Below are 120,370 nucleotides of genomic sequence, written 5' to 3'. Positions count from 1 at the left end.
CCTGTCATTGTGTTCAGCCTTATTACTGATGCGAAGTCCGCCGCTCTGTCCTTGGGGTGGGACAACGGCGCTTCTGTGCTCTGTCTGGACAAAGTGGGCACCTCAGAAATGAGTCTGCCAAACCGTCATGCGTGTGTCTCTGCGTCAGAGAGATACAGGCCGTCTTGCGGTGTGGTAGGGAGGATTGGGCCATGGCTTTTGTATTAAGTGGGCAGAGAAGCAGGCGAGTGAAGCACAGCTGTCCCGTTGATACAAAAAAGAAAGAAACACATTTACAGGATGAAAACATAGCTCTTTATCAAAAGGGAGAACAGAACCAGAGAGAGAATTGTATACCCAGCCCTAACAGTCTTTTTAGGAAGCAGCTAGAATTTCTCTTGAAGGAGATTAGAACAGGGTGTGTGTGTGCTTAAGTGTAAGGAACGGATGGCGTAAGAGCAGCGGGGTAACATAACAAGTCTCACTGAGTTAAAGATAAGCAGAAAGTAAGCAGAAAGAAATAGAGAGGGGAAGAAAAAGGGCAGAGGAGGAGAGAGAAAAGGTGGAGTTGGCACCCGGGTAGAACAATGTAGGATTAATTCTTCCCAGGAGGTCAGTGGTTCTGTCAGTAGGTGGGACCAAAACTGGGAGTTGGTATAAAAGACAGCCGTGTGATTTCAGTGTTAAGATTTCCTTGGCGAGTGTCTTTCGAGCTCTCTACCCGCACATGAAACCCGTCAGACTAGCAGAGCTTGATCGCCCCAGTGTGCGAGTACATGACTCAGCAGTGTTGAGTCATGTGCATATTCTCAACACTTGGTGGAAAAGGATCATGCTAGTTTATGTTTAAACAAGCCTTTGTACTCTACGCACTTTTCTGTTTGTTGGTTTCGACATGTGATCGGTGTTCCTCATTGTGCCAGCACAAGCTAAGAGCAGTTCTTTATTCTTCTCAAATTTGTGTAGCCAACAGAACCCAAAACATGGCTGAATACAGCATTTAAGAGGTCTAATGACAAAAAAGCACACATACATTTTCAGGTGCATTGTGCACTTTGATTGTCTTAATGGACTGTTTTTAAATGGACAATTAGTAACCTATGATTTGGGATTTTGAAGGAGCCCTTTCCTCAGAAAAGAGTCTGCCAAACCAGTATTTTAGTACTGCATATCATTGGTTTTACTCTCGGTGAGACTGATTTCTTCTTCTAAAAGCATGTTTGGAAAAAGAGAAAAAAAATCATTGTTTTTCAGTCTGTGGAAAATATAGACTTGCAGCACTTGGCAGAGTTGCAAACAGCAAGCTGAGCAATCCCAAAACAGAACAGTAGAAAATAAGCATTTGCTGGGTGTGTTTATGTGATACACTGCAAAGAAGCAGCTGAAGGAAACCGAATCAAATACTCAGACAAAACCTCTATATATCCTGAAAGGTGCTCTATCATGTGGGAATGAAAAGAATCCCCTATTGGAAAAACTACTGCACTGACTTAGTGTTGCACTTTCATAATCCACAAAAAAAAATCCACATCTTTCATGCTCAGCAACACAGTTTGTGTTGCAGGCTCTCCTAAAAAATGTATTGTCTCCAAAACTAAGCCAAAATAATGTGCCTTAAATCCAAGTAAGTTCTGTAAAGTTCATTTTGTAAGCTTGTACCTTTAGGTCAGTGACTGTTTAAAAGTTTGTTGGCTGTTTTCTAAAAGTTTCTGGGAAGCTTCCTTACCTTAGCGGTGCTCCCAATGGAACACCAGAACCAACTGAGGCCTGTTTGTTTTCTGTTTATCTGCATGCTACAGCACAACAGGCTATGAAAGTCAGCCACTATTTCAGGTCAGCACACTACCAGCAATTTTACAGAGTAGGCTTTTTATATAGTCATCATCAACTGATAAAACTTTGTGTATACCAAAATAATGAAAAGGAAAAACACCACAACATGTTTGCAATTGACACGCTGATGCTATTATGTGTATACACACACACACACACTCACACACCATAATCACTGTACTTCCCACCTGACTACAGCTCAGGTTGTTAAGACTGTAATGAGCTTTGCAGATATTTGGTCATAAATCAGAGAAGTGGAGAAGCGATGAAAGGCATTGATGAGACGGCACACGCAGTAGCCAGACTTTAGCCTATGGCGGCCATTACCACCACTTGAATCCACCTCTGACTGCTCAGCCAGTAGCTTGCTAATTTCCGTTTAATGTTCTGAAAACTACATTTTCATGTATTAGTTTCACCACTTTCACCAATCTACTGCCTCCTGTTGCTGCGCTGATGAGTTTGAAATGAAATCAGCCTGATGCATTATTAGGTTATAAACTTCATCCTTTTTACTTTTTTAAAAGTACCTGCCCATCTCCAGGTTTAGGTGCATTTATCTGCCAAGAGAGAATAAGCAGTATATGCTGCACAGCCCAATTATAGCAGATCAAAGCCAGGCAACACGAAGGAGGAAAGTGGGGATGAAAACAGCGGGACGTGATTCAGGACAGGGTTTGTTTGCTTCACAGGAACAGCACCCAAAGTGGGAGTAAAGTGAATAATAAATAGAGCCCCCCACTTTTCATTCATTTCATCGGAGTGAATCACAAGCAAACAAAGACAACATATTTCTGTTCTGAGCAACATAAGAGTGTTCTCATATTCACTGACTGCTGAACTAGCCCCACTCCACAGGATTAACCTGTATTTCAGATGTGTGCGTGTTAAACTACAGCTCTCTCTCTCTGAGCATTGTTAATGGGTGGACATTTAAATATGTGATCAGAAGGCTTTTAAGGAATTTGCTTTACTGTCTCAACCAGATCAGAAAGCTTCAAGCATGTGATGAAAATAAAAACTGTGTAGCAAAAGGATATGTTCGACAGCGGTCATTGGACTTTCCAATACTAAGAACAATGGGAAAGTCTGAGAAACTCAGTGAAAATTTAAGAAGGAGATTTAAAGTTGGGACAAATTGGGAATGTCTCTTGAAGCCTTTTCTAAAGAACTGCAGATTCCAAGATCACCGTGTTGTAAGTGCAAGTTATTTGGATGTGTCACCACTTTATCAAGGTCTGGAAGAAAACCCAAACTGTCACCGTCAGATGAGAGAAAAAGATATTCAGGAACAACCCAGGAGCCACCAAGGCTCAAGCTTGCCATGAACCAGTAACTGCTGGAATACCAGCGTCACTGTCCACAGTAAAGCGAGTTTTATATCACCCTAGACTGAAAGGTTCCCGACCAAGAAAGAAGCCCCTGCTCCAAAGTCGACGCCTTCAAGCTAGGCTGAAATTTGCAGTTCCCCAAACGGACAAGCCAAACGTCTTCTGGAGAAAAGTTTTATTGTGAGATGAGACAAAGATTGAGCTATTTGCCCACAGTCCCAAAAGTTATGTTTGATGAAGTAAAGCTGAGTCTTTCAAACCTAAGAACACTGTTCCAACTGTAAAGCATGGTGGTGGTAGCATCGTGCTCTGGAGCTGTTTGTGTAATGTACCTATACCACGTACAGCGTGTAAAGTGGATGAAACAATCGAATACCTCCAAATTCCTCAACCTTAGTTTAAATCCACAGCTAGACCATTGAAATTTGGACAGTGGGATATTCCAACAAGCTTCTGGAATGGTCTTCCCAAAGCCAAGACCTCAACCCTGAAAATCTGTGGCCTACACTTAAAAGTATGTGCAAGGAAACCAACCAATTTAAATGAACTCTACAAATTCTGCCAAGAAGAGTAGCATCCAGCTATGATTATGCTAGAAGCTTGTTGATCCTTTTGGTAGCCATCGAGGTGGAAATTGGGTGTTTATGTATATGAACTTAGCACAAAAAGCAAGGAAATTTGTGTTTGGTTCATTATTTTTTTGTAGCAATGCTTCTTGGCAATAAATCACACCGCTGGAAAACCTTTCCCCTTAAGGAAAATGGATTTTCCACTTAAATATGGCACCATTTAAGGGTGTCTGTATATATACACCCTGTATGGATTAGAGAATATTTGAACATAAATTAAAAGCCTAAAATTATCATCCCATTCATGGCTATGAGTGTACATAAAAGTCTGACGACAACTGTACAAACTTAAGAGGAAATTTCCACATCACAGGTTGGTTTGGGGGTTTTGTTCTTTAAATTATATCACTTCCATCTCACCCTTTTAATATATAAAAATTGGCAGGTAATAGCTCATCAAGGCAAGCTTATAGATTTACTGAGGTTTAAAAATGTTCAACTTGTCACTAAGGAGCTAGCTGAGGGTCTGACTCGGCAGGAGGGGTTATTTAATGACAAGAAACAGAAACCATTTCCCCTCATACCTCACAGCACCGTGATGAGGACTATTACTGGGAGAGAAAGGTCAAATATTCAGTCTGCAAATCTTGAGAAACTGAAACAGTGAAGCTTGAGGACACTGCGTGGAAATGAGGAGCTCCGGTAAGAGGGTGAAATAAGCATTTCCCTCAAGAAAACAAAGTCTTCTATCAGAATGATAATTTTAGACCAGCTGTTGGATTTGACCCAAACAAAAATGACGCACAGAAAGAAAATTTCTGGAAAGAAACTTTATTAGATCAAACCCCTGTAGATACTTTACGAGCATTTAAAGTTTTTGAAACAGCTGAGCAATAAAAAAGACTTACAAAAGATTTTTTATTTTTTTTTTAAATGGCAACCACCTCACTGTAGACACAAATACCATAACCAACACCCACTCCTAATACAGTTTACTCAATAGGCAAACAGATTACTGACATCCACACCTACACACACTGCATACTTAACCCTATTTTTAAAACCAACCTGTAATTTAAATAAATCATTAATAAATATTAAGTATTTTTATCATTAGGTGGGTGTATGGTTCTCTTTTTAGGAAGATTTCATTAGTGATGCCGGTATGTATGTGCCCATGTAAGAAAGATATTTAAATGTGCAGAATACAAAAAAAAAAAAGTAATATTGAAAAGGACAACTAACAGTAAGACAAACACAGAAACGTACGCCACCTTTCCCTCACAAGGAAAGTCAAATATATAAATATCATAGTTCTAAAGTGCATCTCTCAAAGACTTGTCAAATAAAGTCGCCCCGATTAAAAAAATCTAACAAAAAACCCAACAAAAGCCTAAAATAGGTATGTCTGAACGTGCAGCAGATATATTTAGCAAAAACTACCTACGTACATGCACAGATTTTTTTAATGCAATGAAAAAAAAAAAGGCAACAGATAAAAAAGGGGGGGGGATATACACTTTCACATTATCAAGAGGTGATAATTCTGTGCCATTTCAGTCCACTGCTTTGTTCACACTTGGCTTTACAGAATATTTTATTTAAATTTTAAGCAAACTTGGCTGATTAAAAAGAGCACACAGTGGTGTAAAAGTTCATTCTTTCCTTTACAAATTCATTTGCAGAATCGCTTCCATCCTGCAAGCTTTAAACTTCTTCACTCCTCATCCCCACGTCTGAGACAAGGTTGCAAGTTTAGATCTTAGGCAGCTTGGGAGCACTGATAAGGGGGTTGGTCTCTTGCAGAAAGCGCCGTCCGGCACCCTTGTAATCGTAAGTGCAGTCATGTGTCTCTGCGTAGCGGTGAACTGCACAGAAGTTATGACCGCACCTGTAAGATTTAAATAGACATTCAAGTATGTATGCAAAAAATATATTTTTATAGTACATTCCTCTTGAGACTTGATGGTCGGTAAATTAAAAAACAAACAACAAAATCCCCCTTCAGCAGGCTGTTTGCTGTATAAATGTATAAATGTAAAGTCTAGATTTTCTTTCCTTACTAAACAGTTCCTTAGTGTGGTTACATCTCTTCTGCTCATTTAATCACAAAGGCTTACAGTTTGACTAAAGCGGTAGTTGGGAACATAACCACTTCAAGTGATAAATGTTAAGAGATTACACAGTGTTGCGTCAGATTCAGTGTGTACGCCCTGGACAAGGCCCGAGAGGGACAAGTAATCCATATTAATGTGGTGAGGAGAAACTTTGATAAAGCTAATAACTTGTGACAGAACAAGCAGCACACAGAGATGTGTTATCGTTGGGGATATGGCAGTAGGACAAAACGACGAACAACGAAAAGACCGCTTTGTACTAGACTGACGAAACCTGGGGTGAGATGTGATTTAGAGGCAGACAGCAACTGTGTGGGTGAGCGCAGCTGGAAATGCGGCTGGTACTTGTACCTGCACTCATAGCTGGTGGCCAGGCCAGTCTTCTTGCCACAGAGGAAGCAGTGCTTTGAGCTCTTCTTCTTAGTGCCTGTGGGAGCCTTGACTGGAGGTAGGTGGTATGTTGGAGTGCCTGAGAGAAGAGGAAACACTATTTATTTACAAGACAGTTGCCAGAGACGAACGGCTGATCAGACAAAACAGTGCAAGCCAAAATCGTATCCACCCATATTTATAAAGCTACGTTTGGCTGTTCGCTCGTCACAGCGGGTAACTCCACGTTTGATTTGGCAACTCCCAAAAGAGAATTTGTACCTCCCGCTAGAATCAAACTACCAACCTTCTGCTTGCCAAGCAAATGCATTAACCACTAAACTACAGAGCCATTATACACCTGTAATCATGTATGTTTAACAAAAAAAACAACAAAAAGCAAGAGTCAGTCTTCTTATATTGAACACATCAGCCTAACACAGACAGATCATTAACCCTAAAAGCCTCACATCTCCTGTCCAGCTGAAGCCTCGAAACTGGTAGTTTTCAGAAATCTTATCAATAACCATCCCTTTCTCCACCGACTTGCATTTTCTTTTGGTGACAGCTTATCTGCGTTGTGGTTAATTATTGTTTTCAGAAGAAATTTCTAATCCTCCTTGCTGTCAATCTAGGTCTTAGATGTTTCATGCTCATATCTCCCATCATCCAGCAACAGCACTAAGGAACTGAGGTTCTCTTTGATGCTTACAAATCACTATCTTTTAAAAGGGAATATAATATACCCCTGTACTAAGAAATGAGTGCATAGAAAGATTATTCCAATATGGATTTCAATTTAATGTACGGCTATCACAAAAATCAAACAACAGGGCACATCGTGATGCTATGTTTTCCAGCTTTTTTTTTAATGTGTGCACAAAGCGCAACTGAATATCTTAGGCACATTTTTCACTTTTTGACAAATCACTTCCCTGTAATTTAGACCCTTTTAACCTTCCCTATACTTCAAATTTGCTCAGGTTAGATCCATCCCAGCAGTCACAGAGGAATAAAAACGCTAGATCAACACAGGAGTCACAAAAAAGAGGAAAAGAGCACTTCTCATCATTTAATGCTCTGGGGAATGTTGTGCTTCTTACTAAACTGCATCAGGCACGTCAAGCAGCTGTTTTCACCAGCTGTCAAAAGGCAAAACACCTGTTGTGACATCACGAACTGGAGGGTGACCAAAAACGCAATATGTTTTTCAGTCTCAGAACGCTCAGCCATCGGGATTTTCTCTGACCCTTTTCCTGCCATTTAACTGAGCACATAGAGTTATTTTCATATCGTTCATTATTTCAGCAATGTCAACGGGTAAAAACAAAAATCACATTTGTGTTATTTTAACAAAAGTTTCTAAGCAAGTCTTCACAGTTATTTTAAGGTTGGTTTTAATAAAGTTAGCATTGTAAAAATTGTTAATGAGGGAAACTAGATGTGTTGTTGTAATTATAGTTTTAGGCAATAAAAAAAAAAAAAAAAAAGCAAACAGTCTGCATTTTTGCATCAAATATCTTTCTATGAAGAAACCCAGCATAAAATACATGATTCATTTCCTTAGTCAGGAAACACTATTTTGTCAGCTTGTACCCGTGATAATCCTGTCTGTGGAAGCATTCAGCTCTGTGAGCCAAAGGGGATGTGGGAACATACAGATAAAACTGACGGCTCTGTGATCAAAGTACAGCAAGCTTGCCGTCAAGCAGGTTGGGGTATGGGATTGGATTTTTATTTGTTTTGTACGCTTTCTTCTGTATGCCATCATGTGTCTGCTACCAGAGAGTGTTCAGCTACAGCCACTGTCAATCACATTATCCACATTGTGTTTTTGTAGTAAGCCCAACTTCAAATTGTGCCGAACTTCATATTGTTTACATTTAATTAAGTGTGTTCCCAATTCATTTTTCTAATCTTTATAATGCTCACTTAATTCAGGGGAGCTGATATGTAGATTTGTGTGTACACAGCAGAGGGAGACTAGCATTTCTGATGTTCTGCCAAAGATCAGTCATTGGTGTCAGAATAAAGGTTCCAGTGATTTCATGGAGACTGTAAGAGGTTTGTGGAAGTTGGTTTATCTGATACATTCATAAGTCAGAAGTGCCTAAAAGTTGAAATGAGTTTTAATACACAGGCCCTATGTATTTTCTATATAATTATTTATAATTGGTTCAGTAGCTTATCTAGCTCACAATCATTAGTAGATCACGATTCAATTTATAGGTTACCCTAATGTGTGAAGTATAGAAATTAAAATTGGCAGGAACAACAAATGTGACCTTGAACATAACTGATGCTCAAGCAAAACTGCTCCATTAGCTGATCTTTGTGTTCAAGTTTGATTAAATTCTGACCAACATTGAAGGAAGCATAGTGATTCTTGTGAATTGTGTAGGGAGGGACAGACAGTAGAAGCCTCGTGCACTCATTGGTTCACTCATTTAGCTAAGGAGTAACCAATTAAAAACTTAATTTATTACTGGGAAATAATAGCGTTATAAGAGAAAGTGTTGCCATAACTTTACTAGCCTTGTTCAAAGGAAGACTCTGGAAAGCAGTTCAGGACACACACAACCTAAAGTGCACCTCTATAGTTCACTTGACTGACCAACTGCATATAACAAAATCTAGAGACCTTGCTGCAGGGCTTGAGCTTGAGTATTGCTTAAACCAATTCCAGCCTGTCATTCAGCCCACTCTGTCTCTGCTTTCCTGCCTACTCTCTGCTATGTCCTGTCAAAGCTAAAATGACAAAAAACAACAACAACAAAAAAAACTAAGTAAACACTATAAAAACAAGAAGCTTTTCAATAATTGCATCTTTTTTCTAAACAAACCCAAAATTTAAAAAATAAATAAATAAATTTGATTTCTCAGCTTAAGCATAAACAACTGATTTTTTGCCATAGGGAAAAAAAATCTCAATTTAGAAATCTCAGTTTATAAAGGTTTTTTCTTCAAAATCCCTGAATGATATAAAGGACTTTGGTGAGAAAACAAGAGAACCCCTGAGCTGAATCCCAAGTACTATACGGTTTCAAATGAGAGAATATACTTTGAGGCGACACTTTAGCTGATAATATACAGAAACTATCCCTACTTTTTCAGATCCTGATTGAAGACATCAACATGGAATGGTCAAACCCCAAAAAGACACAAAAACCCTGCTCTACCCCTGGTAGAAACACACACACAATTTTGTACACAGTACTGTGCAAAAGTCTTGAGCTGCCCCTCATTTCTTTTGCTAGGAAAATGGAAAAAAGACACAGCAGACATACAGTATGTCAGGCAAAAACAGATTGTCCAGTTCTAACACAGCCTGAACTCTCTTAGGAAAGCTTTCTTGTAATTTATTTACATAGTCATCAGGACTCCAGGCTTCTTGAAGTACATTCAAAGCTCTGCTTTCCAGATGGTACTGCGTGGTGGATCAGAATCTGACAGTACTTTTCTGTGTTCATAATTCCATCAATTATCACAAGATCCCCACCATTTGGGCCCAAACTAAGCCTAGGCTGCTAGTAATAAAGTGTCCAAAGATACAAATTAAAGTTGTTTTTTTGCCAAGTTGTCAGCTGTAAGTAGACACAATACTGGTTCCTCATTAGGTGTCTTTTTTATGCTTCAGTTATTCATAGGTCAGCTTTAGGTGGTTCAATCCCTCACCTGTGATAATCATGCCCTCATTATTCAGTGTATTGGTCAGCATGTATTAATCCATATTTTCTTTTAACAGACCAAAGTAGCAACTACAAATAAGTCAGCATTTTGCTTGGAGAATTAAAATTCTTGTCGCGCTGACACAATACACACTAAGGTCTTCTACTCAGCTACACTGTCTGTATGTGACTGTGCCTTTAAAAGGACACCATGTTAATTCACAACTGTTCATTTACAATCTATACCACCAGAGCACAGCAAATGATGTTGCACTTTGCTTCAAAATTCACAACTCAGATGTCCATTCAAACCACAACAATGCTAAAATTTCTTAAGCTAGTACTTCATAAATGCTAATGTCGTTTACGTCCCCCTTACCTATAGTCCCAAATGAAGTCATGACTCCTCCAGCTGATGCAAGAGTGCTGGTGGTCTGAGGAAAGAGCAAAAATAAATAATGTTTTTAAGAGAGTAAAAGTAAAACAGCTGCAGCCTTCAACTTTTCAAAAAAAAAATAAAATGTGATTTTCTAAAAACTGTTTTCAATGAACATAAAGCAGAAAATGATGCCAGAGGTCATCAATAAATTGTGTCAGTTTTTCAAGCACAGTGGATCCATCTACATCGTTTACCATAGTCCCAGCACATGAAGGGATTAAAGGGAAGGAACAGGTTTGTTCTAAAAGATATTCTTAGTTTGTTTTTTGATAATTGCAATAGAAAAAGCTGCTGTCCTGAAATTGTGACGTTCATAGCAAAAATCACTGGACCAAGACTTCAATGAGACCAGCTAACCACACAAATACTAAAAAAAAAAATTATTTTTAGGGTAACTCAATTCCACAAATTTAATCTTAGCAGCTAATGCTGTCACTTATCTGTGCTCACCATGTAAGAAGCTGATGCTGGGGGTAATGGTGACATTTGCCTTATGTGATCATCCCGCAAAAGTCTGTCAGCAGGGATGGATGGCAGCCTGGAGCTACGGCTGCCCTGTCCTGAGGCAGTTCCAGGAGACAAAGCCAGTGCAAGTCCCAGACTCTCTCCAATACGGTCCCTGCTGCTGCCGCCGCTGATGTCTAGAGCCCTTGTGGAGAGAGAAGCCAAGAGCTCCGAACTATTGAGAGACCCCACTGGCTCCTTATATGCTTGGTTTGCCACCTTAGTGATGTTTCTTGCTTCCCTCTTAGAGATGAGCTCTAGCCTTTTGCCAGGTGACTCTACTTTAACACCACGAATGCGTGGTGGATGAGTTGACAAGGTGGTTGAAGGGTGAGGAGATGTGCTGCCTTGTTTCGCTGAGGATTGTGCTTGAAGATTAGGCTGTAAACAGGAAAGTGTGGACTCAAAAGGCTGAGACAACAGTCTAGCTGAAGGTGACAGTGAGGTGGAGGCAGGTAATGGTGAGGGAGGGCTGATATGAAAGGATGTGCTAAGCTGTGTCCCATCAGCTCTGCTGGTGAGAGTTTCATTTGTCCCACGTGTCCAGGGACTAACGGGGGAGGGGGGATGTGGCAGTTGGTGCTGAGCCTCAACCTCGTGGGTCTGACAACCTCCCTCTGGCTGGGTGGACACATCCAGACTCAGAGGATCTGACAAGTCACCAAATGGAGATCCAGGTTGAGTTGGTGCTACAAGCCCAACAGTTTCGTCCAATACACCCAGCCCAAATGATTCCCCTACAGGTTCAACTGGGTCAAATGTGGCATCAGGTGGCCCCCTGGTACACAATGGAGGGAGCTGAGGGTATATGCAGTCCCTCATCAACCTAGTGCTGCCAATGTCCAACCGGGACACTTTAGGAGGGGGGCGGATCTTGGCAAAAGGTGGGCATGTCTCCCATGGCTCCTCCTCCTGAAGCATATAACAAGATGGGGAGGAGAAAGAGGGAGGGGGTCGTCTAGGGATGGGCAGATGGGCCGAGGTCGCAGCAGGAGAGGCCAGAGAGGGGTCTACGGATTCATGGTCTACAATTGGAGGTAGAGGGGCATTTGACTGCCAAGGCTGGTTGATCTGAGGGAGTGAGCGCAAGAGGCGATGATGGTGTCGAGTGTTGGAAGGTCCGAAAGAGCTGCCACAGGGATGAGGGCTGACAGGGGCCCGTGGTTTTACCTTTGCAGACTTCTACAGGACAGAGACATGGACAGAAATGAATAGACAGAGTTATATCAGATGATTATCTTAAGTGTATATTTACCCCTGTTGGAAAAAACCCATCATACTACTGACTAGATTTAAGATTATTGCGTAAATTTGATGAGTGCTAAAGAAAATGTAGGGCCAGCACAGCTAAATCTAACAAAGCTCTACCCTCTTACTAACTAAGGGAAATTAGTGTTTGGTGCTTCATATTGGCTTCATGCAAAAATATCATTATCACTCTTTAAAATAATCAGAACTAATCAAAAGTGACTAGACTATTAGATGTCATTTGATTTTATTCCTTTCCCGATTAAAATAAAAAGATCAAAACATTACAACACAAAATATTAAGCAGCAAAGACTGTGAAAGAGCATTACATCTTAATACAGAAAGCTCTGTACGCATAAGGCAAACACAGATAATGGATCCAAGGTTTATATATTCACTTCCACATACAGGGTATCATGCCTCAGCTTGATAAAATATGTCAGACAAATGACAAAATTTCATTGATTTTCTTTGATCTCAAAGGCTTCCTACCTTCTTGTTGAGGTTCATGTCCTCCATCTTGGCTTTGAGCAGCTTCATTTTGGTCATAGTGATGGAGTTCTCAAGGCTGTGCTGTGCAGCTGTAGAACTCTCTCCATCTTCTTCGGCATACACATTGAACACAGAGCCACCACTGGAAAACACAATGAGGGAAGAGAAATAAAAAAAAAAAAAAAAAACGACAAAAAACCCCAAAACATTAGCAATTCAGTGTCACAACAGTTAATCGACACAAAAACAAAGGAAAAAATACCCATAAATTCAGCTGTAACGATCTACAGCTATAACTAAATATCCTACAAAATCTGTATAATTATACTTCACACATTGACACATTGAATTGTTTTTAAAAAGAAACGGAAACATTTCTGCTGTGGTTATTATCATGCATGATCATGTGACCATGAAGAGTACAAATTTCTAATCACAATCCAAATTGTGTGCATATTTACAGTCTGTGGAAAGATAATGTTAAAAATCAAAAACAAACTATGACAACCTCAGAGATTCAGATACGGGGGTCAGGGTACCATCTCCCCTGTCGACCACACGGAAGACATTTAGTTGGTCCCCCTCACGATAGACCACAAACGTGACCTGCTTGTTAGCCAGGTTTTTCTCCCAGCCTTCCTCCTTTGTGCTGTCCATCAGGTCAGCCACGTCTTTGACTGGATCCTCCATGGTTACTGACAAAAGAAGAGAGGGGGTTTAAACTGCAAAAAACAAGACACTTTATGTAATTTAATAAAAACAAGGAAGCAGATTAAAACCAAAAGCATAAAAACACTGACTACAGTTTGTCAGTCTTCTTACCTCTCCTGGTGTTAATTGGGCCTCCTCTCATAGCTAAGACCAGTTTCAAAGTGCAGCCCTCTGCAATGCTGCAAACACAAATCAAATGATAATTAATACATAAACGCCATACCAGTAATATCAGTGCAAATATTATGAAAGAAAAGGAAATAATGCATGTACTTGGAGGGTAAAATGCTTTATTTCTGAAGCAGAGGCTCTGATTTAAAGTAAACAGCACTTCAAGGGACAGGATGTTTTCCAGATGAACTTAAGTACAGGAACGGGAATCCCACTGGAACATTTGGCGCATATGAGCAGATGTTTCATCGCCTACTCTACCCCTCTGCTTCACAAACTTAAAAAGCATGCTGCAGAGTGTGATAGGGGAGCCGAACGAGATCTCACCAGAGGCTGTTCATGTGGAAAATTAAGTGACAAGCATTCATAACAATACCACCATCTGCAGCCAGCAGAGCACTGAAGGGTGAGTTCTGCATCTCATAAACTGACAAGAGTGGATAGGGCAAATTCTCCAAATATCAACGGCCTGCTGTTTGTCTCACCCAATGCCACATATCTGGCTCATCTACAGCATGCTGAAGTGAATTATAAGTGAGTCACCACCACAGCAGGGAGGCTTTTAATGTGCACCTCCAAATGACACTAAATGTTCACAGAAAATTTTTAAATGCTTCCTGTCTGTAACTGCTCTAACAAGCTCCCCTGGATTTGTGATTTTGCCTTGACAGCAGTGCTCTGAAGGACACAAAGGGTCAGGAAGAACAGTTTTACCCGTAGTCATGTAGGCAATGTTCATCGTCCAGCTCCAAATTGTTCCAGATAAGGTGTTGCTGGGCAACAGGGATACCTTTACAGTCAGAGAGAAGAGAGGAGAGAAAACAACCAAAGTTGACAAGGACCTGTTCATATTTGATAGACAAAGTTCAATTATCTGACAGACATGCTCCAATCACAAGCAATCGCACATGACTAAAGATGATTAATGTCTGCCCCCTAAAGACAAAACTAAGCAATCACAGAAGCAATGACGACTTAAACATAGAGGCAAATAAAAACAAACTATTTATGAGCTACAATGTCAGCTTATGTTGTATCTAAAACTATTGGATACATGTCTAAATTGAAACATTATTCCAAGTGGGACCAAAATAATAAAACTCCAGTACAGGACTGACAGGCTAGTGAATACAAAGGCTCTCTAGAGGTAATGCTTGGAATAAGAAGCAGTGTATGAGTAGGAAGCTCTCAGGAAGCTCTTTGTGCCCACAATCAGTGAACTCACTGCCCCGGTGCTGGAGGTGAGCCAGCGTTAGTGAGCAAGCAGTGGTCTCTTCATTGCAGAGTGATATGCTCAATCACAAACACGCAGGCCTGGCTGAAAGACCTCATCACACGCAGAGGGCTTTCTGACCACAAATGAAAAATAGCAGGAAGGAATGCAGATACTCAAGGTCAGCTTGATGCATTACTAAGCAACCTTAAATTTTGGGGGGGAGTTTAAAAAAGAAGATTTCTATGTATTTGTATAAATGGAAACAAACAACTATGTCTTAATACAATCCATGTGGCCAAATTCTTTCTAACACAGAACAGATTATCTCTGTCCATTTTTGGTGCCTCTGCCATTTCTCTTGAGACAAGCCAGCAGATTTGTTGTGGTAATGATAATATAAGGAAAATTCAGCAAACACACTGACCTTTTCACATAGTTTTGAATGTCACAGGAAAGTGTATCTACAAATTGTAGATTAGTTTGGCGTTGTGACTCAGCAAGCTCATCGCTTTTGCTCTCATTTTGTACAAACAACTGGAACAATAGCAAGGCTCTGGGTCAGAGCGACTGTAAGTTTAACAAGTACCCAATGCTGGATCATGAGGCATGGGATTTAAATTGGGACAGATCGTTCCAGATTTATTTTTTCCATTTTCATCCAATGGGGATAATTCAGATTTCAAATTAAACCATACAACCGCAATCAAGATTAATCAGGTCATACAGTAATAAATATTGCAAAAATGCAGTGTAAGCTTGAGTTTAATACTTTCCCCCCACTTATTTTTAAGCTTCATTACACTCGATAAGCATCTGTAATTTAAGTCAACAATACAAACAACTAGAAAATTATAGAGTATCCAGAGTTGTGCAACTCTGTCTCTACAGAGAAATGCAGCACACCTCAGAAAAATCTGACTAATACGATGGCAAAATGTATGTCAAAGGTTTTAAAATAATCTGTACATCCAATTTTTTTTTCCAATCAATGCAATAATATGTGTTGTAAGATAACAAACCTACCCTGAAGTGCAAACTACCGCAACATAGAAACTAAACATTAGTGAGCTCCATACCTTCCAATCTCTGGATCTTCGCTTTGACTGAAATGACAGCCTCAAAGGGCAACACACGCAGCTCAAAACAGGTCCCTGTCAGTGTCTCTATGAAGAGCTCCATAGTGTCATAGAAAGGGAGCTTATATTGAAATGCTCCCACGCTATCGTCATTGAAGAAGGGAGGCTCCTTCCTGTCGGTCATCTTGGCAGAGTGGGAGAATGACTTTAGGAAGGTGGTGAAATGGTGGGGCTGCCCCCAGATGAGGGAGAGAGAGATTGCTCAGTGGCCTCACGACTGTTGCACATCATGCAAGACGACCACATCTGTGAGGAAAGAAACAACAAGTTAACATCACATTGTAAAATAGAATAGCATAGCCTTTTATTGTCAATGTATATGTACAACAGAAGTGTGGAAAAACCTTCATTTAATCAACAGCAACTTAGAAGTAGAAGCAGTGGCACTTACTATTGGGTTGAGCATTCACAGTCAAGCATCAAGGTCATTTTTGTCTACACGTGCACGTTGTACCATTTTTTTTTCTTGCTTTAATGATTGGGACGTATATCTAACGATGGACAACTGGTAGTATACAAATTTACATCAGCCATTACTGCACGTGTAATGAAAAACTGTCCTAAAAAGCAAAACTGCATTGTTGTTTTTGTAATTATTTAGCAACTGTTTTTAGATAAAGGATGTTATCAGTATCAGGAGACACATGCAAGCTTCTCATGAAATATTGAGGACATCATTAAAAGGGCCTGGCCAAAATTCAAGACGATCAGATGTGTTACATAAGCCTATCATTGGTATGAGGTGTCCTGTGACTGACCACAGCCTTTGACAGCACAGCTCTTCGGTCACATGACTCAAAGAGCATCATCCAGGATAGAACCTGTGTGAGATGAGTTTTATTAAGAGAGACAGCAAGGGGGGGGGAGAACAAAGACCAGCAATATATGTATATTTGTCATTTTCGTTGCGATTGAACTGATTCAAAACGTACTATAACCAGATTGTCATTTGAACGCAACACGTCATCTTCACTTGAGACCCTACAGGCGTCTATCTGCTGGTAACCAGTGGAGCCCAAATTTAAGGCATAAAAACTGAATATGGATAGTCTTGTCTAAGAAATTTCGGTAAACGAGGCCTCCGGTGTACTCTTTTAGACATTAGAGAGTTTCTAAAACAACCCATTCACTAAAGGAAACTGTTAGGTTGCAGTTTTAAAGACAAAGACATCTACACATCGCCTTCAGCCATATCCAACTGTATACAAAAGACCACAAACCCACAGAAGCAGCCACGGGCCATGTAGGAAGACATGAACTAGGTTAGCTAGCTGCCTGACAACAGAGATGGATGGTTTCAGTACAATTCCAGAAGCTAACATTAACAAGCAAAGGTCATGCGGGCCGTTTTAACGCCCCGCAGCGTTTTTCCAATACGGCGTAAACATGAATGACGTTCGCAGTATTGATCAAACCCGCTTACCAGTATCTGCTGCAATAACACGGTCGGAAGCCCGTCTAGCCGACGCTGCTAATGGTAGCTTTCGTTGCCATGTTAGCCAACAACTCAAACAATGGCTTTCTCAACCGTTGGCTAGCAGACTGCTAGGCTACTTTCACGGGCTTCAGTTCTGTCCGTCCATCGTCGAGGCCACCGTTACGTTCAAAATTAAGCAGCACCTCATCGTGTTTAACCATGAAAACGACACACGGAACAAATCGTCGACCCGTATCTGTCGCCGCGGCCCTCGGTTGGCGACATACCTGTCAAAGACGGAGAACAACACCTTTCCGACTTCCCTTGACTGACACACAAAGAGACCAATTGACGAACGACGAGGTGGGCGGGACAACGAATCGTTGCGAACAAAACCAAATTCTTTCACTTTACACAGCATGAAACCCTTAAACAAAGCATACAGTTTATGTACAGCAGTCGGTTTATCCATCAGACCTGACTTAAAACCTTTAAAATATTTATTTAGATCACTAGTATTCTTTTTCCAAGTTTCTAAATAAACAAGTGCATTTAAAATCATTCATCATCTTATGTATGTGTTTATCTAAAAGTGTACCAATTTGTATATTTCTATGTCACCAAGCACTTCTAATACTACAAAAAAGGCTGCTATGTCAAGCACAGAATTTGGTATCACGAGTTAAAGCTTAATTTTTTAATTTAATTAAGAAATGTAACTAAATTAAAATCCCCCCTTTTACCTTTAATTTTGGTGACTTCAACCAAAGAATAAAAATAAATAAAATAAAAATAAATAAAATCACAGAATCTTAATCACGTAAAATCATAACTGCCTATACCTGTAGACAGACAACATACATGAAATTCACAGACTCTGAAATAATCACAGGCAATAAGGATCCTTAAAATATGTTTCTTTTTAGTTATTAAAAATGAATTTTCTTTTTAATCACAACCAAAGTTAAGAAATGGGTGAATTTCCTTAATAAAAACATTGTCAAAAATGCCTAAGATAGTAAGTAAACACAATGATTTCTCATAAACATGATATGGCACAAACCTAAAGAGATGAAATCTCACATGGCAAAGCCCATGGATGCAAACAAAACAGTTACTGTTTAAGTTCTGCAGACTTCGAGGCTAAGCATATGGTATGCTTATAAAGTGCTATTATGTATAGGAAAGACTAACAGTATAAAATAACAATGACAACAGGATGATTTTGGAAAAGCTGGAATTATTTTCATTTGACTTTGATTGCCAAAAATAAGCCACATTTATTTATATGAATTTATATGAATAAATACTCTATTAACAGTGAATCTGATATCTTTCAATGATCCAAATGACAAAAGAATGAATCCACAAATTGTACAAATCTGGCTACATGGAAACGACAGTTCAATTCCCGCCCAGAGCATTAAGTGGATCATCAAAAATGTTGCTTGAATCCGTTGCGGTACTGCTGTTCTCCTTGGATGGTGTTGTTTTCTTTGTTTTAGGGGGAGCCTTTGCCACTGGCTTTATTGTGCTTGTTGAGAAAATGTCATCTTTAAAGAACAGAGAGGCGTACATAATATTTAGTCAAACAAGCCAGGCAGACAAGAGAAAAGGCAAAATTGAACATTTTATTGTCGCTTACCCATGTCATCATCAAATATCGATTTGGTCTCTCCCTTTGCCTTGGACTTCTCTTTTGTTTTTAAAGTGTCCGTCAGGTCAGCAAAGATGTCTATGTTATCGTCAAACAAGCTGGCATCGATGGTCTTCTCTTTGTGCTTCTTGTTAACTTTAGGCACAGCGGCTACTTCATCCTGAGAACAGACAAATGTTTGAAGAAATAAACCTCATTAGGAGTACGACACAGACAATAAAATGAAAATAAAATAAAAAGAAAGGTACCTGAAAGAGGTCCTGCTTTGAAAAACTACTGCTGTTCTTGATTTCTTTACTGCTTGTAGATGAGGGAGTGGAGCTGTTGCTCAGCCCAAAGATGTCATCATCATCATCATCATCATCATCATCTTCTCCCAAAAAGGATGCTGCCTTGGCTTTTTTAGTAGTTGGCCTTGGCTTAACCTTCTGAAAAAGGTCATCAGTGTTGTCATCAAAAATGGATGGGAGTGTGCTTTTATCTTTATCCTTCTTCAGTCCCGTCCCGCTACTGGCCTGAGGGGGCGCCGCCTTGGAAGTTTGCCTGGTGGAGGATTTGTTAGAGATTGAGGTTCCCCCAAACAGACTGTCAGAGCCAAAAATGTCATCCTCTTCAGGAGACAGCAGCAGCTTGTTACTGTTGCTGTCCTTTACAGAGTCTTTCTTTTCAGCCTTCGAGGACACCGGTAGTTTCAGTTCAGATGGTCTAGGGGAGGCTTGGGAGGGTAAAGGTTGAGCAGTTGTGGAGGAGGGTAAAGGTTGAGAAGGTGTAGAGGAAGGCAGGGCTGTAGGTGCAGTTAAGCTTGGTAGTGTTGGATCGACGTGCAAATGGTCAGACTTGTCCGATGTAGGTGAGACTAAACCAGACACAGTGGGGTTTGGCCCAAGAACATTTCTACCTAGGGTCTCTTCTGTATCCTCCACAGATCTTTGGGCCGCTTGCTGCCTCGCTGCTCTGGACTGGGGTCTCCGAAGTGCAGAACCTTTGGTGCGACTCTGCATGACAGAAGATTCACGCTAACAATGTCAACCCAGAAATCCAAAAAAATGACAATAATAAGCCTCAGCAATCAAAAAACACACCTTGTGTGCGCTCTGCAATGTTGTGACCTGGACCGGGGTGTCAAAGCTGACGCCTCCCTCTCTGTCTGGTCCAGCTCCTGCAGGAGTTGTGGCAGGGCTTGGGCTCAAGCTTGAGCTGGATACACCAGAGGAGGAACTGGGTGCCATGCCAGGGAATAAACTTGCATCTCCTGGCATAGTGGGTACCGCACCAGGGAGCAACGCAGCAGGGTTGATCATCAGACTGGCCTGAATGCAAACAAAATAGGGTCAAAGTGAAAAACATATGTATGATACAAACTTTTTAAAAACATACTAATTATGTGCTTCAAAAAACAAAATCATAAAGTTTCTCAGCATGGTTCCAAACAGCAGATCATTCAGAGAGAAATGAGAAACCAGAACTGTTGATGGAAGTGAAGGAAGAACAAGATGGGTAAGTGCCAACAAGTGAAACTGCAAAGTAGCAGGTGCAAACTTTGTTTTCTGTTTAATACACACAAATCAAAGCAGACAATTTGCTTCATTTTGAAGATCTGAAGGTGGAATATATTTTAAAAAAAGCCCAGACAGAAGGAAACCTTAAAAAGAAAGACATGTAAGTGGGAACAAGTTTTCCTCAGAAGGAATCAAGAGTGAAATGTCAGGAATGAGGACTTTTGATTCAATGAAAACAAAAATATTACTTGAAGCTTTCCAATCTTCGATGAGGAATCTTTTGGTTTTACAGGGCTCGGTGCGGGTTTCTGTGTGGTCAAATTACAGCAAATTAAAGGTCAGAATTTAATCTAAAAGTTGGCATTTCTTGTGTTCAGCTAGAAACAGCACTGCATTTCAGTAAGGGAAACTATGAAATAAGTGCGTCTATCACAACATACTGAAAACCATTTAAAAAATACATAACAAGTAAAAACTTAGAAGGAAGAAAGCATGATATGGGCAATTCAGTCTCACCTCAGTCTCTGATACAGGGTCTGGACTTGCTAGTGGTGCTTTGTCAACAGGCTTACTGGGCTTCTCTGCTACTTTCTAAGAATGAAAAGGCGGGATTGGATTTCTGGGGTTTTCATTTACTTGACATTAACACAACTGATATTTTTTCCTAATACAACAGAAGTCCAAAATCTAATTGCTAAAAATAATCATACTGGTACCGGAGGAGGAGCTTTTGGCTTGATGGAGCTGAAGAGGTCATCTTCATCATCATCTGCAAACAGACTCTGTGCTGCTGGCTTCACTGAGCTAGGCTTGGAACTCTAGTAAACGGACATATCTGCTTTTAGACACATTACGTAGCTAAGTGAAATATGTTATCTACAGGGAAAAGATAGACGTACAAATCATATCAAATATACTGACTGTAGTTTTTGCTGAAGTGGCAAATAGGTCAACATCTGGGTCGTTGTCCTTCTGCTGTGTGTGACTGAACAGCAGCTCTTCATCCTGGAACACCCCGGTGCTCGTTGCCTGCGGTCGCTCCTCTGTAGACTATAAAATAATATGCAGACAGACTTTTTAACACAGTGACTACAAGAGAAACAAAATAATGCAGTTCAATCAATTCTTCACTCAATTCTTCTTAGGCTCACTGTGAAGCAGACAAACCTTTACAGTGTTTTTTGTTGTGGGTTTACTGGGCGTGAATATTGGATCATTCCAAACCCGTTCATCTTCCTCATCATCATCAAACAGACTAACGGTCTTTGTTTTCACTTTCTCTTCCTTCTTTTCCTCCTTTTTGACATTTGGTGGTGGGCTGTCTTTAGACAGGAAGATGTCATCTTGATCGTCTTCATCCAACGGGCTCTTAGTCAGCTTGTTCGGGAGAACATTAATGCCTCCAAAAAGACTCACAGCTCCAGCAGGCTTCTTTTTACTTTCACTGCTCTCTGACAATGATGGTGGGGTTACTGGCTCAGTGTTCTTTGTTGCAGGTTTCTCCTGCACTGATGGCTTGTCCTTTGATGCTGTCACAGAAACTGCAACCTCCTCAGACTTCTGTAAGACCGAGGACGACTGAGAGGCCACATCAGGTGTCTAAAGAAAGAGTTATTTATAGAATTTAGTCTGAATACAACAAAAGGGTGTAATATATTACATAGAATCTCAGTTTAAATATCACTACTGTTTGCTGATGCTTTTTCAATGGAAAGACCTCTTTAAAGATCACTGTAACGAAGCATCAAAGCAAATGCTAAATACAAAAAAAACCCCCAAAACAATCATGAGCGCACTCACTTTCGCTGGGGTCGCAGCGTTTGTGTTAACAGCAGGTTTGATGCCAAAGAGGGAACCTTTATCTTCATCATCACCACCCTCATCTTCGAACAAGAGAGCAACCCTCTGCGGCTTCGTCTTACTATGAAGAGTGGCAGAACAAGAGGATATTTAAGAAAGTTGCAAAAGTTTTACTTTATTACAGTAAACTAAGATAAAAGTCATTCTACAGTGAGTAGAAATATTCTGCATGGAGGAAGAGAAAGTCATTAATGCTGTGAATACCTCGATTCTTTTGTTGGAGCGAACAAATCATCCTCATCGTCGTCAAAGAGGGTGCTCTTTTGAGCTGGTTTGGCACTGGGGAGACTGGATGGGGCACTTGCACTGGATTTCATACCTCCAGTCTTGGTCTCTGGTTTTGATGCGCTACTTTTTGAACTTAGCCATTGGTCCTGTCATTTGAGAAAATAATCCATCATTTGATAAAGTGCTGGCAGGAAGAAGTGGATTTTTTTTTTGTATATATTCATACCTCGTCATCACTGAAGAGTGAACTGGACACAGGCTTAGTGGGCTGTGGTGTGGAGGCTTTAGCTTGAGGTGGTTTTGGTTTAGATTTAGCTACAGAGGCAAACAGATCCTGCAAGCAGAAGATTCATCAGATTATAGTGATGCAGTCTCACCAAAATAAGACTAACTTCATTTAAGTTTGCGAAGAAATATTTTCACCTCTTCATCCTCATCGTCAAATAAAGACAGAGGAGCCTTGGCAGGTTTGCTCTGGCCTGTAGTTTCAGGCTTAGACTGACTCTTAATGTTGGTTGAAAATACCTGTGGAAGGCAAAACACATCTATAGTGTAATAAAATGTACTAGTGCTGTTTTTAATTTTACCCACTGATGTCTGAGAGCCTTACTTGTGTATCTTCATCATCATCAGAGAACAGGCCTCCGGTCTGGGGTTTCTGAGGCTGCTTGACAGCAGCACTTCCAACATCTGGAGGCAGACCATTCTGAAATCCATAACATGACGATGTGAAACTGAATACAAATACCTTTCTGAATTCAAGGCGGCAGAATAAGGTTTTTAATCTTATGAGAAAAACAGTGATAAACAGCAAAGAGAAGTGAACTCTGTCAATAGGAGAAAAAGCCAGCAGTGTTTTCCAGACTAAATTGAATTTGGCCTATTTTCGGACAGCACTGGAGTTTCTGCCCTTGTTTGCGCATTTAATATGATCTGTGCCTGACAAATGACTTATTCCACAGGCAGGAACAACCACAAAACAAATTGTACACCGAGACCTTCATGGAATAAGGTAAAATTCAATATACAGCCGAGTCTCCAAATAGTTGATAGCGTATTATAAAACACTGCAATTTTTTTTAAAATGCTAGATGGCCTTCGCATTCAAGTTAATGAAGCCAAATTGAGTGCTTTTTGCCCAAAGTCCTGCCATTTTGCAAGTGAAAACACAGTAAATTTGATTTTGTCAGGAGAATATTGTTAGACAATGTTCCATTCAGACCTCCTCTGCTTTCTCAGACTCCTCACTGGTAGATGGCTGCCGTTTCTTTAGGCCCTCACTGAGCAAGCTTTTAGTCCCAGGACCAAACATGGAGATGGCCCCTGCAGGCATCTAAACAGAAAAATGAATGAATGTATGAAACTCATATTATACACTGAGTCATCATATTCCGCAGCAGCAATAAGTGTGTGCAAATATACCTTTTTCTCGGGTGGTTTTTCCTTCTCTGCTACTACCTCCTTCTTGTTCTGAGGTGGAGGTGCTGCACTGAACTTGTCACTGAATATGTCCCCATCATCATCATCATCATCATCATTACTGAAAAGGTCAACAGCTTTCTTGGGTTTGGATTTTTCTGAAGGTAAAAAAGAAGTACAATCACCACATAGTCCATTCAGAGCGTGGAACTTATTTCCGCTTTTACTGTAGCGCTTAGGTTCCCATTTTCATTTCTTACCAGAGTCAGCTTTTTTCTGGCTTTTACCCCTGAAGAAGTCGTCATCGTCTTCCTCATCATCAAACAGCCCACCCCCTCCTCCGACAGCTCCTACTGGAACCTGTTTGGAAGGGGCAGTGGTCTTAGGAGCTGGAGCCCCATTCTGTTTGCTTTCCTCTGCCTTGGAGTTGTTCCCTGAACTGAAGAGGCTGCTTTCTGTTGGCAGAAAGTGACTGACTTTATTTAAGGATGATGACACACACCCACAAGGTTATTTAGCAATCATAAAACTAATTCCTACCTGGGAATATTGATACAGCACCAATTGGAATCTTCTTTTTAGATTTGGTAGGTTCTTTGGGTGTTAATGAAAAGATATGCGTTAAATTATAGGTCCACTTTTTAAAACATCTGTAAATATTTTATGTATATCGTTCTCTTACCTGCACTTTCGTCTGTGCTTTTCACACTTTCATTCACTGCTTTCTTCTCTTGAGACACAGCAGGTTTTGGTGCCTCAGAGAAAAGATCACCCTGCATGATGATACAACAATACAAGACAACAACACAATTCAAACTCAGTCTCTACAATGTGGAAATCGGGTGAAACAGAGCAACCAACAAAATAACTTTATCACCTCGTCATCATCATCGAATAAGCCTTTCCCTCCACTGAAGAGACCACTTTTCCCCCCAAATGGTGAAAACTCATCATCCTCTTCATCATCATCATCATCCTCCATCTTCGGTGGCTTGAACATGTCATCACTGTCTTCCTCAGCAGCTGTTACAATGTAAATTAACAAAACTGAGAATCATGGAATCAAAATCCCTGCTTTGGAAATAAGTGATGGAAAAAGCACTAATGCAAAAATCATCATGTACTGATGAATGAATGAGTGTCCTACCCTGTGGCTTTGCAGGCTTTGGCTCTTTTCTGCTTTTACTTTTCTTCTTAGATGCCAATGCTTCCAATGTATGACATGGTAGAAAAAACAAAATATCTGAGCATGCAGTGATGGCACTCATGTCTGTAATGCTTTCTGGGAAATCTTAAAAGTAAACTTGGATGCACTGATTTTCAATCAAATGGAATACAATGAGTGGAATAGATGAATATTTAAAAAGTTTCATAATAACAGGACTCACATGCACGATCTCCCTCGGGTTTGTTAAACGGTTCACCTTTGATTCGGGCAGCTAGCTCATCAGCAAACGACGATGGACCCGTATTCTGAACGTGACAAAAACAAACAGAGCAGATTAGAAAGCAGAAAAGACAAAAAAGGAATCAGACATTTCCATAACACTGTTGTTAGTCCTTTATAGCATACTTGTGTGTCTTCGTCATCCTCCTTGTCTGATTCCCCAAAGATGTCAGAATCTTCATCGTCCTCTTCATCATCTTCATAACTCACCATGGATGACTTCTAGGCAAGCGTAGGAGAAAAAACCCCAAAAAGACAAAAATTGTCAGTTATATTTTATTTTAGCATGTACTGTAGTTGTTAATGTGTTGGACAAATAGGCATACAGGTTACCTTCTTAATACTATTGTGAACTTCCTCCTCCTGATTAAAATCATCGTCTGAATGCTGTTAAAGTATTCGAAAAATGTATAAATATAAGGAATTTTAATAAAAATATGTATGTATGTATGTATGTATGTATGTATGTATGTATGTATATATATATATATATATATATATATATATATATATATATATATATATATATATATATATATATATATATATATATATATATATATATATATATATATATATATATATATATATATATATATAAAAAATTTGAAAATGATCTTACAACTTCTTCTTTGTCATCTTCACTCTCAATCACACTGTCCCTGTCACTGTCAACTGACATTTCTGAAATGACAGTGACAGAAATACACTGTTAGAAATATACACTACATTATGCGAGTGCCTACATAAGCTGTCGTCAGTATTAATGAGTACTTTACCATCACTTGATAGGTCACCAAGTCCAACATCATCCTGTTCCATGAAGGCCTGGGAACCAATCAGATACGGCAGTGGCCTGTCCACATAAAGATCCTAAAGGATCAGGAAACAGGAAGTAAACAGGAAGTAAATTAAATGAATGTAAAGACACATCATTAATAGGTTTTCTATAGTTATTACAAGAATCCCCTTTAATGCTTCAAAGATGAAAGCACACCTTGGGCTCTAGGATTGCATCTGCTCTGTCTGACACCTCCTCATCCTCCGAGTCAGAGTTTCCTGCTTTAATGTCCAGATGCTCAAAGGCCGACTCCAACACTTTTAGACCATAATTCACAGCTTCCTGCATCTTAGGTATCAATTCTGCTTCTTTCTGCTCTCGAGACTTCTCCTTGAGGAAAACCACACATAATCACAGTTATGGGAATAGTTCAAGAAATACGAGTAACCTGTTCTGAATTTCTTAACGTACCTGCTCAGGCTTCTTCTCTGAAGCCTCAGTCTTGGGTACAGTCTCTTCTACTTCTTCATCATACACTCTCTGAAACAGGACGTAAAGTTAAAAGATAGATTACATCGTGTAAACTTCACCCAAAGAGACCTTGGATCACTCGTGGCTCCAATAGTGCATCAATAAGTTGCGTGAGTTATCATCATGTACAGACACAGCTAAGCTATAAAGAAGGAATTACAGTGTAAATGTTTAAAAGCTATGCATTACATTTTCTATAAACTGTGTGTTGGACAGCATCAAAAAGTCATTAAAGACAGAGTGCAAGCAGCTGTCTGTGGTTTTGGTGTCACGGATCAGACTGTCCAGTTGCTTTTCAATCTCGTGTGTCTTTGACAGCATTCTCTGTGAGAAATCTTGAAGAAAGAGGAAGAGCTGTAAAGAAAAGGAAATTGTTAGACATTACAAAGACAGAATTACTTGCAGGATGACTTTCAATTCACCAAACAGAACAAACATCATAATTTTCTGTTTCTTTGCTCCATTTCAGAGCTAGGGACGAACTTTCTGACTTACCCCTGAGTCAGCTGCTAAGGACCAGTTGGCGCTGTTTTGTCGCATCTCTTCAAGAGTCCAGGGTCTCTCCCAAATCTGAGCATCTTTCTCTAAGTGTTCACTCCTGCTTGGGCCATTTGCCATTCCCTCCGGCAACCCACTCATCTGCAACCAGATCACGTGCTTCTGTTAATGGATTTAATAATTCATACGAGCCCTTAAATGCCTCTTAAACCCCAATGAGAAAAAAAAAAAAAAATCAAAACTCAAATCAAATGAAGGTTTGCCTACAATGATTCAGCCTGCTGCAATTTTTATTTGGGTCTGTTTTGAACAAATGCACTGAATGTCAAAGCTTGGCAATGAAAATAACATAAAAATTGTAGGGTTTTTTTGTAGTTTTTGCAAGTGCATCATCCAGAAACAACTTTCCCCTTACCAACAAGTCTTAAGACACTGAAAAAACTATTCATATCACAGAGATAAAGTAGGAACTGAGGACCACTTTGTCATGTGCTCTACATTTAATGTGGCCCAATAAGGTTGGAAAATTGTATCAAACAGACAAATCTGTTAAAAATTAACCTATAAATTTTGAGTGCAAAACTGTACAATATAAATAATAAATCTCACTGCTCTGAGATCAAAAGAAATGACAACAGTTAACACACACAATGCGGTCTTTGACAGGACTGTGGCACTTCAGATCAGAGTCAAGGACATCGGCATGGCCAAATAAAAAACCCACATGATGCCTCCCACAGCTAAACAGCCAGCATGAACTCTGGTCAAAGGTTCAAAACTCTCCACTGAAAACAACTGTGGGTATGTCACTACTACACTGCAATGTGCCTATTCTCCAGAGGTCAGCTACTTTCCTCCTGTGGTGTGACGCGTGTATATTGTGGTCACAAACACCACTTTTCCGCTGCGGGAAGAGCCCAACGTTGGCTGGCCACAGTTCGCTGGTGTATAGTGTATAGCTGATGCTAGAGATCCATTCCAAGTGCTGCTGTATACATGTATGTGTGTGTTTTTTAACTTAAACAGTAATTGGAAAAATGCGTATGAAATGAAATTATCACAAAGCGGCGCACGTCCGTATAATACAACTCCATGTTTAATAGTTCTGGATGCAGCAGGTGCTTATACAGCATCTGTACTAACATAGCTAAGACTAGCCTAGCCAGAAAAACATTTCATTGTAACGAGATAGTCACCGCTAGTCGCTTTAGCTACGAGTGGTTTGAATGTGATGCAAGTACCTATTCTAATCCAAGACCTTTGAGCCAATTAAGCCACAACAAAGCAAACCAAAAACTTAGAGCGGTTATTACGTCCGAGTAAATCGGAACAGATTACTTTTCTGGAGACCTTATCCAAATGTAGATTTAAAAGTTTTCATGGGAGGACTGTCCGTGCATGTGTGTGTATACAGATACTGACTGGTTTAAATATGCGCCTGAAATGCAACACGATGAATGCAATTCTAACTTATAACTTCCCCTTTTAACTTTTATAATTCTACTCATATCCTTCGACACAACAAGTTCTGCAATAGTGTTACAAGTTTCCGAAAGGAAGCTTGAGGAATCCACGGAGTTGCCTAAATGTCATTTCTTGTAACTAGAATTTCTTTCTTGGTAGAGAAAGCGCAGACTGTTTGGCTAACCGCTAGCTTAACTTAGCTAGCCAACACCAACGGTGGCTGCTGCTGTTCCGAGCTAACGAGAGTGACACACACACAGACAAAAACCACGCGCTCCCGAGCTTACCTTGACGACCTCTGGATAAATGCTTTCTAAGACGGTCAAGTGTTGTCAGAAACGACGAGGAAAATAAGATCGATTATGCAAAATTTGGCCTTTCCCTCATTGGTCTTCTGACAGGTCAGCCATATTCTGTCTGCAGACAGTCACCTGACTGTCGTTGCTCAGCAACATAGTGGAAGTGGGGCGGAGTGGAACAAACCAAAAGCCTGGCTTTCCGCGTTGGGTGACTGGTGTGGTTGTCTCTGCATTTCACACCTGTAAGTGTTGCGTTTTATGTAAAATACATAGGTTGTTGAATGCCAGAAGAAATCTGATATATATAAACGAGAGCGAGAGAGAACAACAAATGTAACGGCAAAGCAAAACTCTTCGTTCACGTGTCAGCTGTTAACAAAAAACGAAAACAAAACCGAATACATTTATCTGTTATTGAAATTACAAGGCTAAACAAGCAAACAAACAAAAAAGAAACATGGCTTAAGCTTTTCCTAACACCAACTGTGTATGTCATGTACAGAGGGGTGGCGCACAAGATTGGATCACATTTTATGAGTAATCGGTTCGTTTCAGACTTTTTCTTCCTCTTAAACAACTAAAGCCTATTTTGTAAAATCTTACCAACCTCATATGAGTCTCATGTTGCAAAGGCAAATTATTTACTTTGTCTTATTAGGTTTATAGCAAATAAAAGTGCTCAGACCGTTGATATTCTTGACACATTGATGAAAAGATTGAGATTGGATGCACGTATGAAATGCTTTGTAATGTGGCTGCGTGCTCAGTTACGTGGCACTTCTTGACACCAGCTGTGATCAGCTATAATAGATAGAAAAAACTAAAAACAAGGGCTCCTTTGGTCTCATTCTGCTGCTTTATATCTTGTTGCTCAGTGCTCAGTCTTTTTTTTTGGTAGCATTTCCGGGAAAGATAATATTACAAGGAGCTCCCTTTCTCCTGTGTTTATTTGAGAACCCTAGAGTCTAGATGGAGGACAATGCCCTCTAAAGGTCAGTAACAGTGTTGAATCTGCAAGTTTAGACTGCATTCTCTAGATATTTTAGAGTTATTGTTATTATTTTTTTAAGTATATAAAATTTACTAATGTGAATATGTTTCTATAGACACCACGTAGAAAAGACTGTTATCTTTTGTCGTAAATTGCAGCTATACCATTTACTAACACTGACATTTTTAAAAGCAAATGCCTTCAGTTTTACTGATGTATGTACCTGTTTTAAAGCACACCTTAAAATTAACCCACTGATTTACACCTTTACACAAGTTCTATATTTGATTAGATTAATCTTTGATCATGATAATTCTGATAATTCAAGATAATTCTGACAAGAAATGAAATTTGTGAATACTGCTTAAATAAAATTAAATGAAAATGCTGTACAAGTCTTTTAATTTTATTTCACTGTGAAAATGGAATATACATGTAATTTATTTAAACATAGCCAAACACATATGGAACTGCGTTACATAAAGTAAAAACAGTTTATACAAAAGCCAAAGATGAAAGTCTGTCTGTGAAGGTTCTCAGTCATCCAGGTCATCGTAGTCAAAGGAATTTGCAAAGAAAAGCGTCTGGACAACCACCTTTATACTTCAGCACAGCCTGAACTCTCTTAGGCAAGCTTTGCAGTAATTTCTTTGAGTAGTCTTCAGGAATAACTATCCAGGCTTCTTGAAGGACATTCAAAGCTCTTCTTTGGATGTTGACTGGCTTTTGTTCCATTGTCTGTCAGAATGATCCAACACTGCTTCAGTGTTAAGGTCCGGGCTCTGGGGAGGCCAATCTATGACTGTTCTTTTGTGGGTTTTTCCATCCAGGTGTGCTTTTACTGCACTGTTTGGGATTATTGTCATGCTGAAAAATGATGCAACTACCAATCTGATGCTTTGTAGATGGTATTGTATGGAGTTTCTGACTGTACCTTTCTGTGTTATTAATTAGACCAATTTTGACAAGACCATCTCTGATGAGTAAATGGATCAACTGAAGGGCCAGATGCATCTCTTGTTGAATTTTTTCCTATTTCTTAAGAACACGACTTTCAGATTTTGTTTACCTGGCATACAGTTTCTGCCTAACACTTTTTTTTGTCAACATTTGCCCAAATTTTCAAAGGACACAGTGCATCGCATTTGGCATCACTTTGATGGTGCCAACTAGCACTCTTTTATGCCTGTGGAAATGTGTTAGCATTGGCATTTTTCATGGTTCCAACTAAAGAAATGTGAACAAAACATGTGTTTTTGCAATATGCTGCTGGTTCTTATACAAGTCTATTATGATTACACACATCAATGGTTCATCCAGTTAAGTTTCTATTTATATTTGGCACAAATATTGTAAGTCAGTGTTAAGCAGCTTAAGAAAAATCATACCTCTAAAAATACTCAGGTACAAGGACTGGACTGAAGATGAGTGAAAAAGCAGCCAATGTTGAAACAAAAACCCTGAAACACCTTCAGAAAACCTGGAGAACTATTGCTTAAGACCGCTATGAAAAAATTCCAAGAAAGTGGTTCCTTAGAAGCAAAACAAAAATGAGATGTAGCTCAAGACTTTTGAACAGTACTGCACACATGGGTGACAGTTATTACAATAAACATTACTTTAGACCAAAAAATAAAATATTAAAATATTACTTTAGTAAAGATTATTACTAACATAATAATACTGTAAACACTGATGGGTGGACGTTTTGTCTGGTGCTGCTTATGGAGACAAGAAATAAATTTAACTTAAAGTTTATTTTCCATATTTGGCTACTTAACAATAAAACAACAATATGCAAACATGCAGCAGTCAAAAAACAACAAAACGATGAATTTTTTAATATGCCAATGCTCCATCTTTCCACAAACTTTCATAAAAATATATCAGCCGTGAAGCTTGTGCCTAAATGTGCCAACAGACAAACAAAGCGTCAAAAACATAACCTTACTGGCTGAGGTAAATACACAGTTTGCCTTAAAGTCACTGTGAAAGTCTCAAACCTTTTGGCATTAGGAAAAGAGGTCTTGTAAATAGTGCAAATTCAGCATAACATTAAGGCAATGGCTGTTAAAGCCCTGAAAACTGATCATCTCTATCAGAATAAACCAGGTGTTGGTGCCGGGTGAGATCCTTCTCTTGCTTCAGTCTCAGCGTCCTCATCAACACGCTCTATGTTAGGAGCAGCCACTTGCTCATCCACTCCCTCAGACTCCACGAGTGCTTGAGGATCCGTCTCAGGCACTACTTGGTTTAAATTGACAGGTACCGTTTCTTTTTCTTCTTCTGTTTTGCTCATGTCATTTGGGACACCACCTTCCTCCATTAGCACCTCATCAATATTCATGTCTTCCTCTGTCTCTGCAGTGTTCATGTCTTCTTGTTCACCAAATTTCGTGCCTTCTTCTGCTGCAATAACATTTGTGTCTTTTTCTGCCTCACCAAGTTTTGTGTCTTCTTCTGGCTCCACCCTGGCATCTTTTTTTTCCTCAGCAACCATGACAGCTTCATTCTGTTCAGTTATAGTTGTTTCTCCATCTTCCTCTTCACCCCCCTCTACTTCTTCTTCCACCACAGTCTCCTCTTCTGCAGTGTCATCTTCATCCTCCTGCTCCTCCTGGCTGTACCCCAAAGTATCCCCAGGCTGCCAATAATCATACAGTTTATCCTAGAGAAGGGAAAAGGCCAGCATAGCCAATAAGATTATAAAATTATCTTTTAAGAGACAAAGTAATCACATCCTGTAAAAAAATTATTGAACAATTGTGTGTGACTACTGTACATCGAGAGGCCTTGTCCTCTGAAGGAGCATCTGCCACTTGGTGTAGATCCTCGCCACCAGATCCTTCACCTGGAGAGAGAAGAGGAAGGCAAGAGTTCTCATACAGGTTTATGTAGCACACTGTAAATTTCATTTATCAGAACCTCAGAAAAGAAACTTGCAATGATTTGTTGATATTTCTGATGATTCATATGAATATATTTAATATAAATTTAAAGTAGTACAGATGTCTCTGGCATAGGGTTTCAGCAAGTTAAATGGGTTCCAAATATGGAAATATATTACGACTGTCTAATAGGTCTAGCCTCATCTATACTGTTTGCTAATCTGTGAAATGCTATTAAGCAGTTTTGATATCTTGACTAACAGATCTGTGTACACAGTATTATCTATGAACTAAACTTGAAACATTTAATTTTGGAGAAAAAGGCTGCCATTAGGTGGAAAGAGAAAACTGCTAATGCATTAACTGTGGGGTAAATTTTTGAAATTAGGAACTTAAATACATGGGGGAAAAGCATCAGATTTACATGTGATCTCAAATCTATCGTAAACAATTTGAATCTGATGACAAAGATGCAAAAATGCTGGCAACCACCAGCGCTTCCCTTCAATGTCCTAGTAGACACACCTATTGTATCAATTTCCAAATCCGATGTCACCTTGTTCTCTGGTATCAATTTGAAGCTTCTATGTTGCCCCGTTTTTGAGTTATCGCATTTAAAAAGTTAAGTGTCTACCCACCTGCCTGTAATGTTGATTAAAATACCCCATCAGCCTTATACAGCTGAGGGGTAATAACTGATATTCTGTCTGCTTGGTGTTACTGCTAACAAGCTAGTGGCGAATGACTAGTCAAGTCATTAACATTCAAAATAGTTTTGAATTGCATAGGCCTGAACCAGCGACTCTCATATTTGGTTAAAAGTACTGTAGATTTTATTTTCTGAAATTGCAGAAAAACAAACACACTTATTAAATCATGCTTACCTTGCTGCGGTAAAGACATTTTTCACTCTCCCTGATGTCACATTTAACATGCGTTTCCAGCTCAGTTGACAAAAACAGCAGCTGCTTCTGAGGGACAGAAAAAAGGGAAGGGTTTAAACATTCAATCAAAATCAGGCCAATAACATCTAAAATCAGATAAGACTTGGAAAAAGGAATTTACCTTTTGGTGAGCGGGAAAAAACTGAAAGTTGGATGCTTCATTTGCTAATGTCAGAAGGCTATAGCACAGGTAGTAGGACTGGAAGAAATGTTCAAATGTTCATTTTCAAAACACTCAATAAAATGTATGTCCTGGTGTTATTACAGATGTAAAACGAATTCAAGTTTGAAACATTTTGCAATTCAGACTCTAAAAAAATGATCACCTGCTGGTCTAGTGTGCCCAGGTCTTCTTCTTTATCTTTCTGGTTCATGCCAGAGGTGCTCGTCATGTGTCGGAAAAGGGAGGAAGGTTGCATCCGGGGAAGGTATGGCCTCAGTTCAGAGAGCTAAGTACCAAACAAAAACCAAACTTTATTAATTAAATCAATTTACATATTTAATGTGGATATAAGCTTCAAACTCCCCATGACTCTGATGATGAATGGATGAATGCACATAATTTAAAATTACATGTGAGAAGTGTTTCAAGCGCTGGGTTTAAAGGAAACTGCCAAGGTTACAAGTTAACCCAATTACCTGAAATTCTCTTTCCACAGGTTTGTATTTGCAATTTCCATCCAACAACTTAGAAATCATGCACAGGCTTAGATGTCGGCGCAACTCTCTGTCCAAACAAAGCAAACATAAAAAGAACATTTTTCTTTTTAATGGTATGGTATTGTGAAAAAATTACAAAACGATGAAAGTATTTGTTTTCATATTATGTTTTCATACTGGCTTTATTTTACTTTTACATGCCTTCATGCTATTCTGTAGGTCAGAGTATAGTAGGTTATAGTGCTGTAATATGGCATGGTAAATCTTGTGAATATCACAAGCAAAACAAGACATGTTGATACATGAAGTATCTAAGCCCTTTCATTTTCACTTCCATCAGCTGCTGGCTGACGAATTTCTTAGATTCAGCTGTGTAAATAAATGCATAAATAAATCAGAATCAGATAAATAAATAATCAGAAAATCAGTATATCGAGAAATTATATATAATATATATATATATATATATATATATATATATATATATATATATATATATATATATATATATATATATATATATATATATATATATATATATATATATATATATATATATATATATATATATATATACATATATATATATATATATATATATATATATATATACATATATATATATATATATATATATATATATATATATATATATATATATATATATATATATATACATATATATATATATATATATATATATATATATATATATATATATATATATATATATATATATATATATATATATATATATATATATATATATATATATATATATATATATATACATATATATATATATATATATATATATATATATATATATATATATATATATATATATATATATATATATATATATATATATATATATATATATATATATATATATATATATATATACATATATATATATACATATATATATATATATATATATATATATATATATATATATATATATATATATATATATATATATATATATATATATATATATATATATATATATATATATATATATATATATATATATATATATATATATATATATATATATATATATATATATATATATATATATATATATATATATATATATATATATATATATATATATATATATATATATATATATATATACATACATATATACATATATACATATATATATATATATATATATATATATATATATATATATATATATATATATATATATATATATATATATATATATATATATATATATATATATATAGTAGATATCAAAAAGAAGGATAAAAGACTCACTTTCCACGAATGTTGTCAGGCAGGAGATGAACTAATAGGCACATGTTGTGGTGATCATCTGTCAAATCAGTGAGAGCCAGGCAGATTTTTGGAAGCTAAAGACATAAAGCAAGTTAGTAAAGTTTTTTTTATTAAGCGTTTTTAACAGACAAACAATGACAAAGTGCTGTACACCAAAAGAGTGAAATAAATAACAACATAAGTACCATACAAGCCAAGAAGCTGAGATAAATCATCTGGAGCCTGGTCGTTTAGTGCTTTGTAATTAATGCTAGAATTATGAAACATAATCCTAAAATCTATTGGGAGTCAATGTAAAGAGTATAAAATCAGAAAACTGTGAGCTAATTGCTAGAATGTGTTAATACTCTAAAGCAAATTAATTAAATGTCTTCATGTCAATAGAAAATTGTACTGGTAGTCAGTATAAGCTTTTAATGATATAAGTTTACATATGATAGAATACTGTATGTTGACCTTTTGATGGCTTAGACTGTTGTCCACTACAAGACTGTTTTATAAATTCTTTCTCACAGCGATAATAGCTGAACAAGCAGGAAAGAGGAGAGCTGGACACTTTTATCTGCGCTCCCTAACAAGAAGAGGGGCCGCATCCTTCTGAATCTCATAACACACACACACATACACCTGAACCACTCTTATCTTCACTCCCTACGCACTAACATTCTTCTGCCTATGAATAGACGTATTCACTGTTGTATTGCTTTGTATATAAATAAAGACCAGAGCGGTAACAGAGCGCTGATCACAGGGCCCCCACTCTGATGTGAGCGTTCTGTGACCGCCCTTGCAAGTAAAGATCTGCAGTGTGTGTCTTCACTCTTAGACTCTCAGCTGAAGAAGTGTCATTTAGAATATTTCTCTTGACACTTCACAAGGAACAACCATACTATACACTTAGGGGATGATTAAACACAACAGCTATAAGAAAAATGTTTGCTTTAATGTGAACGTAAAATGTGCCAAACTGAAATGTGAGGAAATAAAGAGGCAGACAATGACATTCATGCACTGACCAGAGCGTCCCAATCTCTGATGTTGTTGACAATTTTACACAGCAGAGGCTCCAGTGCCACACTCGACTCGAGGATGAGCCGCGTTTCCAGGCCGATGTGACTCATTACAGTAAGAAGCAACAGCAGCTCATTGTCGCTGTATGCACGTGGGCACAGACCCATGCAGTAAGACAGGTACTGTAAACAAGATTAAAAAACAAAACAATGAGTGGTGGAGTTGTACTCAATCTGCTAAGCTCTCAAATGCCATCAGCCGTTTATTTCCTACTACCTTTAAAACATTACTGCAGTTGTGTTCAGGGAACGTGGTCTCTTCCTTGTTGTGGGTGGGACTATCACTTTTGATGCAGACGTCCTCCCTGCAGAAAACACAGTAAAATTCAACTCCTTCAAATTAGAAAGTGACCAAATAAAAGACTTTAAGCTCATGTGTTATAATTTTACATAGAAGGTAACAAAAGGAATGAGCCAGTCATATGGTGATGGTACTCACAGCAGATCTCCTTCTGTGAATGGAGGTTGTAGATTCTCAAAAGGGAAGAGTTTAACAAACGGCACTCCCATATTCATCAGGACCAGCGTCACGTCGGTTAAACTGGGAACCCACACTTTAAACTGCTGGTTTCCATATTTCACTGTGGAAGTATTCACACAACAAGAACATCAAAACTATGTACATTTTAAAGACAAACTACCAAAAGGTTGGGAAGGACAGCACTGACCTATTTGATAAGCAGCAGTCAAGGCAATATCACAGAGGGCCTGTAGCAGCTTCTCAGATATCATCCTCTCACTATGGACTGACATCATCTGATGAGATCGACAAAGAATTACTGCCAAAGCTTAAACATTTGTACAACAAACTGAGTACGGGGGCGGGGGGTGTCAGACCTACCTTGAAAAGGAAACGGGTAACCTGAGCTGGACAGGGTGAGCTAGAGTCATAAGCTTCCTGAAACAATCCGATATTCACATGCAATCGCAGCTGAGCTGGGCTGGACCTGATGTAAAGCAGGAGAGTGTAAGTGGAGAGAAAGATCAAAGTTATTCATTATTTCGGAAAACTAAGAGTTGAAACTGAGTGTGCAAACTTAAATACATCCCTGAGTGCAGTGTGTTGGATAGGACCAACTGTGCTAATTTACTTTTCTAGTAAGTGCCCTCAGGTCAAAATGTAGTTTTTCTTGACAGGACCTAACTTGCTGTTCATTACCCTGAGAGCAAAATGTCCTCAGCGAAGTTTATCGGAAGGCTCCATATTAGATTATGAAAAAGGTACGTTGTGGCCTTAGGGTATGTACACAAAAAGCCTTTCCATCCTCCGTGCAAAAGTTGTCACTCCACTCTGAAGTACAGTGCACACTATTGACAAATCTAATCAACATCAAGCACTGAGTAAAGCTGCTGTAGAAAATATAACAAGCCAAGACCAATGTTCCAGGTCTTTATTTAAACTTGTGCAGTTTTTTTTTAATGCTATTGGTATACAAGACATATTTCTTTTTTTATGTTCTTGTCAAAATTTGTTATCAGATTTTTGGTGTTTATGCAGGAAAAGGAAGTATTTGGTTTGGAGTTCCCCCAGACTGATGAGTCATTCATGCAAAGAATTTGGTGTTTAAAATTTAAAAAGCCAACACAGAGGCACTCAGAATAACTTGACACCACTACCAAAAGTGGCCCTCTACCTGACCTTATTCAAGTTGCTAACTTAGTGGATACTTCAAAAATATCTGCCATGCTTCTGAAGATTCATCATATGTTTGTTTTTGGGGGCACAAACAGCATGCACTAGAGTTAACCTACAGTCAAACCGGCTGATAATAAAAGCATCTGTGATGTCCACTGGAGGTCAACAGCAGTGTCTGAAAAATGTCAATAATGTATAAAACTGCAATTAGCACAGAGCCCAGTAATAGTCACACTGAAGGAATGCCCGTAGCTGCAGTGTTATTGGATGATTGCTTCTTACAGAAAGCTGAACCATCAAAAGGGTTGCACCAATACAACGTTTTCTGAATTCCATAACCATATCATGGCTTTGGGTATCTGCCGATACAGTACTGATTCAACATTCAGTATTAAATTAATAAGCTGTATTCCTCACTCTTAGGAAGAGACTGTGAACACATATTAATAATAATAATGATAATAATAATAATAATTTTTAAAAGTGGCAAGATTAATAAGTGTATCTATCTGAAACCCAAAAAACACCATCACACATAAAGAAAACACACTCTGTGAGTCTCAGTAAATAACACACGAGCTCACTGCTAACGATATTTTATATAGTTCAACAGACAGACTGTAACACTCCTCCCAACAGTTACACACCGAAGAGTCTCTTCCTCAGCTACAATAAGCACACACAAGCTCTCAAAGGGCCATAAGTGAGCATTGAGTGATTCTCAAGGCTACACTTCACTCTCCAGCTAAGAAACAACGAGTCTCATAAAAGCTTCTTATTGATGAGAGCTCCCACTATCTGCTCTGTGTAGCTCTCTTACAATGACCAGTGGTTAGGCTCCCACATCTTCCCTAACCCTCCACATCATACCCTACCATCATCATCATCATGCCTACTCCTACCATTATTACCTTCAGTGCTGCTAACTTTGTGTGTTTTTTGTAAATATATCTGGTGACTTTTGGGATTGTGAATCCTCTTTTCATGATACTTCCACCCACTGTACAGGACTCATAAAACCTCTGTTTAATTAGAGGTAGATTTACATAGTTACTGAAATGAAATTTAAATTTTAAAGCAGAAAAGAAAGAAAAAAAATCATCAGTCTACATGTGTTTTGTGGACTTGGAGAATGCATTCGACTGGGTCCCTCAGGATGTTCTGTGGGAGTATGGGGTGTCTGAATGGTTGCTACAACCCATTCAATCCTTAAATAACCATTTCAGGAGCTTGGTCCGCATAGCCGGCAATAAGTCGGACTCATTCTTGGTGGGTGTTGGATCGATTCTGTTTATAATTGATTGACTGATTAGTGCTGCAGCTTTGGATAGTGATGGAAAGAATGCGATCACGGATACAAGCAGCAGAAATGAGCTTTCTCTGAAGGGTGGCTAACCTCTCCCTTAGAGATAAGGTGAGGTGGTCAGCCATCTTAGAGGGCCTCAGAATACAGCCGCTACTCCTCCACATCGAAAGGATGCAGTTTGGGCATCTAAAAAGGATGCCTCCTGGGTGAGGTGTTCCGGGCATGTCCCACCAGGAGGAGGCCACGGGGCAGACCCAGGACGCGCTGGAGGGATTATATCTCTTGGCTGGCTTGAGAATGCCTGAGTGTTCCCCTGGACAAGCTGGAGGAGGTGACCAGGGAGAGGGAAGTCTGGGCTTCTCTGCTAAGTTTCTAGCTGAATTGGAAGGCCAGTTTACCCTTTGAAGCCGAGGCAACAAAAATGCCCTCAGAGGTTAATTTAGTGTAATTTGTTCAATTAGTATTCAAGACAACTTTAAAGAAATTATAGATGGTCAATTGTTGCTAATGCCGTATTTGGGCGAAGTTTAGAAGATCATCAAAATATCATGCACTCCAAACAATAATTACTTATGTATATCTAATTTTCAGTACAAAAGTACAACAAATGTTATTTTTACACACAGAAATTCAACTCACCACAGAAGCGTTTTTTGTGCTGTTCCCTGTGGATTGACCAGGCACTGCCTGAGCTGTAATGTATCCTGGTCAAAGATCTGACCAAACTTCTCCAGGTTGAACACTTCTTCTCCTGGAGGGACTTCTTTGATTGCAGCAGACATCAATGAATACCGCTGCAAGAATTCCCTGGTAAACAAATCCAAGCAGTTCACAGTTTAGTTAACTCCAGTGAAAGCACGGTCCCCCAGAGACAAAATATAAACTTCCAGCATGTCTTTGTGTGCCTTACTGTTGTTCAGAAGAAATGCCCTCCTCTCGGTTCTCCTCTGCTTCTTCATATTCAGCTATCTTCAACAGGTCTTCTTCGCATGCAGTTAGGAGTTGTCTCTCAATCTCTTTTGATCTAGTGAATAATGCAGACAGTTTCATGAAGATGCTGTCGCTCTTGAAATGAAATGAAACGGCGGTGAAACAACTCACTTCTTATTGCTATTTATTTCCTTCAGTATTTGGTCAAGATTGTTCTTGTAATTGCCTGACTTTGTTGTGGATGGAAATGGTTGCTGAGGAAAACAACATGTGATAGTTAACATCCAAATACAGATAGTTTTACTGTCCTTTAGATCAGCAAGCTTATTTTCATACAGTAACAACTCTGCATACAACAAAGGCCGAGACATTTTACTTACATTTTTTGACTGAGAGCTCAGACGTCTAGGTGGACTAGGATCTGAGAATGTTCCCTTCTCAGGTGTATCTGAAGGTTTAGTAGCACGCTCCATCATCTCCTCCAAGGAAAGTAGCTGCTCATCCTCACTGCTATGGGAGCTTTGGGTTAGATCCACATCTACTGCAAAACTCAGCCCGAGGTCCAGCTCCACATCTATGGGATCCTCTTCATTTATCTGCTTGTTATCACCTTTACTTTCCTGCCCCTCCAGTGATAGAGACTGACAATAACTAGAAGTCTGTTCAGCAGCAGCACTGTCAGTCTCTACAGCACCTGTACTCACTTTTTTGCAGAGAAGAGATGGATTTTGGTCACCCTTAAGCTGCCTGTGTGAAGAAGGGATGGGGCTGTTTTTGGTGTCCTTATCTCGAGGAGAAGGTGTTATTAAGTTTTCCAGTTTTACCCGTGTTAACGTTACAGTTGGAAAACTGCCTAGTGGGTTAGGTAAAGTGGACGATGCTTCAAGAAGAGGACCGGTTACTTTGCAGTTTTGAGGTTTCTCACAAGAGGACTCAGTAATTGAGTTGCTGGAGCTTGTCGCAGTGCTGAATGAACGTTTCTCTGTTGTTTTGCTTGTTTCCCCATCTATCCTGGGTTTTACAGTCTTATTTGAGGAGCTAACAATGTACGTCACAGGATCAGGAGTGAAAAGATCATTGGCGTCATAAGAAGCTACAGGTCTTCGTGAACGAGAAGCTTTATTCCGCTCTCCTGTCCGACCACTCAGAGAACTTGAATTTGGTTTTGAGGTTGATTTGTGAGTGCTACTGCTGAGTTTTCTGTTTTCCCCCCCGGGATTACTTCTTTTCGGGGTCTTGACAGAGCTACTACTGGAAGAAAAACCAGAGTGGTGACTGCCTAACTCAGCAGGTGAAGAGCTAGTAGAGTCCTTCTGAGGAACATCAGAGTTTAACAAAGTGCTTGATTTATCCCTTTTATTTTTTTCCTCACTTGTCTTTTTCACACTTCCTTCATTTGGCTTTAAATGTGATCTCATTTCCTTTAACTGTGGTATATGACTCTGAGAAGAATTTATAAATGATTCCTTTGCACCTGTTGATGTTGTTTTCTCTGTACATTCTTTATGCGATGATGACTTACAGCATGACTGAGAAGGTCCGACAGTAGATGACAGCTCTGAGCATGCTGACTGTCCACATGCCTGTTCTGCATGTAGATAGACATCTGTGGTCTTGTGTTGGTTTTCTGACACTGAAGAATGCATCACTGATGGCTGAGGCACAAGTGCAGTGGGAACGGTGGGTTTTGTTGTCTCCGTTTTGTTTGAGTTTGCCCCTTGAGGACATAGTTTCTTGGAATTCTCTGAACAATATTCATACTCGCTGCGCCTCTTGTTTGATGAGTAGTTCAAGTCCACTGCTGGAGAAAGGGAAAAAAAGACTATATTTTCTTTTGAACAATATTCAGGGTTCACTAATGACTACAAAATGACCAGAATTTACTATAGTTTTAACTATATATGTCTTAAGGTTTTACTATCCACATCAGATAAATATACCTCAATATGTTCACAAAAGAATGATAGTCTGCAACTGCAGAAATTTAATGGCAGTTATTCTGATAATAAACTCATCATTTATTTCAAAGGATAAGGTTATGATTCCAGGTAGAGCTGGGCGATAGAACGATAACGATATGTATTGCGAAATAACTTTTTCTCGATAGAAAAATTAAACTATTGCGATAGACCTCATCTCTCTTGTCCTCTTAAAAAAAAGAAAAAAAAGAACAGCCAATCCAAATTAAGTAGCGCAGAGCCGAACCAATCACAGCCACAGCGTCACGTCACGTGACTTGTTACGTGCAGCACAAGCGTCAAGGCGCACATGTGTATTTGTTTGGGAAGCAGCCAGCCGGGCTGCCCAGGTAATGAAGGAAGTGAGTATGCCGACTAGAGAAAAATCAACCGAGAGCATGAGCGAAGGTTACTGAAGAAAAAACAGATAATGGTTCCAATGCCGGAGAGACTGTCGAATGGAAAGGCCACAGAAGTTCCGTAGTGTGAAGGTATTTCGGCTATTTCAAGTCTGACAAAAAACAGAGTAGCGCGCACTGTAAATTGTGCCGAAAGCAAGTCTGGAAATACAATAAAGCGGTGCATGCTCAATCTCTGACTGAAAGCGCTAATTCGTCATTCGGCTTTTGTCAGACTAAAGTAACTGTTAAAACTGTTTGAAAAGCTAAGCTATACAACAAGGAGAGATTGAGAATTTCCTTTTAGTTCTCAGTTTATTTGATATTGACAAAAGTTAGTCAATTTTGTCTGTTCTTCTGTAAAACAAACTAAGATTTATTTTTAGAATTAAAATTTTGTTTCTAAGTGGAATTGACAATTTAGTAGTCTGTTTTGTTTGTTCTATTTTGAAACTTAAACGCTTTAGCGGCTGCGTTTTGTGTAGTTTGCAATATTTGCCTTTATTTATCTGAAACTGAAGTCTCATGTTCCTTAAGTACATCTACCCTGTTGAACTTATTATGGGAAATAAATATTTAAATTTTAATTTTAATTTTACTTGTGAGCAACGGCACATCTAAATCTTACAAATGTAGTTATTTGGCTTATATCATGATATATATCGTTATCGCCAGAAATGAAAAAAACATATGGTGATATGAAAAAATCTTATATCGCCCAGCTCTAATTCCAGGTTTTCAAATGTACTATTTTTTAAAGTCACAAATGGCAAAATCACATATTCAAGCTTTCACAATTTGTGCAATGAACACTTTTTTGCCCCTAGGTATTATATTTTATAGTTCAGATGAAAACGTTTTTTTGAATTTTTAAATCACCAACAAATCTAATGAAAATATCTACTGGAGCTCTAAATGTCACATGAAAATAAATAAGAGTAGGTGATATTTTTTTGTTTTTAGCATGAAGAAATTCCTAAAGGCAAATCTGAAGCACAAATTAAAGTGATAACAGATCATGATTAGGGGATTTTTTTTAAGACATAAAAACACTTAACACTTTCGTTCACATAGTACATGGATCAAAGTACTGGGCCATACTTCTTAAACTTTGAATTCAGGTTTTCAATCCCTGTCACAGGTGTAAAAATGTAAGCAGCAAGCCATGCAGTCTACCTTTACAAACATTGCAAAGTGTAGGCGTTTACAAGTACTGTGTGTTTGGAGGGTCATAGTATGGCATAGGTTTTTAATGTCATGCAAGCATTATGTCACCAAGCACACTGCCAACAATCAGAGTGATGTAAAGCATGCCACCACTGGACCATGAAACAGTGGAAATATGTTCATTGTAGTACTTGTTAAAATGACGTTAACCCCATAACCGCTTTAACACGGCAAATCTCCGTTAGCTCGGATCACCCCGTGCGTGGGGCAGCACGGCGTCAACATGTTAGCACAGTTAGCTTGCTGGACGGCACCTACCTGCATTATGCCAAGTGTAAATTTTAGAGGAGGGGGATAATGCTTTAGGGGTTGTTTTTCTGGGGCTAGCCTGGGACGATTAGTAAGAGTGAAGGGAAATCTTAATGCATTAGGTTATTAAGACATTTTTGACAATTCTATACTTCCAACTTTGTGGGAACAATTTGGGAAAGGCCATTTTATGTTTCAGGATGACTGTCCCTCAGTGCACAAAGCAAGGTCCATAAAAGGTATGGCTGGATGAGTTTGGTATTGAAGAACCTGACTGACCAAGACAGAGCCCTGACCTCAACTCTACTAAAAGAGAGTTCTAAAACCTTTAGAATAATTTTTTTTTTTCTGTACATGCACACAAAAATTCCCACAGACAAATGATAATAATAATAACATTGCTGCAGCATGCCGAACCATACTGTCAGCCTAGTGCCATTCGTTAGCATCACTTAAGAGATTCCACATTACCTGCAGGTCATTGATATTTTCAGTGTATTGAAGCTACAGGAATTAACAAGCAATACTGCCAAACAGATAACCTAGCTGAAAGTTCAGAGTTTACTTTAAATGACAATTTTACCTGAAATTAACTTTTCACTTGAAGGTGTTTGCTCCTGTTGCTGGCTCTACAAAAAAAAAAAAGAAAAAAAAAGAAAAAGAAAAATTAGTTAGTGACCTACTTAAGTTATATTTCAACAGCAGTAACATTGTGGCTATGCAATTTATCTTATAAAAACAAAACACGTGACAACCAGTTTAGAAATTATTTTGTTAAATAAACAGACTTAATAAATAGCTAATGAATGTACTTTAACTTATTTAAAGCTGTTTTCAGCACGCACTGTGGTACTAAATGTTTCTAGACAATAGCCGATGAACTTGTATGAAAAAGAAACAAATAATCAAAGCAACTGAATGAGGAATTAAACTGTCTTTAACCTGCCAGCTCCATTTTATAAAGCCAATTTATAATAATAGCCAGTTTGTCCTATGTAAACGGCGTGTTCAGTTTTCTTTCCATGCTCTGCCACCCCTTGCCTAAACCAAATGTAATATTGACATACATAATATAAATATATATTATTTACAGTGATAAAAAAACCAAAGAGATGCAGACAATCTCCGGCTTTGTTTTTACTTGTGAGATTGGGTTATATCAGCCCATATCAAAAAAATCTCATCCCTTGACAATGTCCACAGTTCATGTGTGAAAACAGCTCGGGTTTTCAGCTAAAGATCTTCCAGCTACTGCCAGTTTCAGAAATATGGACCATAGTTAGTCTCAGTTGTGATTTTAGTCACAAATATTTGAATAGCTGATTAAGGTTAAAAAAAATAAAAATAAAAAAATAGCTGATTCGGGTTTAAAAATAGTGTTGAAAACTCAAAAATGTGTTGCAAATTCAAAAACTGGCGAAAAATTCTCAGTATTTGTAAATCAACAGGTGCTCTTAATTTGCCTTACTTCTCTTTTAAATAACATATACATGTTAATAAGACCAGTCTTCCTACTGCAAATAAAAAACCCTAAATAGTAAGATGAAACCAAATGGCGGTTACGTCTGTTTATAATGCTAAATCATCTATTTTAAAAATCATGCTGCCAAGGCTGACTACGTCATCTTCTATCCTCAATCTAATCAAGTAGTGAAAAGCTCTCAGCCTGACCAGCCTAGCATAAGACTGGACAAGCAGAAAGCATCCATTATGATTTCAAAACTCAAAATAAACTTTGTGTTATTAAAGATATAAAAACTTTACCTGGGAAGAGGCTACAGAGATATGCATGATGGGTAAACGACTACTGTCGGATGAGTGGGGTTTTGGATGGAGATGGTAGCCCTGCAAGGGCCAATGACTGATATTAGAATACCAGCCTTTTGAGTGTGAAAGGGACTGTGGGTGAACTTCATAGGGTGCTCTGTAGTTGAATGATGGGGTTGTAACACTCACAAATGGTCTGTGCAGCTGGACCGTAGGTATAGAATATCCCACATCACTGGACTGAGCCTAACAAAATGATAAAAGCCACATAAACTCAGCATAACTACTCATAATCATATTGATCATAAAAACACTCGACCAGCACAAAATCTGAGTTTCACCTAAGACCATATGAAAAAAGATGAAACAATACCTTATCTGATTCTTGTCTTTGTGTTGTTACAGCTTTACTTTCTGAGCTGGATGAAGAAGCCTTGAAGTCAGTCACTTGATCTCGGCCTATGTGGGAAGATGGTGATTGGTTGATAACCTCTGGAAGCAAAAATGTGTCAAAAGATCCTGGCTGATGGTCTCCTGGTATTGGCTGAGGGGCATTTGATGACATCCCAATGGTAGCTGGGTTGTTTGGAATAAGCCCTGGAGGTTGAGCAAAGTGTTTTGGGGGACCCAGCCTTTCCTTCGGCATAAAATGAGGTCCATTCACAGGGGAACCAATATTAAGTGAATTAAATCCTGATGAATGGATTAGTCCTGGGGGATGAGGATTTTGCCAGTGTGGACCGATTCTGTCCCTGTAGGACAGCTCAGGTGTCTGAATTGGCAACATTCTTCTCGGTGGTGGATTAGAAAGCCAGTTAGGGACCTGAGAAGGCTTCATTGGAGTCTCCTGGTGAAAAGATGCGTTGGATAGGGAGCGCTGCTCAACTACAAGGTCCTTTACTAAGGTACAGAAGAAATATGATGCATGCATTAGGTTCTTTTGAAGGAGTTGTTACATTACACCTTAACCATTTACTGTACTTACAAAGGAATATCCATCTGTGCTTTTTCTTTTTTATTACAGGTCTAAATTTGTTTTAAGAGGCGCCAAAAAGATCTCCCTCTGACAAACTTATTTTTCTTGTTGTGTCTGATTCCTCTTAAAACCCAAAGCACTATCTGACGCTTTGGTTGGCTTAGTTGTTGATTTAATTGCTCATTAACAGTCCCACAGCATGAAACTACACAATAAGTGACACTATATAATAAAATAAACAAAATCATAAACGTTACAGTCGAGTGCTTTATTGCACAGTAAGTAAACGCATACACACTGGAGGCAAAATCTCACGGAGCAGGTTCAAGTAAAGGTTATTTTCATGAAAATCAACATTCGACCTGTCACTTCAACTCACCTTTACTTCTCGGTGAGAAGCAAGCTCCAAGTGGGCTGCAAGAAAGACAGAGAAATGGGAACTCATCATATTTCTATTAACGTTTGAAGTTAGCCCGGTCACCAAGCCGACGACAATGACGCAACTTCAGTTTTTTGGGGGGTTTTTTTTCCCCCACACAAACACACAAAAAAGCGAATAAGAAGACGTCCAACAAAGCACGAGTTAACCTTCCACAGCCAACAAAAGCGAGACACCTGCTAGACAACTTCTGCTTGGCTAATGGTTACCAATCACGGCATGCTACGTGAGGTGACAACATGAGATCAGCAACAGCAAATGGTTTGACGCTTTGACAAGTCGTGATATTGCGTTGACATAAGAAACGTCTTATCGCCTCAAAATAACATCACCTAGCAGTGTCGCTTGAGAACCTCAGTCCCAAACAGACGCTAACAAACTGGCTAACCGTTAAATGTTATTATCTGTCAATATGCTAGGAGCTAGAGAAAAGAAAGCTAAGTATGAGAACGTTATTCATTAGCGTCAGTTCCTCGCGTCGTGTTGGACTCGCTTCAAGAAGAAACCAAAACCAGCTTTGAACACTGTATTTTAGAACCAACATAAATGTCTTGCTGTAGCGAGCTAACAAATAATAAAATGCATAATAAATACTAGCAAGTCGTTTCAGGAAGTAATGTTTAGCTAGCTGGCTAACGCGCGTGCAAATTACCAGTACATTGCGCTTCAGAGTTAGCAGTTCTTCATACCGAGTGTCTCCTTGGTTTTCTGTTGCTTTCCTCATTTTGAGGACTGGTAAGTCTGTTTGCAACTACATACGGCGGCAATAACACGTTACTTGTGAATCCCGGTGCTACAAACATCCTCTCCCGCTTGCAACCGCTTAGACAACACGAACTGCATCATGGAACTTGGAGTTCAAAAGTATTTCACTTTAAAGGAACTCTTTCAGGAGATGTTCAAACTATTTCCCCAAGTCTTTTTCCACTGAGACTTCAAAGTACTTCCGAAATAGAGCTGAATCTATCTATTAGAACCCACCTTGTCATTTTTAATTTTTTCCGAGGTCATCATGACAAATGGTTATTTCTTGAAAATGTCTGGAAGTACAATATGCCCTTGGGACAAAAAATACTTTCTCCTTCATGAGTTTAGTCAAAATTGTGGTTTGACCACCAGCAAGATTTCATGCTTCATTCATTTTACTTTTGGATATTTGTCACATTTATATATCAAACACATAATTAAACACCTTTTAATATTAGACAAAGATAACCCAAGTAAATACAAAATGCAGTTCTAAATTCTATTATTAAAGGGGAAAAGCCACCCAAACCTACCTGTGACTGAGTGAAAAAGTAATTTCCCACTAAAACTAATAACTGCTTGTACCATTTCACACATTTTTAGCTGGTCTAAAGTCAGCTGCAAGACCAGCTGATAGAAAAGGATGAGGACAAACAAACAAACACAGTAACAAGTGCAATTATTCATTTAGACCTTTTATCTTTATTCCCATAATTCATTTGTCACAATATCATTGTCTAAACAGTGGATTGATCACATGTACGGTGCAAAACACACAGCATAGCACCATTCAAAATGCCAACAAATAACAAAGACAGCAACAACATAGAAGGAGACAGCATATATTTTAATCATAGACAAGCAAAGTATGAGAAAAGGACTGTTAGTCTGTCCTTATCGTCCCGTCCTGCTCTCAAGAGATTGTAAAATGACATTCCGCTATTAGTGAAAAGGATGAAATGAATGACATAGAAAATAACTTATGTACACTTTGTGGTACTATTTATGTAATAAAATATGGTAAATCTATATTTTGAATTAATTTCTAATATCCTACAATATCCCAGTATCCTAGATCACCCAAAGAAATAACAATGCCATCTAAACAGGTATAATTTCTTTACCACTGTCAGTATCTCACCAAAATAAAGTAGCAGTATTGTATGTGAGGTCAACAGAGACCTCATCTCTCAGTATTGCTAACCTTGGAATTGCCTGCAGCATGAAATGCATACATGGATTTTAGTCTTTCCTCTGCTTTTTACTATTTAAAGGCATTTAAATATCACAACCATTTGCTTAATGATGTCACAGCCAAAGACTCGTTTCATGTAACAACAAAAACAAAGTTTTATAATTCTGTCATTAGTGAAAAAGGATATAACTTACATATTCTAGTTATAGTCTTTTTTGACATTATTTCTAATTCGCTTTCAATACTTACACTGTAAAGGCTATAATATAAGATTATAATGTAATATTTAGGCAAAAATATTTACAATCTCTTGAGAGTCTTGGCCCCCATGGCTTTAATGTATATCAGTCATTTACTGTCTACTGCTCCCCTGCACTGTACAAACAGACAGCAAACTACAGTATATTCATCACATATTACAACTCAAAATAAATCAGGATTTAGAGGAAACACTAATCTGAGGCCAGCTGTTAGGGGCAACCTGTTCCATCGTACACAAAGGGAGCTTTCACAGTGTTTTTTCACTTCTTGGCCTTTCCCTGAGCAGCAACGGCCTCCATGGCTTTGCGTACAGTCTCCTCGTCTCCAAGAAATTGCATTGGCTTCACTGGCTTCAGGTTTTTGTCAAGCTCATAGAGGATAGGGATCCCTGTTGGCAGATTCAGCTCCATGATGTCTTCATCTGACATTCCTACAAAAAGAACAGACAAAATGTCATTTTGTACAGATATACTGCAATTGCTGATACAGTGATTGACTACAGGGTACTCCATAATTCTCTGTATAACCATATCCTGTTTTGTTTTGTTTTTTCCTCTAGCCTATGCTTTTAGCTATAGCTATATTCCCTCATTAATGTCTGCCCATTTTATCTTTCGGTCCTTGGAAGCTTATAATAAACAACTAACCAAGTGGAACACCCTTTTGTTTGGAAGGGGAGCCTTAGGGGAGACCCTTATTTTGCTTTTCTTTTCTGTCATATTTCAAGCCATCCTACAGAACAAAATAGAATAGGTTAGTGAGGGTGCTCTCTACCGATATGGCCTACCAGGGCTGGAAAAACCCCCAACCTATTGTAAAGATTGTGAAAGCACATCTTAACTGATACATAGTGAAGTGTCAAAACTCATCAAATGTACATGGAGAGGAAAGGAGCTAAAAGGAAGTCCAGAGACTGTATAAAAGACAGGGATGACTTCTGTGCTGAAAATGTGAAGCTAATGCAGAAGTACCTTAACCTTAAAATGACTGTAAATGTTTAATAACTGTTTATTTGTAAAATTCAAATGATTGTGGAAAGAAGAAAAGACGAGCTTTATGAGGATATTCAATGTATTATGGTATCATAAGGGATTCACAAGGCTATGCTGTCTGAGCACAAACAAACAAACAAACAAAAACCAGCTCCACCTAGATTTTACCATGTGAACTTCACATCACCTTTCCTGTCAAGGATTTTGGCTAGAGAGAAAATTCAACTGTTCCTGAAAGATGTGAATTTTTAAGAAACATTCTGTATGAATCTTGGTCAATAAAGGGTTAAACGTGCATTCTTCTGAACGAGGGGGGGGGGGTGACCCCCATGTTTACAAAAAGACTTATGTTTATGGGAAAACAGTCCCTGGCTTCTTTGCTCTGTAACCTCAGTAAACACTTTCTTGATGTGTTTCTGGGCTCAGTCGCTAGTTTCAAGCAACAACATAAACATAACATATAAAGTCCATTTGTAAATTATGGTCATTATTAGAGTAGGAACGTAAAAGACACTCAGGCTTGCCAAACAGAAGTTACTAGGCAGTTAGTGTGACTTTTCACACTTTGATCCACCTCAGATCTTCACCGAACAATGACAATGGAAAACATCACAGTGGCTGTTTTATATGGTACATGATGGGTGTTCCAGACAGAGAGTGAGTAGAGGTGATAAAGCAAGAACATTAAAGCATGAATATATATATATTTGTGAACCTACCAAGTCAATTTCTGAATTTTAAAACATTTACTAGTGACTCATACTTTTGCATCAGATCTACTCTGTAACTTACACCATAACCAGAACCCCATTTTAACCCTGCACCGCAACCTTCTACGTAACCTTCCGAGATAAAAGGAGTTTCTGGTTACATCATCAGTTAGCATGTAGATTTCTCACTGAAGTCTAAGTGAAGCTTTAGTGTTACTCACCCTCCAAGTGCTTGACGATCCCCCTCAGACTGTTTCCATGGGCGGCGATCAGCACCCGCTTTCCCTGTTTGATCTGAGGGGCGATCTCCTCATTCCAGAAGGGCAGCGCCCGTGCAATGGTGTCTTTAAGGCTCTCACAGGAAGGAAGCTGGTCCTCAGTCAGGTCTGCATAACGACGATCCTGCAAACATGACAATGTCATTGTGCAAACTAAATAACAGAACAAAAAACAGAGTTAGCATCTTAAGCTTTATTTTACCCCCACCCAAAAAACCCCATGTTTTTTTATATTACAATTCAAAAATCGCAAGGAAGACAAGAGCTATTTGTTTCTACCTTAACTTGAACTTTGAACCTAAACGCAAAAGAACTCTTTCAGTCATACATTAACTCACACTGAAGTTACTAGTAGGCAATAGCATTAAGGCTCCTACTGGCAAACAGTAATCTACTACGTCTCTGTGGTGGCCATGCTTGATTTTTGCAATGTTGTGTGTGTAAATACATAAAGCTTTTTGGTATTTAAGCTAAGTATGCTGGAGACACAAAGATTGAGACACATGACATTAAATCCACTATTTTCTCTCTAAACACTCGTGCCATTTCTGCTGATTTCTCTCACACAGCTGGTTAGGCCTGAATTCAGAGATATGTTTAAGTCGTGGCTCATTTTTGTTAAGTTTGTCTGGAGATACTTGATTAAGAAAGTCAATATGTACAAAACCATTGTTTCTCTCGGACGTCAGCAAAGTTCATTGATTGTGTTCATGCACTGCCAATATGATATCTTACCTTGCTGATGATAGTGTAGTAGTCGTGGTCTGGACCCATGGGAGGAGGTGGGATATCAAATGAGCGCCTCCAGATCTTCACCTGAGCCTCTCCGTGCTTGGCAGCAGTCTCTGCCTTATTTAGCCCCGTCAGGCCTCCGTAGTGACGCTCATTTAGCCGCCATGTCCGATGAACAGGCACCCACATCTGGTCAATGCCGTCCAAAACCAGCCACAGTGTCCTGATGGCCCGCTTCAGCACGGAGGTGTAGCAAATGTCAAACTCAAAGCTAGCATCTGCGAGATTCATAGAGTGGGAGACACTGGAGGGTTTTATTTTGTCTGGTAAAATATATATTTCTACAGGAATACTTGCATAGTTGTGTAGTTATTACATTTCTTCACTCTGTTGTCTAAGAATAACACCTGGAATATGATGGTATAAAGAGAGATAAGAAGCCTGTATCTCAGGCCTTGCAGAAATTACATTTAGGATTGCTTAGAGGTGATGTCTTCAATATGCTTCTGCAGTCAAAAACCTCAACCTCATAGTAAAAGATATGGTGCATATAACAATGAAAAGCATCTAATTATAAAACAATGACAGCTGTTTGGTATGACTGCACGGACATTTATCTAAATACATTACTTTGCAGGGCTTCTTTTTTTTTCTCTTTGCTCTGCAGGCCTTTATTATTTCTGTTGTAGTGCAGCCACATAAAAGCATCGCCTCAGCACGTCTGCACACGGTCAGGGGGCGGTATATGACCCGATGCGCTCAGAGTATGCGGTTATGCAATTGCTACTTGCCGAGAGCGTAATACCACACGGAATGAAGGAAGACTTCACATCGGTTCGTCCTCACCTTTTAGGGCCTGTCCTCCTCTCTTCGCCTCCTTTTCACCTGTTTCGCTCAGATCTGCATCAAACCACCCACAGAAGCGATTCTCCTGGTTCCAGTTGCTCTCTCCGTGACGAATCAGCACTAATTTGTAGGCTGCCATGACTGATACAGATATGTCTCAGCCGATTGCTTCAATCAGTGAAAACTAGTTAGTTTAAGTATTTTTTTGAAGGATGCTGAGGATGCTGAATCTATACCCCCCAACTCCAGAGACACAGACGACTCCACTTGCTGCTGTCAAACCGTTTTATCCCTTGGATTGGCTACTCCCCCACTTCCTGGTTTTCACAACCAATGAGGCTCAGCAGAATGACGTTTATCAACCAATGGGCGAGGTGGGAGTGAACGGTGGAGAATCTCTGACCTTCATGTTGTACATTGTACTCTATTGATTTTCTTTAGGCTGTTTGTCTTTTCAACAGTATCTATCTATCTATCTATCTATCTATCTATCTATCTATCTATCTATCTATCTATCTTTTATGGGTATAGTGTAAGAAAGCAGCATGAAAGAAAGAAAGGTAAAGAAGTTAATTCTCTAATGGACATTTGCATTTCTAATAATCCAGTTGCATCTCTATTTTACCTATTTGTGCTTTGCCTATAAAACATTTAACTGTTGCTACTGCTTACTGAAATGGCTATTATACATTTAAAATCTATTGCTATCAATACCCGTTTCATATTTTAATTTTTCCTTGGACTCTATTAGAAGTATTGCATAATTTGTTGAGCTGTCTTCTCATTGGTTGCATTTCACAAACAGAAAGTTTGAACAGCAGTTGGATAGAGATGCTATGCTACTAAGTGCCTGGCAACCAAATTAGTAACAGCCCCTCTTATTTTCCAGCAGAGATTACAGAGAATTTTTGTATATATGATGACTTTATTATTTGTTCATCTGTAATATGAACACCCACTTCAGTAATTGGTATAATTTTTCATGATAGGAAATAAAGAAAAGCATAACAGTTCCCTTTAAAGTGTGGGAAAATGACCAGGATCACCCCGTGACACTGAAATGTAGCAATCGTGTATTTATAGAGAGATTCTTAAGAACTAAAAGGTTAAGTAACTGCATTTGTAAGAAAGTAGCAATATTAAAACAACAAAAAGGAGCTGATATGAGAGACGGGTGGTGTGACATACTGAATAAAATCTTACGAATAACAAATAAAAGCAAAATCTGAGTAATGCATGTCTGACTTATCTGCCAAGCCTAAACGTCTGGTGAAGAAACTTCACTTTTGTCCAGCTTCAGATTTAATATCAAATGTTTCACTGGAAACCTGCTGAAACACAGCATAATTATAGCCGCATACTCCGCTTTTGTGCAAATGCTAATAAACAGCCATATGTGACGGTGTTTCAAAGAGTTTCTTATCATGTCTGGAGTCTTGGGTGCCAAGAGTTGGCTGTTCAGTCAAGTTGAGAAATCAGTGACACTCAGCAGTCACTGGTTCTTTCAAGTTTTTATTTCATTGCTGAATCAATGTTTCTCCTCTTCATTTCATTACAACCATATGTTACAACTGGAATTGTTAGACTTGGATCAGTAAATGGGACTTTTCCCCTTCATCCACTGTTACATCCTACTTTTGACAGATATTTTGCTACATTTTTTTTTAAAGCAAAGTCTTTATGAGTGGTAAACAAATGTTGGTAAATGTTGGTCCTGCTCTAGATCTAAACTAATCCAATTTAAAATTGCCTTTGTATTGCTTCTTAGAAATTTCCAGTGAAGCCAGTCAGTGCTAAGAATGGTCCTCTTTGCTAAATATGGACTTGTGTGCTCTGATGTTATGTTTTCTAATACTGCAATACTACTAAGTATTCAGTGGGAACAACATTTTTTTGTACATGTGAAGAGTGTCTGAAAGCTGATTTACTGGAACAAGCCTCTGATGAGTCAATGAAAACCACATGGATATCATCAAAAACCTTCTTCGGTGTAAAGAGAACTCAAGAAAACTGATCTTTTGTAGAAGTAGTTAAAACAGTCAGTGCTGTTTGTGTAACCAATAAAGTTCAGTAGATGAACAAGAAATAGCACATATCTGTAATATTTCTCTTAATGTTTCTTAATAGTCTTGACTAGGATAAATGAGAGAAATACACTCACTCACCACTTCATTAGTTACACCTTGCTACTTGCATAGATTCAATAAGTTGCAGGAAACATTCCTCAGAGATTCTGGGTAAAAATTACATAATAGCATCACACAGTTACTGCAGATTTGTCAGGTGCTTTGAGTAAAGTCAACTCACTGTAATGTTAAAGAAACTGGTTTGAGATGATTTGAGCTGTGAGTCACATTTGTGAAGCAGCCATCAGATGATGGGTACACAGTGGTTATAATGTGACAGCAACAAAATTCAGGCAGGTTGTAGCGTTTGAACTATGCTCAGTTGGTAATAAGGAGGCCCAATGTGTGCCAAGGAAATACCTATATTCCATCATTACACCACCACCATCAGCCTGAATCGTTGATGTAAGGCAGGATGCACCGAATCCTAAGAGACGAATCCTGATACATCGAATTCAGACCCCAACATCTGAAATCTACAGAAAAAAATACAGATTCTCAGAGCAGGCAAAGTTTTTTTCTGTCTTCTATTGCCCAAATTTGGCGAGCCTGTGAGAATTGAAGTTGAGTTGAAACTAGATTTGAGCTACTGTTGCCCTTATATGTTCTCAAAGCAGCCTTGGCATCACCTCTGACATCAACAAAGTGAACACTGAGTTCACCGAGAGAACTGCAGCTCACTCTTTGTAACTGCTAGAGATGGCTGTGCAGAAAAATCCCAGTAGATCTGCAATTGCTAAAATACTTCAGCAGAAAGTCTTGACTATGTCTACTTGCATAATGCATGGAGTTACTGCCACTGAACTGTCTGACTAGAAATTTGTTCAACAAATAGTTGAACAGGGGAAACTAATAAAGTGGCCAGAGAGTGTATTTACAAGTTTGCATGAAATTTTGACTCACTTTTGATGTGTCAGACCTCAGACCCACTTAAGACAACAGTCAAACAATCCATTGTCCCACTGCAGCCCTCTCATGACTCTCAGTGGCTGTGGATGGGACAGCTAAGAGATTGTCCCAAGGCCCATTGTCCCATTGTGCCTCCTTGTGGGTAAAATTAGTCCTTGCTTGCAGTCACTGAGGATGCCTGGATCATAGCAATAATTTCTGTGTGTGAAAAGTTGTGCGATACACATAGATTTTAGACATGTAGAGATTTGTGGCGCAGTTGAATCTATTAGAAACAAGCCAATGTGTGAAAATCTGAAGTTTAAAAGTAAAACAAATATCATTTCTTTTTTTTCTTGTGTCATGTCTTCAGGCACATTTGTTTTAAACACATTCTAAACTGAGGGGATATGGTTTGAAAGAGGTATGTGCTGTTTTTCCTTACAACAGCAGTGTGATGTAACAAAAAGTGTTTGGATCTCTCTGTGTGAAGACTGTGCTTGGGTAAACTTGAGCTGGGAAACAGTTCAGAGCCATGTGAGCTATTAACAAGGACTCCATGATCCACGCTTGGAAGGAATGTTTGTTTTACATCCCAGAGTGCGTCTGTGTACACAGCACATAAAGAGTTTTGGGGCACAGGAAAAATAATCATCTTTGACATTAAGTTTTAATGACGAATGAATGAAGGGTGAATAATGTAAGTTGGAAATAAGAATCATTAAATGTCAGACAGAAAATCTGCTATTTTATCCACCCAGTGACGCAAAAAACTTCACCACACCCTCCCCTTTTTCCTGACACATTCACTCTGTAACACACTCAACATCTTGACTAAGGACTGGCAGACTGAGGAGGGAAGCTGTGGTATTTTCAAGGCTATAAATAGCAATTATTCTTTCCCATCACTCGCTGGCATTCCCCTCGCACAACACATGAACACTGCGAACATTCAGAAATTGTCTGGGCAAAAACTGCTGTAACAGATATAAGAATAAGAAATCCCAGTTACCATAGGAAACCAGAAACTGAAACATCACTGGCAAATAAACCTTCCATGCCCAGAACACTGTGCTGATTCATGCCTTACACAGACAGGAAATGTCAATCTCAGATTCTTGCTGGGAACTCAAAGACGTTTTTGCACATCTTCCCCTTTCACATTTTACTCCCCCCCCCCCCTCCCCCTTGCTCATTCACTTGTTCAGTTGGCCTCCGTCTGGTTTGTCAGCCCCTCTTTCCCTCTCTGCAGCGGTGGAATGTACGTCTCAGCACTTGCCGATGAAAATGTGCTTAACAGGGCACGGCTGTGTGCTTTTGTCGGTGTTTTCAGGTTTCATCTGAGTACACGTAACCTCCCCAAGTGAGACAGGATGTCTGCCAACAGGAAATAAAGAGCCAAACAAACTGATAGGACACACGGGTAGGACAGAACACTTCCAGTCGGAGTTACCCACCCAGAATTTGGGTCGCTAGGAACACGGAGGTTCTCTTCCAGTCTTGGAGTTGGCTCTTACTGTTAAAAAATACAGTGTCATAGGCCACCAGGTCTGGTCGGTGAGAATGCTTTGCCAAATCATCTACTGGGATGAAGATCAGGACTAGGCTCAGTAAAAAGAGAAGGATGTGGTTTTAAAGTGAATGTTTCTTAAATGTGAACATTTCCTTTTGAATAATGCTGAGCGTGTATAAATCCCAAAATGTTCAAAAGATGGATGCATGTTTATTTCAAGTCTGTCTTAAAATTATACAGAAGGTATTTCGATCACTTCTTATGTTCTCAGTTCCTCTTGTCCATAATCATCCTGACCAGATGTCAGCATAAGGCATCAGGGACAGAATTTCTATCAATTTTTTAAAATCATTCATCATATGATTATATGTTTCCTCTCATATTAGAGGAAACAGCTCTACTCACCGCTTTTGTAGACAGGAAGCAACAAAACTGCTTCCACTGCATGTGTGGAATTTTCAAAATAAGAAAATGTCTCCAAATGAAAATCAAAGACAGGTGATATAGTTCCAAATGGTGTGCTGTGTGTTCCTTTTAAATTTAGCCAGACTGAGCCTCCTGTTCATCTAACCTGTTAAATACTATACGTCTGGCGGAATAAAGTTTTATTTTTAAACAAAAAAACAAGACAGTCTTGGATTTGGTCATCTTACCAGTGATTTAATTACAACCATAAGACATAGTCATGTCATTGTTATCCATTTTTGGCCTCATTGTTAGATTAATAAAGTTTTTCTGTGACATCAGTCCAAGGCAGCAGTTTGTAACAGGGTGCTGTGCTTCCAAGGAGAGGCAGAGGAACTCTTTATAACTTGGTTGCTTGCAAAAGGGTGGGAGAGCGCACGCAGGCATACAGGAAACGTCTCTTTGGTCGACTTGCCAGAATAAATATCACACAGTTGGCACTCCAGGGTATGGTCTGACTCTATATGTACTATGTGTCTGGGTTTTCTTTTCTCCCCATGTAGCTTTAAAAAAACAACAACAAAAAACCCCCAAAACAACAACCTCGCCCATGTTGCACCCACACCCGTAATTTCCAGTCTCGCTACCTGTGATTAAATGGGCTCATTGTTTGGACAATCGATGTAATGTTTATGAAGCAAACTCACAATGAACTCATTCACAAAAAACAAGATCTTTAAACTGCGGTGAGTGAATAACGAGGAGCCTGTAAATGTGGTCAGGCTTAAAGGTTTAAATGTGGAGACTCCTTTTCTGGCCTTAACTGTGAGCATCCACCGTCACCGTGAGTCATCCAAAATTTAAACTGACTCTCCGTGAGTACTTTCAGTATCAAACTGAAACCATGGCTTCGGTTTGATACTGCTTTGTTTAAAGTGGGCTGTTGTGTGCCGTCTCCATTTGGTTGTATACAACAGTGCTTTCCCACAGGCGCCGACACGTGGACAGGACGACACTCCTGATCTCAGAGGGGGAAGGGAGGGGTGCATGTGTGTGTGTGTGGAAGGGGGGCTTCTTCCCTCCTTTAGAAGCACTAGATTTATATCCTGACCCTCCAGCTGGTTAATGTTAACCCTTTCACTCCTAAAATTCTGGCCACAGATGTTTCCCAAAATCAAAAGCAATTTTTTCCAGCTCTTTTTCAGATAATAATTCAATTGTACTGCTGATCTATAATCTATTAACTGCATGGCTGTTGCTTTTATTCTGGTGCTTGATGCTAAAATTTGGAGTGGTAATAATACAACATTTCATCCTTGCGCTCCTCTCCAAGAAAAACTCATCATGGTTTGTTGCCAGTATGCAAGGCAAAAAAAAAAAAAAAAGGAAACTCCAAAAAAGGAAAAGTGTGTGTTTGTGTTTTTTAAACTACATATCAGCAATGAGTATGCAGCTTATCAGTACAAATCAGCCTCTTTATAATAAAGGTGGCCAAAAAGTTGCCAGAATGTAGTTTTAGGTGCTGTTCAAGCAACTTGTCTGCAGCATGTTTTTAGGAACTGTATGCTGACTGGAATATATGAGACATCAAATCATCTTCTAACTCATTGGGCTTTATTTTCATTGGCTGAATGTTAGCCCACCTCCAGAACCCCAACAGACTGTTCCGGTAAGAACCAAGCCTCTTCCCAGATTATTGTTCACGCGAGACTAAACACACGCACTCAGACATCTTTGGCAAAGTAGGATAACTCCCAGACAACTCCATCCTACAGCGCATGCATTTTGTTTGCCCCTGCGAATGAGTCATTTTTCTTCAAGAAGCACATAGGTCTAAGGTTTGATGTCTTTCATGTGGTTTTGTGGTGTAGCATGTAAATGATCCCTGCTGATTGGCCGACGCTTTTATCTCCCAAAAGGAAGTTCCGTTGCTGTTAAGCTCTAATTATGTGTTTCATTTAAAAAAAGAAAAAAAAGACCACAAAAGGCTCGGTGCGCTGTGTGCTCTTTGCCTGGTTTTGTCTCCAAATTTAATTAAAACAATGTCCTGAAGCAGCTTATCTGAAAGCACTGATACACGATCACAATGAAAGAAATAGCTCACTGACTGACTAGTGTTTATTATAAAAGCCACAATGAACTGTTAATAAAGGTTTTTGTTCAGCATACACACTGTAGCACCAATCACATCTGTGTTGTGGAGTTGTTGTTATCACCTTGTTGTTGAGTATACAGCATTCGGACAGAAGGCACTGATTTAAAAAACAAACAAACAAACAAACTGATTTTTCAGTCCAACTTTTTAGTAAAAAATAAGTAAACATAAAAATATATTTAAAAAGGTAATGAAAATAAACCCCTGTTAAAACAACTGTAGCAATTCTATAAAAAAAAGTTTAAGGTGGACTGTTAACCAGTACCAATACTAATCTGGAAAATGTAGGCTATGTTAAGGCCATTTCACTGTTACCACTAAATATACTGCTAGGCCACAATAACAAGTCCATACATTAATATTATAAGAGTCTTCATAACTATATAGGCTATTGTTGAGCTTAACAAGGAGACAACACACGGCACTTAGCCACCATACCAACAGGTCTCTTTCATGTAAGTAACCATTAAACACACACCAATAAACAGTGGCCGATCCTGTTTCGCCACCACCGTGGATTGTTAAGAGAGAGGAGAAAACAGAGATTAGAGTAACCGTTGAGTGAAATTACAGTGACGTTAACTATTCCTCATCTTGCCATGACCACCCTTGAGCACCCACGCTGCTCAACAGTTTACCCTCTTTGACACTTTCTGCACGCTCCAAAAATAACGGACAGGAGGTAAGCCAGGCAGCTGAAGCAGGCGAACACAGCGGCTGTCAGGTAGACTTTGTACAGACATGGATGCTTGTACTGAGGCAAGTTGCAGAAGGAGTTTCGATCGGTATTGTAGATCATGACGCCTATGGCCGGCAGGTAGAGCACCGAGGCGAACACGTCGTGCGCCAGGTTGGTGCACGACCAGCGATCCCCTCCCAGCAAAGGCACGAGGTCCTGCTTGTCCAGCAGGGTGAGGAAGAAAAGGGCCAGGGTGAGGAGCCAAAAGAAGACAGCGACGAACAGCACGAAGTGGATAGACCCCCCGTATTTGTTGGCGGCGATGGTGACCCACAGGCAGGCTCCGAACACGATCTGCAGGATCCGCGTAATTCCCATAAAACTCCTGAGGAACTTCAGGATGTTCCCCCTCACCTGCGGCTGGGGAGGTTGGGGTGGCATCGCTCTCTCTCCTCCTCCGGTCACTCTCGGTCCACTTTTTCCCGAACAGGGCGGGTGCTTTTTTGCCAGCTGCAAACAGCTGGGGAAAAGATGGGCAAAGTGTGAAAATAAAAGGCCTGGAGGGCCGGGCTTCTGGTGGGACAACAGGGAAGCCAAAAGCGGGTGAGTGTGGGGTTAAAAGGGAACTCTCTGTTCTTTCCACAGCCCCGGAGTTTTGAAATGATAAACCTTCTTGTGTGTTTCGTCTTTTCCGTTTCCTCCGTTGAATGTAGCATCTGTGTAGGGGGCTGGGAGATGGATAGGGGTGGCCTGTAATTCAAAGCCTGCTCCTCCTCTGCTGGACTGAACGGACATTTCACCCATCCGCTGTTAGATTCCTTTTTATATACTAGTGTGACTCTGAATGCATAACATGAATGTACAAACATCAAAACTCGACGCTTCAACTTTAGAGCCAAGAAACTTTAGTTTCTTTCGGCTGAAAAATCCATGCCTCGATTCCAGGAGGAGACACACATCCCTTTGGGATTGCGTCAGGAAGGGCATCCGGTCTAAAAACCTGCCAGATCAAAATATAGGTTACCGCTGTGCCAAGCCCTTGTTTAATAGGGGACCAGCGGGAAGCGCTTCTTATTCTTCTTCATTATCAAGATGTGGCATTTTTCTCCACTTTGCCTTTCCGCTCTAACATGCCATGATAATACACCGTCTGTTCGTACAGCACCAGTGTTTATGAGCCCCATGCGTCACTGTGTTTACGTGTGTAAGGCGCAGGATTATCACATGTTACTTCTTTCTCTCATAACTGACAGATGCTTCTCGTGCCAGCCAGGCTCATTGACGTCAATGGATTTCAGTGCGCACGCCCTACGTGGCCAATAGGCGGGCCCAATGACATGTCCCACCTAGTTAAACCGATTATTGGTGGAACGAAAACGTCGAACAATCCCAGACAGGCTGGAGTAGAATATACTTCAGATCTTATTCGACTCGTTTGTGATTGACAGCCAGACCGATGACACTTACTGATCGCGGAGGCTGGACAAACCCGGTCCTGCAGCGGCTGGAGTAGTGTTGAGTGGAATAGGCACACCGATGAATACAAAGCAGAGAAAGAGAGAGATGCGATAGAAGAAAAGTGAGCATTTCGGTGTCATCTTCGGGTAAGCAGAAGCTTTTTAATTGTCCACATGACTCTCATGAGATTCTTGTTTTCTGCCTTTTGCCCACAGGGCAGCCACCACAGCGCGGATTAGGGCAATTATTTTTCATTCTCTGCATGCATGTTGCTTTATTTTTTAAAAAAAACAAGGTTATTTCAAGGATCAACTAAACTTTTTCCAGAAGCGTTCATTTTGAAAGCGACCCGGTAGGTTGTCTGCAACAGTGATCCGCAGCTGTTTGTTATGCAAACAGTAAACGCAGCAAGGGGAATGAAAGGAGAAGTCAGTGACGTTTGGGTTGGTCTAACCTACTTTTAAAGCGAACGCTAAATAGCTCTGTAGATGTGCGACTTTGCGTTAAAGCCGCACACCGCAGCGTCACTGTTTGGATGTCATGCAAGGTAGCTTACAATGTGAATTCTTGTTTATAATTTGGCTGTGATGACACACACTCACAGAGCACAGGAAACTGTCCGAGGCTTCTACGGTTATGAAACATGTAGAACAAAATAGTTAATGTATAACAGAGAAAGCAGACGTGGACCTTTGCAGAATGAAACTTGGTTCATAGAGTGTTGGAAATTTCCTTCCTGGCCAGGAGCTGATACATCTGAGACATTAATGTACATAAATAATGCTGGGCTTAAACAGAAGAAATGCAGGCTGGATTAAACAAGTAATTCTTTTAGTTGGATTACAGGTGAAAGCTGTGCAGGAAGGCGGTAAGTACACCTTTATTGAGGTCACTGAAATGAGTGCTCCACTGACCCATGATCAGTCATGACCTTGATGACTTATCTATCTGGTAGTGTCCCACTCAGAAGCTCACTGTATGTGAAAGCAAGACAAGGTTACCATCTGCAGTCTAATGGGCTTTGACGTGCAGCCTGTCACTCACTTCCTAAAGAAGGATTATAGAATCAAACTTCAAGACTCACAGCTGACTGCCAGGTGCTTTGACAGCTGTAGATTTCCACATGGCGTGACCATTGTGTTGTTGTTGTTTTTTAAAAAAATCAAATATGAATTTAAGATCCCAAGCACCCTTCATGTCAGAGCTGAAACTCTTGGTTCCTTCTCCACAGCATAGACCCCGTGTATGCCACCTTTGCCCGTGTTTCTCTGGATGGATAGTGGACCCGCCTCACCTTCTTCCTCCATGTTGGCGGGCCGTTCCACATTGTGGCGTCTGTCTGAGAGGAGGAGCAGAAAGGCCGGCTCAGCGAACATTTTCAGCAATGTGAATCTGTGGCAGCTTCAGAGGCTCTTCAGGGCAGCAGGGGACCAGGATGCGGAGCAGAGGGCCCAGTTAATTTGGGGCCACGGAGATGAGGCTGAACTTGCTAAGGCCTTAATAGGACTGAGGGCCCGAAGCCACCGCAAAGGGCTGAGGACTAATGGAAGGGATGCGTTGGGCACACACTGGCTGCGAGCCTTCAGCCACCTCAGGTAGAAACACTGCTAACTTAACACATATTGAAAAAACTCAGCCTTTCAGTTACGTGAATCTGAAAGGAATTTTTGTCCCTCAGGATTGGGGAGAGCTCACCAAGCAGCCAGGGGAAGGATCCCAGCGAGGAGAGTGATTCTGAGGCAGGAGCACAGAGCAGTCCAGAGCCCCGAAGACACACCTCAGTAGGAACAGGAAGAGTAGCAGGGTCCTCAGTGGTACTAAATGAGAGCCAGGACCCTGCAATGACACCTGAGAAACCAGTCAGATCCAACTCAGTACTGAGAAGAGGAGGGGAGAACAAACCAGAGCGATACCTCCACCGAATACTCCACTGACTTCACAGTCAAAACTGGAACGAGGTTGAAATATAACACAGGCACAGATAAGGCAGTGGCAGTTTTAAGTGGAACTAATAATGGAAAAGTTTCTCATAATACCAAAGTGTCTTATTAGCAGGATCTGCCCTGTGGCACACCTGCACTACACGTCCACTTGAACATTTCAGCAAAATCCATTGACTGGTTGAAGGTATCTCACACCTTTTTACAGTGAATGGCTCTCCATAACTGCCTTGTGTTTTCTTAAATTCATCCTACCAGCGACACTAACCAGGCACACTGACAATTTATTATTGCTGATATGAGTTTAAGTGGTTTCCATTTTGAAATCAGTATCCGGACAACCCATTATACTATAACTATACTATAACTTTATTGCAAAGTCACACTTTCAGTACCACCAGAAGGCATATGTATTTCCATATTATATACTTTATGTATGCACACATGTTTATATGTTTGTAATTTAACTTGAAAAGATGTTAATGTTCAAATTTTGTATTAACACTAACCAATGCTGAAAAAGGAAAATATCACATAAATAAGTTCAGGTGCATTTTATCCCCATGTTCCTGAGTGTGGTACATTACACTACATTATGAATATTATGAAAAGTAGGAATAACACTGGACTCAGGTCATTGTACAGAGTGAATGAGTCAAATGTTATATTGATTGAACTGCTGCACCAGCTTATCTTGTCCTTGGTTTGTGCTTCAGTAAGCAGAGATAAGTAGAGAATGCATAAGATGTTTATTAAGTCTGACAACACAGAAATTAGGTAAATAGAAAGAGGAAGGATGCTTGAGTGTCTAGATGGTGGAATAAAAGAGATTTAGAGATGCAGGTTGGACAATCATAGGCTTAAAAGAGTGAATGAAGGATATACATTAAAAAGTAGCCACAGCAGACTGATTAGCTCACATATAGCGCCACCAGAAACAAATCAAGAGGCAAATTCTGAAGGGAGTGGTTAAGCAGATCAAAGCATAAATAATAGAATAAAGATGATGGATTCCCAGTGTATTGGATAGAATTTTCACCAAAGCTTCATTTGTTTAAAGTGTCAGGAAGTCAAAAATAATACATTTTGAGTGCAATGCTCACTGGGCAGGGAAAGGCAAACTTGAAAAAGCATTGCTCAAGCTCACAGTGTGAAATCCCGCTGTGCCGATGAATGTAAAACCTCGTCAGATGGCTGGAAACTGAAGTTGTCATTTCTGATTTTTAGTAATAAAGTGAGTCTTTGTATTTTCTCTCTGGTGTATTTGTGTATTTGTGAGAGCAACGTTCACGTCGACCTTCAGTCACTAGATGGCGCCAAAGGGTTTACTTTGTTGTTAAAGCGCTGTATTGAGCATGATTATGTCTCTCATACTTTCATTGCATATTAAAATTTTCATGAACTTAAAGGTCAGACTAATTTTATTAGACAAACAGACAATCCTGTTTCTCCAGCCTTTAATGAGGAGTATCCAAGCTTTAGGGTAGCAGCCCTGTGTGTGTTCTTCAGCCTATGCTTCAGTTTATTTTAAAGAAACTCTACGTCATTCATTTTCTCAACAATTTAAAAGAACAAAGAAAAATTGACATGTGCCCATGAGACTTTTTTTTTTTTTTTTTTAAATCCATCCCACCACCCAGTTTCTTTGTGCTCACACAGACACCACAGAGTAGTACAGGAAGGACTTTATCTTCCAGATTGTGTGAAGGATCACATTTACTCTGCATCCACCAGATGTCCTCTTCTCCTTCATTTTCCCCCAACTCCTCCTGAGGCAAAACTGAGGCGTCTATGGGGCTGCTTCATAGGAGCTGAAACCTCAGCTGACTCCTCAGTACAGAGAAAGCAGGAGTCTGGCTCAGAGTTAATCCTCTCTTCGTTGAACTTTTCACCTTGTTGTGCTAAAACGAGCTTATTGCACGGAAAAGTTTAGTGCCCATATAAGTTTTCTTAGCTTTTCATTTAGTACCTAAATCTTATGACTGTATAGGGAAGGTGGAATGATGATCCAGCATACAGCTGCCATTAGATTTAGTGTTTATGGTCATATCTATAATTTTTCTGCAGAATGAGCACTTCTGTATTCTTACTTAGGTATGATTTAAAAGCAGAGCCCTAGACATCATGTTTTTGTGGAGGTACTTTTACTAAGGCATGGCATTTGAACACAGTGGAAACCCTGAAACTGAATTAAAAATCAAAATCGGTCTTAGGTATGGCGGGTTGGCCAAATAGGGTCTAGTGAAAACTAGAATTGCAAACATTTTTAAAAGTGTGCCAGGATCCAGTCTTTGATGCTAAAGAGGTAGCAGCGTAATAATGGATCAGAACCCCAAAGAAATCACTTCACTGCTTAGAGATATGAATTAAAAGTGTGCATGGAGATGTTTGAATTTGGTATATTTAGCATCTAAATCTAGGTTAAATTTTAAAAGAGTTGCAGAACACAATTAATCATGCTGACGTCTCTATTTCTCTGCTAGTTATTGCAATTCTGTACACAATAGCAATGTGGTGGCAAAGTCGGATTCCTTTGTGGTATTGTTTCCTTTTGGGCAACATGCAAAATGAGCAGTTTTCTAAGTTATGTGCATATAAATGAAACATCTTTAAGCTCCCTAAATTCTGAGTCAAATTCAACAGCTAATGAAAAATAACAGAGAAAAGGCTTTTCTGTGCAATGTTTCAGGGCATTTGCAAATGGCATGTATTTTTGGCCCTCATTCCACAACCGTACACAGCGTGTTGAGGTTTATATTATGCATTCAGCTGACTTATCTCTAATGTTTGTACAGTCAGGTATTCTCATATTTAGCAGTCCACCCAAAAGCTGTTCAGTCCACAAGCATTTTTATGTGCACTCTGATCCTTCTCGGTATTTATGAGAACTCTCCGTTGCTCCATTTCAGTTACAAATTGCACATAACTGGGTGCACACTCGAGAGTTTCCCCTTTAAAGCTGGACTTCCATCACTGATATTGCATCTCGATGCAATCCTGTTTTGTGGTGATCATGAGGCGGATTTACCTGCAACCTGTCTTCTATATCCCCTAAACACCTTTCTGATGCTTCTCCAGGAGAAACCCAGATTTCAAATCTGTTGCCCGTTTTTCTGCATTGCTTTCCAGACATTTTAGTGAAGAAGAATCAACTCAAAGCTGACGACAGATGAAGAAAGAGAAGAGTGACAGCTGTATGGAGAGCGCGGGGAGCAGGTCTGATTTTCAAAAGGAGGAAAACAAGCTTTTTTTCTCTCTATTTGTGTGTGTGTGTGTGTGTGTGTGTGTGTGTGTGTGTGTGTGTGTGTGTGTGTGTGTGTGTGTGTGTGTGTGTGTGTGTGACTGACAACGGAAATGGTATGGAGCTTTAGCAAAAGCATAGATCTGAGAGTTGAATGTGTCCCTGCTGCATTATAATTAGAGCACGGAACAGTAATTAATGAAATGATATATACATGCTCCTTGTGCTCTGATAATAATCCCTAACACACACACACACACACACACACACACACACACACACACACACACACACACACACACACACACACACACAACCTCTGCGCTGCACTCCGTCTTTGTTCACAGAAGAATCACACAACACTGCGGCACGGCACTCATTGTTATTCCTTCCTCTGTGTCAGTGTGCGCCTTTGCTCTCATTCTCGATACTGTACCGCCTCACGCTCTCGTTGGCTTCTGCAGTTTCTAAACACAGACATGGCACTGTCTCCCTGCTCCCTTTGAGCTGAACACAAAACATCACACATGATTCAACAAAAGTGTCAGCTAGCGCCTTTTCAGTTTGCTTAATTTAAAGGGACTCGAGTAACATAAACACTTTCTGTAACCTTTAGAAATGAAAGCTGCTTTATTGAAGTGGAAGACAGATCATTTTCCTGAAACCACAAAAAGAAAACTTGATGTGCGAGCCGAAGCGCCGCTTGTGAATTGAGAGTTCAACCTCCATCTCTGGTCACTTATATAAAATGGACTTCAGCCTCAATGCCTTAATTTCATTCGCTCAAGGTCAAACTGCTTTCCACATCTGAGACCTTTTGGTCCATCTTCATGCTTTGCTGCCTGCAGGGCTGTTCTGGACTGTGGTGAAACGTGCAAAGTCAACTTCACATCACATCATATAACGTTGCATTGCCCATACCGGCAGCCTGAACAGTTCAGAGCAGCAGGGCATAGGATAGAGGGCAAAGCGTCCTCATACCTGTGTAGCTAAGGTCACATATCAGGTGACTGCACTGCTCCTTTGTTCTCTGTCCTTTTTCTGAACCCTCATTAAACACAATAATATTATTTTGTTTACAGTACAGCTTGTTTATATATCTCCACAAGCCCAAATCTGGATGAGTTTCTGTTATAGTTGCCTATTTTAGGTTCGAATTAATATGCAAACAAGTATTATCAGGAAACAAATAAGTGATTCAATGAAATTTTAATGAGGTATTCTCTATATTGGTTCAGTAGTGTATGAAATGAAAACAATATTTCTCATGTATCTCACATTTTAAAAAGTATTACTCACTCACTGTTTTCCTGGGATTTTGGTGCTGTGTAAACACGTCTGCCTAAGTGTGTCATTGCTGGTTGGAGATTTAGTGTGACATCCAGTGCGACGGTGAGATAGAATGAGTGAGAAAAATGCATTACATACCTGTAAAACCTATCCCGTTTGTGTATCTTGCTAGTGGGGGCTGCTGTATTTGCAATCTCCGCATCCAAAAATGAAATTTTAAGCTTACGTAAGAGACCGAGCATCTCACATAAGTGACTGAAATGACAGAACTTGGAAAAATTCTAAGAGGATAATAATGGTGCAGATAATGGCAGCACAGAGGAGTCTTCATATAAGCAGAGTATATGATTTACGGCTGGGATGGTGCTACTCAAGCTAGAAAATGGCAGAATACACTTTCAATCACATAGTGCCCGAGCCGTACCACTTTTAGTTCAGGAGGTTTGCAGGAAATTTGCCTTTGTATTTCCAAGAGCTGGTCACAACACAAAATAGCAGTTGAAGCGAGATCATTCAACTGCAGACCAGACAACAAACGACGGAGGCACCAGACAAGTGCAATCAAACGATGAGTTTATTGACAACGGAGAACAACCATCAGCATATGGCCTGTTTTGCTCTGACAAAAATACACTGAGTTCTGGTTTTATAGCATAGAGGATCACACCCCCACAAACACGTCAATACAGGTCAAAAATACATTATGTCCAGTCATTGTTTACAGACAAGGGTACATCTTGTACATCTCTAATAACTATGAACAGACATATAACTTCTCTTTTTGATAACACCTTCCTTTTAAGGTAATAACTTCAAGCTTCAGGGCCTCTAAGGGCTAATAATGGACCCTCGTCCTCAATCACTAAGTAGACTGAATTGGCGCAGGTCTCAAATAAGAAGCAGAAGACACTTGGGCCTTCGCTCAGGCCTGCCACTAGATTTATGTGTATTGTAAGCATGCATGCAATTAACCTGCTATGTTCTCATCTTCCCTCAACATGTATCACCTGGACACTCTCACCAGTGAAGCTTAAAACCCTCTTGGATAGAACATCAACTCTAAACAAGCACAGTTATGCATTGTGTATAGAATGAACTCAACCTGTGAATAGAATGAATGTGATGACAAACATATTCAATGCAATATGAACCCTGTAAACAATATTACTGATAAAATAATACTGTAGAACATGTTATTAATGCATTTATCATAAGGCAGAGTATATGGCAGCAATAAAAGAATCTCTAAATCCCAACACAGTGCAATGTGGTTTTAGTTAAATGCAAACTTCATCTCTTGGTGTTTTAGTGGTAATTAAAACCATTAAATGTTAAATAGTTAATACTCTGTGTGCATGCAAACATTGCCAGTGGATTCAGTACAACCTGTGTGAAAGAACACAGGAGAAAACTCTCACATCCCCTCGACTTGGCAATAGCGCAACCTTAATTTATTCGGAGATCTGGTTGCAGGGGCTGGTTTATTGTGATTTGTAATAACAGCATGTGCAAATAAAGATCAGACGATTAAAGTGGGACTAATTTTATATTAGCATGTATCACTGAGTTGGAACTAAGAGGGAAAGCACATCTGAATAATTTAGTTTAAAAGAGACCTCTGAGCCAGTGACACGCGATATACACAGAAACTTTGCTTACCGCTTTCTTCTGTAACTCAGACTTACTCACGTATTGTCATAGTGCTGGGTCGTTGACCCAGCGTTTTGTGTTTTACCCCACAGCCGGATGTTGGGACTTCAGAACTGCCGGCTGTGGTGAGTGGAAAAGACACTTTTTCTGTTTCGCCAGACTTTGTGACTGTTTATTCCGGGGCTGTGTTTTTTGAGTCAGCTGCCCAGCCAGAAGCTCAGTCTGCTGCCCAGCCAGAAGCCCAGTCTGCCGCCCAGCCACAAGCCCAGTCTGCTGCCCAGCCACAAGCCCAGTCAGCAGCCCAGCCACAAGCCCAGTCTGCCGCCCAGCCACAAGCCCAGTCTGCCGCCCAGCCACAAGCCCAGTCTGCCGCCCAGCCACAAGCCCAGTCTGCTGTCAGTCTGCCCAGCCAGAAGCCCAGCCACAAGCCCAGTCTGCCGCCCAGCCACAAGCCCAGTCTGCAGCCCAGCCACAAGCCCAGTCATCCTTTCTTTCACTAGCTCAGTCTCCTGTGTCCCCGCTAGTGCAGTCATCTACTCCACCACCTACTCCAACTTCACCACCGTTATCATCTCAACCTTTACTTCAGTCGCCCTCAGCTCAGCCACCTATTCAGCCATCACCTTCACCTACTCCTCCTGTACAACAGGCTAGGTCAATTCAACCCGAAAGAAACTGTTTTTCGTCCGTTCGTTCCAAGCAGAGAGACAAACCAAATGATAATGTAATCATTCCTCAAAAGCTGGCCAGTTCAGAGACTGTGACGCACTCAGGGCCTCCCCAGAGGCTGAGTTTCAGCCCGAAGCCCACTCTGGACCCCTGGAGGCTAAGAACCCAGCTGAGGACTGCACCCGGCTGTCGCTGCCTGAGCAGGGTCAGTGCTCTGCGCAGCTGCAGTCTGCTATGTGTTTACCAGAGGCCCGCGTACCTGCTGCTTCTGTTTTGTCCCTGCCAGAAGCCCGCACACCTGCTGGTTCTGTTTTGTCCCTGCCAGAGGCCCACGAGCCTGCTGGTTCAGCCCTATGTGTGCCAGGGGCCCGTGAGCCCGGCCAGCCCGTCATCGTGTCTGCTGGGGGTTCTGGAGAGCCCGGCCAGCCCATCCTCGTCTCCGCTGGAGGGTCCGAGGGACCGCTTCAGCCTCCTGTCTCCGCTGGAGGGTCCGAGGGACCTCTTCAGCCTCCTGTCTCCGCCGGAGGGTCAGAGGGACCGCTTCAGCTTCCTGTCTCCGCCGGAGGGTCAAAGGGACCTCTTTAGCCTCCTGTCTCCGCTGGAGGGTCCGAGGGGCCGCTTCAGCCTCCTGTCTCCGCTGGAGGGTAGAGCCTGCTGCGCCACCTTCATCATCCACGCCTGCAGCAGCCTCATCATCATCCACGCCTGCAGCAGCCTCATCATCATCCACGCCTGGTCCAGCCTCCGTGTCTTCATCCTCGTCTGGCCCGGCCTCCGTGTCTTCATCCTCGCCTGCAGCCACGGCTTCATCCTCGCCTGGTACTGCTGCTGCCACACCGCCATCCAGTCCGCGTCTGGAGCCCCAACATCGTCGGCCATCTTCTAGGCTGCTAGCAGGACATCATCGCCATCGTGGACACCCTCCTGAACGGTGTTGCTGCCGCCGCTGCCTTCCGCTGCCTTCCGCGTGGCCGGCCTCCGGACCCGCTCTGTCGCCGCCGCCACTGCCTTCCGCGTGGCCGGCCTCCGGACCCGCTCTGTCGCCGCTGCCACTGCCTTCCGCGTGGTCGGCCTCTGGAGGTGAACTGTTCTGGACTCCTGAGTTGTCAGCCTCCGGGCCGGCCTCCTGAACTATGTTTTGGGACCCTGTTCATGGACTCCAGTATGTGTGTTTGTGTTTTGGACAATTCGTTTGGATCACTGGAGCTTCTTTTTGTTTGGTTTTGTGGACAGGAAATCGTGTTGTGGATTTCCTGTTTTATTTTGAAGGTCTGTGTTTGTTGTCACTGTGTTCAGCTTGTATCCTCAGGTCGTCTTGTGTATTAGAATCAGCTGTGCTCCCACCTGTATGTCATTACCTGGTCTCCTTGTTTGTGTGTATATATAGTGGGTGTCGGTCTGTGCTCGTCGTCGGCTCGTCTGCGTCCCATGGTGTCCTGTTCGTTAGTCTGCGGCTCTCTGCCTTTCACCCCGTTTCATGATGGTTTCAAGTTTACTCTTTAGTTTTTCCCAGTTTAGGTTTCCTTCAGTAATTTCTCATGCTTCGTTGCCTGTTTTTGCCACTTCCACTTTGTAAATAAACGTCACACACTTCATCAGTCTGCTGCCTGCATTTTGGGTCCTTTTCCTCCAACACCACGCGGCTCGCCCCGGCAGCCGTGACACGTATCACGTATGGAAACCCTGTGCTTTTGCTCTCAAACGTGCACCGACATGCATGGGTGCTCAAACTTAAAATTATGCATCTAAGGCCCTGAAGAGAGTTCGGTCTTCCTCAAGCTGGGTGATATGTGTTAAACATGTGACAGAACACAGCATAGGGCAGGACAGCAGTTTGTTCAGTGACCTTTTTTCAAATTTCACAGAGTCTGTCACAGTTCAACACAACCTCAGGGACGGAGATACTATCTAGCATTAAATGCACAGACGTAAACACACATATGTGGCCGTGTCCTCACAGACCAAGCCAAAGAAGCAAACAAACAAATAAAAAACCCCAGAAAGACACAAATTCAACAACATAAAGATGAATACTAACACACCTCTGCAGTGCTTCACTGTGTGTGATAATATGAGTTTAAAGGGGGAAGTGGTGCTGAATAGCTGAAATAAAAAGTGCTTCACAGGCTGACAAAACTGATTTAGTGGCATGGCTCGATTTCATTGCTTCTTTTTCCCCCAGTATATTTTTATTGGAAAAGAATAAAGTACAAAAAGAGCAGTTCCTGTGAGAATTTCGGTTTTTATTGATCCCTGTTCTCCATTTCCATTCCCAGCCAGCACACCAGCAGGCAGTACATGGAACTAATACAGCGGATATTTATGTGTAGCCCACACTGAACATAGAACTATCATGCATATTACACTAAGACAAGGATGCAAAATATTTTTTGCAAACAAGAATCCCTGAGCACAAAAAGACCCAGCCAACCCTGCAAAAAGCAAAAAAGCAAAAAAACAACCCCCCCCCCCCAAAACATAATTAAAAATACAGGACAGGTACAAAAGGCTTTGATGTCAGGAATTGATGGTTCAGTGGATTTATTATGGTCAGTTTCAGTTTTTAGAGAAAACTCTGTAAGCCTTCTGCTAGTGTAAAAAAAAAATCACAAGATCAGCCTCCATCTAGTCTGCTTTAGTCAGTCATGCTCGATTAAGCTAGTTTTTACATTTCAATATCTGGTTCCTTTAATTGGCGTCTAGTTGTGAAAGTAAAATTCATTTCCACTACTTTTAGCTGTAGCTTACAGTAATACACTTTTTTTTGGAAAAACTAAGACTAAAGAATCATTTTGACCACAAATAACCTGTGTGATGGGTTATCTGTACTGACAAGGGATTGTCATCAACCAAGTAATCCACTGCACTCATGGTGTCACAGCTTTCCTCATCTAAAGATCATGCATCACATTTTAACTAACAAGCTTTGCTACTACAAACAAATGATCTACCCCGACAAGTGCTCTTAGGGTGCTACAATATTAATGCACAGCTGCAGATTAAAGGAAGCAAACAGGTGTTTTCATTATGCATTTATTCAAGAGACTCGCTTGATTAAAGCTCAGTAACAATGTGGTGGTTTTTCAAAAGTAAAATTCCAAATATTTTGGATCTCTTTCTCTTTACAGATTGCAGTTATATTAATACAGAGTAAATAAGTAAATGCTGGCTCAAGGAAATCTCCTGAGATGGAATAAATACATCCAGTTAATGAAAAATGCACTTACTTTGCTTTAACCCTTAGACTATGTTCCTGTTTCATGCCCTGACAGTGTGCTCCAGATCAAAATTGAGCTGGGCCTAGAATTCCCCCAAGATGTGTCTATACCAAATTCTGAACTACAGCCATATTTAAACTGTCTAACTAGCCTATTTGGCATTAATAAATTGGTGGTTAAAACTTAATTAATGCTTCAGAGAACAGGGAGAGTGGTTTTTTAATGTTTTACAACACTTATTTTAGAGAAACACATCTACAGTGTCAAACTGAAACAAATACCTGAATTTGAAATATCTATTGAGATGATCTAAAATATATCCTGTCTACTTTGCTTTCCCATCTCTGGGTCTAATAAAGCTTAACTCATCTTATCTTATTATAAAATACATCATATCAATCAAATCCTTTTTTTGTGATGTAGGACACATGCATCAACCTGGCAATAAAATCCACGCAACTCCACTGTTAGGATTCAAAACCAGTACTAAACAAGGTTTTGTTTGCTGCTTGTTGTCTTACATTTGTCATGTGATTAGGATGAGTCAGTGTGTGTTTGACTCCAGAGAGTTAATTAATACTCAAAACATGAAACATAAAAAAATACTTATTGTCTAGTGTGTGTTCAAAGCAGTGGCAGGAAACCTTGCATGTGTGCGACTTGCATGTGTTTCCCACACTGACTGAAATGGCAGCTCAGGTGCATTTATGACTCCCTGGCCAATCTTTTGATTGTTGTTTGAGTCTCAGTTAGCTCACAATGAATGAATTCTAATTTGTTTAATTTTAGATTAGTTCGTTACACTGCAAATGCAGATACCCCTCTTTTATCTATTTTACAATAATTGCTAATTTCGAATCACCAGGTAAACTAACATGCATGTCTGAAGAACATGGGGGGAAACCTGGAGTACCTGGAGAAAACCCACCCAGGTGTGGGGAGAACATGCAAACTCCACCTATAAAAGACCTTTTTGATTTGTAGCAGGAACCATGAACTACTATTACAGATCTTGTGCCTATGTCATGGCACACTCTGGCTTCTGCTCCTTTTGCTCACCATCCCTGACCACTCTTATGCTGTTTTACTATCAGTTATGAAATTTCACCATCATCCTTCAACGATCAGCTGGTGCCTGTCTCTGCAGCAACTTGGGTAAATGTGATGATCATCAAATTTCAGGCTAAAGAATGACATTAAGAACATTTGTACTGCTGTCAAATATCAAAATAGGTTAAAGAATTCAATTCAAAAGTAGATAAATACAGGTAACAACATAGAAAACTTGATTTTTTTATTCTTAATATCAAATATTACATTTTGTTTCATGTTTTTCTTCAGTGCCCGACCTTGTATGGTGACCAAATATTTGAAAATACGTTTTTTGCCCTAATTAGCACATGGACATGCTAACCCACTAAACTAGTGTCCTATAGACTTTCAGTAATGCTGTATCCCCACAACTAAATTCCTCACATGTAGGTAGCTCCATTATAAAGGATGATCTGGTTATTACATGCAAACTTTCCACTAATTTCCCAAATTAGAAGAAGAGAAAAAGTATTCTGTGTGCATTCTGCATGACATGCTAAGAAAGCACTCCAGAGGATGGAGGCCCAAGAAAAGAAGCATTTTAAAGGGTTTCCACCAACACCTTTGAAGTTAGTCTGTAGCTCCCAGGGAGGACGTGACAGAGGGCTAAACGAATGATATCCTTAATGGAAAAAGACCCCTGAAGCCCTCTAAACCTCCTTGATCCGATGAGAGGACACAAAGAACGTGTGTGGCAGATAAAACCCTGCACCTTTATAGACGTCTCCCTCCCCATCACTTTGCATTCAGATTAGTCTCTTCAAAGGGGCTAATTCAAACACTACAAACGCAAATATGTCTGAACACAGCTCCCCGCAGGCATTGTCACTTTCAGAGGGAGAACTTATTTGAGGTGCAGTGTGGAAGACAAGCGGGTAGTTGGTGCCAGAAATGGCTTTAAAACAACAGTAAAGGGCCTAGGTTGGCAAAATGTCACATATTAAATTGAAGATATAATTGCTTGTGAGCGCTCTGATGTGTTATGAGGGGGGAATAAGTGGTCAGTATAATAAATGACTGACAGACAAGGGCTGACAGTCTGCTGTCAGTCGTTGTTATTATTTATCAGGATTTAGAGCTGCGGGAGTTTGTGAACAGGTCTAAAAATCAGCTGAAAATCCGGGGAGTAGTGACCCAGTTCAACCCGCCTTACCTTTCATGCACCTGGTTTAATGCATCAGATCTCTGACCTGTCATGATGTGTTATGATAGGTTTAAGATGGCTCTAATGGGTTCTTGCATTAATTATGAAAATTACTCTATCATTCTGCAGCTCTCAGTGAAGAGCAGCTACTCAGATATCAGGGCATTAGCAGGAGGATGTACAGTGTGAGATGAGGACTAAAGAGGTGGGGGTGGGGGTGGGGGGACGTGGGGGTGTCATCTCACAGTGCTTTCAGTGTTGGTAGAATTTCACCATAAGTAGCTATCAGCTTCTCTCACCTCTCGCTCCTTTAGCCCTGAAGAGGTTTGCAGCATTTATTTCAGTTCATTATGAAAATGTCTATTTATTGGCTTCAGACCAACTCAAGCGATAACTCTGTTGCTGCCTCGCTTCAAACAACACTGGAATTTCTTTTGCTTCTGAAAAGTAATCAGATTCCCCTATTTCAGAGACATTCAGAAACCAATCACGTTTAATTCAGCCTGTCTAACCTACAAAGTGAACCTTTTGTGATGGTTATTGAATGTTTTTGAATTGCCCTGTGAAACACAATAGTGTTCGACTAATGGCCTCTTTCACACAGTAATAAGTAGGCAGCTGATGAGCAGAACACAATTACCGAAACGACAAGTTGCATTGATTACCGTAGTTAATAGCAAGTTTACTTAGGGCTTCATAATTGTTGATTTTCACACATCACAAAAATGAAAAAGGAATGAAGTGAGAAGCCTTTGTGTGCTATGCCTGAATGTGAATAAAAAAAACATGATTGAAATGAAAAATGTGATTATAAGCAGAATTCAGAGTTGATTGATTTGGTGGCTTTGTGTTCAGAAATCATAATTTAAATGTCAGGGGTTGAATGCTACTCGGCAGTTTAGTGTCACTTCAAAAAAGTATCCTTGAGCGCGAGAGACAATCAGAATGCTCACTCAGTGACTGTACGTCTGCATGCTAGAAAGACGCCCTGTCAACATTGTTAAGGACAAAGTGTAAAATTTAAAGCATTGTTCATTTTGTCATATTTATGCATATATACACAAATCAGACACAACATTATGACAAGCTGCCTAATATTGTATTGGTGATGCTCGATTGGATTGAGATCTGGGGAATTTTGGAGGCCAAGTCAACACCTCAAAATTTTTGTTGTGCTCCTCAAACAATTCCTGAACCATTTTCACCTTTTTCGCTTTGTGGCAGGGCACGTTATCCTGCTGAAAGAGGGCCCCAATGCTACACAGTGTACACCCTTTCATGGAAACAGTGTACACGGTCTGTAGCAATGCTTGGGTAGGTGGAAAGTGTCAAAGTAACATCCGCATAGACGACAGGACCCAAGGAGAAGAAAGAAAAGGTCGGCTCATAACCTGAAGCATATCACATTATCTGTCAAATATGATGGTATGATTAGAAATAATTCCTATATTTAAAAATATGTTAGTTTGTCCCCTTCTGAAAATGAGAGACTACCTGCGGTACATCCGACTTCCACTGGATTTAAATGGGACATTGGGGTGTTCAGAGGTCAGGTGAACACCTTGGGCTCTTTCCCTTTTCCTCAAAACATTCCTGAGCATTGCACTGTGACAGAGCGGACTGTCCTGCCTTGGGGGCACAAGCACTGCTCTGTGACAGCATGCACTGTCTTGTCCTGTGCCCCCCAAGGCAACATAACGAACCCTGTATTGCCCCAAGGGAGACTTGCACATCAGCAATATATTGATGGCAAGTAAACATTGGCAAGAATACCAAGACTCAAGGTTTTCAGTAACAGAACATTGCACTGCAACAGGTTAATCATTGTAAATCACTTCACTTGTCAGTGGTTTAACTGTGGCTTGAGTATCTTTAGTCCATGTAGAATCACATACACTCTCGTTGAAATTCCTACATGAATTCTGTGGTTGTGAATCCAGTCTTCACTGTTATGGGCTTTTAATGCCAGGCTATGAATGATGAATTAGTGCAGTCTCATGCATAAGACAGTTTTTGAGTATGTTTTATGTCACAAACCTTTGAAGAACTCTTTACGCTCTGTTAGCGAGCAGGCTTTATAAGTAGTAGTGACTCTGTCTAGGTGGCTTCACACTTTCACATTCAAAGCCAGGATATCAAATAACTGTGTCACCACTCCCACTTCTCTCACCGTCTGTCAGTGTCTGTCTCTCCATGACTCGCTCCTTCGCTTAAATCTCTTTCATGGCACCTTCTGTCCTTTTACTGTGGAACTGCTCAGCAGATCTGTTCTAATTACACCGAACGATCCAGCTATACCACATATTAGTGTGTGTATATGTGTTTGTGTGTATGAGTGAATTAAGGTTTTGACTGTGGTTCATTAAATCCTGTGAATCTTCAGAAGAGGATCTGGTTATCATGCTGTGTGCGTGTGTTTGTGTGGCTCATCCTGGCCATGTGTGGCTGTGGATTAGACTCAGGGGGTCGAACTTTGATCATGGGGTTCAGAGCAGTGCAGAGTGGCACACACAGAGGGGAGGAGAGAAGAGGGGTGAAGGAGGAGAACAGAGTCGACAAAAATATCTTCAAGTGTGTGGCACAGTGCTTGCCCTCTCTCTCTTTACATGCTATCCCCTCTTCTTCCTTTTCCCCTCTCTTCAAATTGATTCATTATTTGCATTTGAAGCAACAAATTCAGAAGCAGAGACAGGAAGGTCAGACTGGTGAACAGCCGAGAGCATCCTCGCTTACGACACAGGGCTGGCCACAGACTTTTATTATCAAAACACATCAGCTTCCCCTTTAAAGACTTGTATTTAGCCAACACTCATCTGGTCCTACACCTTAGCTTGTTAAATGAGCAATTAAAGAAACATTCAGCAGGCAAAAGTTCACTGCTCAAGTCGGTCTGAAGGTTCATTTGCTAATTAGCTACTGGCCTCTAGCACATTTAACAGCATACCTGTATTGCTGGTGTGGTTCTTGGTATTCCTTCGCACTGTTAACAACCCACCATCTGTACACGGTTGGGGTATTTGGTGTGAGCTACAAAGCTGGTTTGTTTACTTCTTTTGCACCTTTCCCTGCTGGAGCTCAACTAGCCATCTGCTGTCAGTCGTGGTGGATATCTTACTATAACACACAACATCTTTGTCTGTGCGTTTGTTTGTCTGCAAACCTCGACCAACACAAGTTGAGCAGCCAAACTTAGCACACAGGCACATCTAAGGCCCCTGAAGCTTTTTATCTGTATCGGCTATTAGGACATCAGCATGTTGCCTAGTAACAACCCACCAAGAGGAACCACAATGACAAGATCTTTAGCACATAAGAAACATATAAGAAACATGTAGCAGCCTTTTTTTGTGTGGCTTTTCTCAATTATACAAGCTCACCAGCACCATTAATAGTAATATGTACTTACATTACATACATTATATTAACGTATTATTACTATGTACTGTATTACTATAGGGTTTTTACCATATAATTAGGCAACTGTTGCTGTAATTTAGTGCTATAGAAATAAAATTGAAATGAACTGAATTGAATAATTAAGCAATAAAAATTCCAGATAGGAAGCTGATAAGGTCAAACTATTATTTTTTAATCTATTCCTTTTATTAAAATTTAAGCACATCTATAATACACACATTATCAGTTCAGGTTCCCATCCTATTGTACAGCTCTTATCAATGTTTCTGCTTAAGTGACAAGAAGAGGACAATAGAAATTGTAAGGTGTGCTCATCTAAATCTTCATATTATTCTGTTTAGTCCACAAACCTCTAAGTTTATACTGACTAGAATAATTTAAGTGAAATTGTTGTTAAAGCATTATTTCATGCAGTCGTCAATGATCTGTTGTCTTGTTTTTTTTTTAAATCATACAACTCTTTAAGTTTTGTGCAATGGTTTATTTATGAAATGTATTCTACAAACATTTTTGTTGAGTTGCGCCTTTTGTGCTTTACTGTGTGTATATGTTGTCAGGATACCTTTCTTATTTTGCTGTTATGTAGTTTAAAGACATTTCTAGGTAGAGGTACTCCAAAGCAGCTTAAAAATGCCCCAAGGAAGGCTGAAGTATGTGGCATCAATTCATGCTGGTCAAATAAAGGGAAAATAAATCAAATACAGTGTTCCTGTGGAGAAAAGGGCAATTGTGATATTTTGTCACACTTGTAACTGATAGATTTACCTAGAAAGCAAAGATGAGGGCATGTTCCCTGGGCTACACTCAGTTTTGGGCTTTTACGGCCCTTATTCAACAAGACAGTACAGAGAAGAAGACAGAGAAAGGAATTAGGGAGAGAGAGGATGAATGACACGCAGCGAACGGCTGCATGCAAAAAGGATGTCGGCTGCAGTACATTTGGGGCATGCTTTACCAGATGAACTGCAGGGGTAGCCCATTTAATAAGACTATTTTTTATATGGCTGTATAAAGCCAACTCACTGTTTTACACTCAGATACAACACTCCAGGCTATACTCTCCAGACTGCCTAGCGCAAATGCAGTCTTAGGTCTTTACCAATAAAAAAGGCTAGATTTTGCCCCGTTTTGTGTGATTTTACCATTTTTTATCCATTCTTCTGGATTTTGTTGGTGCTTTTTGTTATTTCAGGTATATCAAACAACAAAAAGCCATTTGTACTGATAAGACACCCATAATTTACACATTTATATAAATGTTTGCATGCAGCTGTATATTTGAGGAAACTTTTTTTGCAAATACATGTATCAGTATTTTTAGTCAGTTCAGAGACTTACAGCCAGCTAACAGATCCCACTAAAAAATAGAGGCAAGTGTATATGAGCTGATTACTTCTAAATGTAGTTATTAATGCAGTTTTTTGTTATCTGACCTCAGCGTCTTACAAAGAGAGAGTGACATGTGCTCTAGAAATTGTACAGCCCCTTGAGGAAAAGAGTTTTATTTACTTGAGTTTAGCAAATAAAAATAAACAGTCTTGACTTTTCTGGGTCTAATGCTGCATATGTCTTCTTTATTTTTAGTGACAAACCTTTGTACTCCAAAGCTGCTCATTCGTTGATCATACACATAACATAATTTAACAGACAGGTTAAAAAAAACTGTGTCATTCGAGTTTCATTCATTGCCGTCACTGTTACTATGATTGTTTATGTGTTTTCCTCCATCTGCAAAGTAGTGGCCCACTGTTAGCATCAAAAGAGCAGTTTTTGGCTAGAAGTGGGAAAAAAATGCTTCCCCGCACCAAAGCAACCATAGCTTTGCTTTTAAAAAATTTGGATCACCTCCACATTCGTACTTGAATCGAAGCGTTCAGCTCCTTCCCTCCCCCAGCGTACAGAGATGTGATGAGACAGTAAATATGGATGAGCTTCTTGCTTTCTCTCACAGTTTCTGGGGATTTGTGTTGAGCATTGGGCCCCTGGAGCGCTCTGGCAGCCAATCTTTTCGTGAATCTTCTGTTCGCTGTTCAATTATTCAGTCCGGTTCCACGCTGGAGACAGAAACAACAGGCCGAGAGGCTGGAGACAGGGATGCTGGGGTGAAGCCACCAGCTCACTGTAAATCACTTGATGTGGCTTGTTTGGGTTTTTCAAGCAGCGGTGAAATTGCAGGTGAAAGTTCAAGGAAGCATGGCAATATTTAGGTTGGAGTTTCATGTGGCAGGGAAAAGTGCCCTCTCTGGCTTCTTTCTCTGACTCTATGCTTCTCCTTAAAGGTAATGTGATGGGAAACATGGGGGCCCTGAGAGCTTCATGCATAGTAATGTTGTGACTAAACGCAGCACTCATATGACAGGTGCTATTTATGTTAGCAAGGACTAATAACTTCTTCACAGGCTTAGTTTCTCTGCTGTTCCGAGCACACAAAGTCCTCCCGTTCTTGAATTGCATCCAGGATTGTAATTCTGCCAGAGAAGTGGGTCTATATTTCTCCTTCACACTCATGGCTCATGTTCACAACGCTGGTGATGTGATTCCACCCATTTGCTCATGCATACACGCAGGCTGGTTCTTTTTTATGCAAACACGCACAATGTGTCAGCCTCACTCAGCAGGAAGTTTTTCCACATGAGGTTTCATTTCAGGGAGGGAGAGAGGTGATGTTGCAGAGAGAGATGAGGCCACGGCACAAAGCAGCAGGAGGGAAATGAAGATTAATTAAATCTCCGGGGTTTCCAGGAAGTTTTTTGGGCACAGACGGAAATCTGAACGCACCCCCCATCTGGGAAGTGACTCTGATGTCAGAAAAAGATGGACGAGGCCACTACCATGGGTTTTTAAACCTACATGAATACACACAGTTTTTCCTCATTAGATTTCTTGCAGCAGACGGCTTTATTGAATCACATGTTTGTATATGACTTAACTATAGACAGGGAGGCACAGAAAGGTAGCTATAAAGACACCTACTAGATAAAGGCTATTTAATAATGCCAGTATGATGAGAAACAGAATGGTAAATGGCCTGTATTTGTATAGCACTTCACTTAGTCCCTATGGACCCCAAAGCGCTTTACACTACATTCAGTCATCCACCCATTGGTGATGGCAAGCTACATTGTAGCCACAGCTGCCCTTGGGCGCACTGACAGAGGCGAGGTTGCCGGACACTGGCGCCACCGGGCCCTCTGACCACCACCAGAAGGCAACGGGTGAAGTGTCTTGCCCAAGGACACAACGACCAAGACTGTTGGGGCCGGGGCTCGAACTGGCAACCTTCCGATTACAAGACGAACTGCCAACTCTTGAGCCACGATCGCCCCTACATGAATGGCTACATGAAAAAAAGGACACATTTTCAGGCTTTTGCCCTCTGTCAAGCAGTCTGTTTGTCATGATTTTTTTCAAGCCCTCAAACCCTGATCAATGACACCAGCAGAGCTGTACCGGTGGTTTCCTTACGATTGCATTACAGCCAGGTCTATTGCCTCATTGCAGAGCCTCACATTCGATTACTTTCTTCTAAACATATCTGAATAGTAAGCAGAAGAACTGATGGTCTTTCCGTCACCCTCCATCCTCATTCTCTTCCACCTCTTTTGATCTGTTCCTCTCCATCTTTCTGTCTTTCTCTCCAACTCCAGCTGAGTCTCCCTCTCTCTCTGTCAAATATGAGATTGACAGCTGTGAGCTTTCACATAATTGCGTCATAATTTTCCGCCTTCACGCTTTCAGTTACTAAGCCTATAAATACTATAGATGCGCATTTATCTATCTGCTGGCTTGTTTCACTCAGTCTCTCAATCTGTGGCTTAAACGAGCTGTGTATGACTTCACTGTGCACTGTTATCGCCTCACTTGGATGTTTGACCAACACAGTGCAGAAGGATGTGGGTTTAAAGCTTACTTTTACATTTCACATTTATCATCAGAGGGATTCCTGTGTTCAGCAGTTAAATATTTGATATATAACTTAATTGCATATGTATGAGTCTTGGAGTTTTCAGCACAGAAGAAAGAGTAAATGTACTTTTAACGTGGACTTTTTTGTGGCAATAACACTGATTTAAAAAATTGGAGCAAATTTAAATGTAACAAAGTTAAATCAGTAATATTAAAAGTGAAATCAAGCCTTTATCTGTACATGAATATTTTGAATTAATCTCCATTTAAATCAGACAACTCACATTTGAGATGATTCAATAAAGCAGCAGAATGCAGTTTGAGCTTGGAGTCTAATCTCCGAGCTCATCACAAATATAATTAGGTCCATAAATTCTTGGACATTGAAAAAAAAAATAGTAATGTTTCTGTACACCACCACAGCGGATTTTAAATAAAACAGTCAAGATGTGATTAAAGTGCTTTAATTCAACAAGTTTAACAAAAGTACTTAGGTAACTCATTTTATATGTAAATCCCCCATTTTTAGAGGTTCAAAATTAATTGGACAAACCAAAATAATTGTACACAGGACTCTTTTTAATACCTGGATGAAAATACTTTGCAGTTAATCACTGTCTGAAGTCTAGAACCGATGGATATTTCTGTTTATGAAAGAGTCTACAGCACCTCCGAGACTGCGTTAGGTGTTTTTCTTCAAGAAGGAAATAATTCTGTGATCATTCCCTTTTGTTTAGTTCCCTTCACCAATTCGCACCAGATGTTGATAACAGCCCATCCAATCCACACATGCAAAGAAATCAAACCATCAAACCACAAGCTTACTGAAATACTTCATACAAAACCTTTCTTGGTGATGAGAGCTTCAAGACACCTCCTGTATAGACACATGCACATGCATTACTCAGGTGTGATTTTGGAGCATTCTTCCACACAAACAATCTTTAAATCCTGAAAGTTTTGTCCATAGATTTTCAGTTGGTTTCAGGTCAGATGATTGGCTGGGCCATTCTAGCAGCTTTATTTTCTTTCTCTGAAACCAACTGAGAGTTTCCTTGGCTGTGTGTTTGGGATCATTTTCTTCCTGAAATGTCCACTCTAGTTTTATCTTCATAACCCTGGTAGATAACAGCAGGTTTTTATCAATTATGTGAAGTGTGCCAGTGGTATCCCGACTCAAAACTTCACTGTTGGAGGGTGTTTTTGGGGTGATATGCAATGCCTTTTGACCTCCAAACATGGAATGTATTATGGCATCCAAAGAGTTCAGTTTTGGTCTCATCTGACCACACTATAATCTCCCAGTATTTCACAGGCTTGTCTATTTGTTGTTCAGCAAACCTTAAATGTGCTTCAACGTGTCATTTCTTCAGTAAGAGAGTCTTGCGTGGTGAGTGTGCATACAGGCCACTGTATATTGTTTTAATTGAAACAACTGTACCTTTCTGATTTTCTGATCTGAGTTGCCTGAGATGTCATTTTATTTGAAAAGGTGATTGTTTACAGCACTTATACTAATGAGAGTAGTGGGATTACTTTTCAAACTAGATCCCAGGAAATTTTTAAAAACTGAGTATGTTTCAAGTAGATTAAACACTTAAATGTGTCAGTAATAAGCAAATCACACACTCTGGAAATGACTTGAAATATGCTAAAACTAATTTGATTTACATGCAAATTTTCTTGCAACTTTTGAAAAACAATGATTTTGACTTTGTCCTTGTGAACGCTGCGTAGGTGACCTTGCAGCATGTTCTGGTCATTGCCTCTGGCTTGTCCCAGTGGACAGAGCTGCCATGCTGCTGGACTTTTTCTTTCTTTTTTTTTGCTTTTGGATTCATCCTCCACTCATCATCAGCAGAACAGAGAGGCTGTTAAATGTGATGGCCCCGCTGTTTCCCCTTTAACTCAGTTCCATCAGATCCAATGTGACATGCACGGTGCTGCTACGCAAGATCTGAACTGGCTTCTCACTTCACAACAATCTGCAGTGCCTCGTCACAGGGCAAATGCTGCTATCTCCTCTAGCACTGCCACGACACACACATAAACTCATAAAGACCCAGATAACCTCCTCACCCAACACACACAAGGAGCAATTCATAGCGCAAGTGTGATTCATCCTTTGGTGTCTGTCAGTTTGGTCCGTGGACTCATCTATTGTCTCGCTGTCTCCTGAACCACCTTTGACACTCCTATGTTCGCCGTCCCATCTCTCTGGACTCTCCGATTTTAAATCTGTCAGACTAAATTAATACTAAAATGCGTCATGTGTCAAAACTGTCACATCTGGATTGGAGATTTGAGTTTGGCTTTCAAAATAAGATTATTATTCATGAGCTTGTGGGAGTATTATATATATTTTTTCCTCTATCTTATTTTGTTTTCCAGTCTTTAACATGTTTTTCTTTCAACCTGAGGCTGAGGTTTCTACATTGTAAGTCTGATCACTAGAACACGCTCCTTTGACATCCAACAATTTTTATGACAATTTAATAGCGTGCACGTGATTCAGCTACATCCATTAAAATAATATAACCTGTATGCTGAGCGAGACATTAGCAGTTAGACAAATGAAAACAAATAATTGAGCCAGTTTGCTTCTGACAGGCCTGTATCGTATACCTCTGGTAATGAAAAGACATTAAGTACAAGGACTGTTTTGGGAGTTTGAGTGGATATCTGTAGGCACTAAAACTAACCAGCACACATTTTACCAATCATATGTACATTTATTGCCCTGGTCACAGCTAATGAGGTATTTAAAATGCTTTTGCATTAACTTTTAATGCATATTAGTGTTTTACTTAAACAAATAAGCCATAATTAACATTGCAATGCGCCTTTTGCTATTAAACTCCTGTAGGCTAATAGTGAAACCCTGTCAATATGACACATAAGAAAAAGCACAGGTGTTAGAGTAATAACAGCAATCCAGTCCATTTAAATGCCTGACTAAAAGCCATGATGGCGAGCGAGCAAGAAAAATACCACAGCTCTGAACACGACAAATTCAGCGTTTATTTATGTCAGTAATTACATGAATCCTCCATCCTTGCTGTGAATGTTTAGTACGTGGTTTGCAGGTCAAGTTTTCTGTTGTGAAAAAGGGTCTGTATGGCTGCAATGTCATAATTAAAGTTTAATACACTGTGGAGCTCTTTAGACCTCACAAGCCGTTGTCGATAATAGTAGTAATATTGCAAGATAATTAAATACACTGTGCAATGTATTCGTTTCTTTAGAAACCACACACACTATTACACCCACAATTTGTTGGACAAAGACACAACACTTCTTATATTCTTGCCCCTGTATGGCATATATAAATAAAAAAATTGGATTAACTGTTTCCTTTGCTTTTCAGTGCTCAAAATAAGCTTCAACTAATAATCAGCCTCAGCCTGCAACAGTACTTTGTTTCAGGTGTGACTGTTATGTTCCCAAGTAGTCCAGGGGATATGTGGAGGAAACAAGTAGCCTAAGACTGAAAAGAGAACAAGCCATGGCCACCAGGGCCATAACTACTGAAACTTGTGAGTCAAAAATTTGTGTTATTAATATAATTAAGAAGAGACAAAAACACCTGGAAATTTTTGAGTTATTAGGTCAAAATTTTGAGATAACACAAAATTTTTCACTTATGGACAGTTAACAAAAAAAAAAAAAAAAAAAAAAAAAAAAAAAAAATATATATATATATATATATATATATATATATATATATATATATATATAATGGGACACTTCCATAATTAACAGTGGCTCTGAATGCATACATTCATAAAGCATTACATATTAATTCAACTTGTCATGGAGAACCACTGCAGTGTTACGCATGCCACAATGCACTTTCCATTTGAAAAACTGCAATCTCACAAGGTGTCAAAGTTAAAAAAACAAACAAACTACTAATTATACGGTCTATGTTATTTATAGAGGCTTTGGGCTAAACCCCAAAGAGCTTATTCTCATTTACTCCAATGAGAATAAGCCCTCAGATCAATGAGCAGCCTCTCTTGAGACCTCGAGTTGTTTAATTCACAAAAAGAGATTATTTTTATTTATTGATTTTTATTAAAAGCTTATATCGTTAATCCAGAAATGCGTGTAAATTTCTCGAGTTAATGCATTATGCTTGTGTAATATCTAGCCACCACCTACTACATGGATTTATTATAGTCTTAATAAATAAAAGTGAGAAATAAAAAACCGAACAATGATGGGAAAGGTGACAGCGATGGTGACAGTGCATATTTGAGAACACAGGTGAAAGGTGGGAGTAAATTTAACGGTAACTGAGCCTCTGGAGCTGACAGTGTTTCATGGTAACGTTAGCTGACTGGCTGCGAAACAAACTGAACAAGCAGCTTGTTTCAGGTAAGACAGCTCCTTCTGTTATGGTGTATTAATGTTTCTAGCTGGTTTTAATGAGCACATCAAATGTCTGTTTGTGTCTGTGATCAGTGCTCTCCTAGTTGGTAGTCTGTGTAGAATTTGCAGGTGTCAGTGTGATCCAGGTGTGACAGGCAGCTATCAGACAGATGCATTTGGATGGAAAGCCAGGTATTTTGTTGTGAAAGTTGCCAACAGATGGCCTGGAAATTGATGGATAAAGCCTGCTCTGATGTTCCCCTGTAGCTGAATTCATTAATTTAATCCTGCATTAATAAATGTATCAGCAAAGCTTTTGTAATATACAATATGCTCATATAACAATGCTGCAGATGTATTTAGTTATTAGGTGTCTGATATGGGCATTGAATTCCATCTGTATATTACTGTGAGTTGTTATAAGAAGGTATTATTCTGTGGTTGACTGCAACTTCCTTGCATACTAAACAGATGCTGAGACAACAGAAACACCAGAGATTATGTGGTTTGTTAAGTTTCAACTTGAATATTGTTCATTCTTTTATATCTAGTCACCCCATTAACACACAGAGAGTGGGTTAGTTTATAATTTTGATGATACAGTAATAATCCAGCAAGTGAATACAATCAATGGAGCTGAAATATAAGATTTTGTGCAGAATAACCTCATATTATCGTATCCGCAGTCTGATTTCCAGGTGACTTAATGAATAGATGTCAATTGCTGGTATCTTTTTAGCCTCCAATAAAAATGAGCCCCAAGCTGTCAGTGATTCAGCCAAATGTTAAACGGTTTTCCATCCTCTTTTGGCAGCAGTTTAAACATTTCAGTTCTCAGGACTTTTTCACATTAATAACTGTAGGAGGGGGGTGACTGTCAAAAACCGCACTGAGAATATATTAGGTAGGAACCAGAATTTTCATGATTTAAATCCATGAATATTAATGCTCGCGGTGGGAATTATTTATGATGATATACACAGTATATTTGTATGAGTGTGTTTTCATTATGCTGCAGTACAGTTAGACCAGAGGAAAATATGTTTCAGGTGACCCGTGACATGCATTTTCAGTAGGTAGATTGAGGAGGACACTAAAATATTCTAGTACAAGTTGACATCCCAAACAAATTTTCTGCAGTATTGATTAACCTCAAGGATGTTAGCAGCCTTGGCATTTTTTTTTTTACCAGTCAAGGCTAAAAAAAAAAATTCTTTACTTGAACTATGATGTTTCACATGTGCACTGCAGTCTCAAACTTTTTAATTTTTAACCCTTCCCCTAAAAAGGTGCATATGACACTACAAACACTCAGTGCAGTTCAATCAGAAGCTGCCAGCTGGGGCTGTGCAACATTATAGCATCCACAATAATACTGGTAAAAATGTTTATGTAATAAAACTTCATATAAATGAACAAAGTTAAGCGGATTAAAATGCTTTAAAATCAAGTGATTTATTGAACTTTGTTTATCAGTGTGAATTTTGACAGAAAATTTAGTTTTAGTCATAAATTATTTAAGTTTTAGCCAATTAAATAAAAGATTATAGTAGACTAAATGTAAAAAAGTTCATTTAGTTGACTAAAGTATAAAAGTGTTAAGGTTTTGGTTTACAAAGCGTCTTATTTTCCTTGACATTAAGTGTGAAATGTGTCCAATATGTCAACTGTTCCTCCCAGTCGCTGACATTTTGTCACATTTTCATGAAAAAGAGGAGCGTGAGAGTTAGCTGAACATGTCGCACGCAGATCTGAGGGTTGTGCATCTGAGGGTACTGCTCAAGGAGATCATTTCTGATTGGATCGACTTGTCCCAGTTTTTTTTCACACAACTGAATTAGCTCTGATTAGATCTCATCTCTCCAGAATATTTTCATCTCCTCTTGTATCCTGTGGCAGGGCGTGGTCTGCGGTGCCGTGCAGGGAAGGCGGATGCACCTGGACAGCCTCCACAATCATGTCCCACCGACTTAAATATTGTACTGGGTCCTGTGGTTGTGGTTGTTGCAGCCCGTTGTGAGTTCACAGCAACCGTGTGTTGGAAAAGTGGTTAATAAAGATGCTGCAAAGCATGAACATGTCACCGGGTCTGGCGTGGTCATTCACATATCCATTTCATTTCATCATAATTTTTTATCCTCATCCAGTAGTTTTTATTTAGTTATCGTCTTGTTTTTGGCAGAAAAAAATTCTTGGTTATCAAAATTAACACTGGATGATATGACATGTTTGATAAGATGATTATTCATTATTCATTTTTATTAACAACACTCTTCAAGGCTGCTGAGGATGCACCCACTCCAGATATAACCACCCCCGCTGGGAGTTTCTTGAAGACCAGAGGGGTACAGCCTCTGAGCTACAGTCTTCCCTACACTCATTTAACCTAGACAGTGTGGAGGATCTGCTGGACTGCTGGAGGGAACACCAGAGACTCTACCCACGACTTTCAAAACTGGCATAAAAAGTACTTGTGTGTTCCAGCTACAAGTTCCCTGTGAGAGTGAGTTTTAGCACTGGGGGAAATGTGGCGACCTGCCTTTTCGTCCCTCGAGTGGGAAAATATCGACAGGCTGATGTTTCTTTCCAAAAACCTGTAAACACCGAGGCAGTAAGCCTTTCCTGTACAATCCTGTCTTGAATTCTTATTTGGTTGCATTTTAATGTTGTTTCATGCAGCACGCCTCTTTCTTTAAGCTTCTCCACCTCTCGCCTGTCTGCATTTACCGCATCAAGTAATAAAGCATAAGTTCCCTCAAAGCTATTTTTAAAACTGTAGTCTCCACTTAATAGCCATCCTTGCTGATCTCCTTCCATACTTTCGAGCAGCTCCTAAAAGAGTCCGGGAAATAATTTATTCCCTTGCAAGTGGGTCACTAAGCAGACGGGGAAGGTGAAATATTGAGATGCATTAAATCATTGGTAGCTTAAAGGTGGGATGTTTTGAGCTTAACAGAAGTGTCTGAGTACATCGGCCTGTCTGTGTGTGTATCTGTGTGTGTAGGGTTGAGGTGGTGTTACACTCTCTAGGTCTTTAATAAGTTAGGGCCACTGGAGCCCATGGTTTAATTAAGAGTTGGAGACAGATTTAGGCCTCGGCAGCACCACGCTGGTCTTCTCCTTGGACACACATGCACACTAAAGAAACAGGGGTGTCCTTGGATGTTTTATGAATTACATTCAAACCCTTGAAATAAGATGGACAGCACCAAGAGAAGAGGCACATCCTGGAAAAAGGGTAAAAAAAGGATGAACTTAGTGGAGAAACAAGACGCAATGTTCAGAATAACCGAGGGGACTGATAGACGTGAGAATGACTTGCACAAGAAGACGGTAGTTTTTAAAATCACATCAGAAATCTTCTGTATTCAAGGATTTCTACAGCAAGCCTATTCAGCTCTGGCTGTTTATGAAAGCATGGTGGAAAGGTGAGGGGAAAACAGGCCTGTCGGAGCCGATAAACTGTACACCACGATTATTTATCTCAGCTGCAGGTGGAGCCTTGAGATGTGAAATATACAATTTTAGAATAACAAGACAAAGTTTTTTTCCCCTTCCTCTCTGTCTGAATAATAATACTTTATCTCCAAGTCGGAGACTTCGGATGTGTTTTTCTGCTGTTTTTTTCTCCACCTATGAGTTTTTTTTAAAGCATAAAAAGTGTATATCAAAGAGAGAACATAGAAGAAACTGCACAGCAAAGACTTTATGATAAAGCTGAAATAAAAACTGCACGTAGCCCCTTTATTCTAGCATGCAGTTAAAATTCAGGTGTTGGGCATCAGGGTTGATTTTTTTTAAATGTTGCTTTTTATTTTCCCGCACTGTTGAAAATGTTGTTTTCAATGTTTAAATCATGCCCCATCCAAAATGACCGTCTTCACACTGCATATAAAGTAGCTTAATAAGTTAGTGCAGCACTTTCTTTCTAAAGCCTTCTGTCACACACACGCTCTCCAATGCACGATGAGTTATGCGTTGTCAAAAACTTCCATAAAAGTCAGCAGTTTTTGCCGCTTCAGAATCACAAGAATTCATTTTGGCCCTAAAAACAAATCTTTACATCATATTTTTATTACTTTTGACTGAGCGTGTTGCTGCGGTGAGATGTTTGTTTAGGGTTTCTTCAGTCAGCGCAGAGATCATCTTCTTCAGGCAAACTGGCAAAAGAGAAAAAAACATCAGAAAATTTAGTACCTCTTTTATTTCCTGTATACACAAACAAAACTTCAAGGAGAGTGATACTCCTGCAGTGAAAGAGCTGTTCTGTACTGGCTGTGGTGACATGAATGTATTGTCAATAGAATATTGAATTAAATATTAAGGTTTTTGTTATTCAAACGTTACTTACTTCCAGTTACTGAATTTTTCATTTACTGATTAACTAGAAAACTCACAGTCATGCATCAGGCATGACTGAAAATAATGTTGTTTAGAGCCCGAGTAGGTTGTGTCTTGTGATTGCATGGATGAACTTTAGGAGTAAACTAGGACACTGACAGAGGCTTTGGGACCATTGTAAGGTTATGACTTTGACCCAGTGTTCATCTCTTTCAAAGTTTTTCTGTAAGAAACATGGGATGTTGTAGCTTGAATGATTTATAAAAGAAGGCTCAGGTTGATAGTGATTTATTCAGAGGAACCAGATGACATAGGAGTTACAGCTGGTGATAAACTCTCTCAGTGACGTCCAAGGGAAAGTGAGCAGTCAGGTGAATGAGACAATCCAGAATCTGAGTGGGGAGAAGAAAATCAATGAGCAGGGAAAAGGTTGCTCAGAAATAACCAAACGTTTGTCTGACCAGTCGTCACTGAAATAGGTGTAATGATCTGGTGAAGGCTGGAGGCCAAGCTGGTGGTTTTATGGGCAGGAAGATGATGAGGAAAGTGGAAACAGGTGTGCCCATGGGCCCTCAGAGGACATGGGAGAGAAATAGAAAGACAAGTTGGCCAGAAGCTTTAACAGCTGATTAGATGATGGTGGACCAACAATCTGACCAAGTGGCAGAAACAGCAGAGGAAGCACTTGTTCTGCTAACATAAATAAACATTTTTCAAAGTTATGAACGCGAAGGATGGTATGCAAACATTGAATACTAGCTAAAAATTTACGTTAACATTAACTTAAGAGAAGCCTGCGCAGAAAGAAAGAGACGAGAATGATGTTGATGGCAAAAAGATGGGTATTTACCCAAAGTGTGATGGTCAACTGCAGATCAGTATTGGAAGAAACTGTGAACAACTACCAACAAAATGTGCTGGGTAGGTCAGAATGTTTACTGGGACAGAATGACTTCCTTTAGTGTGGACCTTAAGCAATTCAGAGTTCTGCAAAGAAAAAACACCAAACATATACACTGTAAAAAAAAAACTGTCAAATTTACGGTAAAATACCGGCAGCTGTGGTAGCCAGGAATATACCGTGAAAAAAATGTGGAATCTGTAAAAGACAATACGGTATACTGGTTTTGTAACCCTAAATTTTAAGGTAGACAACGTATTATTTTACCAAAATCATGATAGAAAAAAACAAATATATTTGTCAATTATACAGCAATTTAATGTAAAAAATGCAACTTTCCATAGCTTTTTACGGATATTTGCAGTAAAAAAAAAGGTTATGATATAATAATATTTACAGTAATTTGTTGTTAATTTAACAGTAATAGGATAGACCCTATTATTGTAAATAACTGTAAAAATAACAGAAATATGTTAAACCTTATTAAAACCTTTGACAGTAAAAACACAGTGAAATTGTATAACAAATTACAGCATTTTATTTTGACCAGATACATTTTACGGTAAATTCCTGGCTACCACAGCTGCGGTATTTTACCGCTAAAAATACAGTACAATATGAGGAACATAAATGGTTTACCGTACATTTTACATTTGCAACCGCTAAATATAGAAAAACCTAAAGATGCTCATATATAGCCAAGGTAGTGAATATTACTGATAAACAATGAGAAAATTTGACATACTATTTGAAAACAGACTAAACATATCATTTTCTCTATTCCTACAAAACAGCATAGATCTTGAGAATACAGCATGTGTCCATATATATGGCTGGTAATCCATAGAGGAATGAATAAACATGAAACAAAATATTACCTGCCCTGACCTATCAACAGTAATGAGTCACTGGGTCCTGCCTTGGTGAAGGAAAGGACTCAGTGGAGTTTCTAATGCGCATGGTGTCGAAGATACAAGCTCTGCAGGAGTACTTCAATGTCCATCAGGAGTTCACTTTGGACTGGCAGGATCCCTCTGCAGCAAAAATGGACAAAGTTTGATCAGTGCTTGAGCAAAATGCACAGAAATGAACAAAACGTGCTGCCAAAAACAGATCTAATGATAAATGATTTCTTAAGTGTAAAATATACAGTTCTTAAAGGATAGCTATTGTCAAAATGCAACCTGGGCTGTTTTTTTTTTTACTGTAAACGAGACAAACATATATCTAAAAGCATAATTACGACAAACAAGCCGCTTTTTGAGATTGACCGTGATTTTGTTTTGTGGTCAATAGCCAGTGAATGGGAATACTAGGGGGCGGTGCATAAATTTGAGCGCATCAAAATCGATACAGTAAAAAAAAAAAAACAGCCCAGGTTGCGTTTTGGCAATAGTTATCCTTTAAATCTACTTATGTAAAAGTGATACATAGACAACGCAGCCCTAATCAGAATCATAATTTGTTGGAAAACGTATTTAAGTTTTCTATTGATTTATCATAGAACTTGAAGTTAATGGCTGAATGCATGGTGATGAGACCTATCATTCAATCTACATTTTATAGCGTATGAAACTGCTCACCTGGACATGAACCTGAGCTCGGCTGATTAAGATTAGTGTCTCCTGTCCATCTTTCTTTAGCAAAACTTGAATAATACCACTGCTTACCTCTTATTGAATCTTTGGGTGCAGACTTAATTGAACAGCCTCGTATAAACAGGCAGGGTGTGATGTTTAGGGAAACCAAAGAATACAGGCGCCATCATTTCTGCCAGAAGACTCATGGGGTGCAACGAAGCTTTCATTGTGGACTGGCTAGATACCTTCTGCATTCAGAAAGAAAACAAGAAGGGCATACACCATAAACAATAATAACTGACAAAAATAATGAGACAAGAAATTAAAGTAACAAAATAAGTGCAAATCAAGTTTCCCTGTGTTGCAGTGTAGCTGAATGTTTTCAACAATTTGATTTACGGTAAAACACATACCAAATATTTCCAGCCAAGGTTTGTTTCAATCTTCAGCATGTTTTTCCTGCCATTGTCTTGAAACTGTTTCATCTGTCCCTCTCATTTGATGCTGTTTACAAAAACAAAACAGCAATATTGTAAAGGGAAAAAGGAAAAAATGAATTTAAAAAAAAAAAAAAAAAAAGATTATGACCTGAAATCTCACCATTTCCTGAGAGTCACAGGTCCTTTGAGTATCCTTATGGTTTCTGCTCAAATTCAGTGTCTGAAAAGGGCAGGAACAAAACAAACCTTTTTAATCATAATAAAGACAAAATAAGATTTAGAGACAGACAACAAAAAGAAATGTGTAAAATATCTTCTTGAATCTGTTTACTCCCTCAAAGATATCATGACCTAGACATGGTGGCAAGCCTGGCATACAAACGTTGAAGTATTTCAGTGAACTGAACACTGACCTGAACTTCACTCCTTCGACGTCTGGTGTATTGTCAATCTGGAGGCGATCAACAGCAGAGTTGTAGTTCTCTTTGGTACGTTCTGGTCCACACAGATTTGGGTCAGCACCCTGAAATTCAGATTTCGTTATCAGGCAGTACCTGCAGAAGTACTTTGAAGAACTAAAGTTTTCAGTGAAGCCACCAATATAGTGAGAACCCAGATTATCACCAGCAATGCAAAACAAAGTTCCTTTGACTCTAGTTTCATCTGATGCAACAATCCCACTGTCCTCCAATTCTTTCAAGTCTGCCAGTAATTCAGAGAACACATTAGCATGACCAAACTCTTTAAAATCTTTCTCCCTGCACAGTAAGACAAGAGACATGTGATCTGTGTCTGAGCGTACATGAAGTGGCAAGTTTGCCACTGATGCATATACAAATAATACCTTGTGTTTTGTCCTTGCAGAGCCTAAAGGGTTAACGACTTCAAAGGCATCCTGGTAGAGTACTAGCTTGAGACATGATGGGTTTTGACCAAAAAAAAAATCACGTAGCCCCTTGATGACTGAACTACCTTACCAAGGAAATTACAGGTTAACATAACTCCATGTATTTTGGTAATTCCTCTCCTAGCGAATTAAGCACGCCAAACACAGAAACTAATCCAGAGCAATGCTTCCCTCGTGACACTAATGCTAACTCAACTCACAAATGCTAACTAAATTCACAACCTCACTCATAAAAACGAACTGCTAAAATTATCTATAAGCGCTGGGCTGGTGGATTTTTATAACAGAGATAACTCGAAGTTGCATGTACTCACCTCACCTCTCGAACTAATTGTAAGCTGCCAGGATGTCTACAAATTCGAAGATGCTGTGGTCCAAGCAGCAATAAATGGCGCTAATATACGAGTTCAAAACTGTGTCCGTTAGCGAAGCCAACTTGAGTCTCCTGCATGAAAAAAAAGAGCGGTTGGCACACAGCTCAGCAGCGCGCCGCGCTATTGGTCATTTTCAGGTGACGTCATCCCGCAATGTAATGTCGCTCTTTGTTTCTTTAGGAGGAGATTCGAATTTGATCAGAAGTCACGTCTGCAGACCGCTGCAGCCACGTCTTGCCTTGCTTCCCCTTTTTTGGTGAAATGGTTCGCTCATACTGCACAATGTTGCTACCAGAATTTTTTCTCTGCAATTCGAACGTAAAACGTCTGTACACAGTTTACCAGCAGTTTAGCTACCAATCAACAGCGATCACACAAACTCAAAATTTAAGGCGGACCCACTTAAGGTGGTCTGATAATATGGCGTGAAACACAACAACATAAAGTTGTTTTAAAATAATAATTAAAAAGATTATTGAAATCAATTTTATTCACAACCATGAACTTTATTTTTAACATCTTCTTTTGCTGTTGATTTTTTTTTATCAGAAGGTTAACAATGATATACTGCAGGCCTAACTTTTAATCTGTATATCAGTATCTGAATTTTAAAATAAAAAAAAATACTATCAATTTTATTGTCTTTCACTGCTGATATTTGCTTTTTTTTTTTTTTTTTTTAAATGGTATTTACTGGTTGTATTATTACGGTGGACCCTATTTTTAACATCTTGCTTCTGTAAAATGAATGTTTTTGTTTGCTTAAAATCTACAGCTTTATACTGTGAATTCCAATGTGCACAACCCCAAAAGATGTAGTTTTACTCAAATAATACCGTAAAATCTAAGTTTTTCAGACATTTTCAACATTACAATATTTAATTGTAAAATGTATGCATATTTATTTGTTTTCACAGACAATATTTATAATTTCAACATTTTATTACAGTAAAAAACAAAGTTTTATCCAGTCTCACAATTAACGGTTATTCAATCTATTTAATACAGTAAAAGGAAGTTTTTGGTTTTACGCTCCATTACCGTTGGAATTTGACGGTGTTTTGCTGTATATTTTACTGACTTTTGTTACAGTGTATTACACTAAAGGAAAATAACGAAAAAGCACAATATTGCATCTTTTAAACCGCAATCATCTTGACATTTAATCAATGAACGGACTTTAGGTTGGCAGCTTTTTGATTACTTTTCAAAGTCAAACGTAAATGGCTGTCAGGATAAAGAAAAAACAAACAAAAAAGAGATGGCTCGGTGTCCTTGTGCACGACACAGACAGGACATGACCCCAATCGATGCCCAGCAGACTGTTCACAGCCTGGGAGATTTACGAGTTGGACTTTCTCATCTAAAACTCTCCAGACCTGCTAAGCAATGGAGGCTTTCACTCAGGGCTACCTTTAAAAAAAAAGAAAAAAAAAGAAAAATTATTTCTGCAAAGTTGTTCAATCAGTGGTACCGAGTGCAAATTTGACTTTGCTGATGAGGCTCCGCTGCCTTCACTCGCTGAGTTCATCCCTCATCCTCATTTCTCATCACATTTATTGACTTCACAAGAATTTTTTTTCCCCCAAAAAGGAAAGAGCTCCTTGTTAGTATGCAGAGCAGTCGAAGTACAAACGCCACACTTCTCTTTTTCAGAAGTATGAAAATGAAATATTCATGACTACAGAGAGCTATCTTTGAGAGAGAGAGCGAGATGAAGATGGAGAAGAAAACCGTTGTCATTTTGACACGAGACTCAAATTTTCATGGTGTGCCCGCCCTCTTTTAGGACACCTGAACTCCTCTAGCACCTGTTCGCTCTTTGAACCTGGAGAACAGACAAGGTAAAAATAGCTCATCTTATCCCGTTCGAACTGTCTGTCTTTTGCCATTTCTCTCCTCCTCCCGTCTTTCTATTGTTCCTCCAGCGCTTTTGGCGAAATCTCTGTGACGGCAAGTAGCAAAGACTTGGCGCCATCCCAGCTGACAAACTGAAGGTTAATGAAATTCAAAAGAACTGTGAAGTCATGAAGCTGCGGCGGTATGGGCTGATGATACATATAAGTGTTGTAAGTGCTTTTGAGTGGTTTAAGCCATGTATGAAGTGGTACAAATAACACAAAAAAGGGAATATTAATTAACCACAAAAGGACAGATTTATTTTTTCTAATGATTCAAATGAAAAGTGTGAACAATCTTCTCCGTCCATGACCTACTTTGTTATTTTGTTTTTAATAAAGTAGGTGAATCAGGCAGTAAAATAAGCATTTATCATATTTTTTTGATATCTTAATTCTCAACCATACGTCAGGCAAAACTGTATGCACAAAACATCACAAACACAGTGCCACTAGAATGGCAGCGACTCATGTGACAGACGTCAGGTCAGCTTTTGAGCCGGTCGTGCCAAACTCAATACAGAAAATCATTCTTGGAATGATGAATCTAAACAGACGGCTAACTTTGGGGAGAGAGTTGAAAGGTGCTGCATAAAATGCTTTTACACGGGTAAATTTGCATGTAAATGTATATTTTGTCACTCTTGTGGTCTATAAGTCACAGGATGACTCAACAGCTGTTCTGTGGGATTCAGAGACAGGCAGAGCGATAGGTTGTGCCACTAGAAACTCGCCTTGTCAGACGGGAGAGAGATGTTTTCAGCTATAATTACTCCAATAAAAAAAATAAAAATTTTAAAAAAATAACAAAATGTCATATGGATAAGTAAGTCTTTCCTTTGCCCATTAAAAAAGTTTTAATGTACATTTTTTATGAAAAATGAGTAATATATCCTCTGTGAACCATGATCTGTGACAGGTAAAGAACACCACTGCACTAAATAGTGATTGAAATAGTTGATAAAGGAGTTAATAATGAGATATAAACAACAACTAAACATGCACTGGGTCAAACTGACCCAAAAACATCAGTGCTGTACCTGAGAAATGAACATCACACCAGGATTAACTAATAATATTTTTTAAAAATCCGCTGAACAACCAGGTAATTTATTGCAGCTAACTGTGAAATATAAATAAACAAGCAGCTATAAGTTTTTTTCAGTGTTTTGAGAAACTCTTGGCAGGTTTATACCTTCTGGTTTGTTTTGTTGCTGAAGTTCAGAAATTCTGCCTTTGCCCGTGGCAACTGTCAGTCAAACCAGCTTTTTCACAAAAGACAACATTTCGTGACAGGAAAAGCACAGCTGTCTAAAATCAAATAATAATGACTGAATCGCATTTAGCTGCTTTAGTTTCAGGGTCCTGATATTTTGCATGCTTGCTCACTGTGACCCTGTCATTTCCTAATTGGACTTAGGGAAAAGGATCGGATCGCTTGCCTATATGATAAGCTTAAATGCCTTCTGGGAAAAAGACCTAAAGAGTTTAGAAAAAATAAAAACTGCAATCAAAATATTCCATTTTGCAGATAAGTTAAACAAGTTGCTTTAATTAAGTTGCAGGACAATTTGCTGTGTGCTGCTGCAGTGATGCAAAGAATACTAAAAGGCAACAAACCAGATGGTCAGACAAGCTGCCTCAAATTAGCCATGGATGAAAACCTAAATGTAGATTATGTTATGTAGATTATGCTTGCCATGTGTGCATCGTGTACAGTAGATGAGAAGAAATAAAAAAGGGTATGCTCTGCTGTACCTGTTTGCAAAGAAACAGCACAGTTAATTAACAGAGCAAAAGTTTCTCTGTTAATTAAAAATGAAATAAAAGATCAATCAGGTTTATCCATTTTATTAATTTTTGTGCCTTTTTCTGGTTTTGTAATGTGCAATGACCCACATGCATATCATTTAAAGTGTGAGGAAGTGTAAGCATGCTGTGGTGGGGCATGGTCTGGGGTGCTGTGTGGACGCACCTGCACGGCATCTGCAGATCACGCCCACGGTGTTAAATCATGGGGAAGCAGGGTTGAGAGGGTGGTTGTGGTGGTGTGATGCAAATGTTAAATAAAGATGGCTCAAAACTATGATCCCTGGACCAGCCGTGTCTCATTCACACCACACATGCATATGTGTATTAACATGCTGGTGTAACAAGTGTCAGATATGTGCACGGATGCCAAAATAAAACTATACTGAGGCTGATAACAATTAACATGAATCATATATACAGTAGGGTTGGTGTGTTGGTTAGCACAGGTCTGGGCCCGTTCTGTGTGGACTTTGCATGTTCACCCTGTGTCTTCTCCCCAGAAAATGAATGAATCTCCTTCTACGCCACAGTCCAGAGACATACATAGGGTTAGGTTAAGTGGTGATTCTAAAGTGACCCTAGGTGTGAATGTGAGAGTGAATGGTTGTCTTTCCAGGGTGTACCCTGCTGTTTACCCAGGAAAGCTGGGAAAGGCTCCATCTGCCTTGCAACCCTGAACTGGATACGCAGAAGAAGATGATAGATGTATGAATCTAATCTTTATGACAGAAGGTTCTCACCCTTTTCACCTCTCATCTAAGAAGCTTCTTTAGTTCTAAAACTAAATGGTTTAGAGTCCCAGGCGTTTAAACCCAAATGCTTGTACCTAAGACCTTGCCTCACCTGACCTCAATAGGAAGGCATCTCACCACCATTTGGTTTTAGAAAGGGTTAGAAAGAGCTTCTTCAGCTCTTCACCTCTGAGAGGTGAAACGTCTTCAAGAAACTTAAATAAGTCCAGTTGCTTTCTTTTCAGGCTCATTAGCCTCTTGATGATAATATTAATCTAATGTAAAACAAGCTAAAACATTGTCCATTGGGACGATCATAATACATCTCAATGCTATCATAGACAGTGTACTAGACATGTGCATTGCATGTGGCACTAACCAGAGACAGCTGCAGTAAAAATACTATTGATTGAACTGAAAACACGTTGTGTTACCCCAAGTTCAGTAATGTTTTTACACTGAACGCAACACGAGAGGGGGCGAGACAGAGAAGCCAATAGGAAAGGCATCAGTGTCTGAGCTTTTCACTCCTGTCAGCTCACCTTACTGCAGTGTGTGGTTAAATAAAAAAGTATTGCAAACACACAGCAAAAAGCTGTGGGCGCACGTATTAAATACATTTGTTTACTGTTGGCTTTCACCAAACTATGGTAGTAACTAACACAGGTGCTGACATGTGGCGTGGGAAGCACAACACACTGGACAAATCAGAACAGCACATAGTATCAATACCCGATCGAGCTAAAGCCTGCCACACCTATTATCATGTACTCCAGCTGATCAAATTACAAAATCAGACCATTTGTGTGATTTCATGCAAATTTAAGCAGTAATTAACACAGTATATTGCTCAGCTATCTTCAAAATTTTAATTAGCATTAAAACCCATCCATCCATCCATCTTCATCCGCTTTATCGGAGGCCGGGTCACGGGGGCAGCAGCCTAAGCAGAGAAGCCCAGACCTCCCTCTCCCCAGCCACCTCCTCCAGCTTATCCAGGGGAACACCAAGGCGTTCCCAGGCTAGCCGAGAGATATAATCTCTCCAGCGTGTCTTGGGTCTGCCCCGGGGCCTCCTCCCGGTGGGACATGCCCGGAACACCTCACCCAGGAGGCGCCCAGGAGGCATCCTTGTCAGATGCCCGAACCACCTCAACTGGCTCCTTTCGATGTGGAGGAGCAGCGGCTCTACTCTGAGCCCCTCCCGGATGGCCGAACTTCTCACCCTATCTCTAAGGGAGAGGCCAGCCACCCTTCGGAGGAAGCTCATTTCTGCCGCTTGTATCCGCGATCTCGTTCTTTCGGTCACTACCCACAGCTCGTGGCCATAGGTGAGGGTAGGGACGTAGATCGACCAGTAAATTGAGAGCTTTGCTTTTACACTCAGCTCCCTCTTCACCACGACGGACCGGTGCAGCGTCCGCATCATCAAAACCATTTGAGGAAATACTCTCACATTCACAGTTTCCCTCCATGTGAATAGAGGCTTGCTTTATCCTAAAGGCCTTTAACAAGATAAAAACAGTTGTCTTTCTTTTTGTCAGTCTGTATTGCTCTCTTTCTCACTCTTTCAAGAGTATGAATGTGTTTATATGCAAGCGCATATATGAATGTGCGCGTATTTATCTTGGATTGTGCAGCCTCAGTACTCTTCAGAGAGCGTAGATGACTTATTGATTAAAAAGACTGGTTTATTCAGATGAAGCATCTGGAGAGGCCTTGGGGCTTGTTTTTAGTCATAGAACCACCCTCATCTATTCTCACCCCCCTCCTTCTCCTTAAAACACATCACATATGGTCTAACATCTGGAAAAAAAACACAAAACAGAAGTTCTGGAAATTCCTTGTCGTTCGTCTCTTCTAGCATAGTCAAGAATAGCCAAGTTAGAGGGACTGAAAAACTTAATTTTCGTCTTTTGTGTGATGAGACTATTCGGTTTATTATGCCTAACATGCAAAACTAAATATTACCGCTGAGTTTTGGCGAATAATAAATTCATTTTCTTTTTCTAACAGATATCCTAAATTGCTCTGAATACTCCCCGACTATTTACTGGTTTTATGGCAGCCATCTTTATCAATGAGCTGCGTGGTGTAAGAGTTGGGATGTGGGGCGAGAACCTGTCAATCAAACCCATATTTATGGCGCTGATGCACATGATCCACATGCAAGCCAGTTTTCTCCTCTCTTCAGTTTTCAGACTTAACGTCAATAGATGTTGATGCCTGTAGACGCCTACTTTTTCTCCCCACAAAAGGGATCAATATAAGTAATCAATAAAGAATGACATCTATAAGTGGAATGGATAATGACAATGGTATCAGTAAAATCTTATCAATATCCATCTAAGGATGGTGTCAGGGGTGTCAGGAGATCGATGCCTAATCATCCTGCCCCTTTGTCTCAGTGAAATATCTCCAGCACTGTGGGAACCAGCTGAGTTAGAATAATTTTATTGTTTTATGGCAAAAAAATGGTGTGTATTTGTTTTGAGATGTTAATGTATCCAGTTATCCTGGTAAGCTTTTAAGGATTTTCAGGTAAACAGTCTTTGTAATTCTCTGGTTTCTGTTATTATTGTTAGTTTTTCTCTTACTTTGTGTTTTTGAATGTCAGTTCAAATATTCCTCATGTCTTTATGACTTTTCGTGTGTCTCATGTGTCTCCCTCACCCAAATCTACCTCTTTTCCACATTAAATTATTTTCTGTGCTTTATTTTGAAGTTTAGCTCCTCATGTGGGCTCTGGTGTTTTTACTTTCCTTCCTTTTTTTTCTCTCGTTTTGTCGCCCTCGTTAGTGTTTGATTGAGTTCCTTATTACCTTTGTCTCCCTTGTGGGTGTATGTAGTCTGTGTGTTCTTCCTCAGTCTTTGTCATTTCTGTTCCCTTTTGTTTACAAGTCTCTTCTGTTCTGCAGGACTGACTGTTTTCGGATCAGTTGCCTGTGGCGACTTTTGTTAGTCATTTTCTTCATTCTGTAACCACATTTTCATTCATTAAAGTTGCTTGTTTTACCACCTACCTGCTGTTCCCTGTCATGTCTGCATTTTGAGTCCTCATTTTGAACTAAAACATTCCCTGGGCTCCTTTTCACTCTGACATGTTATACACACAGGACCACTATCCAATTATGAGAGCCTGATATCTGGGTAGATGTGTGGGGGCTCTGAAATTTACCCAGAAAGATACCCTGATAACTTACTAAACCAAATTCCTAGCTGGGTTGGGAATGGGGAAACATAGTCATGTATACTTTGTTCCTCTTGATTTGTTAATCCAGCAAAATAATGAAAACAATCTGTACCCCTGCTGGCTTGCCAGTATATGCCTTCTTCTCTTGAGCCATGTCAGAAGCTTGATAGTCCTCGTCAGTGTTTCTTGTTGGGATGCCAGGCCATGGTTTACGTTTGGCTGACAGACTAAAGCTTGTGCTAGGTCAGGGCTGACATGACTTATATACCGCCATGGGAATGCCTCAGATTTCCTGCAACTCTCCGTCAAGGTGCTAACGTAATCTGCCTAATCTGCCCCAGAGCTGGGGATTTGCCCCGTGCTTACACAGGATCCTTCACAGGGGTTAGTGCAGAAGGTGTGGAATATCACAAGTAAACATGGCAGTACTTACTCATAAAGCAGAAATGCACCACCTTTTATAAAACACAGATCACCCTTCCACAAGTTGGATTTGAACTCTCTTACCCCAACAAGGGAATCCATGTTATCTCTTTCTCTGCACTACAAAGCCTTTAATCTTAGGCCTATTTGTGTGTGTGTTTTTTTGTGTAACCATATATATTGGCTGAGTAAGTTTTGCTGTGGCCTTCATGCAACTCAAGTGTGCAATTTAAGTGGAGGTTTTCACAAGTGCATGTGAAAGTTCCTGTTTTGACAGGTGCTTGAACCAGGGATTAGAGTGGGGATGAGAGATGCATTAATCAGAGGATTCATCCTCTGCTGCTCTTCTCATCCCTCTTACTAAATATACTGCATCAAGCTCGGCCAGCCAGGGAGCGACGGAGGAAGACTGAGATGGTGTAAATGTGGCTTCTGAGCTGTCAGCGAGAGGCTTATTACTTGGGTGGACATGCATTCACAGGTCTTATTTCATAGGTATGTGTGTGTGTTGTGTACACAATTTTGTGTAAGAGTGTCTCTGCTGATTTGGACAGTAAGCTGAGCTGAGAGTGAAGACTGAGCGAGGATTGTTTCATCTTCAAGCACTGCACTCTTGGAGCAAGTCCGCAGTTCCTAATGCACTAATGCAAGAGGCAGATGGCTCCCTCTGTGTCTTTCTCTCCTCTCTATTCATGGTTTTCGTCTATTCCTGCAACTGAAGTGACTTCTATTCCCCCCATGTAGCGTGTGTGTATGCATGTGCATGCGAGGTGCTGAGTTCATCTCACGGTCTAATTGAGATGACATTTCTGCTCTCCAAATTAAATTATTCAGGTCTTCTTATTCATTTGTTCTGCTGTTCCTTTGTTCCCCATCCACCAACTGCTTCTCTTTCTCTCCGGGCCAAAAACCTGTGCTCATAAAAAGCGTTGACCCCAAAAATAGAGAAACCATAACTTCGGTCTTTATTTGGGCCCTTTGTGATGAGGCCAAAGCTCATTCCGAGTGGTGTGACCTTCAAAGAGTCAGTAATGGCTGAAGTATTGCTGGAAGGAATCTTTCACTTGTCACCAGTGGTTGAAAGCAATTTATAGTTTTCCCGTGATGTTACATCATGGCAGGAACGCCCACCTGGAGGGCAAAACAAGGCTTTCTTCCACTGACTGCCTCTTATTTTGGTACCAGTTTTGTCTAGCCAAATTGCTGTATAGTAGTGGGAAGATAAGTCGTTCACTTTGTTCACAGTGTGAACTACAGCACTACATGCAAGAACACCTCTCCTGCCTACTACTGCAACAACCTGATGGATTAAGCTCATATAGCTAATTACTGTAGCACTTCATTTTGCTGTGACAATACAGAATTTATTGTACTCAGAACAGCTTTATAGAATCTCCTCTCTATCATCTGTTTATTTATTAATTTCTATTTGTGTTATTTCACTTATAACGTTATATGTGGTATAGTACGATGATGTCTAAGGCAGGACAAGCAGGAAAAAAAGAAGGGAGGGGAAATATAATAAAATGATAGTATACAAATAGAAATTCACTGTTTTTAATGATTGAAATACTCCAGCTGGTGCTGTGTGTGGATTGCAAATATCCTAAAATTTGCAGTTTTTCCACACATATTTGTTTTGCTCTAAAAGGTGATCTAAATATTTGTGGCTCAAAACAGATGGAAAACTAACGGGCTGCAAGCCTGCGGACTGCTTGGGGGCATGTTGGAACGGTGTTTTGCCCTCCAGCTCTCCGTGCCAGTCACGTGGCTGAGAATTATGGATTGACTGGATTTGTCCACTATTCTAAATATTAAAATCAAGGCCAATGAAGGTCATTGAGGAATAACGTTTTTTTTTTTTTTTTTGCTTGGCTTCATAATAAGAGATTCTGAAACTTTTATATTTTATGCGAGCTGTTTTTCAAAAGCCAGTTTTATTATAAAGGTGCAGCTGCATGACATTGAGGATGAAGCAAAAACGTATTTGTACTGTGCTTCTAAAATTGGCAGCCATGACAGCAGGAGGTTAAGCTATCCATCATAGGAAAAATACCAGATTTCTTTTTGCTTTTTTTGCTTGCCTTCATTGCAGCTTAGTTTCCATCCTTATCTGCTCAGACGCCTGTTTTCCTTGGCTCATCTTTGATGCAAGAAGTTGTGCGACACAAAGCCAGCATATACCTTGATAAAAAGGAAGCTTCACTGCTCTGGTTGCATCTGGCTTGCATCAGAGACACACTCCCATACACACATTTAACTTGTTCACTCTTACACCGTGAACAGGCCTGGGTGCTGGCAGCGCTGCATACCTTTTGCACAGCTACTTCTCTTTTCAAGATCATAAACTTGTATTTCTAGTTTAATAATGTGGCAGGTCAGGATGAGGGAAACAGCTGGCTGCAACCTCCACTGCTTTCAGTGTGAAGGTGTAGATGGGGAGTAACACAGAGCCAGGTGGCAGAAGACCGTTGTGCCTTTTGAACAGAGATGTCAAACATAAGGCACGAGGCCCAGAATCAGCTTGGCAAACACTCCAACCTGGCCCATTGGACGGCTTTGGAAAATGTGAAAGAGTGTATAAATGTTGGACTTTCAACTGTAAGTTTTACAGTTTTGACTCCTGGTAAGACCTCACCCATGTCAGCCCATTCTCACTCCCGAGGTGCAATATAGTGACGATTTGTCAAGTCCCGCGGCGTTCCTGAGGAACGCAAAAGGTGACCTTCTGGGTTCTTATGCTACGCGCCGGGTCAACTTAACCAATCTAATGATGTTAGATAGTGTTTTCCAAAGCAATTTAAGTAAAACGAACGTACATGTGTAGATTCATTCCAAACTGTTCTCATGTTTCCTCATTTTTCTGATCTCGTAATATAGGGATGTGTTGGGTGCCTGGAAGCGTAATATACCGACAATTTGTCACCTAGCATAAAATGTTAAAAAATAAATAAATTAAAAAGAATTTTACGCTTTGGGAGTGAGAACGTGTTGCCGATGTCCATGTCCACTACACCAAAGTGATTCAGTAATAAAGAAACAATTAAATAACAGAAATAATTCTGTTTTTTTCACTATCTACTATCTGTTGTTTACAATGGGTCTACAGAAAAACCAAAAACAAAGTTCTGTGAATTCAACAAAACCTTTCTGTTTTATGATTGCGAGACAGTTTGGGCAATGAGCTGCCAACCTGACAAATATCTTTCTTACAATTTAAACCAAAGGAGTAGTGCTGACAGATTTATTTCATTTACTACAACAGCATTTCTTTATGTTGTAGAAAAACTGAGACATGCTGTGAGATTGCATTTGTTTTTCTTATATTAAGATATCTCAGGGATTAAATGTGTAGTGACAGAAAGGGGAGTTTTACTGGTCTGGTCCACTTAAGATCAAAGTGGGCTGTACGTGGCCCAGGACGTGAAGTGAGTTTGACATCCCTGCTCTAGAGACTTTGCATGAATACCTAGCCCCCTGTCACTGGGCACTGCTGAAAGTAGACTTGGTGAGATACCTTTAGTGATGCTGAGACAAAAGAGGGCATGCAGCAGACAGCTGTTAATAATCCCTTTGCAGCTTCGCCTTTAGACACGCTATGAATTTTACTTCCTCTTGATAGGCTTGCTGGCAAAAGGCTTTCTTTTAGTCATCTTGGCTCGAGAAAAACTAAACAGTGTTTGTTTGGACTTTTGGGAAGGGGCTAAAGTCCATCACTGCACAGAAAAGGGGCTCACTTGATTTATAACACAGGAAAAGTGAGACAAAATTGTGTTTGAAATAACATGTGATTAACCATCCAAACACTTCAATATTGTCATGTTGGCCAGTGAGAGCAGCTGATGAGAGTTGAACAAGTTATATAAAAAAAACTTATGAATTGCTATTGGTCATTGTGCAGTGTTGATGGATGTTTGTTTGTTTCTTCTGCCTTGCAATTTGTATTTAAATCAGTGGACATCAGATATTTTGTATTTAAAAAAAAAATCAAAGATACGGTGCTGTGAAAAACTATTTACCCCTTTCCTGATTTCTTATTTTTATTCATATTTGTTACACTTACACGTTTCAGATCATCACATAAATTTTAATGTTAGACAAAAATCATCTGTGTAAATACAAACAGATGTTTTTAAATAATGATTCTATTAAGGGAAACAAAGCCACTGACGACTCATTTAGGAGGTCACAAAAAACCCCAGAGCAAGATCAAGACTTGCAGACCTCACTTGTCTCAGTTAAGGTCAGAGTTCATGATTCATGACATCCATGGGAAAGTTTGAAGGAGAAAACCACTGCCTTGTCTCTGTCTTCATGATCAGCAAGATGTCTAATCGAAGTTTGGACTTAACTCTGATTCAGACGCTTTGATATGACCTTAAACAGAATGTTCATGCTTGAAACTCTCCAGTGTGTCTGAATTAAAACAAATGGACCAAAATTCCTCCAGAGCGATATTTATACCACTCGAACACTTGATTGCAGTTTTTGCTGCCAAGGGTAACACAACCAGTTATTAGGTTTATGGGCAATTGCTTTTTAACTTAGAGCCAGGGCCAGGTAGGTTTGCATAACTTTGTTCCCTTAAAACATGAAATCATCACCTAAAAACAGCATTTTGTAATTACTCAGATTATCTTTATGTAATATTGCAATTTGTTTGATTAAATAGACAAAAAAGGACTCTCAAAGGGGCACACAGAGCTTCACAGGTCTCTACTCTTTCTAACTTGTATACAGACGAGAGTTTTTGGGTTATGTGGATTCAGGCTGTCCCTTTCTCATTTCTCTAAGCTGCATATACTTGATCTCTGTCCTCGACTCCTCTTTGCATTTCCCACCAAAGATGCAACAGAGGATGCACGATGACAAAAAGCGTGAGAGGAATCGAGAAAACAAACATTTAAACATTTAACAGGCGTCCTTTTGGTAGCCCATTATAAAGCGATCTAAATTTCTAAAGTTTGTCACAACATTAATTATTTAGTTTTAGCCCAACTACTTCTTTATTTATCATCTCAGGTGTAATGTGGGCTTGGTATTTTTTAAATGTTAGAGCTGCATTTCTTTTCAACTCACAACATGGTGCAATGTGACAAGATGTAATGCGCACGCATACACATGGCAAAGGGCAGAAAGTTTGATCATCTTAAGCCTCGCCGGCCTTGAGACTGCTTGGCAACCATCTTCTGTTATGGAGAAATGTGCATTCCCCAATGCCAACCACTCAATGAATTAAAATTTGAATTTAATCAATTGCTGGAGGTCGCAAGGGTGTGGGGTTCCCAGTGGGGTTGCAGCACAGTCTCTAAGTCTGTGTGAGGTGGGGTTTTGAATAACTGCAACGACATATGAATAAAAAGTCTTGCCATGATTTGTATATTCCAGTCAGCCTCTCCTGTTTTATATTTGGAAGGTAAAAAGACTTCTGCCAAGGATACACCTGTGCATCCTCAATTATAGCTCCTCTGGCAGGCTTCCTCTGTCCTCTGTCCTTCAGATGCATTTTAAGAATTGAGACATCCTCCAACATGGCACACTGAGGTTGATTTCTGGGTCACAGGGAGGAGGATGGAGGAGACGAAGAGGCACGAATTAGAGAAATGAAAAAAGCCTAGTTTTTCTGAACAGTAGTGTACCTTGTACAGACAAGAAACAGCACAGGACTGTAGAAGAAGCAATGAACCATAGTGGTGATACTGAAGAAGGTACTGTGTGTGCCTAACATCTAATATCAGAATAGATTTTACAAACAGTGACATTGTTGCTCGAGGAGACAGAAAAAGAGGCTGGGTGTGTTTGGAATCTTAAGTGGGAGAGTTGCAGCATTGCCAAATTATCCATATATAGGTCAGGGACACAAATTTGTGTTTATGTGAAGGCTATGTGTGAGTTTTTTGTGTGTCTCTGTCTCTGTGTATGACTGACAGGGAATTTCTTGCACTCTGAAGTGAATACAGTAAACAAACATCAGTGCATGCTGAAGCCAGGCAGCAGCCTGCCTGGGAATCTCTTGGAAGCCTCTGAAATTGGTTTTTGATTATTAAAATGAAGACAATTTCCTCTGATTAAATCAGCAAGTGCAGATATGACTGAAGCTGTCTACTAAAAAGAAGAGATAGAATTTAAAAAATCAGGACAAATAAGTTAGCTAACTGCCAAAGATAAAGAGTAGTTTATAAATGTTCATGGTTTACAGACATATTGATTGGATGGTATGTGTTAGGTTTTTTTTCAGTCACTTCCCTTGTGGAACTATTTCATCCAAGAAGAAACTTTACCACAAAAGAGGAATGCATAGCTTCTAGATTCAGGCCTCTGACATAACATCCATTTACAGTTAGGACAGATAAGCAAGTTAAGCCAAAATATAAACTTTTTTCTTGATAACTGAATACATTTACTGAACACTTTATTAGGTACAGCTGTTCAACAGCTTGTTAATACTATCAGGCAATCACATGATTGAAACTGGAGTGCATCTCCAACACAGCCATGTCTAGAGTTTACAGAGAATGTCTGGGTGAAAATGCTTAGAGCTGACAGGAATGTAAGAGTAACTCAAATAACCATTCAACAATGGTATGCAGAAGAGCATCTCTGAATGCACAACATGGTGAATCTTGGTAAGGTTTTGAAGGTTACCAAAGGTAAGGTTTGCGAGAAGGTAGGAGACCTCCTATGATGTACAGTCTGGAGGTCGATACAGCTAACAAAAAGACAGAAGGTAGAGCTGGAAGTTGAAGAGGCTAAGATTTCTGTTGGGAATGAGTAGTAGTGGAGAGGGAAAGCTCAAGTTTAACATTTTGGAGACAAAGTTAATGAACGAGGTTGAGAACAAAGAGTTTGAGAGATCAAGTGGAGGAGGACATGCTGAGGGTTTGTGTGACAGAAGAAGGTGCTGGGGATAGGGTGAGATGGATTGATGGCCTGCTGTGGTGACCCTTAAGGGGAGGAGCCAAAAGATGAAGAAGAAGGAGATCCACCTTAGGCTTCAAACATTATGGTGTACCATCCAACAAAGCTAAGATAATCTCACACTGCTTTCTTGAACAGGACATTGAGTTTACTCAAAAGCCCTCCACAGTCATCAGAGCTCCAACCAATAAAGCTTCTCTGGGATGTTGTGGAACGGCAGATTTGCATGACAAATCTGCAGTAACCGTGTGATGCTAATGTGTGATGTTAATATGGACCAAAATCTCTGAGGAATGTTTAGAGCACCTTGTTGAGTTTATACAATGAAGAATGAAGGCAGGCCTGAAGGCAAAAGGCAAAGCAGTAGTAGCAAAGAGTACCTAATAAAGTGGGCAGTGAGTACAGCTTTTTTCTTAGTCAGTTAAACAGTTGTTTCCAGCATTGATTACTCATTATTCTCTTAATTATTTTGATAAAAAAAAAAACAAGTTTGGTTCACAAAACATCTTTCTTATTGCCTCTGTTGATTTGTTAAAATGTTTCTGTCTCATCTGACCAGCAATGCAAAACTAAGAAATATCCAGAAATGAAAATACCATAGACAACACAACCACAGATGTTCAATTAATCATTCCGGCACCATGTTTTCATTAAACAAAGCAACTACTAAAACTGGATGATTGGTGGGTGGTTGATTCAGAATTAGCAAAAATACTTGCAGCTTAATTTTCTATCAGTGGACCAATGGATTAATCACCAAATTATGTCAGCGCAAACTTAAATGTGAAGTTTTAAAACTAAGAGGATTTAGAGGTGCTGTTAACACTATAATGCACCCAGTGAGTGTGTAGCTTTTAAGTAAAAGCTAAGACACTGTTTAAGAGATTTAAAGAAAATAATCCTCCCTATAAAACAAATTTAGGTGCAATTTCATCCATTTTATCTCCAGCTTTGTGCAGAAAGTAATTACTAAAAATCTTCCCCATATCTACCTGTTACCCCCAAATCCAATCCTGTTCCTCTTATCTCTCACAGTGACAGTAGTATACACCCCTGTGCTTAGTGCTGAGGGGGTCATTTCAGGGGTCAGGGTTTTTTAATTGGATAATCCAGTCCCGAGCCAGCTGAGATTAGCAGCTACTCAAACCTAGGGAATTGGTGTGATAGTGTTTGACCTGCATGACCATACTGGGTGAAGCAGCAGCACACAGCTCCACCTGAGGGTAACGCATAAGCTACTAGAGATGACGGACGAAAGTTTGTTCAGCAGTACCTATTTTCAGAAATTAGAGATATGAAATTTTCAGACTGTCCTCCTGTAAAGGGAGCAGTTTACTACGTTTTTAAGGTTATGCAACATTTAGCAGTTGCTTGAAAGTGTGCTGGAGTCACCACTTTTTGAAAAGAACATCAAACAGAACTCGAGCTTATTGGTTAATGTTTTAAAAGTGTCGGTTTTAAGCCAAGCTGTAATAGCTTTTATAACGCTTGCCAAGTCATTCTGGGGCTTAAATGTAACCAAACATGGAGTAAAAACGGAGCCTAAAATGGTCCTATCTTAGTGGGATCGCTTCAGACCAGTAACCAAACAATTCCTAATCGGATAACAGCCCTCTTGAGATATCAGCATTATGTACTGGCATTCAAAATTTACCACATCGTGTAATAAACTGTCATCTTCATGGTGGAGCCTTCAACAAGAGTCAGTGACTGTGCTCGTCATTTTCTGCAGCCGTGTGCTTATGTTCACACACCCCCTCGTGAGTGTGCCTCAGAGTCTGGCACCGCGTTAAGCCTGAGAATGTGCATGTGTCGGTGCTGTCCCCCTAATCCTTACAGCAAATAAAGGGAGGCTTAGTCAGTCTGGTGCACATACACACTGGAGCAGGCAAGTGAGCATAGATGGACTCGCTTCACATGCACTGGCACGTGCACTTTTCATATCTTTCTCCCCTCCATCTGTCTAATGCCTCATCCTTCCTTTCTTTCACGTCTCTACGATTCTCTCTCTTCTGCATGCTTCAACCTTCTTCCAGCCCTCTGTATGCATCCCTGCTCTCTTTTTTCCCCCACCTCGATTACGACTTCCTGCACAAATGCCTACAGTGTCCCCATCTCTTTGCCACACCAAACTGAGTTTTGGAAATTGGCTCAAAAGCACAAGGATTACCCCCACGCCCACAACGGTCACCCCCTCAACTTTCCTCCACAGGGCTCAACAGCCGCTAGTGTCCCATAATGAGAGAGCGACTGAGCTGCTGAGGTGGGATTTACGATTAGCAATGGGTACTCGCCCTCTCAGAGTTGTAAGCTGTGCTGTGGTCACAGTTGAGCCCAAGAAAGGCCTCTCTGATCCTACACAACGGACCTAAACATGCACTCCCTTTGCCTTTGTTTTCTTATAAAGCCTGTTATCATCTACACTCATTTTCCTGACACCCCGCAGACTTGGGCACTCTTTTATGTTATATTAAGAACTTTCCGTTGTCATGGTGTTTAATCAATGATAGTGAATATGATCGAGGAGTGGGCGGGCTCAGCTGTCTCATTAGCCAGAGACAGCTGTGCTGCTCTGTTCACATCTTTTTCAAGCACATGAGTGGACATGACGCAGCAGGAGCAGGTGAGACTGACCATAATGGAGCCTGCAGGTGACAGGATGTTCTCAGCTGGATGAAAGGACATATCTGCAGTTTTTAAATTTTTGTCTTATAAAACTAATCAGGTGCCCATGTGAACAATCAAACAGGGCTTTCTTGTCCCTTGTGTCCATAGTGGCTAACAAAATTATATTAGAAATACTGAGCATGACAATTAATCTGATGTCAGCTTTTTGAAATATTATTAAGAGTAACTGTAAATATCATTTATTGCAAATCTTGGTAGGTTTAATCTGGTGATGGAGAATCCTCTGTCAGAGATGCCAGTGTATCAACATCATCAACAAGACACACAGCAACATAGCTTATGATACAATACAGACACAGAGGGCTCCACTGAGCCAAAGCTTTGTAACAAAATGACTGTACAGCTTGGTTAACTTGGGTTTTTAATAACTTAAACATAATAGACATTCGTGTTTATCAAATGGCCGAACATAAAACAAAATTGCATACATCAGTCATGCGCCCCTTTATTTCTTGTTTGTCATTGGAAGCTAAAATTGTAACTGAAATTAAAGTTTGATTAATTGAACAGCCCTACTTTCAGCGCGAACACTGTATCCTGCCTGCACTGATGACGACACTGCTACCTGACAGATTAGGTTCTAGGTTAATAAAAGCTGCTGCCTAGCTGGGGGCTTTATATGTGGGAGCCATATTGCCATCTCATGCAAATTAGGTAAACTCTATGTAATACTTGGGATTAGTTCAGGGTGTATTCTCTCACCCAGGAGCCTGCTGGGACTGGTCCGGCATCCACAACCCTGCATAATGTAGTTGCTATAAGAATATATTTCAAGTCACTTTGTAAAGCAGCTAAGTTAAAAACTGAGAAAATTAGGTCACAAACAAATCACCTGTGTATGTCATTATAAAACTGCTAAAAATATTTTGCTTTAAACTTGATGCTGGTCTTTACTTTATCCAAGTGTATTTTCTTAAATGTGGATATTTGTTTTGAATACACAAGGCCTGTTTTATTGTTTTGGTCTATTTATCATGTTGCCAACACCAGCAGTAGTGGTATACAGAATTGGTTACAACCTTTGAACAGTATTTATAATGCAAATATCTAATATGCCAATAATGTAGCATCAACTCAATACAGTTATGCGCATAGACATGGTCTAGACGACTTGCTGAAAGAAGGGTGATTTCGGTGACCCTGAATGTGGAATGGTTGTTGGTGCAAGAGGGTTAGATCTGAGTACTTCAGAAACTTTTTCCTATGCCAATGGAGAATGGTCCCAAAAATATAAGGCAGTAACAGCAACTCAAATAACCACTCGTTTTAACCAAGGTATGCAGAAGAGCATCTCTGAATGCACACCACGTTTAACAGTGGTGTGGTGAAGCAGAAGATTTGCATCATGGACATGCAACTGGTAAATCATTAGGAACTAATGTACAGTGGGATGCAAAAGTTTGGGCAACCTTGTTAATAGTCATTATTTTCCTGTATAAATCGTTGGTTGTTACAATAAAAAATGTCAGTTAAATATATTATATAGGAGACACACACAGTGATATTTGAGAAGTGAAATGAAGTTTATTGGATTTACAGAAAGTGTGCAATAATTGTTTAAACAAAATCAGGCAGGTGCATAAATTTGGGCACTGTTGTCATTTTATTGATTCCAAAACCTTTAGAACTAATTATTGGAACTCAAATTGGGTTGGTAACCTCAGTGACCCCTGACCTACATACACAGGTGAATCCAATAATGACAAAGAGTATTTAAGGGGGTCAATTGTAGGTTTCCCCCCTCTTTTAATTTTCTCTGAAGAGTAGCAACCTGGGGGTCTCAAAACAACTCTCAAATGACCTGAAGACAAAGATTGTTCACCATCATGGTCAGTAGCGGTTTTTGATACGGGCGACACGGGCGGTTGCCCGGGGCGGCATCACAAAAAAAAAAAAAAAAAAAAAAAAAAAAATTGCTCGTATTCATGCTGCGCGACTTCATGCCAGCGCATATTGGGAATGGCATAGGCACCGATCGGTTTTCTATCGCCCATTGGCTGGGAGTAAGGGCGCCCTCCACTGATCATGGTTTAGGGCAAGGATACAGAAAGCTGTCTCAGAGATTTTAGCTGTCTGTTTCCACAGTTAGGAACATATTGAGAAAATGGAAGACCACAGGCTCATTTCAAGTTAAGGCTCGAAGTGGCAGACCAAGAAAAATCTCGGATAGACAGAAGCGACGAATGGTAAGAACAGTCAGAGTCAACCCACAGACCAGCACCAAAGACCTACAACATCATCTTGCAGCAGATGGAGTCACTGTGCATCGTTCAACCATTCGGCGCACTTTAGACAAGGAGATGCTGTATTCGAGAGTGATGCAGAGGAAGCCTTTTCTCCGCCCACAGCACAAACAGAGCCGCTTGAGGTATGCTAAAGCACATTTGGACAAGCCAGCTTCATTCTGGAATAAGGTGCTGTGGACTGATGAAACTAAAATTGAGTTATTTGGGCATAACAAGGGGCGTTATGCATGGAGGAAAAAGAACACAGCATTCCAAGAAAAACACCTGCTACCTATAGTAAAATATGGTGTTGGTTCCATCATGCTGTGGGGCTGTGTGGCCAGTGCAGGGACTGGGAAGCTTGTCAAAGTTGAGGGACACATGGATTCCAATGTCCAGGAATCAGTGACAAAGCTGAAGCTGCGCCGGGGCTGGATCTTTCAACAAGACAACGACCTGAAACACTGCTCAAAATCCACTAAGGCATTCATGCAGAGGAACAAGTACAACGTTCTGGAATGGCCATCTCAGTCCCCAGACCTGAATATTATTGAAAATCTATGGTGTGAGTTAGAGAGCTGTCCATGTTCGGAAGTCATCAAACCTGAATCAACTAGAGATGTTTTGTAAAGAGGAATGGTCCAAAATACCTTCAACCACAATCCAGACTCTCATTGGAACCTACAGGAAGCGTTTAGAGGCTGTAATTTCTGCAAAAGGCAGATCTACTAAATATTGATTTCATTTCTTTTTTTGTGGTGCCCAAATTTATGTACCTGCCTGATTTTGTTTAAACAATTATTGCACACTTTCTGTAAATCCAATTAACTTCATTTCACTTCTCAAATATCACTGTGTGTGTCTCCTATATGATATATTTAACTGACATTTTTTTTTATTGTAACAACCAACAATTTATACAGGAAAATAATGACTATTAACAAGGTTGCCCAAATTTTTGCATCCCACTGTATGCTATCATGCCAATGTGCACCAAAATCTCTGAGAGATGTTTCCAGCAGCTTGTTGAATCTATGGCGCTAAAAATTAAAGCAGTTCTAAAGCAAATTTAAGTGGTAAAAATGGACAATCTTGTTGATTAGATGCTTCAAAATGATGACTTTGCCAAAACACTTGAGGTGTGCTATTAGAAGACATTGAAGAAAGAGCATCAATATTACCTATTGAGTCCAGCGCAAAAATCTAAATTTGCTCTTTTACTTGTTATCTTTGTTATATTAGTTTGGTTGTGGCATGTTTGAGTACACATAACTCAACTGGAAATCAATTACCCAAGATTCATAATGAGCAAATTTAACCTTTCCTGTCAAGCGAATGTCTAGATTTCAAATTGCCTGTGTTGTAATATTGATAACTGTGATATTTAAAAAATAAATTGACACGTTAAAATGTGTATGATGAATCAGTTAATGTCAGCTACAGTCTTATGTCTCATGTCCTCTCTTTGTGCTCTAAACTAATGCACAGCTGTGCCTGGGCCTTGGCTCACAGGTTTGTCTACAGGTTTTGGAAGATTTGCTTGAGTTGCTGCAGTTTGATCGTCTTTTTCTGGCTTTGTGATATTTGTTGTACAACTGTGGCCATCAGTGGCATTTGGTCATATTGATTTAACCAATCTATTTTTTTTTATCATTTGCCTCATTTGAGAACAAAGCGAATTATTCTTTTTACAGCTGAAACTTTTGAATGTTTTAAATCTCTTTGTATGCTCTGTAGGTGCTTATAAACTCTACATTATTTCTGATTTTCTGTAGGTACCCCAATGTTATCATTACTGGCCATGACAATCTTGTAGTTGAAAAAAAGATCTGTGCCACAGCCCTAAACCACCTACAGATGAGAAGACTCAAACATCCATGAAATGACAAGACACATAATGCGTGAGGGTTAGAAGTGTCCGCATAATGTGTGAGTGTAAAGTGCATTTATTAATGAAGCATAAGGAACTGGCATGCTAAAAAGTCCTGTGAAGTCAGTGTTCCCGGCTTGTCCCTAAAATTTGAGTCTGTCACATTTCTGAACGCATGATTAAGCTGTCAGAAGGATGCTGTTAATGCGTTTGCCTGCAGGAATATGCGCACACTGTGAATAAGTAACTGTGGAATGAAAGTCTGTGTTTATCTGACAAAGAAGGGGAAAGAGAATAAGAGTTTGGACACTTTTTAGAGCTTTAAAAAGAATCTGCAGCACAGTTTTTATATACGTGTTAATCAGTAAGTGTTCACTTCTGCAAAAAAATGTGTAGCTGATCTTTTTTAAGGTTTTGAAATGGGGTAAGATATTCTTGTGAATGGTTGTGAAAATTCCATCTGAATGGCGAGATCTGATATCTTAACATACGTAGGTCAAAATTACATTCTTCAGCCTTTCCCTTCTCAACCAACAGTAACTCCTCTCTAGTGTAAGGTACCATGATATCCAGCTGTGTTTTCATTTTCCATGTAGGCTTCTCTTTGATTCTCATTGGTCCAGGTGGTACTGTGCTGATTAAGCATGGTACCAATTTCCTCGGTAAATTACAGTGGCTATGTTTGCCTCTTGGAGACCAGAGTTAGTCCATGTACATCACAAAAATGAATCATAAAAAAAGAAATAGACATGAAATAACATTATCCATCGAATTATCACGACTGAATTCATTAGAGAACCAGACTGACCCCCTAAACTAAGGATGGTTCTACATCAGTAGCACAAAACACAGCAAATGTTGAAGTCCATCCATACCTCCATCCATGGCAGCACTCTAAATAAACACCCGGACTTCCCTCTCCCCGGCCACTTCTCAAGGTACAAGGCAGTACTATTGCCAGTGTGTCCTTAATTTGCTCCATCGCCTCCTTCCAGTAGGACATGCTCTAAAAAGTTCATATACAAGACAGCGGGAAACATCCTGATCAGATATCCAGACCACCTCGGCTGGCTCCTTTCAATGTGGAGTATCAGCTCGACTCTGACTCTCTTCCGTATAGCCATGTTCCTCATTCTTTCTCCAAGGGAGAGCCCAGTAACTCATCAGAAGACGCTCATTTACAGCACTTGTAGTCTTATCCTTATTGTTATTAATTAGAGCTTGTGGCTACAGGTGAGGGTAGGTATGCAGATGGACTGGCAAACTGACAGCCTAGCTTTCACACTCAGCTCTCTTCACCCATCTCCCACTACACTCTCCCCTCACTCATGTACAAGATCCCAAGATACTTTTATTCCTCTACCTGGGACCTACTTCTCAGCTTTTTGGCTGAGAAGTATGGCCTTAAAGTCAGAGGTGCTAATTTCTAATTTCCTTGCTGCTTCAGATTCGCCTTTAAACCTCCCCAGTTTAAGCAGCAGGTCACGGCTCGATGAAGACAACA

General features: G+C 39.8%; 6 protein-coding genes and 1 long non-coding RNA gene across 14 annotated transcripts; 1 reads left to right on the top strand and 6 right to left on the bottom strand.

Annotated features, from left to right (window-relative positions):
- Positions 1-4,524: 4,524 nt before the first annotated feature.
- zfand4 (zinc finger, AN1-type domain 4) lies at positions 4,525-17,577 on the bottom strand. Of its 3 annotated transcripts, none has more exons than XM_031735158.2 (10): positions 17,489-17,577; positions 15,725-16,030; positions 14,147-14,222; positions 13,373-13,440; positions 13,059-13,245; positions 12,551-12,692; positions 10,756-11,991; positions 10,246-10,300; positions 6,181-6,298; positions 4,525-5,603 (listed from the first exon to the last, which is right to left on the bottom strand). In XM_031735158.2, the coding sequence occupies exons 2-10, from the start codon at positions 15,906-15,908 to the stop codon at positions 5,468-5,470; spliced, it is 2,202 nt and encodes a 733-aa protein (XP_031591018.1). In that variant the 5' UTR covers positions 15,909-16,030; positions 17,489-17,577; the 3' UTR covers positions 4,525-5,467. The 3 variants fall into 3 exon arrangements, with proteins under 3 accessions (XP_031591018.1, XP_039477799.1, XP_031591016.1); XM_039621865.1 differs by having other exon boundaries at positions 16,543-17,551; XM_031735156.2 differs by having other exon boundaries at positions 17,208-17,551.
- A 110-nt stretch (positions 17,578-17,687) lies between these two features.
- On the bottom strand, positions 17,688-29,027 carry washc2c (WASH complex subunit 2C). 2 transcript variants are annotated; one of them, XM_031735166.2, is made up of 31 exons: positions 28,873-29,027; positions 27,119-27,262; positions 26,813-26,977; positions 26,564-26,632; positions 26,309-26,482; positions 26,091-26,184; positions 25,934-25,995; positions 25,645-25,698; positions 25,438-25,533; positions 25,253-25,337; positions 25,012-25,071; positions 24,742-24,887; positions 24,547-24,637; positions 24,405-24,458; positions 24,125-24,319; positions 23,868-24,022; positions 23,668-23,778; positions 23,056-23,151; positions 22,869-22,970; positions 22,672-22,779; positions 22,422-22,591; positions 22,158-22,278; positions 21,525-21,956; positions 21,279-21,407; positions 21,074-21,175; positions 20,874-20,948; positions 20,606-20,665; positions 19,941-20,168; positions 19,107-19,853; positions 18,847-19,018; positions 17,688-18,754 (listed from the first exon to the last, which is right to left on the bottom strand). In XM_031735166.2, the coding sequence occupies exons 2-31, from the start codon at positions 27,260-27,262 to the stop codon at positions 18,606-18,608; spliced, it is 4,446 nt and encodes a 1,481-aa protein (XP_031591026.2). In that variant the 5' UTR covers positions 28,873-29,027; the 3' UTR covers positions 17,688-18,605. The 2 variants fall into 2 exon arrangements, with proteins under 2 accessions (XP_031591026.2, XP_039477798.1); XM_039621864.1 differs by lacking the exon at positions 20,606-20,665.
- Positions 29,028-30,265: 1,238 nt separating this feature from the next.
- On the bottom strand, positions 30,266-48,491 carry slf2 (SMC5-SMC6 complex localization factor 2). Of its 5 annotated transcripts, none has more exons than XM_031735184.2 (22): positions 48,293-48,491; positions 47,581-47,615; positions 46,599-47,125; positions 46,415-46,471; positions 46,223-46,303; positions 45,042-45,087; positions 41,007-42,427; positions 40,798-40,880; positions 40,607-40,720; positions 40,336-40,503; positions 37,596-37,701; positions 37,423-37,510; positions 37,194-37,335; positions 36,972-37,059; positions 36,701-36,877; positions 35,664-35,758; positions 34,347-34,434; positions 34,034-34,156; positions 33,829-33,906; positions 33,648-33,734; positions 32,658-32,726; positions 30,266-32,543 (listed from the first exon to the last, which is right to left on the bottom strand). In XM_031735184.2, exons 1-22 carry the CDS (start codon positions 48,298-48,300, stop codon positions 31,974-31,976), a joined length of 4,251 nt encoding a protein of 1,416 aa, XP_031591044.1. In that variant the 5' UTR covers positions 48,301-48,491; the 3' UTR covers positions 30,266-31,973. The 5 variants fall into 5 exon arrangements, with proteins under 5 accessions (XP_031591044.1, XP_031591042.1, XP_031591043.1 ...); XM_031735182.2 differs by having other exon boundaries at positions 48,330-48,491; XM_031735183.2 differs by having other exon boundaries at positions 41,007-42,424; positions 48,330-48,491.
- A 570-nt stretch (positions 48,492-49,061) lies between these two features.
- Positions 49,062-53,704, bottom strand: LOC116316638 (phosphoglycerate mutase 1-like). The gene is made up of 4 exons (XM_031735252.2): positions 53,402-53,704; positions 52,559-52,833; positions 51,767-51,947; positions 49,062-50,273 (listed from the first exon to the last, which is right to left on the bottom strand). Exons 1-4 carry the CDS (start codon positions 53,538-53,540, stop codon positions 50,104-50,106), a joined length of 765 nt encoding a protein of 254 aa, XP_031591112.1. The 5' UTR covers positions 53,541-53,704; the 3' UTR covers positions 49,062-50,103.
- Positions 53,705-58,575: 4,871 nt separating this feature from the next.
- On the bottom strand, positions 58,576-62,281 carry marveld1 (MARVEL domain containing 1). The gene has a single exon (XM_039621848.1). It carries the CDS (start codon positions 61,606-61,608, stop codon positions 61,123-61,125), a length of 486 nt encoding a protein of 161 aa, XP_039477782.1. The 5' UTR covers positions 61,609-62,281; the 3' UTR covers positions 58,576-61,122.
- A 246-nt stretch (positions 62,282-62,527) lies between these two features.
- Positions 62,528-65,817, top strand: LOC116316634 (arginine vasopressin-induced protein 1-like). The gene is made up of 3 exons (XM_031735246.2): positions 62,528-62,771; positions 63,857-64,220; positions 64,304-65,817. Exons 2-3 carry the CDS (start codon positions 63,871-63,873, stop codon positions 64,557-64,559), a joined length of 606 nt encoding a protein of 201 aa, XP_031591106.1. The 5' UTR covers positions 62,528-62,771; positions 63,857-63,870; the 3' UTR covers positions 64,560-65,817.
- A 29,510-nt stretch (positions 65,818-95,327) lies between these two features.
- On the bottom strand, positions 95,328-96,425 carry LOC120443395. The gene is made up of 4 exons (XR_005615411.1): positions 96,242-96,425; positions 95,989-96,048; positions 95,802-95,892; positions 95,328-95,636 (listed from the first exon to the last, which is right to left on the bottom strand). It is a non-coding gene; the product is annotated as an uncharacterized LOC120443395 (long non-coding RNA).
- Positions 96,426-120,370: the final 23,945 nt, after the last annotated feature.

The sequence above is a fragment of the Oreochromis aureus genome, linkage group 13 (assembly GCF_013358895.1).
Source record: "Oreochromis aureus strain Israel breed Guangdong linkage group 13, ZZ_aureus, whole genome shotgun sequence".
Classification (NCBI taxonomy): domain Eukaryota; kingdom Metazoa; phylum Chordata; class Actinopteri; order Cichliformes; family Cichlidae; genus Oreochromis; species Oreochromis aureus.
The sequence above is the reverse complement of the archived record's forward strand: the minus strand, read 5'-3'. Positions and strand labels throughout refer to the sequence as shown.

Coding starts and splice junctions, on each gene's coding strand:
- marveld1 (XM_039621848.1), bottom strand. CDS start 61,608: ATGCCACCCCAACCTCCCCAGCCGCAGGTGAGGGGGAACATCCTGAAG.
- zfand4 (XM_031735158.2), bottom strand. CDS start 15,908: ATGACCGACAGGAAGGAGCCTCCCTTCTTCAATGACGATAGCGTGGGA. Junction 12,693..13,058: donor CCCGTATCTGAATCTCTGAG/GTTGTCATAGTT, acceptor TGTGTTTTCCAG/TGGTGGCTCTGTGTTCAATG. Junction 10,301..10,755: donor CAGCATCAGCTTCTTACATG/GTGAGCACAGAT, acceptor CTCTTTCCTCAG/ACCACCAGCACTCTTGCATC.
- washc2c (XM_031735166.2), bottom strand. CDS start 27,262: ATGAGTGGGTTGCCGGAGGGAATGGCAAATGGCCCAAGCAGGAGTGAA. Junction 25,534..25,644: donor TTCACAATAGTATTAAGAAG/GTAACCTGTATG, acceptor ACGCTTGCCTAG/AAGTCATCCATGGTGAGTTA. Junction 20,169..20,605: donor CGAAGATTGGAAAGCTTCAA/GTAATATTTTTG, acceptor GTTTGCATTCAG/GCCAGTCTGATGATCAACCC.
- LOC116316634 (XM_031735246.2), top strand. CDS start 63,871: ATGCCACCTTTGCCCGTGTTTCTCTGGATGGATAGTGGACCCGCCTCA. Junction 64,221..64,303: donor CGAGCCTTCAGCCACCTCAG/GTAGAAACACTG, acceptor TTTGTCCCTCAG/GATTGGGGAGAGCTCACCAA.
- LOC116316638 (XM_031735252.2), bottom strand. CDS start 53,540: ATGGCAGCCTACAAATTAGTGCTGATTCGTCACGGAGAGAGCAACTGG. Junction 51,948..52,558: donor ACTACACTATCATCAGCAAG/GTAAGATATCAT, acceptor TCATGTTTGCAG/GATCGTCGTTATGCAGACCT. Junction 50,274..51,766: donor GATCGTCAAGCACTTGGAGG/GTGAGTAACACT, acceptor TTCTTTTTGTAG/GAATGTCAGATGAAGACATC.
- slf2 (XM_031735182.2), bottom strand. CDS start 48,364: ATGAGGAAAGCAACAGAAAACCAAGGAGACACTCG. Junction 37,702..40,335: donor GCACAAAAAACGCTTCTGTG/GTGAGTTGAATT, acceptor GCTTTACATCAG/GTCCAGCCCAGCTCAGCTGC. Junction 37,060..37,193: donor TTCACAGAAGGAGATCTGCT/GTGAGTACCATC, acceptor TGTTTTCTGCAG/GGAGGACGTCTGCATCAAAA.